At 41.6% G+C, this 118,053-nt stretch overlaps 2 protein-coding genes across 3 annotated transcripts; one reads left to right on the forward strand and one right to left on the reverse strand.

Moving 5' to 3' along the window:
- The first annotated feature begins 28,211 nt into the window (after positions 1–28,211).
- On the forward strand, positions 28,212–51,960 carry LOC110509106 (AFG3 like matrix AAA peptidase subunit 2). The gene is made up of 17 exons (XM_021590071.3): positions 28,212–28,490; positions 31,850–31,949; positions 32,109–32,189; positions 33,930–34,063; positions 34,870–35,022; positions 35,208–35,282; positions 35,397–35,521; positions 35,826–36,102; positions 36,372–36,509; positions 38,009–38,162; positions 39,420–39,527; positions 39,871–39,996; positions 42,459–42,569; positions 43,646–43,761; positions 46,045–46,245; positions 47,026–47,220; positions 47,329–51,960. The coding sequence occupies exons 1-17, from the start codon at positions 28,389–28,391 to the stop codon at positions 47,563–47,565; spliced, it is 2,433 nt and encodes an 810-aa protein (XP_021445746.2). The 5' UTR covers positions 28,212–28,388; the 3' UTR covers positions 47,566–51,960.
- Positions 51,961–53,561: 1,601 nt separating this feature from the next.
- Positions 53,562–116,943, reverse strand: LOC110508243 (E3 ubiquitin-protein ligase rnf213-alpha). Of its 2 annotated transcripts, XM_090225261.1 has the most exons (67): positions 116,423–116,943; positions 115,818–115,926; positions 108,039–108,184; positions 106,050–107,573; positions 104,152–104,342; positions 103,592–103,756; positions 103,163–103,380; positions 100,776–101,068; positions 98,551–98,813; positions 98,258–98,458; positions 97,879–98,071; positions 97,607–97,662; positions 97,288–97,444; positions 96,561–96,695; positions 96,314–96,412; positions 95,740–95,862; positions 95,405–95,588; positions 95,016–95,189; positions 94,728–94,880; positions 91,763–92,385; positions 91,302–91,461; positions 90,978–91,195; positions 90,482–90,619; positions 90,017–90,178; positions 88,548–89,838; positions 88,089–88,273; positions 87,842–87,997; positions 80,642–84,241; positions 80,418–80,548; positions 80,040–80,135; positions 79,801–79,922; positions 79,322–79,444; positions 79,050–79,099; positions 78,771–78,915; positions 74,908–75,043; positions 74,594–74,779; positions 74,307–74,437; positions 73,963–74,108; positions 73,597–73,806; positions 70,933–71,120; positions 69,060–69,180; positions 68,543–68,643; positions 68,233–68,412; positions 67,951–68,117; positions 67,667–67,769; positions 66,189–66,303; positions 65,840–66,047; positions 65,441–65,640; positions 65,097–65,219; positions 64,804–64,914; positions 63,983–64,225; positions 63,793–63,886; positions 63,503–63,537; positions 63,303–63,406; positions 62,707–62,863; positions 59,956–60,130; positions 59,544–59,638; positions 59,169–59,417; positions 58,831–58,960; positions 58,595–58,675; positions 58,267–58,447; positions 57,560–57,761; positions 57,336–57,413; positions 57,021–57,218; positions 56,550–56,642; positions 56,138–56,316; positions 53,562–54,420 (listed from the first exon to the last, which is right to left on the reverse strand). In XM_090225261.1, the coding sequence occupies exons 2-67, from the start codon at positions 115,909–115,911 to the stop codon at positions 54,270–54,272; spliced, it is 16,440 nt and encodes a 5,479-aa protein (XP_090081387.1). In that variant the 5' UTR covers positions 115,912–115,926; positions 116,423–116,943; the 3' UTR covers positions 53,562–54,269. The 2 variants fall into 2 exon arrangements, with proteins under 2 accessions (XP_090081387.1, XP_090081388.1); XM_090225262.1 differs by lacking the exons at positions 115,818–115,926; positions 116,423–116,943 and adding an exon at positions 115,303–115,462.
- Between the last annotated feature and the right edge of the window lie 1,110 nt (positions 116,944–118,053).

Genomic DNA, 118,053 nt, shown 5'->3' on the forward strand with positions numbered 1-118,053 from the left:
CTGACGCGCCTGGTTCAACAAATTCTCAAGAGTTCAGTGCATCAAATCGGAAGGGCCAACTTTTCTCTGTATATCAATGATGTCGCACTTGCTGCGGGTGATACCCTAATCCACCTTGACGCAGACGACACCATTCTGCATACATCTGCCCCTTTTTTGGACACTTAACAAGCCTCCAAAACGAGCTTCAATGCCATACAACACTCCTTCCGTGGCCTCCAACTGCTCTAAAACGCTAGTAAAACTAAATGCATGCTTTTCAACTGATCGCGCCGCCCGCCCGACTAGCATCACTACTCTGGACGGTTCCGATTTAGAATGTGGACAACTACAAATACCTGGGTGTCTAACTAGACTAAACGGTCCTTCCAGACTCACATTAAGCATCTACAATCCAAAATCGGCTTCCCATTTTGCAACAAGCCTACTTCACTCACACTGCCAAACATTCCTTCGTAAAACTGACTATCCTACCGATCCTCAACTTCGGCGATGTCATTTACAAAGTAGCCTCCAACACTGTACTCCGCAAACTGAATGCAGTTTCACAGTGCCATCCGTTTTGTCACCAAAGGCCCATATACCACCCACCACTGCGACCTGTATGCCCTAGTCGGCTGGCCCACGTTACATATATTCGCTAGATCCACTGGCTCCAGGTCATCTATAAGTCTTTGCTAAGTAAAGCTCATCCTTCTCAGCTCACTGGTCACCATAACACCAACCAGTAGCACACGCTCCAGTAGGTCTCTCTCACTGGTCATCCCCAAAGCCAACACCACATTTCGTTCCAGTTCTTGGTTGCCAATGACTGGAACGAATTGCAAAAATCGCTTTAGCTGGACTTCTCACCATCTTTAAGCATCAGCTATCTGAGCAGTTTACCGATCGGGGCAGCTGTACACAGCCCACCAGACTTCCTATTGTATTATTGACTGTTTATTTATTCCATGTGTAACTTGTGTCGCACTGCTTTGCTTTCTTGGCCAGGTCGCAGTTGTCAATGAACTTGTTCTCAACTGCCTACCTGGTTAAATAAAAAGTGATTTAGACCCTTTACTCAGTACTTTCTTGAAGCACCTTTGGTAGCCATTACAGCCTTGAGTCTTCTTGGGAATGACGCTACAAGCTTGGCACACCTATATTTGGGGAGTTTCTCCGATTATTCTCTGTCGACCCTTTCAAGCTCTGTCAAGTTCGATGGGGAGTGTTGCTGCACAAGAACCTGGGCCGCTCAAGGATATTCAGGGACGTCCCGAAGCCACTCCTGCCTTGTCCACACCATGATGCTGTCACCACGCTTCACTGTAGGGATGGTGCCAGGTTTCCTACAGACGTGAAGCTTGCCATTCAGGCCAAAGAGTTCCATCTTGGTTTAAGCAAACCAGAGAATCTTGTTTCTCATGGTCTGAGTACTTCAGGTGCCGGTTGGCAAACTCCAAGCAGGCTGTCATGTGCCTTACTGAGGAGTGGCTTCCATCTGGCCACTACCATAAAGGCTTGATTGATTGAGTGCTGCAGACATGTGAGAACCTTTCAGAAGGACAACCATCTCTACAGAGGAGCTCTGTCAAGAGTGACTAGCAGGTTCTTGATGATCTCACTGACCAAGACTCTTCTCCCCCCCCCCCCAATTGCTCAGTTTGGCCAGGCAGCCAGCTCTAAGAAGAGTGGTGGTGGTTCCAAACTTCATCCATTTAAGTATGGAGGCCACTGTTCTTGGACCTTAAATAGCATGTGGAAAAAGGGTAGGGGTCTCAATACTTCCAAATGCACTACGTTGACTCGTGGTTGAGTCCCAATGGAAGGTTTGTGAGTTTGAATCCGAGGGGCAATTAATGGGGCAACAATTTCCCTTGTTGACTTTCTGGGCCTTAAATAGCAAACTTGGTGTAGGGGGACAGCGGCTAGTTCCCATCAAATAGCACGAATGAAGTGACACCGTGCATAGAATGTCCTTTTAATATGGTTGTGATAACACGTCATGGAGTAACAAACCTCTGCAAAAGCCTACTTCTACCTGGGGGCATGCCTTGTAGACCATTCAGGTGTTCCTAATCCTGGTCCCGTGAAGAAAACCACATGTTAAGAGTTTAGAAAGAGTAGTAGTATTGGTTATGGTGGTGAACTCCCAAAAGGACGCTGTATATTGTGAGTGTCACAGAGCCCCATAGGAATTAAAGCCCTGCCGACCCCCAGTCTCACTAAAGATAAATGGGAGGCTGATTGTGGGGAAGCATCCCCTTATATAGGGATACTTAATACTCCCATTGGCTGCAGGTGTGTGCATAATTTCAAGCTATTCGCTGCTTAGGCAGCGGGGTAAACCACTAGGAGCAGAGCTCCCCTATGGGGCTCCACTCCACTCATACAACTAGAGTTACTACTCTGGTAACTATCATTTAATTTTCTCTGCTTTTGCCAGGCAAAAACAGAGTAGCCCAACTACCCACACTACCAGTCAAAAGTTGTAGAAACCCTACTCATTCAAGGGTTCTACTTTATTTGTACTATTGTCTACATTGTAGAATAATACTTAAGATATCAAAACCATAAAAATAAAAAATCTAAATACATTTTATATTTGAGATTCTAAAAATAGCCACCCTTGATGACAGCTTTGCATTCTCTTAACCAGCTTCATGAGGTAGCCAACTGGAATGCATTTCAAGACTTATAGAATTGCAGAAAATGAGCTTCACATCTAAAGCTTGGTCAGCAACTGCACCATTGGCCACAATCCTGCCCCACCACCATTTTGATTCAGACCACGAAATCCCTAGTCTGAAAGCTGAAATGTTTTCTTGAACCTGTAGCCATTTTACCCCACATGGGTCAGCCCCCTAGCAATTCGACTGTTATCTAATGAGGTTGCAGGGCGGACCCAACAGCTCAGTGGACACAGCAGAGAGTGCAATTACGTGGTGCATACATGTCATAGTACTCCATTTGCAGGGAAAGGCTAAAACCACTACATGTTGGGCTAATTTACTAAGCGAAAGGATGGACAATTCCAGTCCCCAATTGATGTCACACTTTTACCCAAGCCCTACATCTAAAAAATAAAATAAATAAATAAAGAGTAGAAAGTGCCTAACAAAAATATGTTTCCTTTAGAAGTAATAAAATAGTTAAAAACCAGGATTAAAGGGCAGCTGAAACAACTTCTCTAGGCCTGGTGTCCTGATGGGTTCACGAGTGTTTTAACATGCGTCGGAGCATGTGTTGATATTGATAGGATTGTAAGAATGGATGTGCTATTCTCAGATCATATTTTTCCATTCAACTCTTACCTTTACATTACAATTGTCAACTCCTAAATAGATACCGCTCTATGGCTGAATATTTAGACTTCTTATTCTAGTACTATTGCACTAAAATCAAGATTTTAGTAGCATACATGTTTACACATGAAATATATTGAGCCAAAAGAGACAGTAGACAGCCAGCCTACAATTAGCTAAATATGACTAGATTTCATAGACATGTAACAGATTGCAATAGGCTTGAATTATATGGGTCTAGGGCTGTGTAATTTATCATTTTAATGCAATCTCGGTCTTCATTAGATTAATGTTTTTAAATCGTTTGCTTGTTTTTAGCAATTGCAAAGACAGTGGTTACGTTCCCCAACAAGACAAAAATGTTGCTATAACAGAATGGGGAACTAACGAAGTCGCCGACAACCAGAATGAAATGAAAGGTGGGGTTTTGAAAGACACTCATGGGTGTGTCCACTAAAAGTTGACTAGCAACAACTGGGACCTAAACGACATCCACCATGAGCAGTTGCTAAATTTCCCAGAGCAGGCAAACAAAATTAAAACCCACACTAAATTTAAAAGACAGGAAGCAAGCCAAAAAGTAGAATAAGATGAAAACTGGGAAGATCAGACAAAAAAATAAAGTCTTTCTAGAAAACCAATATAGGACACACCAACTAAAGGTGTTGACCCCCCACATCTTTCAAGACAACTGGAGCACTGGGCCAGCCACTCTTAAATAGCACCTGGGCCAGCACAGGTGAAACACCTTTCGACTAACGAGATGGCAACCAGCACAGATGTAACACATACTGAGGTGACAATTGGTGCACCCTACGTGCTAACGTGCTAAAGTCCAAACTCAAAACAGCAATGGAAAAACCAACACTTGTAGCACATTGAAAACTTTGTAGTCAACTTCGTTCTGAAGTTACTGGCGATCACAGAGACAGATAAACAGCTTGATTCTGTGTTTAGCTGAAGTCTTGTGTGTATGAAGTGACACAGAATGGCAAAAAAAAAGAATCTAACGACGCACTTAGCCGTTTATACGAGTGGTATGAGGCAGTTGGTTTAGGGAAGCTGTTACATTCCTATCCATTGGCTATTTGAGGGTTGGGTTTTTGATAACAATCAGGCCCACTATCACAGGATGGTAACGCCTAGGTAGAGTTGTCATGCATAGAGAAACAGCGGAGCTGAATGCATTCTGTTCAATCGTATTGCATAACCCACAGACAGTGAGACAGACTTTCCCTCATTATGCTGAGCCTCTGACTGGTTTACATAAGACAACATATCTGCAATGTTATGTTGAAAAAACACTTGGCCCCTAAGCCCTTTAAATCAAGCACTTTCTGATGTGTTTGATAATGAGTCTGCCACTGTTTTAGGAATGGCTACACGAGACTAACAGTGCACTATTAGTGTTCATGCACATTTTTGTACTTGAGAAGTACTGCACCAAACACCGTAGCTAGATTATTTTGAGTGTGAAAGGTTCAGTTCATTCCTCTGAAAAGGTATTTACATAACATAAATTAAAGATTGGTACTGATAAGTACAGAACATATGAAATAAATATGTTTTGTGGAATTAGCACAGATTGTCTATATGTTTATTCCATTACATATACAGTGTAGAATGGAGATAATTATCTATAACGTTTTTCTTAGCACATGCCCTCAAGTTTAGTCTCTATAGTGGAGGAACGCTTCTCACCTCTCAAACAGGGCCAATCACTAGGGCCAGGTTCACAAGTATTGGCTTTTCAGACACGGTACCTAACACTAAAAGCAAAATCATTTTGAAAAGATAAAAACGAACGATCGCATCGACAGACTGCAAACTGGCTACATTAAGCTTAAGTAGGCTACCGCAAGGGGAATCTGAACTCTGTTCGCTAGAAGAGTCCGGCGTTTCAGCCTATGTAAATTGATACAATCTCAAATCTAGTACAAAGGCATTTTAGAAGCATTGCCTCTATAGCTAATACCGGACACATTGATTCACGCAGTCTTCTAAACTACCGACTCCATTTAATGCCAAGATGTTTATATTTATTTTTTATTATACTTTTGTAATGCTTTCTGTGACGTAGATCATAAGTACAGTTACAGTCTATCAGGTTGGGTGATCCTCGTAATGTTACTTGGAAAATACAACGAACGGAACGCAGAATTAAATGTATATCACTCGCACAAATGCGACCAGTTATTTTTCGTATTTGCATTTAATTTATTTCAGTAGTAAATGCGAGTGAACTGCTGGGCACTGAATGCCCGTCTTATGTTTGCTAACGTTAGCTTGAAACAATTAGTGTTTACTTTTCCACAACACATGGAGTCGAAAAGGGATTTGTCCATGTGTTTGCCGACTGTCAGCTGTACGTAAACTCAGCATCACAACAAACAGGAGGAGGGGCAGACACGGGGTAGCTACGTCGAATAATGTATTAATCTCCATGTCCGTTGACACAAACTCCGTACATATCTGCAGCTTGAGAATCGGGATGTTAGATTTACTCAGTGAATCAATTTTTTTTTTTTTATGTTTAAAACGTGAATCTCCGTTTTATTTTACTTTTGAGGATGTCATTCGGTAGAACTTTTAACTTTCCTATTATTTTCTACTAAATGTATTTAGACACTGGTATTATGCTGGAATTGACCTTTCCGTACACATGAGAATTTAAAGGGACATTTCCAAAATGTTCGACTTCATATGTGACTCGTTTCAGGAAACTAGGCATATTGTCGCGTGTCACTACTTCACAGGAGAGCCATTTGAACGTCAACTTTTTCTTCAAATTAAAATGCGTTTTTTGGCAGAAATGCCTTCTGGAAAATGTGAACTTTCATGTGGCTTAATAACAAATGTGTTTACCATCTGTAGACACAAATAAAATTGTTAAATTATGAGCATAGTTGGTTTAGCCACAGAAAAAGTCAGCAACCTTCCCGCTAGCCATGATTGGCTGGGATAATGAGTGGGCTGGACATGCCGAGAGATGAGTTCGTATTGGTCTGCCACGCTTCTGTCTATTTGAGCTGGTCAGTATGTGTAGGAAATCCTGTCTAACGCTGCTTTTAAAAAATATATTGTGTACAGTGCCTTGCAAAAGTATTCATTCCCCTTGGTGTTTTACTTATTATGTTGCATTACAACTAGGGTTGCCAACTGTCCCGTATTAGCCGGGATGTCCCTTATACTGGGATAAATTGGTTTGTCCCGTACGGCACCTCGCTTGTCCAGTATATTCACCAATCACAGTATAGTGTAAACACGCCAATTCCTGTAAGTAATTTATTTTGTTGTTCGGTCGGTTTGGCATTTCAAGGAAATATGGGTAAACCTGCAAAAAAGAAGACTGTGTAGCTACAACAAACAAATGGGAAGCAAAAATGCGTGGGTTCAGCCCATCAGTGGTGACGTGACGAATATGGTGTATTTTGTCAGGATGTATCGGCGTTTATAGATATAGGCCTACCATAGAAAAATAGTCTATACCCTGTGACACTGAGATGTGCTGTCTGTCGTGGATCATGTATTCCAAGTCATCCTATAATTAACGTGGCCACCAACATACGCCTAAAAATCGCTAATGCCATTATACTAAGCCAGAATTGGCCGAAGGACTGAAATTAATAGTATTAGTGTGAGTGGGGTTCCAAAAAAAATCTAGTAAAAATCGAATTAATTTATAGCATAGATTCTATAGGGTCTTTCTCCATCTAATAGCGTAAATTATCACATAAATTATTTTAAATATTTTTCCAAATTAAATTAAAACCTTGTGACCTTACTCCTGAAAAAAGTTATATCAGGCCAGATATACTGAGTAGCATTATCTGGAACACCCCCTGGAACACCCTCGAGTCCCGCTCGATGCAGAGTCTCACTAAAGCATCCTTACCTATATAATGAATAAAAAAATATTTGATGGGTCCTATTTCACACATGTACAAGTGAAGTCCATCGGCACGTTCTGATGCTCAAAATAACTGCATCATCATGTCAAAGTGTGTCTGGACATTTAGATCACAATGTAAGAAGCCTAGTTCCTAATACTTCACCACTTGAAGACGTAAGTTTAAATCCCCTATGGGGGTCATAATTTTTCCTTTGACATGTGGACTTTCATATTTAAGAACATCTATGGAACTACCCACAATGCACTATTGTCAACGTCATATGGAGAACCGGCCCTACCTAGCATGCAGCTGGCTAACGTTAGCTAATAGCCATGCTAGCGTATAATTACATTCAACACAAAGTGTTAGCATTGGTGAGCTACTATCTACATCCTCAAAGAAGAAAACATATAAATTAATTGCGAAATGCATCCTCTTCTTCTGTGCATTTGGTAGTGGTAGTCAAGCGAGCGAGTGTAGTAGTTTTCCGTAGTCCGTCGCTAGTGCAGTAATGCCCACAAGGACAGGGTTAAGACTCATTTGTGGCCCAAAAACGATACACTAGCTTTGAAGTGGGACCCGTTTGTTCGGTTGAAGCAAGCGGATTGGAGCAAGAGAACCACACGCACATCTACAGTCATTTCACCCCGGAGGCGTTTGATGTTAGGATTCGGAATGAGACTCCGACTGAAACCAGGTGCTGTGCTGAGCATGAATGTGTAGCTTGCAACCTCTGTTTCTTACCGATCTACCGGTACATCGCAAGTGTCAGCAGTGATGGAGATAAACCAGCTAAATTTAATGTGGATTCCCCTCACTATATCGCTATTGGATTAGCTGACTGTCCGTCGGCCAATGAAACTGCCTATCCCTCTAGAAGGCCTCTCCTCTATTATGTGTGTATACTGTGGGTTCCTGCCTGTGCAAAAAATTTGCGATGTTCACCCTGGTTAGTTGGCTAGGCTAACTAGCAGGCTAAAATAACTAACATTAGCTGTCTGTCTTACTGGCTGAGATATACTGCATTGGGTCAATGACGTATAAGGTTTTCAAAAGTGAAAACATTTGAAAAGGGGAAAGTAATTTAATTTGAAACATTTATGTCCCCTTGAGTGTTACCGATGCACTTTCAAGGTTTGTTGCAAAACAATTGTTAAATGAATTATGCGATCGTTAAATTGACTTCCTAAAATAAAGTTCTTAAAACATTTTTTAAATCAAATGTTTTCTGACCAATATTACCAATATTTCAAGCAGAGGAGAGTAAAATATGAATATATACATTGTCTCAAATATTCAACATTAAAGGTAAGTTACAATATTGTTTTATCACTTTTAAACTTTTCACTGGACGACACCTCATTTTCAATGACCCGACTACAATTCATTTTCCTCTCATAGACTGAGCTTCTCTCTGCATTTTTGAGACAATAAAATAATTAAATTGTTTAACATTAAAATCACTGGTTATACCGAATGATCATTGCTGGTCGCACTGCGTTGCTAAGGTGTCATTTTTTGGGGCAGATCTCTCTGTTTTCCCTCTTTATCAAACACACACACATTAAGATAAAACATGGTTTCTTACTCAACAACAATAATGCCTTTTAAATGCTTAGTAAAATACATACAAATTGGACTGTAATGATTATCACGCTGAAACATTTCATCGTGAAAATAGCAGTGAATTTGTAAAAACAGGATTAAAATGATGCATTAGGATGATATGTTTCAAACCGTGTTAAGAAACATTGTAATAAATAAAGAGCAAAGTTATTGAAATACAGAAATTCAACATTAAAATCTAAAATGAATAAACTGTTATTCTACATCACATTAATTTTAAGAAAAAGTTAAATGTTTCTGCGCAATTCTAAAAACAAAATCTCCACATTGCGTGGTTAAAAGTTTTTCTAATTCTAATATTAAAACAACAGATGTGATTTAAGTTTGTGCAGAACATTGCAAACTTGCATTCTTAAAACTGTTTGATGTTTTTACACTAGTGTGATACGAAAGCAGCCTAGTATGTGTCAGATAGCCGAGATGCTGCTGAGCTGATAGTAGAAGGTACTGTCTTGCACAGAGGGCCAGACAAAAACATTCCTCACTCCATGCTGCTGCATACAAGTGATCTGCACTTACTCCCCAATCACCTTCAACACCTGGCCTACAAAGGGGCGGTCTTGAGCAGCTGACAATGACAAAACTGTCTACAGTCGTGGCCAAAAGTTTTGAGAATGACACAAATATGAATTTTCACAAAGTCTGCTGCCTCAGTTTGTATGATGGCAATTTGCATATACTCCAGAATGTTATGAAGAGTGATCAGATGAATTGCAATTAATTGCAAAGTCCCTCTTTGCCATGCAAATGAACTGAATCCCCCAAAAAAAATTCCACTGCATTTCAGCCCTGCCACAAAAGGACCAGCTGACATCATGTCAGGGATTCTCTCATTAAAACAGGTGTGAGTGTTGACGAGGACAAGGCTGGAGATCACTCTGTCATGCTGATTGAGTTCAAACAGACTGGAAGCTTCAAAAGGTGCTTGGAATCATTTTTCTTCCTCTGTCAACCATGGTTACTGCAAGGAAACACGTGCCGTCATCATTGCTTTGCACAAAAAGGGCTTCACTGGCAAGGATATTGCTGCCAGTAAGATTGCACCTAAATCAACCATTTATCGGATCATCAAGAACTTTAAGGAGAGGGGTTAAATTGTTGTGAAGAAGGCTTCAGGGCGCCCAAGAAAGTCCAGCAAGCGTCAGGACCGTCTCCTAAAGTTGATTCAGCTGCAGGATCGGGGCACCACCAGTACAGAGCTTGCGCAGGAATGGCAGCAGGCAGGTAGAGTGCATCTGCACGCACAGTGAGGTGAATACTTTTGGAGGATGGCCTGGTGTCAAGAAGGGCAGCAAAGAAGCCACTTCTCTCCAGGAAAAACATCAGGGACAGACTGATATTCTACAAAAGGTACAGGGATTGGACTGCTGAGGACTGGGGTAAAGTTATTTTCTTTCTGATTGTTTGGGACATCCGGAAAAAAGCTTGTCCGGAGAAGACAAGGTGAGCGCTACCATCAGTCCTGTGTCATGCCAACAGTAAAGCATCCTGGCTTCTCAGCCAAGGGAGTGGGCTCACTCACAATTTTGCCTAAGAATACAGCCATGAATACAGTGCCTTGCGAAAGTATTCAGCCCCCTTGAACTTTGCGACCTTTTGCCACATTTCAGGCTTCAAACATAAAGATATAAAACTGTATTTTTTTGTGAAGAATCAACAACAAGTGGGACACAATCATGAAGTGAAACGACATTTATTGGATAATTCAAACCTTTTTAACAAATCAAAAACTGAAAAATTGGGCGTGCAAAATTATTCAGCCCCCTTGAGTTAATACTTTGTAGCGCCACCTTTTGCTGCGATTACAGCTGTAAGTCGCTTGGGGTATGTCTCTATCAGTTTTGCACATCGAGAGACTGACATTTTTTCCCATTCCTTCTTGCAAAACAGTTCGAGCTCAGTGAGGTTGGATGGAGAGCATTTGTGAACAGCAGTTTTCAGTTCTTTCCACAGATTCTTGATTGGATTCAGGTCTGGACTTTGACTTGGCCATTCTAACACCTGGATATGTTTATTTTTGAACCATTCCATTGTAGATTTTGCTTTATGTTTTGGATCATTGTCTTGTTGGAAGACAAATCTCCGTCCCAGTCTCAGGTCTTTCTTCCAGAATGGTCCTGTATTTGACTCCATCCATCTTCCCATCAATTTTAACCATCTTCCCTGTCCCTGCTGAAGAAAAGCAGGCCCAAACCATGATGCTGCCACCACCATGTTTGACAGTGTGTTGCTTTTACGCCAAACATAACGTTTTGCATTGTTGCCAAAAAGTAAAATTTTGGTTTCATCTGACCAGAGCACCTTCTTCCACATGTTTGGTGTGTCTCCCATGTGGCTTGTGGCAAACTTTAAACTACACTTTTTATGGATATCTTTAAGAAATGGCTTTCTTCTTGCCACTCTTCCATAAAGGCCAGATTTGTGCAATATACGACTGATTGTTGTCCTATGGACAGAGTCTCCCACCTCAGCTGTAGATCTCTGCAGTTCATCCAGAGTGATCATGGGCCTCTTGGCTGCATCGCTGATCAGTCTTCTCCTTGTATGAGCTGAAAGTTTAGAGGGACGGCCAGGTCTTGGTAGATTTGCAGTGGTCTGATACTCCTTCCATTTCAATATTATCGCTTGCACAGTGCTCCTTGGGATGTTTAAAGCTTGGGAAATATTTTTGTATCCAAATCCGGCTTTAAACTTCTTCACAACAGTATCTCGGACCTGCCTGGTGTGTTCCTTGTTCTTCATGATGCTCTCTGCGCTTTTAACGGACCTCTGAGACTATCACAGTGCAGGTGCATTTATACGGAGACTTGATTACACACAGATGGTTTGTATTTATCATCATTAGTCATTTGGGTCAACATTGGATCATTCAGAGATCCTCACTGAACTTCTGGAGAGAGTTTGCTGCACTGAAAGTAAAGGGGCTGAATAATTTTGCACGCCCAATTTTTCAGTTTTTGATTTGTTAAAAAAGTTTGAAATATCCAATAAATGTCGTTCCACTTCATGATTGTGTCCCACTTGTTGTTGATTCTTCACAAAAAAATACAGTTTTATATCTTTATGTTTGAAGCCTGAAATGTGGCAAAAGGTCGCAAAGTTCAAGGGGGCCGGATACTTTCGCAAGGCACTGTAAAGAATGGTACCAACACATCCTCCGAGAGCAACTTCTCCCAACCATCCAGGAACAGTTTGGTGACGAACAATGCCTTTTCCAGAATGATGGCGCACCTTGCCATAAGGCAAAATGTTAGAGGCTGCGTCTTTCGAATCCGGTATCAGGAAGAATAAAAGTCAGAATCTGTCTTTAATTATCTTTAATTAAATTCAAGCATTAAATGGCAAATGCAATTTTCGTATATACGGGTTCACTGTATCACCACGCAAGCAGAGAACTGACAGGATGTACGTAAACAGCTGTTCTTATACTGTGATAGACATAGTTCCAACCCGTCTGTTGGCCTATTACAGTAGAGGCTGAGCGTGGTTTAGACTTGCTCAGGCCTATCGCAGGCGCTCAGACTAGTCCTATGATGACCACCCCTCCTTATACCTGATTAACTTGGCACATCTTGGAGATCACCCTCTGTCGATGTATAGATTCTCACTGTTCTGGTATCACACCCTAGTTGTAACAGTTGCTCAGTTCCTGCAATTGTGTTGTTCAGTATTTTTCCATCTCAGTTAAACCTTGTGATGACCACCCCTCCCTATACCTGATTAACCACAACTTTGTAACATGCAGCAAGTCACACCTTGTGCTCAATATTGTCACACACACAGACAGGCAAGGCAAATGTAGCAAACAGTACACCGCTTTGAAACATGCAAGTCACACCATGTTACTCAGTTCTTGTCACACACACACACAGATAAAGACAAAGCAGCTGTTGTTCAAACAATTTAATCTTAAGTAATATGGTAGAGGGTTTAAAATGCATTAATCCTAAATCCTTACAAAAAGTGATAACTAAGTGGCTCAGGGAACAAAACATCAATGTTTTGGGTCCATGGCCAGGAAACTCCCCAGACCTTAATCCCATTGAGAACTTTTTTTTAAATTGTATTGATTTATTTCACCTTTATTTGACCAGGTAGGCTAGTTGAGAACAAGTTCTCATTTACAACTGCGACCTGGCCAAGATAAAGCATAGCAGTGTGAACAGACAACACAGAGTTACACATGGAGTAAACAATAAACAAGTCAATAACACAGTAGGAAAAAAATAAAAAAGAGTCTATATACATTGTGTGCAAAAGGCATGAGGAGGTAGGCGAATAATTTACAATTTAGCAGATTAACACTGGAGTGATAAATGATCAGATGGTCATGTGCAGGTAGAGATACTGGTGTGCAAAAGAGCAGAAAAGTAAAACAAATAAAAACAGTATGGGGATGAGGTAGGTAAATTGGGTGGGCTATTTACCGATGGACTATGTACAGCTGCAGCGATCGGTTAGCTGCTCAGATAGCAAATGTTTAAAGATAAAAGTCTTCAACTTCAGCGATTTTTGCAATTCGTTCCAGTCACAGGCAGCATAGAACTGGAATGAAAGGTGGCCAAATGAGGTGTTGGCTTTAGGGATGATAAGTGAGATACACCTGCTGGAGCGCGTGCTACGGTGGGTGTGCTACTGGATTTTCTGGTGACTCCGAATTATCATTTTGGTTACACCATATGCATTACTTTTCTCACAAACATGTTTGAGGCAACTGCTTATGCACCCATGTGACATCACTTATGTATTTTGAGTTTCGAAATAAAATATATGCTATTCAGAATTAAAAATATGTATTTGTTTTTAGCGGTCGCATCAAATTATCAGATATTTAGGGTAAACCTGACAAGTAGTGGAAATGTAAACTTATCAAACATTTCCGAGATACTTGCTAAACTTTATTCTTAACTAAAGGGTATCTCACAGGCATCTAAATGATGTCTGAGTACCTTCATGTGATTTGATCCAAAATGGTAACTTTGGCGGTTGCGCCAAATGCTCCAGTCGCTTTCCAGACAAAAGTATTTAAAACCTTTCTGCCTAAACTCGTTGAGAGAATGCCAAGAGTGTGCAAAGATGGCATCAAGGCAAAGGGAGGCTACTTTCAAAAATATATTTTGATTTGTTTAACACTTGTTTGGTTACCACATGAGTCCGTGTTTTATTTAATAGTTTTGACGTCACTATTAGAAAATAATACAAATAAAGAAGAACCCTGGAATGAGTAGATGTGTCCAAATGTTTGACTGGGTGTGTGTGTGTGTGTGTGGTGTGTGTGTGTGTATGTGTGTGTGTGTGTGTGTGTGTGTGTTATATAACTAGTTATTTTCTAGAAACATAGCTACAGTCAACTTAGCTAGGCTAAGGTGAACTCAATTCAAGACTGATGGTGGGAATTTATAATCGCTAGCTTACCCCCAGCAGTTTCAAGATAGCGAACTAGTTAATGGCATTTTCTCAACCTCATCAATCAGATGGATTTCTAGCAAATACATTTGTTTACCCTTACATCCAAAGCTGCCTGATACAGCTGACCAGTTGATAGTAAAGTGAGATTAATCATTCATCCTACTTTACTATCTGCAATGGCTAGCCAGTAGTTAGTCTGAAAGTACTCGCTGCCGCTGACTGCACAAGCTTTTGGTGGGGATTGTTGAGCTACTTGTGCGAGAAGGCAGAGTGGTTAATACGTTCTTAGTGACCAGAGGTGACTGAATTCAGGATTTTTGATAATCGTTCAAAACATGAAAATGAAAATAGGTAATAATAAACATGAATCGTCATAGTAGTTCACAATAGGCTGTTAAAATGATGTTTCAATCATTCCTCTTGCGTTAGCTGTGTCAGGGGGAAAAAGCGCACGCAGGCATTTTTCCTGTGAGGCTGACCACACCGCTTGCGTTGCATTTTTTTTTTTAGAAATCTGTTATTCAATTATTGCAACCCCTGCATGCGCGCGCCAATGAGCGTCTGTGTTGCCAAGGGCTAAAATAGTTATATTTCTGACGCGCTGCAAGTCCTGCCGCTCCCATCTCCTCTTTGGTTTATAGAAGCAGGTACCCACTTGCCATCTCCTCATTGGGTTATACCCACGTGGGTGACTGAAAGACAGATGGAGGTCAGTGGTGGTAATGCACCTAATTTATTAAAGCTGCCACTCGCAATATAAAGTCAAGAGAAGAAAAAAGCCTGGAAGGAAGAGAGATGACTTGAAACGATTCGGTTGGCTGTTTTATGTGTAGATTAATTGGCGGAGTAGAAGACCTTGTGCATTTCAGGTAAAATAACAACTGACTGTTTATATCTCAGGACAAATTAGCTAGCAACAGCAAGCTAGCTAAATAGGACAAATTAGCTAGCAAGTGCAAGCTAACTAGCTAATTTGCCAATAATGTTTAATGCTTTTCGACCTGTCCCCAAATTAATATAATTGGTTCAGTTTGTTTTGATATTTTAACCTGCGTGTCGTGATCGCGTTTGGTGTGGGAGGACAAAATAAATGTATGCACAATGGTGCACGCGCTGTCGTTGCAATTTCCTTTATTACCAAATGAGGAGCGATACAAACCACACACCAGTCAGAGTTATACTTAAACTTCATCTTTAATAATATGAGCTTTACAACAGCTCTTTGACTCTCAGATCAATTCAGTGTCTATAATGAATTCTGAGAGTCCCTACAGAAGAACAGAAGATCTTTTAAAGCCAAGATACACCCCTCTCAACTTACATGACGAAACACAGATCTTAAGAACTCTTCACAAAGGGCTTTTTACTTGAGAAAGGAGTATCCCTTAGCCAGATTGCATTCGCTATAAATTATCGCTCAGTTTGGTCTCTAAAACGAGGTTCTAATCTTGTTCCTGGTACTTCATAGTACCAAAACATCACCTTATCCAAGGCATAACTCAATTGTCAACTCTATATACTCCTATATCAAGTAAACCCCCTCTTCTCCCCACTCCTGGACAAGCTCACAGAGGGGAGTGACTTGCGCACATTGTGGAGCCAATTTATTGGTTCCCCCTTAATCACGCCATCCCTTCGCATGGTTTAACAGATGCATTCACATATGAAGACAATGTTCCATGCTATCCTCTTCCCTTTCTGATGTTCTGCATAGAACCAGAGACATGTAAAGGACAAGCATGACCTCTCCCCTCTCTGGGCCCCAAATGACTGAGCCCCAGCTAAGAAAAAAGTGATCCAGTTCATCTGCCAACACTATAGTCCAAAAGGATACATTCTAATGGCAAGTATCTGACATAAGCATATTATATAAATAAAACATCTTATCTATGTTACCCAACTAATTCTGATTCATCCGCAACATTTCCCTCTCAAGGGACTCTGTCCCTTCTGGAGAATCAGAACAGTAACATTACACCTTACTAACAGTAATTTCAGAGTATATGAATTATGAAAAAAATACATAATCAATATTTAAAAGAAAATAAAGAATCAAATCCCTTTAATGTGAAGTACCTTAGCTTATATGTAAGCTTTCTCCCTTCTGAAACTAAGTTTACAACCGTTATTCTACAAGACAGAAATCACACAGAATAATACATTGTTGAGGAAAAAAAAACAAAAAAACAGAACATAGAAATGCTCCCTAATTTACAGGAGAACCAGTGTCTAAACACAGGCCTCATCTCAACATATAGGACAGTCATCCCTCTAAGTCCTCATGCTCAGAATTGGAGTCCTCACCATTAGAGATGTAGTCAGGAATAGAGAATAGGTCAGGGAAATCATTCATATTCCAAATCATTCATATTCCAAATCATAATTAAAAACCCAACTAATTACCCAACCAAAATTTAGAATGACAATGCTCAGTGATTCAAATTGGTCTTATCACTCAAAGTAAAAAAATAAATAATTTTACCTTCTCCTGGACAAGCTCACTGAGGGGAGTGACTTGCGCACAGACATTGTGGAGCCAATTTATTGGTTCACTGTATCACAATTCCTGTGGGTCAGAAGTTTACATACACTAAGTTGACTGTGCCTTTAAACAGCTTGGAAAATTCCAGAAAATGATGTCATGGCTTTAGAAGCTCACTTGGAGGTGTACCTGTGGATGTATTTCAAGGCCTACCTTCAAACTCAGTGCCTCTTTGTTTAACATCATGGGAAAATCAAAAGTTATCAGTCAAGACCTGAGAAAAAAATTGCAGACCTCCACAAGTTTGGTTCACGCTAGGGAGCAATTTCCAAACGCCTGAAGTTACCACATTAATCTGTACAAACAATAGAACGCAAGTATAAACACCATGGGACCATGCAGCCATCATACCGCTCAGGAAGGAGACGCGTTCTGTCTCCTAAAGAGGAACGTACTTTGGTGCGAAAAGTGCGAATCAATCCCAAAACAATAGCAAAGGACCTTGTGAAGATGCTGGAGTATCTATATCCACAGTCAAACGAGTCCTATATTGACATAACCTGATAGGTCACTCGACAAGGAGGAAGCCACTGCTCCAAATCGCTGGGTCTTCCTAATGGACAATGATCCCAAGCATAGTTCCAAAGTTGTGGCAAAAAGGCTTAAGGACAACAAAGTCAAGGTATTGGAATGACCATTACAAAGCCCTGACCTCAATCCTATAGCAAATGTTTGGGCAGAACTGAAAAAGCATGTGCGAGCAAGGAGGCCTACAAACCTGACCCAGTTACATCAGCTCTGTTAGGAGGAATGGGCCAAAATTCACCCAATTTATTGTGGGAAGTTTGTGGTAGGCTACCTGAAACATTTGACCAAATATAAACAATTTAAAGTCAATGCTACCAAATACTAATTGAGTTTATGTACACTTATGACCCACTGGGAATGTGATGAAAGAAATTAAAGCTGAAATAAATCATTCAGTCTACTATTATTCTGATATTTCACATTCTTAAAATAAACTGGTGATCCTAACTGACCTAAGACAGGGAATTTTTACCAGAATTAACCAGTTAGAGCTCTAGGGGCGCTATTTCATTTTTGGATAAAAAACGTTCCCGTTTTAAGCGCGATATTTTGTCACGAAAAGATGCTCGACTATGCATATTCTTGACAGTTTTGGAAAGAAAACACTCTGAAGTTTCAGAATCTGCAAAGATTTTGTCTGTAAATGCCCCAGAACTCATTCTACAGGCGAAACCAAGATGATGCATCACCCAGGAATTAGCAGAATTTCTGAAGCTCTGTTTTCCATTCTCTCCTTATATGGCTGTGATTGCGCAACGAATGAGCCTACACTTTCTGTCGTTCGCCCAAGGTCTTAGCAGCATTGTGACGTATTTGTAGGCATATCATTGGAAGATTGACCATAAGAGACTACATTTTCCAAGTGTCCGCCTGGTGTCCTGCGTCGAATTCGGTGCGCAATTGCCAGCTGCTTCCACTTTACCATTTGATTCAGGGGAGAAAGCATGTGTCCAAGAACGATGTATCAATGAAGAGATATGTGAAAAACACCTTGATGATTGATTCTAAACAACGTTTGCCATGTTTTCAGTCGATATTATGGAGTTAATTTGGAAAAAAGTTTGCGTTTTGAGGACTGAATTTATGGATTTTTTTTGGTAGCCAAATGTGATGTATAAAACGGAGCTATTTCTAATACACAAGGAATCTTTTTGGAAAAACTGAGCATCTGCTATCTAACTGAGAGTATCCTCATTGAAAACATCAGAAGTTCTTCAAAGGTAAATGATTTTATTTGAAGGCTTTTATGGTTTTGTTAATGTTGCGTGCTGGATGCTAACGCTAATGCTAACGCTAAATGCTAACGCGAAATGCTAACTCTAGCTAGCTACTTTTACACAAATTATTGTTTTCCTATGGTTGAGAAGCATATTTTGAAAATCTGAGATGACAGTGTTGTTTACAAAAGGCTAAGCTTGAGAGATGGCATATTTATTTCATTTCATTTGCGATTTTCATAAATAGTTAACGTTGTGTTATGCTAATGAGCTTGCTGATAGATTTACACAATCCTGGATACAGGGGTTTTTTCATAGCTAAACGTGACGCAGAAAACGGAGCGATTTGTCCTAAACAAATAATCTTTCAGGAAAAACTGAACATTTGCTATCTGAGAGTCTCCTCATTGAAAACATCTGAAGTTCTTCAAAGGTAAATGATTTTTTTGAATGCTTTTCTGTTTTTTTGTGTAAATGTTGCCAGCTGAATGCTAATGCTAAATGCTACGTTAGCCATCAATACTGTTACACAAATGCTTGTTTTGCAATGGTTGAGAAGCATATTTTGAAAATCTGAGATGACAGTGTTGTTAACAAAAGGCTAAGCTTGAGAGCTAGCATATTTATTTCATTTCATTTGCGATTTTCATGAATAGTTAACGTTGCGTTATGGTAATGAGCTTGAGTCTGTATTCACGAACCCGGATCCGGGATGGGGAGATCAGAAAGGTTAAATGTCAGGAATTGTGAAAAACGGAGTTTAAATGTATTTGGCTGAGGTGTATGTAAACTTCCAACTGTACATTAATGATTCATTTCGGTTGCCTATCCTGATGTGAAGTTTGTTCTATAGAAAGTATTTGACTCGGATGTGTGCCACAGAAAGTATTTGATCTAGCCACAAAATTAAGGAAATTAGAAGGGGGAGTGTCACGAGTCCGACCGAGGGTGGCTCCCCTTCCCGTTCGGGTGGTGCTCCTCGGTGGTCGTCGTCGCCGGCCTATTAGCTGCCACTGATTTTCTTTCCTCCCCCTCCTTGTATGTTTATTGTTAGCACCTGTTAGTTAGTAATTAGTTGGGCTTTATTAGACAGCCCACTCCAAAGCACGACCCGTGCGGCCTGTTTCTTTGTGTGGGATTAATTATTGTAACCTTCATGTATGAAGTAGACGAACGTGTTTGTTCCTGGTCGTGTATTCTGCTGTACTGTTTTCGTCCCCCGTGTTTGGGGCATTTGTTTTTGAGCACCCAGTGTTTCGTAAGTGCATTAAATAGCACAGTATTGAACTCTCTGTTTCCTGCGTCCGACTCCACACCCACGACACCCGGAGCATTACAGAATCCCGCACCTGAAAATGGAGTCAGCAGGAGCAGCGGCCAACCCTCTCCCATCGATGGAGGAACGGGTTCTCCACCATACCACCGTCCTCCATCGGATCGGATCGGCTATGGATCAAATGATGGAGATAATGGACCGATGGGAGAGGAGTGGTCTCCTCTCTCCACCTTCGGCACCCCCGGCTCCGGACTCCCCATCTCCCGACTCCAGCACTCTCCGTCTGACGCTCCCGAGGGCATATGATGGAGCGGTGGCGGGGTGCCAGGGTTTTTTACTCCAACTGGAGCTATACCTGGCCACTGTCAGACCCACTCCCTCGGGAGCGGAGAGGGTGAGTGTCCTCATCTCCTGCCGCACGGGTCGTGCTCTGGAGTGGGCGAACGCAGTCTGGAATGGCCCAGACTCAGCAAAGGAGCACTACCCAGAGTTTTCCCGCCGCTTCCGTGCCGTGTTTGATCACCCTCCAGAGGGCCGAGCGGCGGGAGAACGACTATTTCATCTCAGGCAGGAGAAGAGGAGCGCCCAGGATTACTGCTGGAGCATGACCTATTCGTCAAGGCTGAGAAATGCGTGTTCTCTAAATGAGCCGTCTCCTTCCTGGGTTATCGCATTTCCACCTCGGAGGTGGTGATGGAGTGTGACCGCATTAGGGCCGTGCGTAATTGGCCGACTCCGACCACGGTAAAAGAGGTGCAGCGGTTTTTGGGTTTTGCCAACTACTACCGGAGGTTTATCCGGGGTTTCGGCCAGGTAGCGGGTCCCATTACCCCACTGCTGAAGGGGGGCCCGGTGCGGTTACAGTGGTCAACAGAGGCGCACAGAGCCTTTCAACAGGTTGAAGGCTATGTTCACGGATGCACCCGTGTTGGCGCATCCGGACCCCTCTCTAGCATTCATAGTGGAGGTGGACGCCTGCGAGGCTGGGGTGGGTGCCGTGCTATCACAGCGCTCGGGTACGCCACCAAAACTCCGCCCCTGCGCTTTCTTCTCAAGGAAGCTCAGCCCAGCAGAGCGTAACTATGACGTGGGGGACCGGGAGTTGCTAGCGGTGGTCAGGGCTCTGAAGATGTGGAGACACTGGCTTGAGGGGGCTAACCACCCCTTTCTCATCTGGACCGACCACCAGAATCTGGAGTATATTCGGGCAGCTAGGAGACTGAACCCACGTCAGGCAAGTTGGGCCATGTTCCGGTTTACATTGTCTTATAGACCGGGCTCCCAGAACGTGAAGGCTGACGCACTGTCCCGCCTTTACAACACGGAGGATAGGTCCCCGAACCTACTCCCATCCTTCCCGCCTCAAGGCTGATAGCACCAGTGGTATGGGAGGTGGACTCAGACATCGAGCGGGCGTTACGGGCGGAACCCGCGCCTCCTCAGTGTCCGGCGGGGCGAAAGTACGTGCCGCTTGGTGTTCGGGACCAACTGATTCGGTGGGCTCACGCCCTACCCTCCTCGGGTCACCCTGGGGTGGCGAGGACAGTGGGGAGCCTTCGGGCGAGGTATTGATGGCCCACCTTGGCTAGGGACGTTAAGGTTTATGTCTCCTACTGTTCGGTGTGCGCCCAGAGTAAGACTCCTAGGCACCTTCCTAGGCACCCCGTTCCACACCGTTCCACAACGTCCATGGTCGCATCTATCCGTAGATTTCCTGACGGATCTTCCCCCGTCTCAGGGGAACACCACGGTTCTGGTGATTGTGGATTGGTTCTCTAATTCCTGCCGTCTCCTCCCGTTGCCCGTTATCCCTACAGCCCTACAGACTGCGGAGGCATTATTCACCCAAGTCTTTCGGCACTACAGGGTGCCGGAGGACATCGTTTCTGATCGGGGCCCCCAATTCACTTCCCGAGTATGGATGGCGTTCATGGAGCGTTTGGCAGTCTCGGTCAGCCTGACCTCCGGTTATCACCCCGAGAGTAATGGGCAGGTGGAGAGAGTGAACCAGGAGGTGGGTAGGTTTCTGCGGTCGTATTGCCAGGATCGGCCAGGGGAGTGGGCGAGATACATTCCCTGGGCTGAAATGGCCCAGAACTCACTACGCCACTCCTCTACTAACGTGTGCCCTTTTCAGTGTGTGTTGGGGTACCAGCCGGTCCTGGCACCATGGCATCCGAGCCAGACCAAGGCTCCTGCGGTGGAGGAATGGGTACAGTGCTCCAAGGAGACCTGGAGGGCCGTCCAGGAATCTCTCCAACAAGCGAGTGGACGGCAGAAGAGGAGTGCTGACCGCCACCGCAGTGAGGCCCCCGTGTTTGTACCAGGGGACAGGGTCTGGCTCTCGACCCGAAACCTGCCCCTCCGCTTGCCCTGCCGGAAGCTGGGTCTGCAGTGTGTAGGGCCCTTTAAAGTCCTGAGGAGAATAAACGAGGTGTGTTATCGATTACAACTCCCTTCCTATTATCGTACCTCGTGAACTGGGAGGAGTACGGTCCGGAGAAGAGGTGCTAGGTACCAGTGGGGGACATCTTGGATCCATCAATGTTGAGAGATTTCCTTCGCCTCCATCCGGATCGCCCTGCACCTCGTCCTCCGGGTCGACCTCGAGGCCGGTGTCGGCGCGCTGCTGGAGCCGCGCGTCAGGGGGTGTACTGTCACGAGTCAGACCGAGGGTGGCTCCCCTTCCCGTTCGGGTGGCGCTCGGCGGTCGTCGTCGCCACTGATTTTCTTTCCCCTCCTCCTTGTATGTTTATTGTTAGCACCTGTTAGTTAGTAATTAGTTGGGCTTTATTAGACAGCCGGCCCGCCTGTTTCTTTGTGCGGGATTAATTATTGTAACCTTGGTGTAGTAGACGAACGTGTTTGTTCCTGGTCGTGTATTCTGATATACTGTTTTCGTCCCCCGTGTTTGGGGCATTTGTTTTTGAGCACACAGTGTTTCGTGAGTGCATTAAATAGCACAGTATTGAACTCTCTGTTTCCTGCAGCTGTGTTAAGGGAATTTTTATCTATAATGACTAATTATGTATACATTTCAATCAGGACGAATTAAAGGACTATTATGTTACTGTACATGTATGAATTGTCTCTGTTGCTCTCAGTATTGAATATAATGTAGTCAGGAGTTTAGTACAATGACGGTCTGTTCCTTTGTACAAATGAATGAACTATCTCCATTGGCTCTAGGCGAGGAGGGAAGGCTTGAGAACTATAGGGCCTTTCTACCAGTGTCAAGAAGAGACGGAACATTTAGAAAACGCTGACGTCATTTTCAGTTTATAACCTGTGGTAAAATGTGTATGAACTCAGTACTCTCTTGAAATAAAGGCTGTTACCTGTCTTTTAAGACCGGGGCTCTGTCCATTCTTATAAAATATAGGGTCTTACAAACCCTTAATGCATTGACAAGAGTGTTTAATTTTGATTGGGAATTAAAACAGAGGAATTTAGAATTCCTTCAACAGTCTGATTCCAAACCCACGACACCCGGATCTTTACAGGGAGGACTTCGGCAAGGCTATTTTCTTGCCCCTGAAATACCCCCCCCCCCCCCCCCCCCCCCTTCTATTTTGGGACTGCAAGGCCTGGCACACTTCAGAATAATTTTGGTAGCTCATGTATGTTGCCACAGAAAGCACAATTAGAGTATCAAGAAACATAAACATTTATTTTAGAAATATTTTGTAATGTTTAAGAAAATAAAGATAATACACAAATATCACACAATAACACAATCCCATCACAGAAGGTTAAGTTTGTTAACAAACATTAAATAAGAAATACAAATGTTGATCTTTGTATAATAAGATATGATTTGATAGTTTTGTCAAGTCGGTTAGGACATCTACTTTGTGCATGACACAAGTAATTTTTCCAACAATTGTTTACAGACAGATTATCACAATTCCAGTGGGTCAGAAGTTTACATACACTAAGTTGACTGTGCCTTTAAACCGCTTAGAAAATTCCAGAAAATTATGTCATGGCTTTAGAAGCTTCTGATAGGCTAATTTACATAATTTGAGTCAATTGGAGGTGTACCTGTGGATGTATTTCAAGGCCTACCTTCAAATGCAGTGCCTCTTTGCTTGACATCATGGAAAAATCTAAAGAAATCAGCCAAGACCTCAGCAAAAAATGTGTAGACCTACACAAGTCTGGTTCATCCTTGGGAGCAATTTCCAAACGCCTGAAGGTACCACGTTTATCTGTACAAACAATAGTAAGCAAGTATAAACACCATGGGACCACGCAGCCATCATACCACTCAGGAAGGAGACATGTTCTGTCTCCTAGAGATGAACGTACTTTGGTGCGAAAAGTGCAAATCAATCCCAGAACAACAGCAAAGGACCTTGTGTAGATGTTGGAGGAAACAGGTACAAAAGTATCTATATCCACAGTAAAACAAGTCCAATATCGACATAACCAAAATGCCGCACAGCAAGGTAGAAACCACTGCTCCAAAACCGCCATAAAAAAGCCAGACTATGGTTTGCAACTGCACATGGGGACAAAGATCATACTTTTTGGAGAAATGTCCTTTGTTCTGATGAAACAAATATAGAACTGTTTGGCCATAATGACCATCGTTATGTTTGGAGGAAAAAGGTGAAGCTTTCAAGCCGAAGAACACCATCCCAACCGTGAAGCACGGGGGTGGCAGCATCATGTTGTGGGGGTGCTTTGCTACAGGAGTGACTGGTGCACTTCACAAAATATATGGCATCATGAGAGAGGAAAACGATGTGGATATATTGAAGCAACATCTCAAGACTTCAGTCAGGAAGTTAAGGCTTGGTCGCAAATGGGTCTTCCAAATGGACAATGACCTCAAGTGTACTTCCAAAGTTATGGCTTAAGGACAACAAAGTCAAGGTAATGGAGTGACCATCACAAAGCGCTGACCTCCACCCTATAGAAGCTTTGTGGGCAGAACTGAAAAAGTGTGTGGAGCAAGGAGGCCTACAAACCTGACTCAGTTACACCAGCTCTGTCAGGAGGAATGGGCCAAGATTCACCCAATTTATTGTGTTAAGCTTGTGGAAGACAACCCAAAATGTTTGATCCAAGTTAAACAATTTAAAGGCAATGCTACCAAATACTAATTGAGCGTATGTTAACTTCTGACCCACTGGGAATGTGATGAAAGAAATAAAAGAGGAAAAAAAGAATTCTCTCTACTATTATTCTGACATTTCACATTCTTAGAATAAAGTGGTGATCTAATGTGGTGAACTGACCTAAAACAGGAAGTTTTTACTTGGATTAAATGTCAGGAATTGTGAGAAAAAAACAGAGTTTAAATATATGGGGCGGCAGGGTAGTCTAGTGGTTAGAGCGTTGGACTAGTAATCGGAAGGTTGCAAGTTCAAACCCCTGAGCTGACAAGGTACAAATCTGTTGTTCTGCCCCTGAACAGGCAGTTAATCCACTGTTCCTAGGCTGTCATTGAAAATAAGAATTTGTTCTTAACTGACTTACCTAGTTAAATAAAGGTACAAATAATCATATTTGGCTAAGGTGTACATCGTGAACTTCCGACTTCAACTGTATACTACTTTTTTTTCTCAAAAGATAGGGGTCAAACTTATTGGCACCTCTGTTTAAATACCTTTCAATACCTCACCTTGTGAGGATAACAGCACTGAGCCTTTTTCTGAAATGTTTTATGAGATTGGAGAACACATTGGAAATTCTCCATGTGAAGAAGGTGGATCTTTTTACTTTTATAGCAATAGTGGTAAATGGAACCGATCAAGTTGAAAAGAAGTCACGAAAGATTGACATCATTGTTTCTGCTGTTGAACGGTTCTTTGGATTAAAATATTTAATGTACTTTCCCCATCCTCTCATGCCCTAGAGCCTGAGTAGGGAATTACGGAGTTTTTGACATTTGTTACGTGTAAAAAAAAAAAGAGTTTTATAAGTGTGTGTGGATTAATTACTTTTTCTCCCATATCTGTAATGGAATGTATTAAAAAAAGGTTTTTACCCCAGTCCAGTTGGTGATGGGAATACAACATTAGTTTTGGGAGCTACACCATAAAACCTGAGAGAAGAAGACTGGAATTGAATCCGTTCGTCGACAGGACTGCCTGCGGAATGGTACCTATTCGGGAAGATGGCCGGAGGCGGGTGTTTTGTTTGAATCAGATGGCGCGTTGAGTGGAGACAAGTGAGAAGGAATGGATTACAGTGGCAAATAAAAAAGGAAACTAGAGAAGGAAAGTGGTCGTGGAGTCTAGTAAATCCAAGCCTAGTTCTGACTGTTCTTTAGTCTGAGTTTTGGATCGAAAGAGAAACCCGGGAGATCCGTTTCGAAGTCTCAAGGAAAATCATAGATGCGTTAGATGAGGTGGCGTCAGTGAAAATAACAAGAAATTGGTTTATTTGGTTTATTTTTGTATGTCCATAGAGCAGAAGGAGCGTGCTTTGCACCTGAAAAATATGTTGAATTTGAATGTGTCACGTGTGGATCTGCGATGCAGGGCACATATCAAGTGAGTTATTTCTGGAGTGGCGCTAGAAGTGAGTGCAAAGGATGTAACTGAAGAAATAGATGCAGTAGTTGTTGCACGACAACTGACCCGTATGGTGGATGGAATGAGGAAGCCCAGTGGTTGGTGCAGGCCGACTGACCCGTATGGTGGATGGAATGAGGAAGCCCAGTGGTTGGTGCAGGCCGACTGACCCGTATGGTGGATGGAATGAGGAAGCCCAGTCGTTGGTGCAGGCCGACTGACCCGTATGGTGGATGGAGTGAGGAAGCCCAGTGGTTGGTGCAGGCCGACTGACCCGTATGGTGGATGGAGTGAGGAAGCCCCGTGGTTGGTGCAGGCCGACTGACCCCTATGGTGGATGGAATGAGGAAGCCCAGTGGTTGGTGCAGGCTGACTGACCCATATGGTGGATGGAATGAGGAAGCCCAGTGGTTGGTGCAGGCCGACTGACCCGTATGGTGGATGGAGTGAGGAAGCCCAGTGGTTGGTGCAGGCCGACTGACCCGTATGGTGGATGGAGTGAGGAAGCCCCGTGGTTGGTGCAGGCCGACTGACCCGTATGGTGGATGGAATGAGGAAGCCCAGTGGTTGGTGCAGGCCGACTGACCCCTATGGTGGATGGAATGAGGAAGCCCAGTGGTTGGTGCAGGCTGATTGACCCATATGGTGGATGGAATGAGGAAGCCCAGTGGTTGGTGCAGGCTGACTGACCCCTATGGTGGATGGAATGAGGAAGCCAGTCCATCCAGTATTTTGTTTTTTGAAGAACATGCGTATATTTGGGTTATGTGAGATATCCTGTAAGAGCCTTCGTGCCCAAACCCCCTGCAGTGTGATAAATGTAAACTGTTTGGACATGTCAAGTGTATGTAGATGGGAGGAGCATGCACCAGAATTCATGAAGTGCCCTGTTAGATTGAAGGAGACTGAGGTGGCAAGAATTAGTCCAGCGTGTCTCCTATCCGGAGGTGGTCAGAAGAGTGGAAGAAGGGAGTAATGTTGAAGAAACCATGGTAGTTGAATCAGAGACTGTCGTGGAAATATTGAATCACTTCCACTTTCAGATAACACACATGGTCACTCCCCTCTATGTAGATGATTAACACCCCTTGGCCTCTTGCCACCATTATCTTTCTATCTCAATTCATGCTTGTTAACAGATTATATTGGTGGCGTAACCATAGCAACGATACAAAAAAAAACAAGACACACGTAATGCAGGTGTCTGTCTAATGATACTCATAGGATTACATAATGGCTTCCCTTAGTCTGTAATGGCACAGACATACATATATAATACAATCATATGCCTTAAAGCTAGTCACAGGACCAGGCATTGACTTCCCTCAGGCCTACAACAGCACAGGCATACATTTTCTGCTTACGTTCTGTTTTTACAATGTCTAGTGATTAACTCCATGTTGACCCAGCTCTGTTCAACTGAGTGCAGCCTTTATTCTGCTTGCACATGTCTATTAATGAACCTTATGTTGATTCTGCTTACTACTTCTGGGAGAACAGTCTAGATACTGGGAAATCACCCATAGTCGTGAATTTTCTCCTGCAAGACCTCAGTAGATGTTGCTCGCCAACCGGATCCTGACACAATGCATGTTAAAAAAAAAGTGGACTTTATATTGTTTATTGCATTGGTTTTAAACTGTACAGCGCAAACAAATAAGGAATCTGAGAAAACAGGCATTGTGAGTGCGGCTGAATGTTTTTTAAATGTTTTTTACAGCAGAGGCCCCTGAGCCTGTGTAGGGATGTGATTTGTTTTATCGCTGAAGGAGTGGGGTGGGGATTTTTTTTTGAAAATAAATGTTATTTTTGTATTGTATATGATGGTGATATTATAACCCTCCTTTCCCGCAATGGATTTTATTTTTCTTCCGTTCACTACCAGTACAGTAGGTGGCGGCTATAAACCAAATAGGTGTAGTCTGCGGTAAAAAGAACAAGAGAAGCGCTGCGTCATCACGTCATGTTGAAGGGAAAAAATAATGGCGGCTCTTGTAATGGGATGGGATAGTGCATGTATGAGATAAATCTTTATGAAAAAAATTAATCCGTTAGAATAACCAAGGTGTCAACGTAACAAGTCAGAATGGCTCACCGATACCTCCGCTTGTCAAGAGGTGGCAGGAATCTATTCAAAATGTTGCTGCCTCCAAACGTCAGAACAACTCACGTTAACGGTGCACGACTGGTGAGTTGCAATCTAGCTAACGACGTTACAACATCAAAACAAACAGCGCTAGTCGATTCTCATTGCATGACAAGGCATTAAGAGTTTGTTTTGGCAATAGGTAGTCTTTACATGTGGTTTGTTTGTAAAAAATCTAGATACTGTCATAATCCAACATTATTTCGCCCAACAAAACAACCTGTCATTCTAGCTAGCGTAACAGGCCTGCGAATGACATTGCCGTGGTTGGATAACACAGGGCGAGATTACATGATGAATTAAATTGTTATTTAACGTTAGCTAGTCAACTATCGCGTGTTAAACTAACGTTACAACATGTCTAGCTATTTTAGGTAACGTTATGTATACACGTGTAGTGACTATTTGCATTCGCCAATGTTAAAATACGGACTACGCGTGGTGATTTGTGTCCCCACACCAGATGCGATCAGGACACGCAGGTGGAAAGATCACAAAGAACTCTGAACGAATTCATTTAATTTGGGGACAGGTCGAATCGCATATGAAACATTAATGGACATTTAACTAGCTAGCTTGCTGTTGGTAGCTAATTTGTCCTGGGATATATATATATACATTGGCTTGTTATTTTACTTGAAATGTGTTGTCCTTTTTCTTGCTGGATCTTTTGTAGAATATCAACCCATTTTGAGTCACACAAAATCGTGTGTTCTCTTCTCCTACAGTTAATCCACAGATAAAAGGGGAAAACCCAGTTAGTTAAAAAGTGATCTCTCCTAGTAATAAGGTCTTCTTTCTATTTTATGTGGTGTTTGCAACCTGCTGGACTGGTGTCTGGACCTCGTTCATCTTTAATTAAATCACCTAAGCGGGTTTATGCTCCTAAAAAACAATGAGGAGGAAGGACTTGCAGCGCATTGAGCGTCTAAAATAGAACCAAGTTGATAGAACCAAGGTCTATTTTAGCGCCTGGCTATGCAGACGCTCGCAAGCAATTTGGATGAAATTATTGAATAAAATGTATGTGTACGTTTATTTTGCAACGCTTGCACACGCAATGCAGCCAGTGTGGTCAGAATGTTGTTCAACTGACAGTTCAGGGAATTTAAGATTTTAGAGCGATCGTTAAACTAGCTAATGATGCTTCAGTTTTTTTAAATATCTACCTATTTTATGTTGTAGTGTTACTCTGAGAAATGACAGTAGGCGCACCAACAAAAAAATGTAATGGTGCAATATTTCTGAAGTGTATTCCATGACGTTTTCACATGCACTTGGTTTCTATACGTACTACTCAAGTAAAGACAAGTGTTTCTCAAATCTTTAATATTTTATTTCATAGTATCCAATTGGTAGTTACAGTTCTGTCTAGCTAGAGGTCTACCGATTATGATTTTTCAATACCAATACCGATTATTGGAGGACCAAAAAAGCCTTTTTTTTTTTACATTTATTTTTCCTCATTTGTAATAATGACAATTACAACAATACTGAATGAACACTTATTTTAACTTAATGTAAAACATCAATAAAATCAATTTAGCTTCAAATAAATAATGAAACGTGTTAAATTTGGTTTAAATAATGCAAAAACAAAGTGTTGGAGAAGAAAGTAATATGTGCCATGTAAGAAAGCTAATGTTTCAGTTCCTTGCTCAGAACATGAGAACATATGAAAGTTGGTGGTTCCTTTTAACATGAGACTTCAATATTGCAAGGTAAGAGGTTTTAGCTTGTAGTTAATATAGTATTTATAGGACTATTTCTCTCTATACCATTTGTATTTCATATACCTTTGACTATTGGATGTTCTTATAGGCACTAGTATTGCCAGTGTAACAGTATAGCTTCCGTCCCCCTCCTTGCCCCCTACCTGGGCTCGAACCAGGAACACATCGACAACAGCCACACTCGAAGCATCGTTACCCATCGCTCCACAAAAGCCGCGGCAAGGGGAATAACTACTCCAAATCTAAAAGCGAATGACGTTTGAAACCGTATTAGCGCACAACCATTTTACTAGCTATCCATTTCATATTGGTTACACCAGCTGATAGGCTTGAAGTCATAAACAGCGCTGTGCTTGCGAAGAGCTGCTGGCAAAACACCCGAAAGTGCTGTTTGAATGAATGATTACGGGCCTGCTGCTGCTCAGTCAGACTGCTCTATCAAATCAGACTTAATTAGAACATAATAACACATAGAAATACGGGCCTTTGGTCATTAATATGATCGAATCCGGAAACTATAATTTCTAAAACAAAACGTTTATTATTTCAGTGAAATACGGAACCGTTCGGTATTTTATCTAACGGGTGGCATCCCTAAGTCTAAATATTCGTGTTACATTGCACAACCTTCAATGTTATGTCATAAATTCAATGTTATGTCATACTTAAATTCTGGCAAATTAGTTCGCAATGAGCCAGGCAGCTCAAACTGTTGCATATACCCTGACTCTGCGTGCAATGAACGCAAGAGAAATGACACAATTTCACCTGGTTAATATTGCCTGCTAAACTGGATCAGTAGTTATAACTAGTGATTATGATTGATTGTTTTTTATAAGATAAGTTTAATGCTAGCTAGCAATTTACCTTGGCTTCTACTACATTCGCGTGACAGGCAGGCTACTCGTGGAGTGCAATGGTTAGAGCGTTGGACCAGTTAACTGTGCGGTTGCAAGATTGGAACCTCTGAGCTGACAAGGTGAAAATATGTCGTTCTGTCCCTGAACAAGGCAGTTAACCCACAGTTCCTAGGCAGTCATTGAAAATAAGAATGTGTTCTTAACTGACTTGCCTAATTAAATAAAAGGTATAAAAAAATAATAATAATCAGAAATCAGCACTCAAAAATACCGATTTCCGATAGTTATAGTCCTGTCCCATCGCTACAACTCCCATACGGACTCGGGAGAGGTTTGCACTCGCAGCCGGCTGCGACAGAGCCTGGAATCGAACCAGGTTCTCTAGTGGCACAGCTAGCAACTGCGATTCAGTGCTTAAGACCACTGCGCCACTCGGGAGGCCCGTGTTTCTCAATTCTAACTATTCTAACACTACTACTTAAATACGCCAATGGCTTAAAAACTAGACCTAGTTGAGCAGTTGAAGGTGTGCTGCTGTTTGACTCGATCAAAACGTTTTAAAAGGACGACGGTGTCCACGGATGGAGTTGAGGAAAAAGTGTATTTATTTAGTGCAACATTACTTTTCCCAAGCATTCTGGTTCTGTATGGCTCAGTTGATAGGGCATGGCGCTTGCAACACCAGTGTTGTGGGTTCGAAGCCCTGGATCGTCCATACACAAAATGAATGCATACATATAAGTAGCTTTGGATAAAAGCGTCTGCTAAATGGCATGTGTTATGTTGATTGTCATCTTTCATTTTCAAGGTCTCCAGCCAAGCAGACAGCCAGATAGTACTTGAAAGGAGGACTCTGTTTGAACATGTGTTAGGTGCCTATCAAAGACTCTGCTCCAAACCACCAAAAGGTATGTACCTCAACATTCACTGTATTCATCTAGCAGATTCCCATTCTTTCTGATTATATATAAAATGAAGCATAATATATTTATGGGTCATTAAAATGAGAACTTTTTCATGCTCATTTATGATTTTGTGCGCTCTAACGTTTGGTGTTCTTACTTCAGGATTTGAAAAATATTTCCCCAATGGTCCGAAGACTGCGCCGAAGAGCAGTGAATCCAACCCAACCAGTGGAGAAGCCAAAGGTAATTTAAACCACTGACAAAATATACTTTCTCGTCCTATGTCGTTAGCTGGCTAAGACCTACTGAACACTACAGTGCATTCGGAAAGTATTCAGACCCCTTCCCCTTTTCCACATTTTGTTACGTTACAGCCTTATATTAAAATCTATTAAATAAAAAACAATCCTCATAAACATCCACTAAATGAGGAGTGCCCCATAATGACGTCACAATACCCCATAATGACGTCACAATACCCCATAATGACGTCACAATACCCCATAATGACATCACAATATCCCATAATGACAAAGCGAAAACAGGTTTGTAGACCTTTTTGCACATGTATTAATGTATTCAGACCCTTTGCTATGAGACTCAATTGAGCTCTGGTGCATCCTGTTTGCATTGATCATCCTTGAGATGTTTCTACAACTTCATTGGAGTCCACCTGTCAATTGATTGGACATGATTTGGAAAGGCACACACCTGTCTGTATAAAGTTCCACAGTTGACAGTGAATGTCAGAGCAAATCTGGGGATGGTTTATCTAAACATTTCTGCAGCATTGAAGGTCCCCAAGAACAGTGGCCTCCATCATTCTTAAATGAAAGTTTGGAACCACCAACACTCTTCTTAGAGCTGGCTGCCTGGCCAAACTGAGCAATTGGGGGAGAAGGGCCTTGATCAGGAAGTTGACCAAGAACCTGATGGTCACTCTGACAGAGCTCCAGAGTTCCTCTGTGGAGATGGGAGAACCTTCCAGAAGGACAACCATCTCTGCAGCACTCCACCAATCAGGCCTTTATGGTAGAGTGGCCAGACGGAAGCCACTCCTCAGTAAAAGGCACATGACAGTCCGCTTGGAGTTTGCCAAATGGCACCTAAAGACTCTCAGACCATGAGAAACAAGATTCTCTGGTCTGATGAAATCAAGATTGAAGTCTTTGGCCTGAATGCCAAGCGTCACGTCTGGAGGAAACATGGCACCATCGCTACGGTGCAGCATCACGCTGTGGGAATGTTTTTCAGCGGCAGGGACTGGGAGACTAGTCAAGGTTGAGGGAAAGTACAGAGAGGTCCTTAATAAAAACCTGCTCCGGAGTGTTCAGGACCACAGACTGTGGGCGAAGGTTCACTTTCCAACAGAACAACGACCCTAAGCATACAGCCAAGACAACGCAGGAGTGGCTTCGGGACAAGTCTGTCCTTGAGTGGCCCATCGAGAGCCCGATCAAAACATCTCTGGAGAGACCTGAAAATAGCTGTGCAGCGACACTCCCCCTCCAACCTGACAGAGCTTGAGAGGATCTGCAGAGAAGAATGGGAGAAACTCAAGGCTGTAATCGCTGCCAAAGGTGCTTCAACAAAGTACTGAGTATAAAGGGTCTGAATACTTACATCAAAGTGATATTTTTTATTGAATTGTTATACATTTTCTAAACACCTGTTTTTGCTTTGTCATTATGGGGTATTGTGTGTAGATTGTGGGGAAAAAAACAATTGAATCAATTTTAGAACAAGGCTGTAACGTAACAAGATGGTGAAAAAGTCAAGGGGGTCTGAATTCTTTCCCAAATGCACTGTATGTGTTGATTAACAAAATGTTAACTTTTCCAGTATTTAGATGAGGTATGTCATCATGTAAACGATACCTATGGAAGCCTCTGTTTACTTCTGCACTACACCAATTCCATTTTCTAAACAGAGCGTTGACTTCGGTTTTAGGCTGAAAACTGATGTGTCTATCTGCCTTCTCAGAGGCCAAGCCAACTACCAATGCACAGAAGGCCACTGGTAGATCTAGTGGAGGAGGAGGAGGTGGGGCCTCAGGCGGAGGAGGAAAAAGGGGAGGCAGGAAGGATGAGTCCCATTGGTATAGCCGGCTACAAAAGGTGAGAATCGACACCTGAAACCTGGTCGGAAGTTGACTTAATGATCTGGGTATTTGGAGCTAACCAAGGCCTTACCACTCATACCATTATTTTTTGCACTACTGTTATCATCATGTCAATGCTAAACTGTTGTAAACAAAACCCAACAAGACAATTGTTAGAGGAATATAACTCCGATATGTTCATTAACCAATTCAATTAAAACACTCTGTCCGTTTCTAAGAATTTGTAAGATACTTATTTGCATAAAATGGACAGAGACCAGTCTGAAAATTAATCAGTAGTGTTTATTTTCCGAGAGCTCTCCTCATAATACCATATACATTAGTTTATATACCTCACATTTCGTCATAAATGTCTCTCCTCCTCTCAGATACAATGGCAATACAGTTCACAAGCCTTCCCACATTGTCTGCCACCTGTTAAACAATCTACGACAAGCCCAAGGTCTCTCCCCTCCCTGGGTAGAGACAGAATGTCCTGTAAGGAACACAGCATTCCAGCCGGTCTGACGATAGCTCCATTCGTTTCTAACAAGGAACAGAAAGTCCTTGTTCTAATTCTTGACTAAAACTACACACATGATATTCTGTATTATGATTATAATAAGATTCATACATCCATACAGTAACATAGTAGTGTTCTGTTTAGTTATAGTTCTAGGTTAAATGTATTCATAATTTAGTCATTATTCATTAAAAATCCCATAACAATATAGTGCACAGTACAAACGGAGCAAATGAGACAAAACGATACAATGAAATCGGTCGTTATTTCAAATTCTTCCGCAACGTGTTTATCCTTAGGGTGACGTGCCATGGGACGATAAGGAGTTCCGTATGTACTTCCTGAGTGGGGCTGCATTTTGGACCATGGTTACATATTTCTTTTTTTTACGGGAAGGCGGGAGAGAGGTCACTTGGAAAGACTTTGTCAATAACTACCTCTCGAAAGACGTCGTAAGTATTCTATTAGTATCATTGATAGGGAAAATGGTGTGTAATTTTTAACGATATAAAATCGTGTGTTAAGGCTCGAGGTTAGATGTTCGTTTGCTTCTTGGTGTGAATCTGATGATTTGTCCACTGCTGTTGACCATCTCACATTCGGGGACTTGAATTTGGATCTTTCTTTTTCTCTCTAGGTTGACAGATTGGAAGTAATAAACAAGCGCTATGTGAAAGTGGTATTTACACCTGGAAAGACTCCAGTTGATGGAGTAAGTTAAATATTTGTACCCATATATTTTTTTTATTTTTATTTTATGCATGTGTTCTCTTCCTCACTTGTTAGAACAAAGGTAGTAATGAGTGGTTTATATTTTGGTACCCAGCAATACGTGTGGTTCAACATCGGCAGCGTGGACACGTTTGAGCGGAACCTAGAGACAGCTCAGTATGAGATGGGTATCGAGGGGGAGAACCGTCTGCCAGTGGTGTACTCCGCTGAAAGCGACGGGTAAGTTGGACAACAAATGGACTGAAATGGGAAGAGATCACCTTAATAAGAAATGCTCCTTTTTCCTTTACCGTTAGGAAAATTCAAAAGGCATTCGCACATCTGAGCAATCTAATTTGCAGGTGCATGGCAACAATTGAACAAGATGAAGGAAAAAGGAAACCGCACACTGCTCTTGATATTATCACTGATATTTAATAAGCTTTACGTATCGGCCTCACGGCCTTCGTCAGAGCTTTTAAAGCTTCCGTTAGGAACACGGCCCAGCTCTAATCCCAGTAGCACACCTCTCTTCTCCCCTCAGGTCGTTCCTGCTCAGCATGCTGCCCACCGTGCTCATCATCGGCTTCCTGCTCTTCATGCTGCGACGGGGGCCAGCAGGTGCTGGCCGACCGGGCGGCCGGGGCATGGGAGGACTATTCAGTGTCAGCGAGACAACGGCCAAGGTGTTGCGCGATGAGATCGACGTGAAGTTCAAGGACGTGGCAGGCTGCGAGGAGGCCAAGCTGGAGATCATGGAGTTTGTCAACTTCCTCAAGAACCCCAAGCAGTACCAGGACCTGGGTGCCAAGATCCCCAAGGTGAGCCAGCAGGAGAGAACTCTTTTTAGCCTATCATAAGGCAAGGTGGAGCTACCACCATATTGCCTATACATATAAAAAAAAAAATCTGATATCATCAGGGGATAGGGGCAGGGGGTTATTTCTAGGAGTAAGTAAGCAATGAGCATGTTCCAGAGGGTCGATATGTTATAGCAGTCTTCTGGGATGCACAGCATGACTGCAAAACGGCATGACTGCAAAACCGACATCCTGGAACACCACCCAGGTCATACTCTTCTATGTCACAGGGGGCTATCCTGACGGGACCCCCTGGCACAGGGAAGACCCTGCTGGCCAAGGCCACCGCCGGAGAGGCCGACGTCCCCTTTATCACCGTAAATGGCTCAGAGTTCCTGGAGATGTTTGTGGGCGTGGGCCCCGCCAGGGTAAGTGACAACACTGTGGATCTTGGTGTCAGTATACTTTGGGTTAATGGACATTTCTGATTGATTGCATAATGTATTGTTCATTTAACCATGTCAAATATTTTTTATTTTCATCAAAGCTTAACTGTGTTCCAACGCTCTTTCATTTGAATGTCCACCTGACAAAGGGAAAGAACAGCCATCCAATTCTTTCACATCTACCTGCCCTGTCGAGCCCTGCCCGGTAGTGCCTCACCCCGCCCGGTAGTACCCCGTCCTGTCAGCCTTGCCAAGGGGAGCCATGTCCTAATGTTCATACTCACAATTCTTGACAGACTTGCTCTCGATTGGAAGATTTCTGAAGCAGGACTCCAGTTTCAAAGCAATATAAGTGATGGGCTTGGGCGGTATCCAGATTGTCATACCTGCATACCGACCTTTATACCGTCCCAGTATATTTATTGGGTTGATACCAGGCACTGAACACGAGGGGCAATCTTTTCTTTTTTTTTATCCGAAGGTTAGCAATGCAAACAAGTACATGTAAAATACCATAGCGAATGCTAGTTAATTGCTAACAAACGCATGTGAACATTTCATATAGTCTCTTGCAAACTATTTGCAGGAGCTCATCCCAGCTCATAAAGTTAAACAAGTAACAACATTTTTTAAAACGTTTTTCTGCATGAACAAAACAAATATTAAGACAGTATGGCTCTTGATCCAGGAGGGGTTTCTCTGCTGTTACCAATAGAGGAGCTTGATTGCAGGAAGCTAACCGCTTAGCTAGATAACTAGGTACTAAGTTGGCAAACCAAATGCACAACTGCAGAGCATATAGCACATTTTTTGAAAGTTTAACTTATTAGTTCTAAGATATATCTAGCTGGCAAACATTTAGTTGTGAATTCCATTCTGTAACTAGATAACCTAGTGCGTGCTGCACAATGGTGAGGGACTTCCAAGCCTCTGGTCTCTCGTCGTGGTGTACTTGCAAACAAGCAACATGTGACTGGGGACAACCGGTCAGCTTCACAATGTGGCAGGTGAAATGAAGAACGCGGCAGGGGCGGCAGGGTAGCCTAGTGGTTAGAGTGTTGGACTAGTAACCGGAAGGTTTCAAGTTCAAACCCCCGAGCTGACAAGGTACAAATCTGTCGTTCTGCCCCTGAACAGGCAGTTCACCCACTGTTCCTAGGCCGTCATTGAAAATAAGAATTTGTTCTTAACTGACTTGCCTAGTTAAATGTAAAGGTTAAAAAAATATGTTTTATTATTATTTATTATTATCTCCTAAAGTATTGCACAAGTTGACTGCTTAATAAAAAAGTAGCTAAAAATATTGAGATTTATTAAACTTTACAGAAATAGTTTCAACAGTATTGAAAAACCATCCCGTGGCTAATACCAAATACCCCGGTATACGGTATATACGGTGTACCACCCAAGCCTATACACGGTGTAACGCCAAAGCCTAATGTACTCTGGGTTTTATTCTCTCCCTGCTTTGTGCTTTCCAGGTTCGAGATCTGTTTGTCATGGCCCGTAAGAATGCCCCTTGTATCCTCTTCATTGACGAGATTGACGCAGTAGGGCGCAAGCGAGGCAGAGGGAACTTTGGTGGCCAGAGCGAGCAGGAAAACACCCTCAATCAGCTGCTGGTCGAGATGGATGGTGTGTATCGCTCAGGGTCAATTTTTTTTTATAGTTCATCAAATCCAGCCAATATTTTGCAATGACTGGGGCAATGAATGTCCCAGCAAAATACGTAGTCTACTCATTTTGCGAGGTTTGTCTCTACACAGGCCACCGCAGTAGGGATGGGGACGGTTATTTGAATATCCGAACATACTTTAGTATTCAATTACTTGGGAGAGTTATTTATTTTCTCTGAAAGAGAAAATAGGAAGTGAAATGGGGAGATTTTATTCAATGTAAGAATGGAATTAAAATTACGGAATTAAGTTGGCTACAATGATCAACCAACATGTAGGCTGTTGTTTCATATGAATGGAGTTGTAGACATTGGACAGGGAGCGCAGTAACATGGCCTCAATTAGCCATGCTACCTGGGCTGGTTACCTGGGCTGGCTACCTGAGCTGGCTACCTGAGCTGGCTAACTTGGCTGGCTGGCTACTGATCGAAATTATAATTTAGACAAGTGTTTCTTAATCCTGGTCCGGTAGACCCAAAGGGGTCCACATTGTTTTTAGTTTTTGCCCTAGCACTTACACACCCGATTCCACTAATCAAAGGTTTGATAGTTGATTCAGTGTTTCCCCTGGTATTGGGCGTGGCCAATTGCACGTTCTCCAACCAATGTTTTTATCAGCCAACCTCTTGGCCACAGAGACATTTTGCGGTTTAATTGCTGATTTCCTGCAATTCTACACATATTTTCATGGGGCTGGGAGAATGTAATGGCATTTTTAAAGCTACTTTCCTGCAATTCTCTTCGTTCGTATGCGTGACTCAAACATTATAACGAAATAACTGTGGGGCCCCCTTGCCATATTTTTGGATTCACTCTCAAAGTATTTTTGTTAGTTCTCTAAGATCTCGTAAAAAATAAATATATAGGTTTATCTTTCCTACATACTTTTATGTACATCTACATTTATGTACATCTACATTGGTGTCTGTTTGGAAGCACACCACTGGTGGGAAAATGCACATTTTTCTTAATGATTTTTAGAATATTCTGTCACCCGTTGGATGGGAACCTAGCTACTGACGAGCTAGGCCCGCTATTGCTAAATGAATATAGGGGAAACACTGATAATGGAATCAGGTGTGTGTGTGTGTGTGTGTCGCTAGGGTTAAAAACTAAAACGTGCACCCCTTTTGGGGGTCGACCCAGGATTAAGAAACACTTTGATATAAACAGAATCCATATGACACTGTCACCTACCATTTTTCTCTCTTTCCAGGGTTCAACACGGCAACCAATGTAGTAGTGCTAGCAGGTACTAATAGACCTGACATCCTGGACCCTGCACTGATGAGGCCCGGACGCTTTGACAGGCAGATTTACATTGGTACGAGCCCGTAGTTTTATTTTATCATATGCCCCCCCCCCCGGGCTGCTTGGGTTTCGTCCTGTTCTGGTTTAATGTAGTTGTTGGATATGGTAAAAAAAAAATGAATCCACTGTAATAAAGGAAAATTTAAAGTTGTACTATGGTTATCTGTTAATGAACCACCATGTAATAGTGAAGCTATTACCACAACATGTCACATATCATAACCTATCCAGGAGCCTGAAATTTGTTTAGTTTTAAGTAGTAATTGGTCAACCAATAGTTGATGCTATAAGGAATGACTGACCAAGATAGGAAACTGTGGAAAAGCTTTTAAACATTGGTAACATTGTTTTCGCAGGTCACCCTGACATTAAAGGCAGATCGTCCATATTTAAAGTGCACTTGAGGCCTTTGAAAATGGACGCAGAGATGGACAAAGAAGCTCTCGCCAGGAAAATGGCTGCCCTCACCCCAGGCTTCTCAGGTAGGTTTTTGAGGCACACTGGGGATGCCATCCTAGACAATGGTGTCAGAACTGCAATCATTGGGTTTATAGGCCTAGTTACAATGATCAAACTGTTACCATATTGTTGACACACCCATATTCATTATGTCATATACTGCATACCAGGGTTTAAGTTAGCTGGTAAAAAAACAGCTTTTGCCCACTAAAAAAATTATTTAAAGCTACAATATGCCACTTTTTGAGCGACCTGATTAAATCCACATAGACATTTGAATTGTAGATCTGTCATTCTCATTGAAATCAAGTCTAAGAAGTGCTAGATCTGTTCTATGTGCACTTTTACTGTGCTTAAGTTTAGTTTTTTATAACTTTCGGATTTGTGCACTAGCTGAAAATACAATATTTTTGGTTATGGAAAATATTTTTCACAGGGGTACAATACTGCTCTACACTATAGTTGCTTTTATTATTGTTTTAAAACTTAAACTGAAGTTAGGTGAACTATTAGAATTTTAGCAACCAGGAAATGGCGAAGCGATTTCTGCACGGTACATATTTTAAAAGCCGATAAATAAAATTGTAGCAGGCGAAATTTTGCATATCGTGCATCCCAATTGCTCGCTTGAGCACTTTCCTCTCACTCCTTGCGCGCTGACTTAGGTGCATGCTGCTGAGAGAGCAAGATTGGAGTCTTGGGCTTCTGTTGATGTAAGAGGATGTGATGCCTTTTTCATTGAAGTTAAATGAAAATTAGAGTATGCCTACAGTGAAAAGCCTACAAGGGGAATTTCCTTAAAGATAAGTTTTTAATACTGATGGGAAGAATGTTGGCACGGCCAAATGCAGGCTACCGTGCAACTCGCTATTCAGGTAGGATGCAATTTAACTTATTTTTTTCGGATTTATAATTTTTTATTACTATTACTGTATATCATTGTTATTATTGTAGACCTATTTATTAATTAAAACCAGTCTTTAAATATGCACAATGTGTTTTGTTTCATTCTGTTGAGACGTTTTCCTTGGCTGAATTAAGTTTAGTCAGTTTTTTTTCTTTCTTTTTGTGCTCCGTATGTAGTTTAAGATGGGCTGTAATAGTAGGCCTGTTGTAAAATGAATATTAGCATATTACTGTCATTTGTTGGGTACGGTAGGCACTAGCCTTCCTTGGTAATTGCTGCAGTACAGCCTGTTCACTAATTTTGCGAAGGTTTATTAAACCAGTTCGTAAATGTTTTGTTTTCTACCTGAGCCATTTTCCTTTGGACAAATTTAAGTTCCAACTGTAATGTTTGCCGCAATATAATATCCTACTCGTATTTTTCCTTATACACAATGGCTTGACTCACCCTAATAAAGTTTAGAAACTTTTGTGAAGGTGTGGCTATTAGCCTAGTGGTTAGAGCGTTGGGCTCCGGAAGGTTGCAAGTTCAAATCCCCGAGCTGACAAGGTACAAATCTGTAGTTCTCCCCCTGAACAGGCAGTTAACCCACTGTTCCTAGGCCGTCATTGAAAATAAGAATTTGTTCTTAACTGACTTGCCTAGTTAAATAAAGGTTAAAAAAATATATACGAAAATACTGCAGTCCTATGATATGAAGGCATTGCACACCAATTGACCCCCGACAGTTGGAACTTGAGGCGAGGAAGAATGTTTTAGTTACACCAAATCTTAAAATATAATGCTTATCTTCATAATTAAAAAAAATAATAATAATCAGATTTTGAACATTTGCGAAGTAGCCTCCTGTACACCTATATGTGGCGCTATAACAGGCGCGGTAGTCTGACAAGGATAATGAAATGTATGTCGGTGTCGTAGCATGCCGCAGACATATCTCTCTCTCTCTCTCTGGCCTAAGCTTCTCTTCCTTTTTATATGTATTTGTTAAATATGAATATCCTACAGTCTGTATATGCAATGCCCTGCTGCATTTAGCGTTCAAATACAGCTGACCCGTGAGGTGGACAATTGTTATTTTAGGAAAGTATTTTTTTTTTTTTTTTTTTAAATAACACAATAGGCTATACATTTTGTAATGCTGCACATTGAAACACAAGGAATAGTGTTTTTTTTTTGATAATGGCTGTTTTTAAGGACAGGTAATTAATTATCTGTTTATTGTTTTGCGCTGGCTGCGTGGGTGGACGCCCTAGATCGTGCATTACAGATCCAATGGTTATGGATGACCAGTAAAGTGCTCAAATGTCAGTTAAATTAAAATAAAAAATCCTGTTCACTTGTCTGGTGAAACCCCTGCTGCTTACATACATACTGTACTGTATAATGTTGCATTTTCCCTGGACATTTTCATATTGATATTTGTATACAAAAATAAAATACGAATTTGTGAGGTCTTTCTTACAATGCTCATATAGATATATTTTTTTGCCTTTCAATTTTTAATATGCTCGTTGAAAACTGCTCTGGATGAGGCTTAACTATAAAAAAATATCAATTTAAATTCTGTTTTGTTAGGTGCTGATATTGCCAATGTGTGCAATGAAGCCGCGCTGATTGCTGCTCGCCACCTCGCGGACTCTATCAACCAGAAGCACTTTGAGCAGGCCATCGAACGTGTGATCGGAGGTGAGCACAAGCGCACACATATACAAATGGAACACATCCTGATTTTGCTAAATACCGTATTAAGCCACTGAATCTCAGTGCTAGAGGTGTCACTACAGACCCTGGTTCGATTCCAGGCTGTATCACAACCGGCCGTGATCGGGAGTCCCGTAGGGAGGCGCACAATTGGCCCAGCTTCGTCCGGGGTTAGGCCGTCATTGTAAATAAGAATATGTTCTTAATTGACTTACATTTTTTTCTTTAAACTAGGCATTATCATTTTTTACTTTTACCTTTTTTTTGTGGCATCCAATTGGTAGTAACAGTCATGTCTCATCGCTGCATCTCCCATACGGACTCGGGAGAGGTGAAGGTCGAGAGCCGTGCGTGTTTCCGAAGCACGACCCTGCCAAGCCGCACTGCTTCTTGACACAATGCCCACTTAACCCGGAAGCCAGCCGCACCTATGTGTCAGAGGAAACACCGTACAACTAGACTGTGTCAGCGTGCGCCAGGCCCACCACAGGAGTCGCTAGAGCGCGATGGGACAAGAACATCCCTGCCGGCCAAACCCTCCCCTAACTACGCAGGGCCAATTGTGCGCCGCCCCATGGGTCTCCCGGTTGCGGCCGGCTGCAACATAGCCTGGACTCGAACCAGGATCTCTTGTGGCACAGCCTTAGACCACTGCGTCACTCGGGAGGCCTGACTTGCCTAGTTAATTAAAATAAAAATGTGTAACATGTATTGGCTACTTACAAGCTGTGTTGTCATGACCAGCAAACCATAGAGATGCAAGATGCTCTAATTTGACTTCTATGTCAATTGTAATGTGATTTATTAAATTTCACCTGACATGTATTCAACTGAAAGTATAATGTATTCTAATCTATATGATCTAATTGAACTAGTGTGGCTTGATACATCAACGGGACTTTTTCCACAGCAACAAAGATCAAACATCATTGATTACTCACTCCTTCTGTTATACCTCCTTCATTCAACCTTTCCAAATGAATTTGGTACCTTCTTTGTCATGCAGATTGTTTCGATGGTCACATGGGTATGTCAACTACTTTCTGTTGTTGAATGTACAGGTCTGGAGAAGAAGACTCAGGTCCTGCAACCTGAGGAGAAAAAGACTGTAGCTTACCACGAGGCAGGGCACGCTGTGGCAGGCTGGTACCTGGAGCACGCTGACCCTCTGCTCAAGGTAGATTCTAGTCCCTACCAATATTCTACCTGACTCTCTATACTGGTAGATTCTAGTCACTACCAATATTCTACCTGACTCTCTATACAGGTAGATTCTAGTCACTACCAACATTCTACCTGCCCATCTATAATGGTAGATTCTAGTCACTACCAATAATCTACCTGCCCATCTATACTGGTATATCCTAGTCACTACCAATATTCTACCTGCCTCTCTATGCTGGTAGATCCTAGCCACTACCAATATTCTACCTGCCCATCTATACTGGTAGATCCTAGTAACTACCAATATTCTACCTGCCCATCTATACTGGTAGATCCTAGTCACTACCAATTTTCTACCTGCCTCTCTATACTGGTAGATCCTAGTCACTACCAATTTTCTACCTGCCTCTCTATACTGGTAGATCCTAGTCACTACCAATTTTCTACCTGCCTCTCTATACTGGTAGATCCTAGTCACTACCAATTTTCTACCTGCCTCTCTATACTGGTAGATCCTAGTAACTACCAATATTCTACCTGCCCATCTATACTGGTAGATCCTAGTCACTACCAATTTTCTACCTGCCTCTCTATACTGGTAGATCCTAGTCACTACCAATATTCTACCTGCCCATCTATACTGGTAGATCCTAGTAACTACCAATTTTCTACCTGCCCATCTATACTGGTATATCCTAGTCACTACCAATTTTCTACCTGCCTCTCTATACTGGTAGATCCTAGTCACTACCAACATTCTACCTGCCCATCTATACTGGTAGATCCTAGTAACTACCAATTTTCTACCTGCCTCTCTATACTGGTAGATCCTAGTCACTACCAATATTCTACCTGCCCATCTATAATGGTAGATTCTAGTCACTACCAATATTCTACCTGCCCATCTATACTGGTAGATCCTAGTCACTACCAATTTTCTACCTGCCTCTCTATACTGGTAGATCCTAGTCACTACCAACATTCTACCTGCCCATCTATACTGGTAGATCCTAGTCACTACCAATTTTCTACCTGCCCATCTATACTGGTAGATCCTAGTCACTACCAATTTTCTACCTGCCTCTCTATACTGGTAGATCCTAGTCACTACCAACATTCTACCTGCCCATCTATACTGGTAGATCCTAGTCACTACCAATTTTCTACCTGCCCATCTATACTGGTAGATCCTAGTCACTACCAATTTTCTACCTGCCTCTCTATACTGGTAGATCCTAGTCACTACCAACATTCTACCTGCCCATCTATACTGGTAGATCCTAGTCACTACCAATTTTCTACCTGCCCATCTATACTGGTAGATCCTAGTCACTACCAATTTTCTACCTGCCTCTCTATACTGGTAGATCCTAGTCACTACCAACATTCTACCTGCCCATCTATACTGGTAGATCCTAGTCACTACCAACATTCTACCTGCCCATCTTTTTTTTTAATTTTTTACCTTTATTTAACTAGGCAAGTCAGTTAAGAACAATTTCTTATTTTCAATGACGGCCTAGGAACAGTCTGTTCAGGGGCAGAACGACAGATTTGTACCTTGTCAGCTCGGGGGTTTGAACTTGCAACCTTCCGGTTACCAGTCGTTAATGCTAATCCTTCTATTCATGCGATGTTACTATACTAAACAAATCATTATCATGTACCTAGCTAGCAGAGATTCAATGAGGATGAGTGACAAGAACTTGAATAAATAATGATTTAATAAATATAAAATAGGCCGCACTGTGCTGGTTAATTAATTAATGGAGTTGAATTATTCATTTTACGTTCTTTCTTGGGCTACTGGCATGGGGGATATTGCATTTGTAAAATGGTACATTGTTGCACAGGTTGTAGGTAGATCTACATACAACCGCCAACTGTTGCAAACCAAATGGTGGTATGGACAAATCATGTGTAGATAGATGAATTCCCTGCCTGGGCTGCGAGACAGTGGAATTATGACATTTAATACATGGTCATGGTATTTTGCAGGAGTTGTTGTCCAACCAATCGACATCCAGGATCCAAACACTAATAATTTACGCTACACCGGCTGGCTTTGCTGAGTTGGATGGTTTTTACCATGCATCCTTAGAAAATGTGTTATGTTAATATTGACGGCTTTGTAAAGCGGTCAGTCTGACTAGCTCTAGAGAATATATGCATACTTTGCAAGATATTAAAGGGATAGTTCACTTTTAAAAAATAAGCCTGTATCAGCCAGATTTAATACTGGGTGACCAATAACTGCCAGGCTCAATTTACCACTGACATTTTGTCCTCTCTCCAGGTATCTATCATCCCCAGAGGCAAAGGGTTGGGCTATGCCCAGTACCTACCAAAGGAGCAGTACCTATACACCAAGGAGCAGCTGCTGGACAGGATGTGCATGACGCTGGGTGGCCGCGTGTCTGAGGAGATCTTCTTCGGTCGCATCACCACGGGGGCCCAGGACGACCTCCGGAAGGTCACCCAGAGTGCATACGCCCAGGTCTGTCCGTCCCCCTTCGTCCCCACCACCACATTTATTAGCATTTTATTGGTCTTTTTCTTTGTGTTTCACAGGGCTAGTACACAATGGGTTTATGATTGGGTAAGACGGTTGTACTAACCTCATGAAGGTGTGTGTGTCACATTCCAGTTATTTTTGTTGTTGAAGTAGAGTGGATTATCATTTGACATTTTGCATTTTATTGAGACAGTAATGAGAGAGAGATACATTCAAGTGGGAAAGTCTTTGAGAGGGGAGGACATGAGGATGGACCTCAAGTTTCCGGTGGGGAGAAGCGTACACTGAGTGTACAAAATATTAGGAACACCTGGTCTTTCCATGATATAGACTGACCAGGTGAAAAGCTGGGATCTCTTATTGACGTCACTTGTTAAATCCACTTCAATCAGTGTAGATGAAGAGGAGGAGACAGGTTAAAGAAGGATTATATGTGTATGAGTGCCATTCAGAGGGTGACTGGGCAAGACAACATATTTAAGTGCCTTTGAAACAGGGTATGGTAGTAGATGCCAGGCGCGCCGGGTTGAGAGTGTGAAGAACTGCAACGTTACTGGGTTTTTCACGCTCAACAATTTGCTTGTGTGTGTCAAGAATGGTCCACCAACCCTGGTCTTTTAGGTTGTGAACATGAACCCAGACCATGGTTCCTGCACACATTATATATATATATATTTGTTTACTTAATTGAATATACTGAAAATCTCAGTCTGTTGTATTAGGACATTCCAATAAAGTGTTACTACACCATTGTTTTTACAGATCGTGCAGTTTGGCATGAATGACAAGGTGGGACAGGTGTCCTTCGACTTGCCCCGGCAGGGCGAGATGACCCTTGAGAAGCCCTACAGCGAGGCCACGGCGCGCCTCATCGACACGGAGGTACGCAATCTCATCCGAGAGGCGTACGAGCGTACCCACACCCTACTGGCTGAGAAGAAAGGCGATGTGGAGAAGGTACGTGTGGTGGTAGGACATAAAAACACTCGTAGGCTTACACTGTCTCACAAGTAAAACTTAAGCCAAAGGTAATAATACATTTACCTTCAACGGTTGCCTGGTCAGGTGGCGCAGCGTCTGCTGGATAAGGAGGTGCTGGACAAGAAGGACATGGTGGAGCTCCTGGGGCTGCGGCCGTTCGCTGAGAAGTCCACTTACGAGGAGTTTGTGGAGGGCACGGGGGGCATGGATGAGGACACATCCCTGCCTGAGGGCCTCAAGGACTGGAACAAGGAGCGAGACAAGGAGGAAAGCACAGAGGAACAGGTGGCCCGACAGATCTCCGGAGGGATGCCCTTCTAACGGGGACTGCTTAGCCTCACCGATGGTCGTTTTTAGTATGAGGCTGTACTGAGATTAGAACAGGTTGGTGGAAGGATGTCAGTAAAACCCCACCTAAACGTTACCTGACTGAACCATGCCCAGGATCCCTCTGATTGGTCAGTTGCATCCTTTGCAATGGTCTGGGGGTGTATTCAGCGAGATGAAACATTCTGAATGTTGCAGATAAAAATGTCATACAGGAGTTAAAAGTTCTGTCATGGTTAGCGTAAACAAAATATATCACATTTAGTTGAGGGGGGGGGTTATTATTTTGGATAAAGAAGACACTAGGCCACACATCTAAAACTAAAAACTATGTAGAAAATATAATAGACCATTTTATTTTATATAACTTACCTGTTTCTGGCCCTCAAAATTGATTTTGACAAACAAATCGGTCATAATAAAAATAAATCTGAGCCAAAAAGTTTTGCCGCCAAATCTTGTGTGTGTGATTTAACCTGTCATTAATAAAGCTATGTAATCCCTATTCAACATGGAGGAATAAGCATATCTGTTCACCACCAGAATATTTGAGCAGTTGGAAATCCCACTCATCGCTCACAGAGCGGGGTCACCACTCTGGCGATCATTATCTTTACTCCCGTTCCACCCCCCAAAAAATTGCCGCTCCAAATTCGCTGCATTTGTTTTAGTTTAAAACGATATTTTAAGTTATACCCCATCTACTTTTGTGACTATGTACCATTTTTTTTTGAAGTAGGCTTCAAGAAGCTTCAACATGTCAAAGGCTACTGAACAAGGACCGACCTGATGACATGCGACCACCGTGTAAAAAAAATGTGTTTCTCTCATCTCTTGATGGTCAGCTAGGCTACTTCAGTTGTAACTGTGGCTCTGTAGTGCTCACATTTTACAGTTGATGGACAACTTTAACACTTAAATGGATATCTAAACGTCTCTGTTGCGGCTACGTGAGCTCATTCGTTGTCTTGCCATCAATTACACAGGCTGTGAACTATTTCTTAGTCGACTCATATCAACATCTCCGAGGATTAGTAGTGGAGGGAGGCTAAATAAATATACAAGAATAGGCCTAATTTAAAATAACAGTGGTGAAGGACATTTTTTAAATGTTGCCCAGAGCTCATGGCTGAGCGGTACCGGAGCAAAATTGGGGAGAGAGAGAGAAGGCCCCGGCCATTTAAAAAATTTTTTTTAAAGAAATTATATATATATATATATATTTTAGATCCACTGCTCGCTCCAGCCAAATTACGCACGTTCTCCTCCTTCCTCCACTCTGCTCACATCCTCTGTTTGACAAAGTACATTTCTGTCTAGATGTTCTGTACCTCCACCCAGCCTGAACACGCCCCAGAGAGACTGACTACGGTGCTCTTTTCCAGGGATTGGATGGGAGCACTGCCCTTGATCTTCATGCCTTAAGGCCCCCTTGAGTATAAGGCATGATGAGTGGGTCTTCAGTGGGAGGGGGGGGAGACTTAAGTTTTTGTATACTTCACAACCCAGCCAGTGTTTTAACTATGGATTATTTCAATGACCGAAAAAAACAAAAAACAAATGTAGAATCCGTCTGGCTTTGTAAAGAACGTTCAGACGTGTAGCTTGGGGTTGTTTCCAGGTTTGGACAAGAGGATTGTACATGAGATGTCAAAGCCAAGGTTGCTGTATAGATTTTGAGTAGATGACAAAATGACTGAAATATTCCAGTAGTAACATGAAATGTAGAAGAACAACTTATGTTCAGGAAATAAAGAAATGACGCTTGCAACCCCCCCCCATTAATCTTTACTTCTGTGAAGTGGAGTCAAACTGATTGAAATATGTGACGATCACACGTCTATTCATGTCTATCCAATTTGTATTCTTACCGAAAAAAAACTGACCAGGAGCGATGGGTGAGTGATTTTAAAATACATGCAACTGAAACCAAGGTTAGAACAGGAAAATGAAAAAGTAAACGCACTGAATAAAGACGACACTGCAGAAAGATACCACATATACACACACACTGCATACTGTACACACTGTACACACTGGGTGGAGGGGGGAAATAAACAGTTATGCATCACTGAGACCTGCCAACCTGCACGCATTTTGCGTACCATGCACACAATCTGAGGTAGAAGTACGCTGGTTTGAAAAATAACCCTAACATATGCTTCTAGTTGGTTGGCACAATTTGGTTTTTGACTGGAGCTGAGCCGCCCCCCCCCCGTAGTCATAGCACAGACAGAAGGGGATACCCAGACACGTCACAGGCTATACAGCTGAAGCATCTGTTTTAGAACGTTTTCTCACCACCAGAGATGGTAGTGAGCTGAAGTCCAGTTGCGTTAGTGGGAGAAGAAGGAACTAGGTCAAACTGGGCCGACATTCGGCAAATTCTCATCGATAAAACATCTGATCTCAAAAAAAGTTATATTCCCAAAAACTAGAATCTGTTACGAACACGATGCATTAAGTTTCGTAGACTTCATGCTTTGCCAAAGTTATTATATATATTTTTTTAATGTTAGCAAATGAAATACAGAAATATCTCATTTACGTCAGTATTCACACCCCTGAGTCAATAAATGCTAGAATCCTACAGCTAAGAGTCCTTCTGGATAAGTTGGCACTTCCCACAATACTTACCCATTTTTATTATAAAAAAAAATATTCAAGCTCTATCAAGTTGGTTGTGCTTATCTCTATTCCATTAATTTTTATCATAAACTCCCTAGTCCTTGCCGATGACAGATGACAAGCATACCCGTAACATGATGCAGCCACCATTATGCTTGAAAATATGAAGAGTTGTACTTAGTGATGTGTTGGATTTGCCCCAAACATTGCGCTTTGTATTCAAGACACAAAATGAATTTCTTTGCCACATTTTTTTTGTTGTCCAGTTTTACTTCAGTGTCTTATTGCAAACAGGATGCATGTTTTGTGATATTTGTATTCGGTACAGGCTTCCTTTTCTCTCTGTCAATTAGTTTCACACCTGTTAAACTATGTCACCATTGGCCTCATGGTGAAATTGCTTGGATTGGTTTCCTTCCTCTCCTGCAACGGTGTTAGGAAGGACGTCTGTGTCTTTGTAGTGACTGGGTGTAATTATACACCATCCAATGTGGGTTGTGTGTGTAGGCCAGTGACTTAATACATTTTAAATTCAGGCTGTAACAAAATGTGGAAACATTCAAGGAGTGTCAATACTTTTTTTAAGGCACTGTAAGTCCTCTATGTAACCTGATGGATGAGGTCAGGGATGGACATGTGAAACAAATTCATATAAGCCTAGTTCAGTTGTTTCGTATTTCAAATAGCCTGTAGTAAACTAAACTACTACCTTGCATTCAGTAATTTAATTATTACGCATTTTCTCCCCAAACAAAATTTTAAGCCAGTTTATATTTTCACAAGACTATCCACATGAAGACCACCTAATTAATTAGAATATTCAGACTCCTAAATGTTTACCTATTAATTAATTACAATATTCAGACTCTTAAATGTTTACCTAGAAAAATGTAAGCGTCGTTGAGACCACCTCCATTTAATTTAGGATCAAACCGTGTTTGGTACATTGTTTGATATAATTTAAGACTCTTAAGTTTCAGGAAGTGGCCATTAGTAGTCAACTTCTTGAGGGGGAAGTTGATTGCCCCCCTCCCGGACCCCCTCTCCACCCAACCTTAGGCCTACAGCAGCACCACATTGTCAGAAAATCCTAGGGAGAGCATGATTGTACATTTCAAACATATTTCTAGTTAGCTACTGAAGAGCAGCTAATTACCAAGTACTCAAAAAAAGTATGTTGCATACCATTCCTACTGAGGCAGTCTTCTGCAAAACAATCACGGGGGTGTCGCATGTGCGCTGTTGTGGGGTCTACAAGGCCGCCGGGGGTGCTAGCGCTGCGCTGGAGTGGTACTCCTACAAATGAAGGTTGGCAGGTCTGCATCACATCATACGTACCTCAGTGCTGCTTGTAATCATCAAATGCAAAAAAAAATATTCAGAGCTATAAAAATAATACGCATATTGGTGAACACTTCTCCAGCAATGTTCATGAACGCCAAAAGCTATCCATATTTATGCCACCACAGTGCAAGGCTACAGTCGTGTCTGTCGTTGTTCTGTTTTTGTTGTTGGTGTGTGCCGTTGGACATACGGAATATTATCAATGATCAGCCAAGACAGCCTTGTTATTTGTCGCTCAAACTCTCACTGTAGGGTTATCTAAATGTGTACATTTTGTATTTTGCTCTATTGTTAAAAAAAAAAAGTTTGATGCAGTGTGAACATGGCAATTTATATACTGATCAAAAATACAAACGCAACATGTAAAGTGTTGGTCCCATGATTCATGAGCTGAAATAAAAGATCCCAGAAATGTTCTATACGCACATCTTATTTCTCTCAAATGTTGAGCACATGTGTTTACGTCCCTGTTAGTGAGCATTTCTCCTTTTGTCAAGATCATCCATCCACCTGACAGGTGTAGCATATCAAGAAGCTGATTAAACAGAATGATCATTACACAGGTGCAACCTTGTTTTGGAGACAAAAGGCCACTCTAAAATGTGCAGTTTTGTTACACAACACAATGCCACAGATGACTCAAGTTTTGAGGGAGTGTGCAATTGGCATGTGGACTGCAGGAATGTCAACCAGAGCTGTTGCCAGATCATTTTTATATTAATTTATCTTCCATAAGCCACCAACATTGTTTTAGAGAATTTGGCAGTATGTCCAATCGGCTGCATAACCGCAGACCACGTGTAACCATGCCAACCCAGGACCTCCACATCCGGCTTCTTCACCTGAGGGATCATCTGAGACCAGCCACCCCCGACAGCTGATGAAACTGTAGGTTTGACCAACCTTAGAATTTCTACACAAACTGTCTGAGGGACGCTCATCAGCGTGCACGTCTTCACCTGACTGCAGTTGGACATTGTAACAGACTTCAAATGGTGGTCACATCTGATACTGACAGGTTTTCTGATCCACGCCCCTACTTTTTTAATAGGTATCTGTATTCCCAGTCATGTGAAATCCATAGATTATATTTTTGTTCAGTATATTTAAATCACAACATGCAACAATTTCAAAGATTTTACCGAGTTACAGTTCATATAAGGAAATCAATCCATTTAAATACATTCATTAGTGCCTAATCTATGGATTTCACATGACTGGGAATACAGATACCAATAAAAAAGGTAGGGGCTTGGATCAGAAAACCAGTCAGTATATTGTGTGACCACCATTTGCCTCATGCAGGTTAACACCTCCTTCGCAATAGAGTTGATCGTGGCGTGTGGAATGTTGTCCCACTCCTCTTCAATAGCTGTGCAAAGTAGCTGGATATTGGCGGGAACTGGAACACGCTGTCGTACACGTCAATCCAGAGCATCCCGAACATGCTCAATGGGTGACATGTCTGAGTGTGCAGGCCATGGAAGAACCGTGCCATTTTATCAAGTTCAAATTAAATGGAAACCCTGTGCATTATGATGATTATGATCATATAAAAATGGATATACAATTGAACAATTACCCTTAACGTGTCCGGTTTAGATCATAAAAGCACATCATGGACACAACTTCATCCAAAACACAATCAAGATTGCTTTCAGTATATTTAAAACGCAACAATTTCAAAGAGTTTACAGAGTTACAGTTCATGTAAGGAAATCAGTTAATTTAAATGGATTAATTAGGCCCTAAAGTGAAAGCAATCTTGATTGTATCCATGATATGCTTTTATGATCTAAACTGGACTGACCACATTAAAAGGGTAAATGTTCATTCATTTAAGATGAACTTAATTTTGACCCAAACATCAATTTTAAAGAACTTACCCTTTTAAAAACAAAGTGAAAACCCTATAAAAAATTTGTGCAAATTATTTATTTAATTTAATTGTACATTTTAACTAAGTTTTGGAATAGCTTTCTCTCTGTGGTAGAAAACAGTGAAGGACAGCCATGATATAATTGAATCTCAAAGTGAGATGATGGCTCCAGCCCCTTTATTTCAGGAGGTCATGATTGGACAAATGATTTAAGACAAAGCAAAGAATCTACTCATATTCAATCAGAACAAAAAACTAATGGAGATGAGGGCTATACTGAATTCTCAACCAGATAAAATTCTAATGTCGTGCATTTCACTAACAAGGCTGCAAATTAGACAAAATGGACCCATAGCGCCCACTGATCTAAAGTCAATGGTGTCAGGATATATTATCTTGGAAGAAACGCCAAACAACAAGTCTGAAGATTGCGAACCTATTTTTTTTTTAAAAACGAGGTAAAAACGAGAGCATAACATAAAAATATAAACAATTTTACAATGCATCAAAAAAAAATAGAAAAGTTTGAATAGAATCTCAAAGTCAACTATATTTCCCCCAAAAATGAACATAAAAAAATATTCACTAAACTATTACTTTTAACAGTCAAGGAAAATCACATTCAAAGCAGTTTTTTTGCATGGAGGAAGGCATGATTCTTCATATTTACCATTTACATATGCATCTGGAGTGTCGGTGGTGCACATACTGTACTGTGCGATCACTTGTGCTATCACTTAATGGCTAATAACAAATCGTGTTTATGACAGGCTACTCCTGTTATCTATTCTAACATTTCCCTGATTGTTTATAGTAGCCATTTACATTCAAATGGACAGTTGATCAACTACGCCATCCATTCCTGTTGGTAAGTCACAGTGAATTTCCAGGTCTCTACAATCTGTGAGAGGAGTATCTTGTCTGGGAAGGAGGCCTCCACGTCAGGCAGGACTTCTACTCCTTTGCGGTCCATGTATCCAGCCAACGTCTCTTTGACACTAACAAGGTAGAATGAGAGAGAGAGGAAAAGTCTTGTGATTTCAGACCTCAGACTATTAAAAAAAAAATATATTTAACCAGGTAAGCTAGTTGAGAACAAGTTCTCATTTACAACTGCGACCTGGCAAAGATAAAGCAAAGCAGTTCAACACAAACAACAGAGTTACACATGGAATAAACAAACATACAGTCAATAACACAACAGAAAAAAAAGAAAGTCTATATAGAGTGTGTGCAAATGGTGGGTGTTGTTATCGTGACAAATGAGCTGAGATAAGGCGGAGCTTTACCTAGCATAGCCTTATAGATGACCTGGAGCCAGTGGGTCTGGCGCCAAATATGTAGTGAGGGCCAGCCGACGAGAGCATACAGGTCGCAGTGGTGGGTGATATAAGGGGCTTTGATAACAAAACGAATGGCACTAGTTTGCTAAGTAGAGTATTGGAACAGTTTTTACCCCCAAGCCATAAGACTCCTGAACAGGTAACCAAATAGTTACCCGGACTATTTGCATTGTGTGCCCCCCCAATGCCTCTTTTACGCTGCTGCTGCTCTCTGTTAATCATATATGCCCTGTCACTTTAACTTTACATTCATGCACATACTACCTCAATTGGGCCAACCAACCAGTGCTCCCGCACATTGGCTAACCGGGCTATCTGCATTGTGTCCCACCACCCGCCAACCCCTCTTTTTAACGCTTCTGCTACTCTCTGTTCATCATATATGCAGAGGCACTTTAACCATTCCCATATATAAGAAAGCTCAGGAATTCAAAAACATTTTTGGACACATATTTAACTCCTTATTTTTGTCGGCACAAAACTACTTCCATTTGTTTGTATGGGTTACCTTGAGACGAGTCCTGTGACACTTATGGGGGTCGTAGAGCTAAATGGAAAACAACCCTGACCTGTTCACCGGACGTGCTACCTGTCAAAGCCCTGCTGATTTCAACTCTCTAGAGACAGCAGGAACGGTAGAGATACTCTGAATGATCGGCTATGAAAAGCCAACGGACATTTACTCCTGAGGTGCTGACTTGCTGCACCCTCGACCCTATGAACATTTGAACATCTTGGCCATGTTCTGTTATAATCTCCACCCGGCACAGCCAGAAGAGGACTGGCCACCACTCAGAGCCTGGTTCCTCTCTAGGTTTCTTCCTAGGTTCTGGCCTTTCTAGGGAGTTTTTCCTAGCCACCGTGCTTCTGCACCTACATTGCTTGCTGTTTGGGGTTTTAGGCTGGGTTTCTGTGCAGCACTTTGATATATCAGCTAATGTAAGAAGGGCTATATAAATACATTTGATTTATCGCGCGCCGGGTCAGACGCCGCCATTTACCCGTGACTGTATTCATGATACAGCACTGCCACTTGTTCCTTATTACTTAAATTACAAAAAAAGACATTCCATTGCATGAGCCACATCCGTTAGCATCATTTGATAGAACATTCCAAAATACCAAAATTATTGCATCACAATACCAGGCAGCCATTGCAAGTGTACCCATGAGTTTACCAATCCATTGCCAGGGTTAAAGCTTCCAAACCCGTTCTGTTCATTCTTATTGCTATGATTGCTACATACTCCCCCCAAAAAATGTTAGCCACAAAACAAGCCAAACTGGAAAAGTGAACTATCCCTTTATCGTTGCATGGTTTGGAACCTATGATTTGACCCAGAGTTCCTCCATGGTTGCCATTTGACCTCACCTCCAGTCTGGTCTGTAGGTGTCTGAGACATGTGGTTTCCCCAGATTCAGCAGGAGGAACTCGTGCATCTCCAGTAGCCAGGTGTCAACGTGACCCTTGGAGATGAATCCCTGGAGCAGCTTCTTCTGTTCCTCCTCCAGGGGCTGCTGGTACTCTGTAGACACCCCAGAGAAAGGGTCCTTGAAGAGGAGAGAGGGGGGGAAACTCTCAGCTGTGCAAATACCACCTTAAAATTTTACAATGTAATACGTTTGGGTTTAAAACATTGAACCCTCTCTCAGAAAAGCTCACACAATTGACACAGTCACGTTGTTTTAGGGATGATTGTGTCATGTTTTGTGGATGATTGTGTCATGTTTTGTGGATGATTGTGTCATGTTCTGTATCTCGTTGGTTGGTCTGAACGTCTTACCCTCTTCAGACTCTTCAGCATGTTCTCTGATTTGAGGGAAGACAGGAGCTGCCACAGAGCCACACCGTGCTTCAGACTGCACCTGCCCAGAGCCTACAGAAACGGCACCGCATAGAACACACGTTACGAACATTGAAAACAATTCACCACTTGGTAGAATTAGCGATGCACAAAATAAAAAAAACAGCAATATCTGGTTGATTTCTAAACAACTAAGAGCGTTGAAGTGCGAGGCTAAACCTCTCTGCTGTTTTGGTTCACGTTGTAGCAGAGTGAATCGCACAGCCGTGCGCATGCACAGATACTCTCTGTGTGACAGTGTGAGAGAGAGACGTAATTGCATCACGTTCATCTCAATGTCTGCAGTGCTGTTCGTGACAACATCCTGTTGCCTAGTCCTCAGTTTAAGTTGATATTGACCGACCAAGTCATGTGTTTCATGTAATATTATAAATGGTGTGGCTGTGTCACCTTTAAGATGTGAGGATCCATCTGCTCGCCCATCTTCAGCATGTCCTCCAGGTAGCAGTCCAGGGGCATCTGGGAAACTCCCCCAGTCATGGACAGGAAGCCCAGAGCCAGCTCCACAGCCTTCAGGGCTTCACACACCTCACTGTACGACTGCAGATCCCTGGACAGGGCTGTGAGGGTCAGGGACGGCAGATGCTCCTAAAAGAAACAACAACATTTCAATATTTTTTTTTGTTTTGTAAAGTGACGTGAATAATCACATGCCATATTAAGAGTAATAAACAAAAACAAGTTTGATGATGAAGAACGACTTGCCTGAGACACGTTTCCTTTCACCATTTTGAAAATGATGTCATAATCTCTCTCGTGTCTGGTGACCAGAGTGGGGATTCCCTGAAAGTCAACACATTGGTTCAGTCAGTGAGTGCCATATTATCGTCAACTATAGTCCAATATTCCACTCAGATCTGTGAACACTGAAGGGGTAGGAACTATGGAACGTGACCAGGGACTGAAATGGAACCAGGCCCTGAACTTACAGTCAGTGTGATGAGAGGCTTGCCCTGCAGGAAACGGGTCAGAACCTGCTGCTGGATCTTGGGCAGGTCGTACTCAGACAGGGTCTCCTTGCCACGCTCCAGGCTGTACTGGCAGTTAGACAGCACCAGGGGCAGCAGGTCCTTCTCCAGTTCATAGCGGATCACATGCAGCTCTGTCAGCTCTGACAGGCTCACCTTGTAGCTGTTGATGCAGAAAGTCAACGGGCTTTAACCTATTTGTTTTATGCTTTATTCATTGCTTCCCATGTTTTGATCATTTGTCCACAATCCCCAATTCTTCACTAATTGAGCGCTTTTCAGTAGAGCAAAAAACTGTGGTGATGATGCAAATGGTCATTTGAACAAATGAACAAAATCCTAACATATCGTTTTGAGTAAACAATCTAATTGAAATCAAATGTATTTTATAAAGCCCTTTTTACATCAGCAGATGCAGTGCTTATACAGAAACACAGCCTAAAACCCCAAACAGCAAGCAATGCAGGTGTAGAAGCACGGTGGCTAGGGAAAAACTCCCTAGAAAGGCGAGAACCTAGGAAGTAACCTAGAGAGGAACCAGGCTATGAGGGGGGGGCCAGTCCTCTTCTGGCTGTGGCTGGTGGAGATTATAACAGTAGCTGGCCATTTAAAAATGTCTCTTTAAGTAAGCTTTCGGTGGAACTCTCTCTCATTCTTCATTAGTGTACCTGGTGTCTTCCCCAGTGTGGCGGTCCACAGAGTGCAGCAGCTCATTGTGAAGGGCCACCAGGTAGCTTAGCAGAGCCGTGGAACACAAGCCTGGACCCTGGCGCCGCGGCAGGAGGTACTGGAGGTCACTGTCCAGGTCCAAATCATCCTTCCAGAAGTCTTCTGGGATCTTTATCTCATCTACACACACACACACAATGAAAACGTTCATGATTCACAGACAGGGGCTGTCAAAAACACACACTAAACAATAGATTATTGTTTTTGACTATTCATTCTGGTCGTAAGGGCAACCTGCCATGTTTTATAGAGGACAGGGTAACTCACTGGTGGCTACAGATACTCTGAGCAGGTTCCACGTGTTCAGAAATATCTGGACGTGCTTCTCATACCACACTCTCATTGGTCCTGTTAGAAGATAAACATTTATTGAGAACAAAAAAAAAAAAAATTCACAAAATTCTGTTTTTAAGGAAATCTATATGAAATTGGGCAAATCGTCAATAACTCGGCAGGTAACTATGTTGCATAGTACCAAGGATGGATGGTTACGATGCAGTTACCTGACTGTCGTTGGATGAACTCTCTGATGGAGACATCCATCAGGTCTGATGAGTTCTGGAACTTTTTCACCAGACTCTTCTGTAGGGCCAGGATATGTGGAAGGAACTTGACCTGCCGGAACTCCGCCTCCTGTTCAATCACCAAATGAAATAACGCAGCCGATCATGTGATTTAAAAATGTCCCAGAATCACAAAGAAACCATTAAAGTATGCTGTTGACATTTTACCACATAAAATATAGCAAGAAAGAGCACATTTCATAATAATACATAGTTACAGTATACATACTTACAGAGCGTTTACGAAAAACCCCAAAAGACAGTTCATGGCGGTTTACCTTCTGTAGGAACCTCCAGAGTAATGGCAGCTTGTCCTTTCCGTCATTCTGTTCTACGATGTGGGTGAGACTGAGTAGAGACACCCTCTCTCTGCAGCTCCAAACCCCTGAACAGTGGACCTGGGAGCCCTGAGACAGGGAGGACAACGGACACTCGTCCCCAAATGTCACCCTCATGACGAAGTTAGAGGAGACACGGGAGTCGTCTCTGATGGTGGCGTTCACCTCCCTCAGCTGCTGGTCAAGTTTCTGTGATGACACACACAAATGGTTGTCATGGTTCTTGTCAAAGCTGGAATAGAATATCTTTAAATCACGCTGTACAGTACTAGCCAACTGCCAAATATTAGCCAAATATTATCCAAAAGGACTCGCCTTCAACTGAGGAGTGATGATGTCAGTAGCAACAGTTGTCTCCCAGGTATCTCTTGCCTCTTTAGTTGAGAGTTGGGGATCATTGCCAGCCGGCACTAGAAACAAAGACTAGTCAATGATGGGGCTACTGGTGCGCTATACAGTCTCCAAGCATTTTTAGCTTTCATCATTGTAACCAGCAGAGTTCAGCAGGTACTTGCACTTAAGCCATAAAAAAAGAACAAAATATATACTAAAATATAAAAATAATAATTTTTTAAAACTTTACAATGGCACTTTGTATTCTTTCCAGCGTGGAATTAAATAATGTATCTTTTACATCTCGGCCTTCTTGTTTTTTCCCCTCCTTTTTATAGCTTGAGTGAGTACCTGCCAAACTCAAACAATTCCTTTTTGAAATGAACGTCCTTACATTGATTGGTCGGTGGTGGTTCCAGAATGGATCTGACTATCAGGTGGACGGTGGTGACCGTGTCATCATTTCCCTTCCCCAGGGCTTTGGTCAGCTGATCCATGTCTTTCAGCAGGTGACAAATCAGAAATTGGCAGGCGTCCTGGACTGGAGGCTGGATGATCTGCTGGATGGACTAGAAAGAAAAAAAACAGGGAGATTATTGCAGGAAAGAATACAAGAGGGTGAAAGTGCAAGGTATAGAGAAGGATAGGGCTCCTGTTTCAGTGTCTCTTGATATGAAATGTTTAAAAAATAAGGCCGTTGAACTTGACGCTGTCAAGTAAATAAGGCCGTTTGAACATTCTTTTTATTTTCATTAAAAACTAAATAAGGAGCATACGTTTCAGCCTTTTAGTTAAAAAGTTCTCCCCGACGACATCATCAAAAGTTAAATCACTGTTTTTGAAAATGTTTTTTTTTCTCTCCAAACACTATGAGATTTGCGGTGACGTGGGGAGCAAGAAAACACCCTGCCTCTGGATAGACACTTGTTGCAGGTTTTTTCGAAAATCACTGTTTTTTAAAAACTTTTAATCCTACCCTGTGATGTCACAGAGAAGTATTCTTTTAGGACCTCCTTATCTTTTGAACCGCGGATCATAGAAATTGTACTATTTTCACATATTGTAAAACGTTGGTTAGGTGCTGGAGATAACGAATGAGGTTTAAAACGTGGCATAAATGTCCTTTACTACTAATGAAATATATTTATCTTGCATCTCAACCTCGTTGGGTTATTCCTTTTCGTGGTTTTAAAGTGCGACGACCTTTTGAGCTCTATAGATATTTTTTCTCCTACGCACCAGCCACCTTTCATTCTAGCCTGAGCGCAAACCTTCATACTGACTTTCGGAGAATATTAATTGTGAAATACTGCCTTCTATAAACTTCTTTGGATTTCATTTGCAATAGAACATTTGAAATGAGTAAAAAAATATAAACTAACAAGCTGACTGATGCTACATCTATACAGGTCTTATTGTGAGCTATATAATTGAGTAAACAATGGTACACAATTTCAATTTACTTATGGTAGGTTGTCCCATTCAAAAACACATATTTTGACCAATGGGTAAAATAATATCCAACTGCTAAACACAGCCTACAGTGTTGTCACCATATTAGCTAACGTCATAGTCAACATAGCTACTAGAACTAAAGCGTTAGTAAACCCGCTACAATCTTGCTGTACAGTGTACAGTCAGCAAGCAGTTTAGCAGTTACACCGGCGGGCCCTGGTGGCAATACATATATAAAACCAAAAGCTTACCTTGACTTGGAAAAGTTTGAGCCGCGTGTTTGAGTAGGCTAAACTAGCTAGCTAAGTAATTAATTTGTTCAAAACTGTTCAACTATTGTCTTTATCGCTCTTTGAGTCAACTACTCATCACATTTTATGCACTGCAGTGCTAGCTAGCTGTAGCTTATGCTTTCAGTACTCGATTAATTTTCTGATCCTTTGATTGGGTGGACAGTTCATGCTGCAAGAGCTCTGATAGGTTGGAGGATGTCCTCCGGAAGTTGCCATAATTACCGTCTAAATCTATGGAAGGGGGTGAGAACCGTACCTGTTCTCTGGCTGCACCATGGTGCTACCCTACAGAGTGCTATTGAGACTACTGTAGACCTTCATTGTAAAACAGTGTTTTAATAAATGACTTGGAGACGTAAAAATGTTTAGTATGGTTTTATCTAAAGGATAACTTTTTACTGTTTCACTATTTTTTATGGAATTCACTGAAGATGGTCCTCCCTTCCATGCTCTGGTATAGATAATCCTCTAAGAAAGCCAGTGGTCCAAGCCTCATGTCTCAATCACAATCTGTTAAGACGTTAACAGAGTTTTTACCCTCGTTGGATGGTCAGAACTAGGGGGACTAAATCAAATGGGTCCAGAGAGAAAAAAAGTGGTCAGAAATGTTGAACATTGTGGGGCGGCAGGGTAGCCTAGTGGTTAGAGAGTTGGACTAGCAACCGGAAGGTTGCAAGTTCAAACCACCGAGCTGACAAGGCAATCTGTCGTTCTGCCCCTGAACATGGGCAGTTCCTAGGCCGTCATTGAAAATAAGAATTTGTTCTTTAACTGACTTGCCTAGTTAAATAAAGGTAAAAAAAAAAAATTGCATCAGCTAAGCTGGATTCTGTGCAAGAATTAAGGCTACCTGACAGGCAAACTTTCCTGTTTCGTGTTTTCGTTCTTTCTTCTCGAACCCACAGGGCATAAAAAAAATTGAGAGGTAAGATCGATATCGATTTTGAGACTAAATTATTTCATGTAGCGTCAATGTCAACCAAGCTTTTTATTTTACATTTAATTCAGCTCGTCATGCAAATTTTGCTTTTAGCAAACCGCAGAAACAACTTTGAAGGCTAATACCCCAAATATATAAAATCCTCAAAAGTTGTTACTAGAAACCTGCACCGCTATGTCAATAGAGCTCGATGCTTATAAATTAGATGTATAATGTCATGAAATCCGACTTTAATGTTGATATGTCCAAGAAAGAACCCACTGAACAATTAATAACATGAATTATCATATTTCTATTGGTAAAATGTATTTTATATTACAAGGAAATGGAATTTCATCACCAAAGCAATCACTCTTGGCAGTGTGGGTGGACTCCCTACTTAATTAAGGTACTGTTCTTTCACACACTGGACCCATAAAGCTAGAAAGAGTTGCTTTTGGCAGACAAGATGGCCTACCTGTGGCTGCTCTGAGGCCCCTCTCAGCATGGCCAGGTGGGTGAGCAGTCTGACCAGGATGAAGGGGGTGAGGGACATGTTTTTGGTGTCCAGGGTGTCTGGGTTGTCCCTCCTCTCAGGGTCTCCCAGGATGTGGCCAGTCCTTGTGAGATCTCCCCTAAGAGGACACGTTCAGTTTTTGGTCGTGACATGAGATCTGGAGCCATGTATCAAACGTATCAGAAAACACTCTAAGAAAAAAAGGGTTCCAAAAGGGTTCTTGTCTTCATAGGAACCCTTTTTGGTTCCAGGTTGGACCCTTTGGGGTGGAAAGAGTTCTACCTGGAACCAAAAGAGTTCTACCTGGAACCAAAAGGGTTCTACCTGGAACCAAAAGGGTTCTACCTGGAACCAAAAGGGTTCTACCTGGAACCAAAAAGGGTTATTCGAAGAGTTATCCTATGGGGACAGATGAAGAAACCATTTTTCTAAGAGTGTGGGAATGCTGATCTAGGATCAGGTCCCTCCTGTCTTTTGTTTAGTATAATTTTAAAGGCCAAACTGATCTTAGATCAGCACTCCTACTCTGATGCTTTGGCAGTAGAGAGCTGACTTACTGCTGTAGCTCCATCTTCTGGAAACCAGTCAAGGGAACATGGTTCTCCCCTCCAATCTCCACCTCACACTCTAGACATTTTGCCTTATGGGTGGGTTGACCACACTGCAATAGAGTGGGTAAAATCAGTTGGCTGTTTGCTTAGCTAACGAACATAAAATATTAAAACTAACGCAATTTTACATGAAGAACTTTGCTTACCTTATCCACAACACAGGGGTGACCATTCGGACAAGCTGTTGAGATTCGAGTCAAAACTGAGCTTATACAGAAATTGTATTGTTTTTGACCCAAAATTATATTAGCTGAATCTGAAAATAGCAATCAATTTCCAACGGTAGATATCCACAACACAGTTACTGTCTAAACACTTCCTGTAGCACGATGTTAACAAATACCATTTCACAGAGGTGTACCTCCGATGATTAACTCAAAGTTCAAGTTACAGTACAAGCGTTTATCAGGTTAGGATTCAAAATGTCTGTACTTACAGTACCAGGAGAGTCCATAATCCACTTTATTCTGTGTTATAAGCCTTTGAGCGACAGCCAGCATGTCCTCAGGCATTGTGGGTAGAAAGGCACTCTGTTGGGGTAGACATAAGCAGATAAAAGACAACTCCCACAGTCAACAAGGAGAAAGTCAATGTAAGATATTGACAGGTGCTGATGATAATCATACCAGCATATTGTTGGGAGACAGGCCAAGCTGCTGTAGAGGTGTGAGCAGCCCTTCTGTCCCAGTGAGCAGCACAGCAGACATGTGGACAGCCAGCTCTATAAGGGTGTGCTCCACACTGGACCGGTCTGCCAGGACACTCAGTCCTCCCATCCTGTTGTGAACCAATTCTTTGGCAAAGTCCCTCACTTCCCTGCGATGTAGGTACCTTGATCCCTCGATGAAGTCCTCAAGTGCTTTGCATTGCTGGAGGAGTAAAACAAAGTCAGACATTTTGGATAAGTGTAATTGGGATTTTCTGAAGTCTACAAATATAAATAGAATTCAAAGTATAACTATTGTAACTTCAAAATCGGAATAGTTTGCCAACTCTATCGTTAGTTGTGGGCTAACAGTTTTCCCTCGGATGTTGAGTTGAAGGAGGTGGTCCAATGTGTATAGCTTAGGGGTGGGGTGGAGGCCTGTGTTCCTACCTTAGGGGTGGGGTGGAGGCCTGTGTTCCTACCTTAGGGGTGGGGTGGAGGCCTGTGTTCCTACCTTAGGGGTGGGGTGGAGGCCTGTGTTCCTACCTTAGGGGTGGGGTGGAGGCCTGTGTTCCTACCTTAGGGGTGGGGTGGAGGCCTGTGTTCCTACCTTAGGGGTGGGGTGGAGGCCTGTGTTCCTACCTTAAGGGTGGGGTAGAGGCCTGTGTTCTTACCTTAAGGGTGGGGTGGAGGCCTGTGTTCCTACCTTAGGGGCGGGTAGAGGCCTGTGTTCCTACCTTAGGGGTGGGGTGGAGGCCTGTGTTCCTACCTTGAGGGTGGGGTAGAGGCCTGTGTTCCTACCTTAGGGGTGGGGTGGAGGCCTGTGTTGGCTGCTCGGTACAGACTGGTGACTTCTCTGAAAAGAGCCAGCAGGATATACAAGGTCCGCCTCCTTGCAGGTGCAGTACATCTCTACAACAAAACAACACACAAAGCTGAGGACAAATTCACCAAACATCCATAAAATCTTAGGTTAGAAATAATTTTAATAAAACGAACACACACACACACACACACACACACACAGTAATAAAACTAATACACACACACACATTACATACAGTGGTATTAAGTTTAGTGGAGTTTACTAATACCTGACAGGTATCCTCAATCTCCTGCACACTGTCCTCTAGTACTGCTTTGGCAACAGCCTCGCGGATAACCTGGTAGTCGTCTCCATAGACGAGATACTGGTCCATCTGGCCAACATCTTCATTCTGCATGCAAGACGATGGAAGAGACCCTGATATCTATAACATCGTCCTTCACAGTACTAGCTAAGAAATACACATTGTTGTATCTAACCCACTCAGGTCCCTCTTTAGAAACATGTTTGTAAACACTAGAGGACAGAAAACAGGATCAATGGGGGATTTTCAACAGTAAAAAAAAAAAAAAATGGGGTTGTATGTACATTTCATGAAACCCTGTGATGTACCTGTTGCTGCACCTCTTCAGGAAAAAGCCACCTGTACGTCTCTGTATCCCTCAGCATTCTCTGGACATACTCTACACCCTGCTGGCTGCTGATGTTGCGGATCAGGTACACTCTGTACCAGTCGTTCTTACTCTCCTTACACAGGCTCCTAACAGCACACAGGAACTCCTCGACCGCATCCTGACGATTTTCACATTCCCCTGCACACAATATGAGGAACCGAGGACAGATCTTGGATCAGTCAGTCAAAGTGATTGCAAGTATTCCTTATAAAACATTCCATATAAAATAAATAAATAAATAAATAAATAAATATATAATTAATTCACACCAACAAGCACAATTTGTAAAGCAACAAGGATCAGAATTCGTGACGCCACATTGACTGAGTGTTTTTACCAGACTGTGTGCTATGGAGCAAGTGTGCAGCCGTGTCCAGGCATAGACGGACCCTCGCGATCTGTTGCAGGTACTCTATTGTGACAGTCTCAGCCGACGCAGTGACAGAGTCCAGGAAGTGACTCAAGAACTCAGTCTCTTTCTGCAGGTAGGCCTGCTGGTCTGCAGGCTTCTGGCATTCATGTGGCTTTCTGTCAAACATGGAGTCCTGCAGAAAAACAGTTTTAAACATTCTATTTATTTAACCTTTATTTATCCAGAAAGTTCCGTTGAGGTTAGAAGACCTCTTTTACAAATAGAATAGTGATAGCACTCCATTGATTTAGGGTGAAATCCTGTCAGATCCTACCTCAAGGCAGTTGATGTAGAGCGCATAAAGTTCATTTTTATCCTCAGCCTCTAGAATGTTGCTCTCTTCTATCAATGTCAAATACTGCTGCAGATATTCTTTGACTTCATCAAAGCTAAAAACACACAACAAAAAAAATGTTAATTTTCAGTCAAATGTTTGATAACATCTGAATCAAACTGAATTGCGTTGCTGGTTACAGCAGCATTGCAGTGATACACTACATGATGAAAAGTATGTGGACACCTGCTCGTCAAACATCTCATTCCAAAATCATGGGCATTAATATGGAGTTGGTCCCTCCTTTGCTGCTATAACAGCCTCCACTCTTCTGGGAAGGATTTCCACAAAATGTTTGTAACATTGCTGCGGGGACTTGCTTCCATTCAGCCACAAGAGCATCAGTGAGATTGGGTACTGATGTTGGGCAATTAGGCTTGGCTCGCAGTCAGCATTCAAATTCATCCCAAAGGTGTTCGATGGGGTTGAGGTCAGGGCTCTGTGCAGGCCAGTCAAGTTCTTCCACACCGATAGACAAATAATTTCTGTATGGACCTCGTTTTGTGCACAGGGGCATTGTCATGCTGAAACAGGAAAGGGCCTTCCCCAAACTGTTGCCACAAAGTTGGAAGCACAGAATCGTCTATAATGTCATTGTATGCTATAGCGTTACGATTTCCCTTCACTGGAACTAAGGAGCCAAGCCCGAACCATGAAAAACAGCCCCAGACCATTATTCCGCTTCCACCAAACTTTACAGTTGGCACTAAACATTGGGGCAGGTAGCATTCTATTGGCATCCGCCAAACCCAGATTCGTCGGTTAGACTGCCAGATGATGAAGCATGATTCATCACTCCGGGGAACACGTTTCCACTGCTCCAAAGTCCAAGCTTTACACCACTCCAGCCAACGCTTGGCATTGCGCATGGTGATCTTGGGCTTGTGTGCGGAATGCTCGGCCATGGAAACCCATTTCATGAAGCTCCCGACAAACAGTCCTTGCGCTGACATTGCTTCCAGAGGCAGTTTGGAACTCGGTAGTGGAGTGTTGCAAACAAGGACAGACAATTTTTACGTGGTACCGCGCTTCAGCACTCAATGGTCCCGTTCTGTGAGCTTTTGTGGCCTACCACTTCGCAGCTGAGCCATTGTTGCTCCTAGACGTTTCCACTACACAATGATAGCACTTACAGTTGACCGGGGCAGCTCCAGCAAGGCAAACATTTTACGAACTCACTTGTTGGAAAGGTGGTATCCTATTACGGTGCCACGTTGAAAGTGACCAAGCTCTTCAGTAAGGCCATTCTACTGCCAATGTTTGTCTATGGAGATCGCATTGCTGTGTGCTCGATTTTATCCACCTGTCAGCAACGGGTGTGGCTGAAATAGCCGAATCCACTCATTTGAAGGGGTGTCCACATACTTTTGCATATATATATAGTGTTTAAACAACACTTTCTTTTCTGGTTCACTCACGTGTACTTGAGCAGAAGCTTGAGTATCACTGATCGCACCACAGGATTCTTGTCCATAGACTCATCAAATGGTGAGAAATCTTTGGTGTGTATCTGACTTTGTGCTGGAACAAATATAATACAAATCAGAACAAAGATTTAAAAACATTTTACTGAGCCACAATCTTCCCTCCGGTCTGTTTAAATGCTTAAAATGTCCAAAAGAATACAGGAACAAACGGAATCTAAACTCTAGATTTTTGACTAGTGCGTTTGTGTGTTATTGCATGTGTGTGTTGAGGGTACCTCTGATGAGTGGGATGGGTTCTGTCTCGACCATGAGGAAGGACAACAGGTGCAGGATGACACCTTTTGATGGGGGGATGTTGTCCTTGAAGCACACAGTAGTGACCAGGTCTATGAAAAACGCATTGCAACTCTGCCTGAACTGGGCGTTTAGGGTGATGCAAGCTCTGCAAAACCATAAGACAGATTTAGACAGATAAGACGGTTACAGGGAAAGACATGTCCTTTATCATTGGCTATCCAGTTTTTTTTGTTTTTTTTTAAAGGGTAAAACACACCCACCTTATGTCCTCTGACACTTTGACCTGGAAGTCATCTGGGAGTTCGTGTTTGCACATGGGGCAGTACATTTGGCCTGTGTTGAGACATCCTCTGACACAGGTCAGACAGAAGATGTGGTGACAGGGCAGATCCACCGGGTCTTGTGGTTCCCCCATGCACACACGGCACTGGAAACCAAACCTAAGGAAAAAAAATAGCTGGCGTCATTAAACATCAAATTCTGTATACAGCTTATCAGCCACAGCGAATAATGTAGATATATAATATGAATAGCTTTTTACACTAAATAAATTATATCAAATAGACTTACTTGCAAATCAGATAACTTGCTTTTTGCTTGCAAGTCTTCAGTATTGTAATGATGGCCGCAAATGGTTCCTCCGACTTTACGTCTGAGTTTTTTGCCAGAATCTGCCACACGAGATAATTAGCAGTCACATATTAGTTAAAATTACATCCAACCGATTGAGTTGATTTCAGTTATTTTTTATTTTTATGTAAATTACACAGTTGTCGCCCATTACTCCCATGGGTTTTTAGCTAGTGGTGTCAAAGGTTAGCTGAAGTTCCAGGGTTAGGAACAGTTTAAACAGTCACTTGTAAAATACTGAATTTATCCTTTAAGCACAACGTTCAATGTAATGAGAAAATTGCAATACGTTAACATAGTTCAAGAGGTCAGGTTCACATATACATAGTTAAAAAGTGATGGGTGCTAAACCTGAAATAAGGGATGGAAAATAAATATATAACTATAAACAAAGCCCAAAATGTAAAATCGGTGGCATGTTGACTTAAATAACAAAATATATATTATGTGAACTCACTTTGCCTAAGGTATGAGTGTGATCAAGGACCAGAGACTTGAGCGCCCTCTCCTCAGACTCAAAGCCTAGCAGCATGTGTTCCACAAACAGAAAGACGATGCAGATACGGTTCCAATGATTACTAAAGACACAAAACAAACAAGGACAAATCTTTACTTATTCTGGAAGAATTAGCCATATCTGGGAGAAAGTTAATTCAGACAAACAATTACTTACACATATATACATATATTTGTTTGACTATTTTCTATATTGTATCAAAACACAAACACAGACATCAAAACTATGAAACAACACATATCATGGAATCATGTAGTAACCAAAAAAAGCGAAAATATATTTTATATTTGAGATTCTTCAAAGTAGCCACCCTTTGCCTTGATGACAGCTTTGCACACTCTTGGCATTCTCTCAACCAGCTTCATGAGGTAGTCACCTGGAATGCATTTCATTTAACAGGTGTGCCTTGTTAAAAGTTCATTTGTGTAATTTCTTTCTTTCTTAATGCGTTTGAGCCAATCAGTTGTGTGTTGTGACAAGGGAGGGGTGGTATACAGAAGTTAGCCCTATTTGGTAAAAGACCAAGTCCATATTATGGCAAGAACAGCTCAAATAAGCAAAGAGAAGCTAGAGTCCAGCATTACTTTAAGACATTAAGGTTTCTTCAAGTGCAGTCGCAAAAACTATCAAGCGCTATGATGAAACTGGCTCTCATGAGGACCGCCACAGGAAAGGAAGACCCAGAGTTACCTCGTTAGAGAGGATACGTTCATTATAGTTAACCACACTTCAGATTGCAGCCCAAATAAATTCTTCACAGAGTTCAAGAGACATATCTCAACATCAACTGTTCAGAGGATACAGCGTGAATCAGGCCTTTATGGTTGAATTGCTGCAAAGAAACCACTACTAGAAGACACCAACAAGATGAAGAGACTTGCTTGGACCAAGAAACACGAGCAATGTTCATTAGACAGGTGGAAATCTGTCCTTGTCTTTGTTTGACGCAGAGTAGGTGAACAGATGATCTCCGGGTGTATGGTTCCCACCGTGAAGCATGGAGGAGGAGGTGTGAAGGTGTGGGGGTGCATTGCTGGTAACACTGTCAGTGATTTATTTAGAATTAAAGGCACACTTAACCAGCATGGCTACCACAGCATTCTGCAGCAATATGCCATCCCATCTGGTTTGTGCTTAGTGGGACTATCATTTGTTTTTCAACATGACAATGAACCAACACACCTCCAGGCTGTGTAAGGGTTATTTGACCAAGAAGGAGAGTGATGGAGCACTTTATCAAATGACCTGGCCTCCACAATCACCCGACCTCAACCCAATTGAGATGGTTTGGGATGAGTTGGACCGCAGAGTGAAGGAAAAGCAGCCAACAAGTGCTCAGCACATACGGGAACTCCTTCAAGATTGTTGGAAAAGCATTCCAGGTGAAGCCGGTTGAGAGAATGCCAAGAGTGTACGAAGCTGTCATCAAGGCAAAGGGTGGCTACTTTGAATAATCTAAAATATATTTTGATTTGTTTAACACTCATTTGGTTACTACATGATTCCATATGTGTTATTTCATAGTTTTTAATACTACAACGTAGAAAATAGTAAAAAGAAAAGAAAAACCCTTCAATGAGTAGGTGTCCAAATTTTTGACTGATACTGTATATTTTTTGTTATTGCTTTTTGAATACCATGGATATGCTTTCTTTACCACTTCATTCCAACATGTGTGGATGGACTGGCACCTTGAATTCAGAACTTTATACAGTGAAGGTCTTCACCTCTTTCGCAATGCATATTGACTTTCTTATAAACAAAATAAAGTCAAATGGCCTTCTGTAGTCTTTCAAAGAGACATTTCCCTCACCAGATGTAGTCAAACAGTTCCCGGCTCCTCTCTCCATACTGCTTCAGGCTTCTCTGGGAGCAGACCAGCTCCATAGACCCCTTCAGTCTTTTCACCTGCTTCAGCCAGTTCTGGCACTGGGCATCAGAGTCCAATGCAGGGGGTTCCAGGAGCTCAACACAGGCAACTGCTGCATAGACATCCAGAACCTGTGGGGGGCAGGGTAGCCTAGTGGTTAGAGCGGTGGCTGAAGCAAGTTCAAATCCCCAAGCTGACAAGGGTCGTTCTGCCCCTGAACAAGGCAGTTAACCCACTGTTCCTAAGCCGTCATTGAAAATAAGAATTTGTTCTTAACTGACTTGCCTAGTTAAATAAAGGTACAAAAAATATTTAAAAAATTAAAAACCTGGCAGAGGAGTGAGAAAGAAACATGGTATAGTTACTGACATGTTTACTGTGACATTTCTATCAGCATGTTGGCAGTACAGTATATACTGTACTAGTAGAAAGAGGAGGAAGGGAAGCGCTACTAAGGTACACAATAGTACATTTTGGTAGACAGAAGGGGCTCTTTGGTAAAAGGCGTGAATTGGTCATCAAAAAGAAAGGAGGACCAAGGCACTAGTCATATAATACATTAAAATGGCTTTATTTGTATGGCATGTTCAATAGAAACAAGGTTTTAAAAATCTGATGCGTTTCGGCTGCAAGGCCTTCGTCAGGGAGTACTCCCTTTTTTGACAGTACATACTGTAGATAACCTACTACTATCATACATTCATATATACTGTATGTTCAACTACTATCATACATTCATATATACTGTATGTTCAACTACTATCATACATTCATATATACTCTATACAAACATTTGGAACATAAAAAATCTGATTTCTCATAACTAAATGTGGCAGTGTGTGGAAAATATATGCACTTAGCATCTCTGGGCTGTCCTTCACTAGTGTGATTCTTACCATCTCTGGGCTGTCCTTCACTAGTGTGATTCTTACCATCTCTGGGCTGTCCTTCACTATTTTGATTCTTACCATCTCTGGGCTGTCCTTCACTAGTTTGATTCTTACCATCTCTGGGCTGTCCTTCACTATTTTGATTCTTACCATCTCTGGGCTGTCCTTCACTAGTTTGATTCTTACCATCTCTGGGCTGTCCTTCACTAGTTTGATTCTTACCATCTCTGGGCTGTCCTTCACTAGTTTGATTCTTACCATCTCTGGGCTGTCCTTCACTATTTTGATTCTTACCATCTCTGGGCTGTCCTTCACTAGTTTGATTCTTACCATCTCTGGGCTGTCCTTCACTATTTTGATTCTTCCATCTCTGGGCTGTCCTTCACTAGTTTGATTCTTACCATCTCTGGGCTGTCCTTCACTAGTTTGATTCTTACCATCTCTGGGCTGTCCTTCACTAGTTTGATTCTTACACTGGGCTGTCCTTCACTCGTGTGATTCTTACCATCTCTGGGCTGTCCTTCACTAGTGTGATTCTTACCATCTCTGGGCTGTCCTTCACTAGTGTGATTCTTACCATCTCTGGGCTGTCCTTCACTAGTTTGATTCTTACTCTGGGCTGTCCTTCACTAGTGTGATTCTTACCATCTCTGGGCTGTCCTTCGCTAGTTTGATTCTTACCATCTCTGGGCTGTCCTTCGCTAGTTTGATTCTTACCATCTCTGGGCTGTCCTTCACTAGTGTGATTTTTACCATCTCTGGGCTGTCCTTCACTAGTTTGATTCTTACTCTGTGCTGTCCTTCACTAGTGTGATTCTTACCATCTCTGGGCTGTCCTTCACTAGTGTGATTCTTACCATCTCTGGGCTGTCCTTCACTAGTGTGATTCTTACCATCTCTGGGCTGTCCTTCACTAGTGTGATTCTTACCATCTCTGGGCTGTCCTTCACTAGTGTGATTCTTACCATCTCTGGGCTGTCCTTCGCTAGTGTGATTCTTACCATCTCTGGGCTGTCCTTCGCTAGTTTGATTCTTACCATCTCTGGGCTGTCCTTCGCTAGTTTGATTCTTACCATCTCTGGGCTGTCCTTCACTAGTGTGATTCTTACCATCTCTGGGCTGTCCTTCACTAGTGTGATTCTTACCATCTCTGGGCTGTCCTTCACTAGTGTGATTCTTACCATCTCTGGGCTGTCCTTCACTAGTGTGATTCTTACCATCTCTGGGCTGTCCTTCACTAGTGTGATTCTTACCATCTCTGGGCTGTCCTTCACTAGTGTGATTCTTACCATCTCTGGGCTGTCCTTCACTAGTGTGATTCTTACCATCTCTGGGCTGTCCTTCACTAGTGTGATTCTTACCATCTCTGGGCTGTCCTTCACTAGTGTGATTCTTACCATCTCTGGGCTGTCCTTCACTAGTGTGATTCTTACCATCTCTGGGCTGTCCTTCACTAGTGTGATTCTTACCATCTCTGGGCTGTCCTTCACTAGTGTGATTCTTACCATCTCTGGGCTGTCCTTCACTAGTGTGATTCTTACCATCTCTGGGCTGTCCTTCACTAGTGTGATTCTTACCATCTCTGGGCTGTCCTTCACTAGTGTGATTCTTACCATCTCTGGGCTGTCCTTCACTAGTTTGATTCTTACCATCTCTGGGCTGTCCTTCACTAGTTTGATTCTTACACTGGGCTGTCCTTCACTAGTGTGATTCTTACCATCTCTGGGCTGTCCTTCATTAGTGGGATTCTCTGCAGGTGAGGAACCACCTGTGGTTGCAACGACATCATCCTGGTGAGGTTGTGCAGACGGGTACGGTACATGTTGTAGGCAGTGTGGACCAGGGGCAGGGAGGGAATCTCTTCACTTGGAGCTTTTCGTCGCCTCTGGAGCTCATTCACACAGCAGCTCAGGGCTTCACACAGATGCTGGGAAAATAGATATATTCATTAGGATCACCTAATTGATGGGTAGCCATATTATTATCATATTTGACAGTAAATAGAAAGGACCTTTCTATAAATGGAACCTATTGTTTTACTATTTGTATGTATTGAAAACATGATGATGTTGCAAAGGCATACCTTTAACTCCGCCTCCGAAGCCACTTTCATCGTCATGGCAATGAAGTCCTGCAGGTACCTTTGGAAAAATTCCCTCTGCAGTTTCTCACCCAATGTAGCCAGATACTGACCAAGGGGGATTTTCTCAAAGAACACCTCGACACGTCCTCCCAAGAAAAAAAAACATTTGTAAAAGATTGAGTTTATACAACCAAATACTGTAAGTAGTGCACATGAGAGATAAGAAATTCACCTTTAAGAATAATGTATTACATTTGCATAAGCTATACAATTGTTATCTAAATGTACTGTTCAATTATTATTATTTTTTTTTAAAGTCTGAATTAAGGCATTCAATTATTTACCTCTGGTCTGCTGAGTTTGAATCAATAGTTCGTCCAGGATATCTCTGATCCTCCAGCTAAAGGGCATTGTGCAGCACATGGTCCTCTCAGCTGTGACATGGCTCTGCACCAGGATGGTCTTAGACTCAGAACTGTGGGAAATGGGGAGTTTGTGAGCAGTGACATCTACCTGTTCCACTGAGACACAACACAGGCTACATAAAACCTTACACTGTCATACAAGGACTCCAGGCAGTCCAATCGGTTTCTTAATCCGGTCTGTGTATCATCACATATAAATCACTCACTTGAGATCAAAGTTAGGAATATCAAGCATCTCGTTACTGCCGAATATCTTCAGCCACAGGTTTCGGACTTCCTCCCCACTGTTGCTGTCCAGCAGGAGGTCAAGATTACGGTCCCTGTCGATGACTGAGACCAACTGGGCCAAGAGGGGTGTGACCACTGCTTGGATTCTCTTCCATAGAGTTTGTCTGTGGAACAAATACAGTATGAACTGACTATACTTCTGAACAATGACAAGACAAAATAACCATTTGAAAATGAATTAAATTATAGATTTTCCATATGCAGAGTAGCGCAGTATCATTGATTAACATACGTGAAGGTTCCCCCCTCCTGAAGAGCATCGATGTTGGACGCCTCCGTTAACACCCAGAACTTGGGGGAAGGGATATTTCGCTCACGGTTCTCCAGTAGAGTGTGAAGGCGGCTTCTCAGGGTTGTCAGGAACGTAGCTTTAGGGCACAATACAGAGATCAAGCATATACATTCATGTAAAAGCCAGTTACCTTTAGTTACAGTATTTGTTTGCTGTTACGACCTGAGATAATTGTTTCTCTCAGACATTCTATATTTGGATTTTGGGCCCATTTATAATGAAAAGTACTATAGTAAATTATGGTATAAATACTATATTATTCACTGTAGTGTTTTTACAGATTTGACTGTAATATACCGCAGTATTTACAGCTAACTAAAGTATCAATTACTGTAGTAAATGAAAAACTGTAGTAAATACTATAGTAATGAATGTAGCATTTTTGTGGATTGTAGTATACTGTAGTATTTGCTGTAGTGCTTTTGCAAATATTACGGTAGTATTTACAATAGTGTTTTTGTTTTACTATCTTTGACACAGAGGTGCAGGCTTTCGCCTTGAGGAAACCTACTGGAGAAGTACTAAAAGATTACATTTTCCATAACCTGTAGGTAAGTAGGACTGGGGTCTGAACGGATAGTTCAGAGTTTCTGCTCTTTTGTATAACCTGTAAGGAACACAAAATATGGTCTATACTTGGCATGCAGGTTTCCAACTTATGGGTGGCACAAATTGGGATATGGGGAGGGGAATGGGCAGGGTAATATGCAAATTAAATACAGTAGTATTTACTATAGATGAAAAAAAAGGGTTGTGTTTTTGCAGACATTACTGTACTATTTACTACAGTGTTTTTTGTGTGGAAAATACTGTAGTATTTACTATAGTTTTCTACAACAATCGATAGTTAGTACTACACATGATCGAGGGATACTACAGTGTGCAGCATAGTTATTATACAGCATTGTTGAATACTTGTTTCTGATTGGCTAGAAGGGCATTCTAGAATGGGCATTAAAAATCAGATAACGGGACAGTTGTGTAGGTGTCCGGATGTATATTTTACATGCAGACCGTACTTGCTACAAAGTTACAGAAAGCTAAACTAACCACCACACAAACATACATTGTAAACACAGGTCCAACAAGGAAAAACTCAGCTAGTTAGCTACTTTTTTTGGAGCATCTGATGACCAAACATGATGAGTGATGAACATTAATTTATCTCGTCCCTACTGTTGCAGTCATGACGCAAGTGGCACTATGCTATCAAATCCTCCCATGTTTCTAGTTTAGTGGGGCTATGCTGTCGAATCCTCCCATGTTTCTAGTTTAGTGGTGATATGCTATCAAATCCTCCCATGTTTCTAGTTTAGTGGTGCTATGCTGTCAAAATCCTCCCACGTTTCTAGTTTAGTGGTACTATGCTATCAAATCCTCTCACGTTTCTAGTTTAGTGGTGCTATGCTGTCGAATCCTCCCATGTTTCTAGTTTAGTGGTGCTATGCTGTCAAAATCCTCCCACGTTTCTAGTTTAGTGGTACTATGCTATCAAATCCTCCCATGTTTCTAGTATAGTGGTGCTATGCTGTCAAATCCTCCCATGTTTCTAGTTTAGTGGTGCTATGCTGTCAAATCCTCCCATGTTTCTAGTTTAGTGGTGCTATGCTATCAAATCCTCCCATATGTGTCTAGTTTAGTGGTGCTATGCTGTCAAATCCTCCCATGTTTCTAGTTTAGTGGTGCTATGCTATCAAATCCTCCCATGTTTCTAGTTTAGTGGTGCTATGCTGTCAAATCCTCCCATATGTGTCTAGTTTAGTGGTGCTATGCTGTCAAATCCTCCCATGTTTCTAGTTTAGTGGTGCTATGCTGTCAAATCCTCTCATGTTTCTAGTTTAGTGGTGCTATGCTGTCAAATCCTCTCACGTTTCTAGTTTAGTGGTGCTATGCTGTCAAATCCTCTCACGTTTCTAGTTTAGTGGTGCTATGCTGTCAAATCCTCTCATGTTTCTAGTTTAGTGGTGCTATGCTGTCAAATGCTCTTACGTTTCTAGTTTAGTGGTGTTATGCTGTCAAATCCTCTCATGTTTCTAGTTTAGTGGTGTTATGCTGTCAAATGCTCTCAGGTTTCTAGTTTAGTGGTGTTATGCTGTCAAACCCTCCCATGTTTCTAGTTTAGTGGTGCTATGCTATCAAATCCTCCCATATGTGTCTAGTTTAGTGGTGCTATGCTGTCAAATCCTCCCATGTTTCTAGTTTAGTGGTGCTATGCTATCAAATCCTCCCATGTTTCTAGTTTAGTGGTGCTATGCTGTCAAATCCTCCCATATGTGTCTAGTTTAGTGGTGCTATGCTGTCAAATCCTCCCATGTTTCTAGTTTAGTGGTGCTATGCTGTCAAATCCTCTCATGTTTCTAGTTTAGTGGTGCTATGCTGTCAAATCCTCTCACGTTTCTAGTTTAGTGGTGCTATGCTGTCAAATCCTCTCACGTTTCTAGTTTAGTGGTGCTATGCTGTCAAATCCTCTCATGTTTCTAGTTTAGTGGTGCTATGCTGTCAAATGCTCTTACGTTTCTAGTTTAGTGGTGTTATGCTGTCAAATCCTCTCATGTTTCTAGTTTAGTGGTGTTATGCTGTCAAATGCTCTCAGGTTTCTAGTTTAGTGGTGCTATGCTGTCAAACCCTCCCATGTTTCTAGTTTAGTGGTGCTATGCTGTCAAATCCTCTCATGTTTCTAGTTTAGTTTAGTTTAGTGGTGCTTTGCTGTCAAATCCTCTCATGTTTCTAGTTTAGTGGTGCTATGCTGTCAAATCCTCTAGTTTGACCAGCTGTTTTCAGCAATTTATATTTTTTTGATTTACAGGCTGAACAAATGATTTAGCTAGGTTCTAGCCTAGTGTTTGATATGTAATGCAATCTCCTTGTAAAGAACAGTGTCAAGTGTCCAGACAAGAAGGCAAACATTCCAGGCAAAATCAGGCATCATCAGATCGTTATGGATGTATCCAAATGAATGTCAACAGAAAACAGCTTAAAGCAGCTACTTCGCTGTTATTCTGGCTGAAGAGTTCGTAACTGTGTTAGCCGTAGCTATTTGGCTAGTTAGCAAAAAAAATTATTAGAACGTTGCCAGTGAAAATATAGAAGAAACACACATAGAACCATCAATATCAAACTAATCGAACAAGCGACTGGGTCGCGTCGCTAAGCAACCAAAAGATGAGAAAGTATGAATTTGTTTTTATAAACATTTAAATATCAACTTTTTTTGTTCTACCGTTAAATGTGTGCTTTAATATTATTTTTTCTTTGGCAACTGTGGTATTAGCGGGATAAACGCTTCCCTTCTGTGCATTACATTGGAAAAACGAACTCCGCAAGAGAATTCGGCTCTGCCTTGTGCCGCTGCCTCGTCCATTATTTCCAAGGTAATGTACAGAACGTTGGCGTTTATCCCTTACACATAATACAACATTCTATAGTAAGCACTACACGATCGAGGGATACTAGTGTGTAGTATACTGTTCTAGTTCATTACAGAATTCTATAGCAAGTACTGTAACATTTTATAGTGAACTGTAGTATTTTTTTTTTCAAGTGAGAAGGTTCTAGGTCTTGTCTTTAACCACTGCAACTACAGTAACACACTGGAAATATTGTGGTTCCGTGACCTTTCATGTCCTCGTTATCACTGAAACTACAGTAACACACTGGAAATATTGTGGTTCCGTGACCTTTCATGTCCTCGTTATCACTGAAACTACAGTAACACACTAGAAATATTGTGGGTCAGTAACCTTTCAGGTCCTCGCTATCACTGAAACTACAGTAACACACTGGAAATATTCTGGGTCAGTAACCTTTCAGGTCCTCGCTATCGTCCAGAAGTGTCAGCAGGATCTCGACCCTCCTGGTGCTGAGAGCTCCACTGTCCTCCTGATCTCTGAGCATGCTCACTGCACTCTGCACACAGCTTCGCATCAGATCTCTGGCATCAAACTCAGCCTAAAACAACAACATGCTCACATGAATAACACACAACTGACCTTGTTAGGTTTACAGAAACCAGAAGCACATGCATATTATAATTAAGAACTGCAATACAAACTTGTATACAATATGTAGTATACAATACTTACAGAGTGCTCTACCCCATGTGCCTCGATGTATGTGTCATCTGTTTGCATTGCTGGAACAAGAAAGAAAACTATGAAAAAACTAATTATCTAGGATTATTTACAGTCAATTCCCAACTATGGCATTTGTGCTACTGTGCATAATAACAGTTGGTAAAGCATGGCACTTGCAATGAAAGGGTCATGGGTTCACTTCCCACTGGGGCTGCCCATAAAAAAAAAATGTATTTAAATAATTTTGGATATTTATCATTTATAATACAAGTAAAATGTACCCTCGGACGGCTCTTCAATTTTCTCAAAAAGTTGGCTGATGGGTAGCTTTCTCAAGGACTGGACGTCTGATACAAACTCCTTGGATTTTCTAAGGTCGTCAATGTGAACTGATTTCCAGGGTCCTTTGATGAAGAAAAAGAGGATGGAAATTGCATACCGGTAAATATTAAAGAGAAACCGGCATACTGCTCTTGCTAGTATCGCTGTTATTTATTCAACTTTACGCATCGGCCTCCAAGGCCTTTGTCAAAGCTTGATAAAGAACAGTGACGCTAGCTCTATCTTTTCTTTCACGTTATTCAATTGTTACCGTGCACCTACAAAAAAAGAAAAGATCGCTCACATGTGCAAGTGCCTTTTTTTGTATTTTGAATTCCCGTAAATATTGAAAGCATTTCAGAACAGATCATGTCTTTGGTGGGATGCTAGGTCATACTATTAAATAAAGCCTGTTGTATAGCTTTGAACACGAACTCACCTCCATGAAATCCAACATAGGAGGTTCCACCTTTAATTCGGGGCAGTTTGGTAACAAAGTAAACAAACACCCTTCCATTATCACCTTCCTTTGGTTTGTTTATTTCATTTATGGATGAATATCTGAGGAGATTCAAAGATCAAACATTTAAATGGAGAAAAAAATACAAGTGTAACCTAATACTTCAGTTTAGTTCTCTCCAATAGTTGTGACGACAAATCTAAATGAGAATCACTCACTTGGCAGATGCCAGAATGTTCATGCTCTGGGAGTCCTCATCATAGTCTGTTTGGATGATGAGGACTTTGTCGTCAGATGTGGAGTCAAGAAATTGCCTAGAGAGAACACAGTTATGTTCCTAATCCTGTACCATTCTTATGAATGATCTACAAGGTTACACACACACAAGTGATACAATTAGGGTTGCAAAATTCTGGTAACTTTCCCAGAACTCCCAGGTTTTCCAGAAATCCCGATTGAAAAACGCCTGGAATCAGAACGGAAAAAGCAGGAAATCCAGGAATCTTCCAACCAGGAATTCTGGAAAACATTTTGGGAAAGTAATTGGAATTGTGCAACCCTATATACTGAGCTTCTCTTCAAACTTTTAAGCAGACCTGATTTCTTTGAGGAAGGAATGCTCTGTGTCAAACTGTTGCAGCGAGAGAAGCTTGACGTTGCAAAGCTCTGTGATGTTCTGCAGCTGATGGATATCTGCTGCTGTGAATAGCCGGGAAAATGTTGTGACCTTCAAAAAGAGCAAAAAACGATTTATGAGCAATATAAGATGCATTCTATTCAAAAGGTATATTCTTAAAAAAATAAGATTCAAGTGAATTACCTCTGTAAAGTGGTAATGCAACCATTCCTCCTCTTGTGTGTGAGAGGCAATGAAGTCTGCCAGGGAATGATGATTCTGCTCCTCAAAATAGATTTGCGTCAGGGACTCGGTCTCATCAGCAGATAATTTAGTCCCGTCAAGTCGAATGACAGAATCTGGAGTTGCACAGTTCAGCATGATAAGCTTGGCTTCATCCAGGACTCTCCTCTGAGTGTCAGATTCGTCAGACTCAGTTTTCATCTTCTCAGTCACTTGCAGGACCACAGAGGAGCATGTGTCTGAGTGATAGCCAATGAAGACATCATGTGGCTTGTAGCGGTCTGTCTTGGCCTGCTGACTTTTCAAGGAGACAAAGTGTTTGACCCATTCCTTTAGTTGTTCGACAATCACCGTCTGGTCCTTCTTGAGAACAGTGTTGATGTCCAGGTAGTGCTTTTCCAGACGGTTTATCAGGGGAATTGGGAACTGCTTGTAGACCACCTCTTTCTCTTCAATGACAATTAGCCGGAAGTCTTTGTGAACTCTGCACTTCACACGATGGGTTCCCAATCCAAGATCGACATACTTCTGACCCCCAAGTGAAACATAGTACTGGTTGAGAGCGTCGTAGAGACTTTCGTACAGATTCTGAAGGTTTAGAAGCACAACAGTCTGGCCAGTTTCCATGCAGATCTTCACTCGGTTGATATTTCTGCAGATCTGAGTGTACTCTTGATCCTTTGGGAAGCTGGAACCAAAGATGATCTCTGGATGGTTGTGGTCTGAGAAGAATGTCTGCTGGAGAATCTGGAGGGCTGCATAGTTTTTGGTGAGGACAAGGAGATATCGGCACTCCTCATCTTGGTAAATGGAAACAATGTTTTGTTTCACCAGATCAATAGTGCTGATGCCATCCAAATCAGTTTGAATGAATTGGCCGGTCAGCTCTTTGGTGAATATACGCACTGCGTCCACATCATCCCTTCCACTGAAGTTCCGTAGGACTGCTTCAATGATTTTACCTGTACTGGGGCTCTGCTTAGAGGCCCTGGTGATGGCGAACATCATTTTCACCAGACTATAGTAATCTCGTAGACCGAAAAACCCTTTGCCTTTCTTGCAAGTCGTCATATATGCTTGGGAGAAAGGTGTGAAGAGGTGCTTAACCTTCTCCAGAATCATCTTGTCAGATGAGCATATGCCTTTCGCACTCTCAAGTAGCTCATTTTGGTCTGGGTCACCACGGGACACAAAGAGGCCTCTGTTCATCTTGGCAGGGTCCAAGGCCCAATTGGAGATGCCAATGAATCCAACTCTCTTATGGGGCAGTGGCTCATCATCAATGCAGCCTTCCTCCAGTAAAGGGTGCAGTGTTTTCAGAGGCATTTTTGGGGAGTCCTCTGCCAATCCAATCTCATCTAGCACAACAACAGAGATGTACTCCTCCAAATTCTTGCTCTCTTGGAAGCGGGCACATTGTCTGAATGTGTTGATGATTCCCTCTGGCGTGGAATGAGGGCTGCACTGGAAGGACACCAGGTGAACCTGTTTCAGCCTTTTGTACAGTTCAGAATGTGCAGCTTGGCCCTGCATGGCATCTGCAACCAGAGTTTTAGACAGAGATTTGGAGCTCCCAGGCTTGCCAACCAAAAACAGGGGGATTCGTAACTCGATACAGATCACCATCATGAAGACATTCTCTTTCAAAGCCTTGTTTCTTGCTATTGTCTCTCCCATTGGGACACCGCTTAGGAGAAGATCCTGCATGACTGAGATTTCCTGCTTCATCTGCTTTGGGGTGACTTGGGGAAGGAATTTGCAGATTGTGGTCTGGTATTCACCTTTTTTTTCTAGACTGGCTTGATAACATACACCAACAGCCATCAACAGTGACCAAACAACTGGATCACTGGCAGGTGAGTGTAGTTGGTCACTCCTGCTCCTTTCCTCCTGGGGTTGTTTCTGGAGGAATGCTTTTAACTCATTCTGAAACAGTGAGTGGTTGTTGTAGAACCACACAAACACTTGCATGCAGCGCTCCACATCCCTGAGACTGACAAAGCTGCATTCGTCTTTCCTCTCTCTCATAAATCCCTGCGATGACGACAGCACATCAGTGATCATCCTGATGGATTCTCTGTTGATTGAATTTGTTTCCACAACTCTCTGTACAATCTGCTGGATGTACATTTTCTCTGTGTGATCACTGAGTTGCCCAAAGTCCCACACCAGAGGGATCATGCTTGGGGGCAACACTTGGACCCTATACACCAGCTGACGAAGAGGGATTGATCCAAGTCTTTCTTCAGTCTCTTCAGCTCGGACCCTGTACCCTAAACCAGCTGCCTCCAGCCTCTTGATCATGTCATCTGTGTGTTTCCTGTAAGGATTGCACGCAGCAATGATTTGCAGGCCAGTTTGGGAGCTGAGTTGTTGTCCTTGCACAGTGTTGTCACATAGGATCTCCTTAATGCTGCTTATTGCTTCAGTGGTATTAGCTTCATCGAAGAAAAGAACAGAATCAAAATCGTGTTTCTCTTTATTGGCAACCGCAATCTTCTCTGCCTCCCGCACCTTGTTGTAGATCATGTCAGATGTAGTTCCACCGTGAACTTTGACAAGTTTCATGTTCTCCGTGGGCGCCCCACTCCTTCTCAACTCGCACAGGAACTTGATGAGCCGTGTCTTCCCACAGCCAGTCTCCCCCATTATGATGACTGGAATGCCACACCGGAACCTCATGTGAATGGCCATCATCTTAAGTATGTTGTCGGTGGTGAGCTCATACGTTTCATCAGGGTCTGTTGGCCACGTGGTCCCCAGCACACTACATAGACGCTCAATCTTATCTGCTCGAGAAAGTTGGTCAAAGTCGATGTTAAAGGGAACTCTTTGATGTCTGAGGCCATTGTACAGGTTTTTGGTCATAATGTTTCTCTTGATTACCGCATTTGTTGACGGATTGATGGCGTCAACCCCATTTTGCTCGTTCAGCCGTAGGTGAAATCCAATGAAGGTCATGGACACATGGTCATCATTGAAGAAGATGTATGGATGCGGTTCCGATTCCCATCTCTTCCTGATGAGGAACGGGGCTAGATCTCTTTCGTTGAGTCCAGTGTCCATCGGCTGCCTCCCATGGCTCTGGTCAGCGATGCAGAGAGACGGAGTGGCAAAGTCCTTGGCCATCAAGATCATGAAGTCAACCACAAAGTTTCTGAATCCCCTAAGAGTGTCTCCAACAAACTCAAAGTTGCAGAAATCCGATGTCTCACAGTCTAGCAACTGAAGATTGAGAAATCCAGCAAAGTTCTTCAACTCTGCCCAGGATGGATCAATTATACCACAGTAGATGAAGAGCATTTGAAGACACTCTGCATGAGTTCCTTCAACTCTTTGGTAGTTGAAGCTGTCGAGATTTTCACCCCTATGGAACCGTGTTAGATACTGGTATGGTCTTTGAAAGGTCTCACTCCTGAAACACTGGTCATCCATGAGTGGGTCCTCAGTGTCCAGTACTGGATCGTCTCCAATTCTCGCTTCCAACCCCATAACCTCTTTTGGTGGACGGCAGAAGACCGTAGGAAAGACCTCAAAGAGAGGAAAGTGTCCCTTTGGATCCTAAACAGACAAATACATGTCATATTAAGTATTTTGACAAACACTACCTCCATGACTAAAATGGGTGTCTAACAGAAAAAGTATTTAAAGATATATTTATTAAATATTGTTGTATTTTGTTCATTAGTCCACTGTTGATATGATCCCAAAAAAGTGTGCATGTCAACAATAACAGTATTAAGATAAAAGCATTTTCTGGACAAAGCGTGATGATGAAAAATGCATCATATGAAGCTAAACGCAATGCTAACCGTAAATCACTGTAGCCTAGTAAACAAAGTCAAATCTTGGGTTGCTGACTCCACCCCACAGACTACTTTCAAGGTAAAGAAAAGGTCATGTTTTTCATGTGAACAGGTCTATCCCCTTTAATAATATATATATAAAAAAAATATAAAAAATATATATAAAAAATATATATATCTATAAAAATAAAATATATATATAAAAAATATATATATCTATAAAAATAAAATATATATATATAAAAATATATATATCTATAAAAATATATATATCTATAAAAATAAAATATATAAAAACATACATATATATATATATATATATATATATATATATATATATATATATATATATATATATATATATATATATATATATATATATATATATATATATATATATATATATATATATATACAAATATTAAAAAAAAATATATATCCTAAAATGTAGTAAAGAAACCTTTTCTTGCTCATAGTTGGTTAAAATTACATGATGCACGCTAGATGATGTCATCAGTGTTTTCAGATAATGACATCGGAAAACACTGATCTTCCTCCATCTTTTTATGACCACAATAAAAAGTCAATTGAACACGCTAGCAGCTAGCCACCGGTCTGCGTTTGGTAGGGTAACGGTATAATAACGGTATAATAACGGTATAATAACGGTATATTTAACGGTATAATAACGATATAATAACGGTATAATAACGGCATAATAACGGTATAATTAACAGTATAATAACGGTATAATAACGGTATAATTAACGGTATATTTAACGGTATATTTAACGGTATAATAACGGTATAATAACGGTACATTTAACGGTATATTTAACGGTATATTTAACGGTATATTTAACGGTATATTTAACGGTATATTTAACGGTATATTTAACGTTATATTTAACGGTATAATAACGGTATATTTAACGGTATAATAACGGTATATTTAACGGTATAATAACGGTATATTTAACGGTATAATAACGGTATAATAACGGTATATTTAACGGTATAATAACGGTATAATAACGGTATATTTAACGGTATAATAACGGTATAATAACGGTATATTTAACGGTATAATAACGGTATAATTAACGGTATAATAACGGTATATTTAACGGTATATTTAACGGTATATTTAACGGTATAATAACGGTATAATAACGGTATAATAACGGTATAATAACGGTATAATAACGGTATAATAACGGTATAATAACGGTATATTTAACGGTATATTTAACGGTATATTTAACGGTATATTTAACGGTATATTTAACGGTATATTTAACGGTATAATAACGGTATATTTAACGGTATAATAACGGTATAATAACGGTATAATGGTATATTTAACGGTATAATAACGGTATATTTAACGGTATATTTAACGGTATAATAACGGTATAATAACGGTATAATAACGGTATAATAACGGTATAATTAACGGTATATTTAACGGTATATTTAACGGTATATTTAACGGTATAATAACGGTATATTTAACGGTATAATAACGGTATATTTAACGGTATAATAACGGTATATTTAACGGTATAATAACGGTATATTTAACGGTATAATAACGGTATAATAACGGTATATTTAACGGTATAATAACGGTATAATAACAGTATAATAACGGTATATTTAACGGTATATTTAACGGTATAATAACGGTATAATAACGGTATATTTACGGTATATTTAACGGTATATTTAACGGTATATTTAACGGTATAATAACGGTATAATAACGGTATAATAACGGTATAATAACGGTATAATAACGGTATATTTAACGGTATATTTAACGGTATATTTAACGGTATAATAACGGTATAATAACGGTATAATAACGGTATATTTAACGGTATAATAACGGTATAATTAACAGTATAATAACGGTATAATAACGGTATAATAACGGTATATTTAACGGTATATTTAACGTTATATTTAACGGTATATTTAACGGTATAATAACAGTATATTTAACGGTATATTTAACGGTATATTTAACGTTATATTTAACGGTATATTTAACGTTATATTTAACGGTATATTTAACGGTATAATAACGGTATAATAACGGTATATTTAACGGTATAATAACGGTATATTTAACGGTATAATAACGGTATATTTAACGGTATATTTAACGGTATATTTAACGGTATAATAACGGTATAATTAACAGTATAATAACGGTATAATAACGGTATAATAACGTTATATTTAACGGTATATTTAACGGTATATTTAACGGTATATTTAACGGTATAATAACGGTATATTTAACGGTATATTTAACGGTATATTTAACGGTATAATAACGGTATATTTAACGGTATATTTAACGGTATATTTAACGGTATAATAACGGTATAATAACGGTATAATAACAGTATAATAACAGTATAATAACAGTATAATAACGGTATAATTAACAGTATAATAACGGTATAATAACGGTATAATAACGGTATATTTAACGTTATATTTAACGGTATATTTAACGGTATAATAACGGTATATTTAACGGTATAATAACGGTATATTTAACGGTATAATAACGGTATATTTAACGGTATAATAACGGTATATTTAACGGTATAATAACGGTATATTTAACGGTATAATAACGGTATATTTAACGGTATAATAACGGTATATTTAACGGTATAATAACGGTATAATAACGGTATAATAACGGTATAATAACGGTATATTTAACGGTATAATAACGGTATATTTAACGGTATAATAACGGTATATTTAACGGTATAATAACGGTATATTTAACGGTATAATAACGGTATATTTAGCGGTATAATAACGGTATATTTAACGGTATAATAACGGTATAATAACGGTATATTTAACGGTATAATAACGGTATATTTAGCGGTATAATAACGGTATATTTAACGGTATAATAACGGTATATTTAACGGTATCTTTAACGGTATAATAACGGTATATTTAACGGTATAATAACGGTATATTTAGCGGTATAATAACGGTATATTTAACGGTATAATAACGGTATATTTAACGGTATCTTTAACGGTATAATAACGGTATCTTTAACGGTATAATAACGGTATATTTAACGGTATAATAACGGTATATTTAACGGTATAATAACAGTATATTTAACGGTATAATAACGGTATATTTAACGGTATAATAACGGTATAATAACGGTATATTTAACGGTATATTTAACGGTATTATAACGGTATATTTAACGGTATATTTAACGGTATAATTAACGGTATAATTCAAACCGTTTCACGTGACATGACCCCCAAAAAAATTATAATAAATGATTGGCACTTACAGATCTTGAAGCATGTCTGAGCGGTTCATTGGTGGATTGTAGTGTCTCAATCACATACAAGTGCTTGTTGCTGCATTTCCACATCAGTCCGTCGGAATCCGTCAGGTAACGCAGGAAGAACAGTTTGAATAGAAATTCATGCAGGCCTTTCTGTACCTGGAGCACATCAAAAGCACGCATGTAAAATCTCCTGTCACAGAAAAACATCAACTATTTTCAATATCTTATTAATACTAGGAATATTTACCGAGGATGTGACATCAAAATGAAAGACTTTGTGTTCCTTGCTCTCTGGCGTTTCAAACAAGGACTGAAGAATGATATGCTCATCGACCTTGGGCTCAATTAAGCGAATGCATTTACGGAATGTGGTTCCCATTGTCACAGTCCCCTCCAGTTTTTCATACAACCTCTGTATGTACAGAGATTTTCCTACAAATAAATAACACATTTGATTCAGCTCTACAAAGTCCTAGGTCAAATGTACGGGCATTGAATCATTTCTAATTAAATAACTCATATATGTGTTGAGAGTGTAAACTATTAGTATCTCTGAAACTCAAGACTTGCAACTGAAATTAAAAACGCACGTTTAAAAAAAACAACACATTCATAATATTAAATATACCAGGGTTACATTTGAAAACCCATGATTGGCTCTGTGGGACTATACGAAGTGAAACACATTCCGTATGGTGCGACTTACCAACTCCAGCCCTCTGGGAAGACACAATCCCAACAAAGTGTCGACCTTTGAACACAGATGCCGCACTGGTCTGGTGTGAGGGGACAGTGTAATGCCTGGACAGGTATCTCTGAATCCTCTCAAGAGACTCCTGTGGCACCATGTTCCGTTTGAACTGATTGAAGGCAGAGGGGATGTAGGTGTGCTCTCTTTCTGCGCTGCAGATGATCACCAGCCTGTAGTTGCTCCTGGAACATGAACTCAGTTTCTGAAATAACTTCTCCACTGCGTAGCTCACCTCATAGCTCAGCTGGTCTGCGAAGAGCAGGGTATAGATCTTTTCGCCCAAGTAGCCCGGTGTGAGACATCGACGGAAGAAAAGCTCCACCTGCTCATAGGACGTGGCAGGGGTACACAGGAGGACTTCGTCATAGGTAGGCAGCTGCTCATAGTCACTGGTCATATACAAGCAGATGCTTGAAGTCAAGATTTCATCTTGTGGGCAGATTATGAGATTAGGTTGACAATTGAAGAGGCCTTTTGGGAGCTTTCTCCGGACTGTATTCTCACTTGGTTCTAAAAGCATGGGTTCTTCATCATCTTCTTCCTGGTTCTCTTTGTTGGCCAACATCTCTAGCAATCTACCAAAGCTTCTGGTGTCTAAGGAGTCCTGGAGAATGCTCCTCATATCTTTCATGTAAGCATCCCAGACCAGATCCAGTTTTCGTAAACCAACAGCCTGATCCAGAAGGCTCTGCAGAACATCAATGGCACATTTGTCCTCATCAGCAAAAGAAGAATCAAAGTCTCCCAAGTCATTATGAAGGTCAATGAATGTCTGAAATCTGGGGTCTTCATCTTGCTCAGTTTCTGTCATGTTGTTCTGAAAAGTCATCCATGTCTCCCACACATCTGACACGGAGCAGTCAGGTTTGATGAAAGAGAGCATCATCAACACCTTTTCATCCAACTTAGTGTTCAAATTCTTCTCTGTCAAAACATTACAAAGGTAGACTATCTGCTCTGCGGTGTAATAGTTGAGGTAATAGTGCTGAGATCTCTGTTTGTCCATGAATCTGTTCCAGTCATCCAAACACACCTCTATTTTCCTGCACAGGTCTGTAAGATGGTCCATTGCATTGCCCTCCACCATTATGTTTTGTAGAATGTTGCCAAGGTTGAATTCCATTACGATACCAGTATCACTTTGAGTATTACAGTGAATCTTGGCCTCCCAACACCTAAAAAGTGGGTTCCCAGCAGCATAAAGATCTACAAAGGCTACAGCTAGCCTCTGGACACTGTCAAAAACCTGAGAAGATAAAGCCAAGTTATTGTTTAAAACTTCAGTTTCTGTACATAAAATCATATATTACAAATAAAATATATAATCTCAGGTAAGTTCATTTAAAGATCCTGTGATAGCATGATATTTTCAGTCATTATTATTTCAGGTGTGTGATGATCCTCAAGGTCCCCAATCACATTACCTCAGTAAAGTGATCCACCTCAATCTGGCTTGGTTCCCCCTTTCCAGACATCAGCATTAGCTTGTTCTGCAGATCTCTCAGGTCTTCTAAGGAGTAGTTGCGCATCTGATCTTCCTCCTGGTGCTCTGGGATCTGCAGCTTCAGAGCAGTGTCTAAACACAGCTATTGAAGAAAACAACCATGGGCAAGATCCAATTTAAGAAGCATCAATCTACTTATGCGGGTATTCAGGAAAGAGCTTACAGATACTTGTTAAACAATAGCAGAAAGAAATTGAAAACCTTGTACGAGTACAAACATAGACAGCAGTGCTGAGCGATTAGTGCCTTCTGAGGTCGGTAATCGCTCAACACTACTAGACAGTAACTCCTTAATAACGAAGATACATCTTCCAACAAACTAACATAAACAAATATTTCAATTGTTAATAAAACACAGTAACCTTCCTAATTTTATTGAACATACCTTCTTCTGGTTTTGTGCACTGATAATGTAGATGCCTCTTGTGTTGATGGATGTGGCCAATGATAGAGAAGAGAGTTCCACAGAACCATGGCTGTCCTTCACCGTTTTCAGCCACTCCAAATGACGTGCAGTGTCCCGCTGCAATCAGGGAGGAAACAATTGTGAATATGGTTTTCAAGCATTATGTCTGTAGCTCAGTCTGTAGAGCATGGCGCTTGCAATAACGGGATTTGTGGGTTTGATTCCCGTGGTCCACCCGTAAGTAAAAAAATGAATGGACGCACGACTGAGTCGCTTTGGATAAAAGCTATCTGCTATATTACATTACATATTATATCATGTCCAGTAAATGGTGCTCTGCAAAAAAAAACACAATTCTGAAAGTGTAGTGCTGAAGAGCCATTTTTACAATGTTGAAATACAGGCCTCAGTCCTTCAGGTTTGACAAGCTTTTCCCCAGAGTGTTAAATATGTCATAATTATCATAACATCTAACCAGCTTATTTGGTATGTTGCTGTCATTTCCAAGCGCCTTCCACAGTTTTGCCAAAGCCTCCTTGAAGGCATGAAAGTCGGCATCTGGTGGAAGGCCATAGAGCATGGAGGAGTAACCAAGAACAGCATCGTGGAAACAGGCTACACGGTCCACATCCAAGTCGTTCTCTCCGGCGGAGATGGAGGCCAGGTCAACAAACACTTTCAGCTCGTTGATATCTGCAACAGCAAAGAAAAACTGTTTAAGTTCGTTATGGGAAACCCTAACTAGTTGGCTACTACTGGTGCTGCTCTTTTTCTGCCTTGCCTTCTGGTATGACCTCACCTTCAAGAGCTTCTTTGACCCATTTGACAAAGTTTATCCTCAGTCCGAGCTCTCGAAGACACCGTCTGCGAGGTTCTGTGATGTCCTCAAGATCCTTCTTGATCTCCAGCAAATTGTCATCAATGCGATTCAGACTCTCTTCCTTAAAGTCCTCCGTGTTCTGGAAACATCATAATAATTTATATGATTAGACTATAGCAATGCTACACTCTTAGAAAACAGGCTTCCAAAATGGTTCTTCGCTGTCCCCATAGGAGAACCATTTTTGGGTTCCAGGTAGAACCCTCTGTGGAAAGGGTTCTACATTAAACCCAAAAGGGTTCTGTAAAGGGTTATCATATGGGAAAAGCCGAATAACCCTTTAAGGTTCTAGATAGCACCTTTTTTTTTCTAAGAGTGTAGAAATGCTTAATATATTGAACCAAGATCACTTTTGTGAAGTGATAATTTTTCCAACTCACCATATCTAGCAGTGTCTGTAGTACTTTGAAGTCCCCTTGAGGACAGATAGTCTCTCTGACATCCATAATGATCTTGGCCGATTTCAATGCTAGATGAAGGTCATGGTATTGTTGGATTTGCTGGACTCTGCTCTTGATCCATCTTCCATCATCAGCTGAGTTGATCCTGCACATTATCTTCAGATCTTTTTCCATGTCTTTGTACTTGTCTTTGTAGGCTTCAAAGATACTATCCACCTCCTCCAATGATATCGTACCAGATCTCAAACTGTCATAGATGCTCCTGTATTTATCGTTGCAACTCTGGAATATTTCGCTGTGGATCAGATCGAGAGTGTACACTTCTGTCTCCCTCTCAGGCTTTGGTTCTGTCTCATCTGTGTCAAGTTGGTTTTGTGAAAGCTCTTTGGCTTGGTTCTCCCAACACATAGTGAAAATGTAGCTGTCCCTGATAGCACGTAGGCTAGATGCCATCTGCCTGGTGTCATCACACAGGTTGAAGTATGTGACCACCCCAGTTACATTAGAGGAGTCATGGTCAAGTCTGTGAACTTCCATGAAATCATCCAGCGTCATCTGATCTATGTTCTCTTGGTTTTTGCGCTGCAGCTCTCTCACATCGACTGTGGATTAATATGGCATTTATTGAGAACCTTAACCATGAGTGTTATGTCAAGTCATAGGGCTACAATTTCCTCAAGCAAAGAAATGCACGCAATGAACAAAATAACTATAACAATCCGAAATTCATGGTGAGTTGTGCATTCTATAACTGAATCACGCAGTTTTCTTAAACTGTGGTGAAATATAATCGTCTCCTTCTCAGGGAAATAATTTGCAGATATCGGTCACTGGCGTAGCACACAGCCCCGCAGCCCCCACAAGGCAGGGGGGGCCACGAGCTTTGGGGGGCCCCGGAGGTCCCCCAGATAGCATATGAACACGTCATAAGTCATGACATTAAAAAAAAAAATATATATATATATATATATTTTTTTTTTTTTATTTTTTTTACAAGAAATAAGATTTTAAAATTGCATAATTTTCTCAGCCTCATGGCAAAATGTGTAGATTGTCAGGAAATTAGCTCAGGGATTCTTGAAAATAGGGTCAATCCTTATTTTTGTTGTTGAAAAAAAAATACTTTTTTGCATTATTTGAGCTTTACATCTTGGGGAAATTATATAAGGGAAAACATTTATTTGGGGGAATTTTCTAAATACTTTCACTATTATTTATTACATTTCCATGTCAGCTCTATGCCTGGAAATGCCCTGATCCGAAGCAAAGGATCCCAATTTCAAACTCTCTAAAAACAGTGTTTGAAATTAAATAATAACAGCTGCAGGGGGGCCCAGAGTGAAAAAGTTTGGGAACCCCTGGTGGTGTAGAGAATCATTATACCATCTAAACCGCTTTGAGATATCTTCTCCATAACCCAAAAATATTATATTTTCATCTGTTTGAAGCTGGTGTACAAAACCAGAAGTAAAACACGCAAAAACTAAAGTTAAGAACGGGAAGCATAGAAATAGCGTACATAGAACAGATCTACCGCTTCCTAAAAAGTCACTGCATGGTCAATCCGACATCTGTGTTGGTTGGCCGTGCAGCATTTACGGTTATGTCCTCTGTACGAAGTCAGGGCATTCATACTTCTTGCGCTTTGCTGAGCAGCGCAGAGCGGTTGTGAAGGAATCCCTCCGTATCGTTACAACATTTTAGAGGCGCACAGCGATGCGGTACGGAACACAATTTGACCTCTGCGTGCCCCCGGAGGATTTAAAAAAAAATGTTTTTACTGTGAATGAATGTTTTTACTGTCAACTCCACGAAACATTAACTCAGTCAGATTTTGGTCCTACTTCAACTCGGTGCTGAAAGATCTGATAGAATGGTTTTTCCATATTTTACAAATGATTTGTATTGAACTTTTCTTTTTAGAGGCAATAATATGTCGATTTAGAGCATCTGTTGTCAACTCCCCTTAAAGATAGATTTCTTTGTCAATATTCTGAAAAAGAAACCATTGTAATCACTGTTCTGCAACATATGCTGAAACAATTGAAGTATTTGCTGTGCTAGACGTAAGGGGAAATGTTTCCTTTATGTTCTAAATTTAAAAAACATGACAAAATGCTAACAAAACGAGCCCTGGAGCATTATGTAGTGCTATAAAACAAAACAAAAATAAGTTTGGAGATTTGTATTGAATTTTTTTTTTACATCTAATGTTAGAATTAAACACTTGCTGGACAATAATTGTAAAAATGTAATGCCTGACAATAGTTGACATAAATCCAGTTTAGCTGCATTTTATGAAATAAATATACAGTTTATAAATAGGTTGTTCCTTTACATGGTTTATTAGTTGATACTTTGGCCTATCAAATATATATTTAAAATGTTGTTCATATTAATTAAGACAAATATTTGTGGAAAGAAAGTTTTTCAAGAATCCCTGAACTCTAAAACAGCAACATTGTCCCTCAGCCTCATGGCAAAATTTGAAAAATAGAGATACATTTTTCTCTGGTGGACATTCCTGCAGTCAGCATGCCAATTGCACACTCCCTCAAAACTTGGAGACATCTGTGGCATTGTGTTGTGTGACAAAACGGCACATTTTAGAATGGACTTTTATTGTCCCTAGCACAAGGTGCACCTGTGTAATGATCATGATGTTTAATCAGCTTCTTGATATGCCACACCTGTCAGGTGGAAATGGCAAAAGGAGAAATGTTCACTAATAGGGATGTAAACAAATTTGTGCACAACATTTGAGAGAAATAATCAATTTGTGCTTATGGAACATTTCTGGGAACTTTTATTTCAGCTCATGACAAATGGGACCAATACTTTACACGTTGCGTGTTCAGACCTTGCGATATGCCACTGTTTCAAATACTTAAACAAATATCATAAGCTCTTAAGAAATATATAGAGTTGAAAACATTGAACTCACTTTTGAGATGTTCCTGGAGTTTGTCGCAAAATCTAAGAAGGCCTTCAACCATCTTCTTGTCATTGACGATAGCCTCCACTTCTTCCGCTCTCCATCTCAGTAATCGTTTCATGGCGTCCCCGTCCTGACAACGACCGTCATCACACAGGTCATCTGTTTTTGGAAAAATACTGACGTCAACACACATCCTACAGTTTGAGATGTTCTTTTTCCATCTGGAGTGAAACAATATTAACTATATATATATATATTTTTTTTTTATTGTTGACTATTTCCCAGAACAATCACCTATCTTCAGCAACTGAGTGAATTCTGTTTTTCTTTCAAGGATTTGATTGAGAGTCTGGATCTGGATTTTCCCGTAGATGAATTTCTTTGCGACAGAACAGAACGCAGAGCTTGCCACTCCCATCCGCTCTTTAGCTTCATCTGTCAACCGGTTAATCAACGCTCCATTTGCACCTGAAAGTAGACAAAAGTGTCAATTGTGGGTAGAAAGAAAATGGGGGGGGGGGGGGAATATGATCTTACTCAAACACAAGGCTCTGAATGCAAAGGCTCAGGATGTAATAAAGGCAGGTCTGTGAGTAAGGCAGGTCTGTGAGTAAGGCAGGTCTGAGTTCTTTTATTTTTTGTATGTGTTGCAATGCAATGCAATGCATGTATACTATATGCACCTTGTACTTGGAAGATGGTTATGGCCATAGGCCAGCTGAGAAGGTGCTTCATCACCAACTCCTCGCCCTCGACGTACTGTCCATCGCTATTTTTGGGCCAGGACTTCAGCACTATCACAGACATCAGCTTCTCAAACTTGCTGAAGTCATGTTTCTTCAACAGCTCACAAAGATTAGATTTGTCCTGATAATGAAAAGTGGTAAGACACAATACAACATCGAAACCATTACAACTTTTTAAAATAGGATGAAGCATTTACTGTCATACATACGCACTTCAAATACATTTTATCATTCGAGGTACATACAGTATCATACAAAAAATGTAATCTTGCCTGGCAAATGGCGGTGACTGCCTCCAAGGCACATTTCTCCAGAGAGTTACACAAATAGGGACTGGTCTTGCCCACTTCCTCGATCTTGTCACAGTAGATTTGAATCTGATGCATGGGCTTCTCCTGAAGGACACACACGATCAACAGTTTTTACTTTCACAGTAGTACAAATGGCTATTTTTTTTTGTTAGATGGGCAATCCGAAAATCAAAAACTGCAAAGCGGTCACCCCGCCACGTGTTTTGATAAACAGCTGAGGATATGGGGCTAGAGAAATGTAACCACTTTAAATTTCATAGACAGAGCTATGAATGCAAGGACCATCAATGAGATCAAAATGATAAGTTTTAACTATATTGTGAATCTATACAATTATTTACAATTACCTTGTTTACAAACAAGCTTTTTGTTTCTGATGGGGAATGACAGTTCAACTAAGCATATGATTAGACATTGATTCTTTTAAAAGTAAAAAAAATATATATGTACCAATTCCAGATTGTCCCGTTAAATGTATTATGTTTTACAGTGAATTTAAATATATTTTACAATTGATTTAAAGCATAATAAATACCTTTTTTAGTTTTCCTTCAAAATCATTCAAGAAAGTACTTCTCCATAGTTCAGTGAATTCTTCATTCCCAAACGTGACTGAGATCAACCTTTTCCAGACCTAGAGAAAATAATCTCTCTGAATGTGAAACAATCACTGTACACATCAAAATGCTATGCTAATGTACAATTATTTTGACTGATTCTTCTGATAAGGATTTAAAACTGCACAGTTATCATTGCTTTGACTTTAAGTCTGACATTCCTACCTTCATTTCAGGCTCAATCTTTGAGGTAAAATAGGACCCATGGTTAACCGATTTGCTTGGGAATGCTTTTCGTCGCCAGTCCCTCATTGTTCGAAGTGTCTCCTCCAGAACTTTGTTTTCCTTACTTTTCACGGACTGGGAACCAAACCATTGATCATACTGAGATTATTATTATTAATAATATTATACTATAATGATCATATTATAATTATGAAGAATAACACTCATATTTTTATCTGATTCCTCATTTAAAATGCGTTTGCATTCAAATCACCAATACAAAAATATTAGAAAATGAACATGTTGAGAAGTACCGAAATATCTCCCATTATGGCATTTGACTTAGTCTGTCAGAACTATTACGTTGTATGGAATTGAACAGCAAAAGACATTCACAACCGCCATTTGTAAATATTGCATCACCCATCTCATATGTATATACTGTATTCTATACTATGTCACTGTATTTTATTCCAATCCTGCTCTGATATAGATATATATATATATAATCCAATCCATAATAATCTTAATCCATTCCTTACTTAGATTTACGTGTATTTTCGGGTATACGTTGTGAAACTGTTAGATATTACTGCACCGTCGGGAGCTATAAGCACAAGCATTTAGCTACACCCGCAATAACATCTGCTAAACACGTGTATGTGACCAATACAATTTGATTTGATATTCAGAAAGCAAAACACTTTCCATTCACATAGGGCGTTACCTGTGGATGGGAGCTTCCGGCAGTTTCTGCAATCAGACTGACCAGATGCAGGCAGTCCAGTGGAAGCTCACAGCGGTCTGAATCAGCAGTCTCTTTACAGATTGTCCCCAGAACACTCACAGCTGTTTTCAAGCAACATTCTCCATATCTGTTATCACTGATAACAACAAATAACTTGTGAGGGTCAAGGAACACTACAGGATGTTCTGTAACTGCATGAAGCTCAAATTATCTATAATACAATATTTTAAAGGAACGTCACTTTTAATTGTTGGATATTTTCTCTAGATATAACATAGTAAAAATATAATTTCTTTACCTGAAGTGTTGTCCAGTAATTTCAATAAGATATGACAAAATCGCTTTCACTGGTTGCTAGATAAATGACATATCGTTGTTTAGTACAGTATATCGCCACTAAATCCTGGACATTGTACTACCTTGATATGATTACATGCTGCAATTCTCAATCAAAGCAGACTATGAACTCACAAAGTTATGGACTGCATCCAGAATTCAATCTCAGTCCATAACATCATAATTTTTTGCCTCATTGTTGCAAGAAATAACTTTTCAACCAAGGTCACATACCCTATAGGTGTAGTAATACGTTACAGACTTGAGACTGAACTGGAGTTGCTGAAGTGTGTCCAAGACACCCACATGGATGGCTGATATAAAGCTCATCAAGTCTTCCAACTGTAGCAGACACATCCAGGAGCGCACAAGTAGATGATCCACCTCCACCAGGTGTTTGTGTTCTGTCATGACCTTCATCAGGCCCCTGGATTCACAGCCAAGAGTCTCATTAAGATATTAAACATGACCAATCAAATATTCTACAGTGAGAAGGAAATGGTTTTCTGATACAAGTTTGAAATGCAGCTTATCAAAAAACTGTTGTAGTTTTAAGTTCCATTTAAACTCCAGCTTTGGAACCAATCTCAGTTGACATTTCACAGATTCATACCTTGTGTCTCTGTAGGGGTCTTTTATTTTGATCCCTTTAAGCCCTGCCCAGGTGGCAAACGGTGGATCCATGGTGGGTGGAACAGACTCAAAGGGCTTGCTGTCCCCTTTAAGCAGATGCAGGAGAGGGATGACCAAGATCCAGCTCACAACACTCCTCTCTCTTGCAACGTTGCATAGCGACTCAACTTCCTCTGCAACACTAGATGTATACAAATAACCAGATATTAGCTTGACATTCATAATAACCTCCGGATTTCAAGGTTAACTGAATAAAAGACAATGAACATATACCTAATATGCTCAGGTAGGCCTTGGGTGAAGTCTGTCCAGTAAGCAAGGAAATCATCTCTTGGCTTTTTTGGCAGGCAGAGCAGCTGACAAAGATGAGAGAGTTGACTTCCGTTGTCCTCTTTTAATCTGTACTTGTTGTACACAATCAGGATAATAATTCCTGCTTTCAGTGGGTCTGAGAGGAAAACCTCATGCTTTTCTCTGCCCTTTTGGGACTGAGGATCTAGGTTCTCCTCCATGAAGTCTTTCATGAGTTTTCTCACCTGAGGGAATAAGTGGAAATAGAAATCCCTCAACATATTACTTCGCAGTTGAAACATAATTACTTTCTATGGCCTCACATTTAAAAAGACAGACTTACATTTTACAACGGGGAAACTATTTTGTGTTTGTGTGTGCGTACGCATGTTTCATTTTGTTGACTGTACATACGAATATGACAACTATAGATTTAAAGTCCTGGGCGGTTTCATTAATTCAATTACATGTATATCTACAATGCCTATAGAAAGTCTACTAGCCCCCCCCCCCCGATTCAAATTCACTTAATTATTTCAGTTAACGATCTACACAAAACACTTTGTAATTTCAAACTGGAAGAAAAATTCTTACATCTTTTAAAGAATTAATGAAAATAAAACACTAATACTAAACCTTGATTAGATAAGTATTCTTCCCCCCCAAGTCAACACGTTAGAAACACCTTATTAGCTAAGTCTCACACCTGTATTGCTCTGTCAAGGTGTTGGGAATCGTGGCTAGCCAGCAATTTTCAAGTCAATTGCCATACATTTTCAAGCAGATTTACACTTTATTTATTTTTATTTTACCTTTATTTAACTAGGCAAGTCAGTTAATTAAGAACAAATTCTTATTTTCAATGACAGCCTAGGTACAGGGGGTTAACTGCTTGTTCAGGGGCAGAAAGACAGATTTGTACCTTGTCAGCTAGGGGATTTGAACTTGCAACCTTCCGGTTACTAGTCCAACGCTCTATGCTCTACCCTGAACAAAAATGTAAAGTGTTGGTCCCATTTTTCATGAGCTGAAATAAATTATCCCGGAAATATTCCATATGCTCAAAAATCTTATTTATCAACCCCCCCAAAAAATGGCACAAATTTGTTTACATCTCTGTTAGTGAGCATTTCTCCTTTGCCAAGATTATCCATCCACCTGACAGGTGTGGCATATCAAGAAGCTGATTAAACATCATGACCATTACACAGATGCACCTTGTGCTGGGGACAATAAAAGGCCACTATAAAATGTGCAGTTGTGTCACAACACAATGTCACAGAACAACGCCACCGATGTCTTAAGTTTTGGGAGCATGCAATTGGCATGCTGACTCCAGGAATGTCCACCAGAGTGGAGTTCATGTTGATGTTGCACAAACAAATAATTTCTGCACAAACTGCCAGAAAGGGTCTCAGGGAAGCTCATCTGCATACTCTTCATCCTCACCAGGGTCTTGACATAACTGCAGTTTGGTGTCATAACCGACTTCAGTGGGCAAATGCTGCCCTTCAATGGCCACGCTGGAGAAGTGTGCTCTTCACGGATGAATCCCGATTTCAACGGTTTGCTGTTGTGAACAGAGTGACCCATGGTGGCGGTGGGGTTATGTTAAGGGCAGGCATAAGCAACGGGCAACGAACACAATTGCATTTTATCGATGGCCATTTCGATGCAGAGATACCGCCATCGCCTCATGTTTCAGCATGATAATGCACGGCCCCATGTCGCAAGGATCTACCCAATTTCTGGAAGCTGAAAATGTCCCCGTCCTTCCATGGCCTGCGTACTCACCAGACATGTCACTCTTTTGAGCATTTTTCCGATGCTCTGGATCGACATGTACAACAGCGTGCTCCAGTTCCCGCCAATATCCAGCAACTTTGCACAGCCATTGATGGGGAGTGGGACAACATTCCACAGGCCACAATCAACAGCCTGATCAACTCTATGCAAAGCAGATGTCACGCTGCACAAGGCAAATAGGGCTCACACCAGATACTGTGTAGTTAAATTAATATGTAAAATGTTATTTTCACTTTGACATTATCAAGTATTTTGTGTAGATCAATAAAATAATACAATTCAATCCATTTCAATCCCACTTTGTAACGCAACAAAATGTGGAAAAAGTTCAGGGAGTATAGACTTTCTATAAGCACTATACATGCAATGCAGCATTCTATCGATGGCCAATTTAAATATACCTGTTCTTCTCCAAACGATAATTGCCATGGTGTATTTCCACCGTCATAGACACAGGGATAGCTGTATGTGGAGAAGAATTGCTGGAGCTGGGAAAAGAAACTCCTCACATTCACTTCAGTCCAGGTTCTCAGAAGATCAAATATGCCTTCCAACATCACCTTTCCAGCCAGCTGTCTTCCCTTTACTAAGTTGCTATTGATGTTATCCCACCACTGAAACAAGTTTGTAACACGTGACAAAACGTCTTGTTTTGGTTCTGGATATATGACATCGTCATACTGGTGCCATTCCCCTTAAGAGAAAGAATATCACAGTTTTGTTAAAATAAACTCCAACTTATTTTATTTGGACACTAGATAAAAAGTTTAATTTGGCTCTATATTCCAGCATTTTGGATATGAGGCCAAATGTTTTATATGAGGCGACAGTACAGAATGTCACCTTTATTTATTTACCAGTACCAGTCAAAAGATTGGACACACCTACTAATTCAAGGGTTTTTCTTTATTTTTTACTATTTTCTACATTGTAGAATAATAGTGAAGACATCAAAACTATGAAATAACACATATCGAATCATGTAGTAACCAAAAAAGTGTTAAACAAATCCAAATATATTTTAGATTCTTCAAAATAGCCACACTTTGCCTTGATGACAGCTTTGGATTCTCTCAACCAGCTTCATGAGGAATACTTTTCCAACAGTCTTGAAGGAGGTTCCCACATATGCTGAGCACTTGTTGGCTGCTTTTCCTTCACTCTGCTGTTGAACTCACCCCAAACCATCTCAATTGGGTTGAGTTTGGGTGATTGTGGAGGCCAGGTCATCTGATGCAGCACTCCATCACTCTGCTTCTTGGTCAAATAGCCCTTACACAGCTTGGAGGTGTGTTGGGTCATTGTCCTGTTGAAAAACAAATAATAGTCCCACTAGGCACAAACCAGATGGGATGGTGTATCGCTGCAGAATGCTGTGGTAGCCATGCTGGTTAAAAGTGTGCCTTGAATTCTAAATAAATCACACAGTGTCACCAGCAAAGCACTCCACTCCACACTTCCTACCCATGCTTCACAGTGGGAACCACACGTTGTAAACAAAAATCTCACATTTGGACTCATCAGACCAAAGGACAGATTTCCACCGATCTAATGTCCATTGCTCGTGTTTCTTGGCCCAAGAAAGTATCTTCCTATTGGTGTCCTCTAGTAGTGGTTTCATTGTAGCAAATCGACCATAAAGGCCTGATTCAAGCAGCCTCCTCTGAACAGTTGATGTTGAGGTGTGTCTGTTACTTGAACTCTGTGAAGCATTTATTTGGGCTGCAATCTGAGGTGCAGTTCCTGTGGCAGGCCTCATGAGAGCGACTGCACATGAATTCTCCGGATTGACTGACATTCATGTCATTAAAAAAATGATGGACGGTATTTTCTCTTTGATCCCGAGTGGCGCAGCGTTCTAAGGCACTGCATCTCAGTGCTAGAGGCGTCACTAACGACCCTGGTTCAATTCAAGGCTGTATCACAACCGGCCGTGATTGGGAGTCCCATAGGGCGGCGTACAATTGGCCCAGCGTCGTCCGGGATAGGCCGTCATTGTAAATAAGAATTTGTTCTTAACTGACTTGCCTAGTTAAATAAAGGTTAAATTAAAAAACTATTGAGCTGTTCTTGCCATAATATGGACTTGGTATTTTACCAAATAGGACTATCTTCTGTGTACCAACCCTACCTTTTCTCAACAACAGATTTGCTCAAACACATTGAGGAAAGAAATTCCACAAATGAACTTTTAACAAGGCACAACTGTTAATTGAAATGCATTCCAGGTGACTATCTCATGAAGCTGGTTGAGAGAATGCCAAGAGTGTGCAAAGCTGTCATCAAGGCAAAGGGTGGCTACTTTGAACACTTTTTTGGTTACTACATGATCCGATATATGTTATTTCATAGTTTTGATGTCATCACTATTATTCTACAATGTAGAAAATAACAGATTTGGCAATTTTCTAACAAATTTCATGCAATTCTACTCATTTTGCCACTAAATCAGTTCGACCATGATAGATGGCCGCTAAACTAACTTAGCAAGACATTTGTTTTTGCTGACATTGGCTAATTGACTGACTATCAGTGACTGCCATAAGAGAAAAACTGCTGATACACAACCACATTTCAAAATTGCACCTTGTGTATTCTACTATTTTCACTTGCAACAGTAAATTGAGACCCCGACTGAATTCCCCCCCAAATAAGTTTAGGATATGTATCCAAGGGACTTCAAAAGGGGCCGCAGGCCGGCAGTTGCCCACCCCTGGTCTAACCTTATCTCAACAAAAATGTGTTGGAATTACAAGTGCAGTATTTGGAATTAGACACTCAACTGTACCTTCATGTGTCAAAAGATCTTGATTGATGGACAGGCACCTGTTGACAATATACCTGGAGTTTGTCTGGTAGATGTGCTCATATGTACTGTGATCATAGTGCTTCCCATTCCACTTACTATAAACAAAATATTTATAGGGTATGGAGCGAATTTCAATCTTACTCCTGTCGGGAATCACCATTCGTCCTGCAACAAGGACTCTATCTTTCCCCAAAGCACTGTGTAAACAACAGAAAATGTGACTAAATATCATGTTGATATAAGTTGAATGAAGATAATGTAAAACTAGTCTAAACATCCATCTTGAAATTGTTATCAGTTAAAAAGGTTATAATTTTTATCAATGACAGTGAGGTATTTCAGTAATGTATTCAGGGTATACTAATATCCTTCTACACACAATTACATTATTTGAATTAAAGACCATACCGGGTGACAAACATTTCTGGGCCATCTATGTCCCAAGATCCAAAAAGACTTCCAGATCTTAAGAATATCCGGTCAGTTGAGTTCAGTTTGAAGTCTTTGGAAATGACAGCATGGAAATAGATGGTGAGGTCATCACTCCCAGGGACCTGTTGTGTTCTTGGTGGCCTTTTTGGAAGAAAAGTAACAAGATCATTTTTAAAATTTAATTTCCAAAATCTAATTGATCATTATAACATTCAACACTAAATTATTTCAATTTACATGATCAACTTTTTCTGCTGTTAAATGTTATGATATTCTGGCACCCAAAACATACTGGGTCCAAGATAGTTACACTAGTCTTAGATGGTTGTTCCCTCCCAACACTGGGTCCAGGAAAGTTGCACTTGTCCTTCCCAATGTTGCTTAACCCATGGCCAAAGAAGACATAAAATGACCAAATTCTTCAAATGCAAACATGTTACAATTGGCATTGGGACTACTGGTTGGTGAAGATTAAAATGTAACAGGAAACATACACTTAAAAATAAGACGGAACTGATTCACTCTACTGAACTTACAACTGAGGTGGCAGTGGCTGATGTTGGAAGCAGTCTTCATTACGTTGGTTCGGAGGCAGATCTTTCCCTGCAACTGTGGTGTCAATAGTAGATGACTTGGATGCATCTCCACCACCTGTATTACTCAGCTTCTCTGGTTCCTTGTTTGGCTTGGAAGTCTCTTGCCTTGATTCTTGAGGCTTGTCACCAGCCTAATTATTAAGTTCAAGAATGTTACAGTACAACAAAAACACAGTTCATTCCACATGCTGAATAATAACAGAATATAAATATACAGTGCCTTGCGAAAGTATTCGGCACCCTTGAACTTTGCGACCTTTTGCCACATTTCAGGCTTCAAACAAAGATATAAAACTGTATTTTTTTGTGAAGAATCAACAACAAGTGGGACACAATCATGAAGTGGAACGACATTTATTGGATATTTCAAACTTTTTTAACAAATCAAAAACTGAAAAATTGGGCGTGCAAAATCATTCAGCCCCCTTAAGTTAATACTTTGTAGCGCCACCTTTTGCTGCGATTACAGCTGTAAGTCGCTTGGGGTATGTCTCTATCAGTTTTGCACATCGAGAGACTGAATTTTTTTCCCACTCCTCCTTGCAAAACAGCTCGAGCTCAGTGAGGTTGGATGGAGAGCATTTGTGAACAGCAGTTTTCAGTTCTTTCCACAGATTCTCGATTGGATTCAGGTCTGGACTTTGACTTGGCCATTCTAACACCTGGATATGTTTATTTTTGAACCATTCCATTGTAGATTTTGCTTTATGTTTTGGATCATTGTCTTGTTGGAAGACAAATCTCCGTCCCAGTCTCAGGTCTTTTGCAGACTCCATCAGGTTTTCTTCCAGAATGGTCCTGTATTTGGCTCCATCCATCTTCCCATCAATTTTAACCATCTTCCCTGTCCCTGCTGAAGAAAAGCAGGCCCAAACCATGATGCTGCCACCACCATGTTTGACAGTGGGGATGGTGTGTTCAGTGTGATGAGCTGTGTTGCTTTTACGCCAAACGTAACGTTTTGCATTGTTGCCAAAAAGTTCGATTTTGGTTTCATCTGACCAGAGCACCTTCTTCCACATGTTTGGTGCGTCTCCCAGGTGGCTTGTGGCAAACTTTAAACGACACTTTTTATGGATATCTTTAAGAAATGGCTTTCTTCTTGCCACTCTTCCATAAAGGCCAGATTTGTGCAATATACGACTGATTGTTGTCCTATGGACAGAGTCTCCCACCTCAGCTGTAGATCTCTGCAGTTCATCCAGAGTGATCATGGGCCTCTTGGCTGCATCTCTGATCAGTCTTCTCCTTGTATGAGCTGAAAGTTTAGAGGGACGGCCAGGTCTTGGTAGATTTGCAGTGGTCTGATACTCCTTCCATTTCAATATTATCGCTTGCACAGTGCTCATTGGGATGTTTAAAGCTTGGGAAATATTTTTGTATCCAAATCCGGCTTTAAACTTCTTCACAACAGTATCTCGGACCTGCCTGGTGTGTTCCTTGTTCTTCATGATTAACGGACCTCTGAGACTATCCCAGTGCAGGTGCATTTATACGGAGACTTGATTACACACAGGTGGATTGTATTTATCATCATTAGTCATTTAGGTCAACATTGGATCATTCAGAGATCCTCACTGAACTTTTGGAGAGAGTTTGCTGCACTGAAAGTAAAGGGGCTCAATAATTTTGCACGCCCAATTTTTCAGTTTTTGATTTGTTAAAAAAGTTTGAAATATCCAATAAATGTCGTTCCACTTCATGATTGTGTCCCACTTGTTGTTGATTCTTCACAAAAAAATACAGTTTTATATCTCCATGTTTGAAGCCTGAAATGAGACAAAAGGTCGCAAAGTTCAAGGGGGCCGAATACTTTCGCAAGGCAATATATGTATTACCTCTGCCTTGTGGGATCCAAAAACAAAGTTCTGTGAGTTTGCTTCATTTTTCCTGCTCTGGTCTCTGTAGTTACTGGCGCCAACCCCTTGCCCCTTGGACAGATCTCCCGTCTCCTGAGAGGTCCCCACCAGAACGTCTTTATATGACAACTGCCCTACTGATTGACTTGGACCTGAGGCAGGTTCTGTTCTGTTCTGATCTTTTCTCTTAGATGTCTTCTCAGGCACCTCCTGTGTTACTGAGGGAGCTGGACTAGTAGATTGTGTTTGACTAGTGTTTGGCTCATCTGTTGGGTCAGAACCCCTCTGATCACCAAGGGATACTTGGGATTGGTCAACACACTTCTTTGAGTTTGCTTGATTTGTTATATTCTCGTCGGTCTGGTTACTAGAGGTCTTCAGTTCATTCAGAACTCTAGCCTCTGTGTTGCCTTTACCATCAAGGCTTTTTGATGGCTCCGTTGACCCGTGTGACGTCCCCTTCAGGTCTTCCTCATCCAAGAGTTTACTGGCTGGTTGAGTTGGGTCTGAGGCACGTCCTCCTGTGTTCTGATCAGCTGTCTCGGGTGTGGATGAGGCCTGTGTGTCTGATGTAGGACTAGGTTGGTTTGGCTCATTCACTGGTGCGTCTACGTTTGCCTTCGATGGACCCTTGGCCTGGTCTTCTGGCAGTGTTTGGTGTGGGGATGGGTTTGGAGAGGCTATAGGCATGGTTGGAGGGCCAGCAGGTGTGGCGGTGTTGACAGGAGGAGGGCCAGCAGGTGTGGCGGTGTTGACAGGAGGGCCAGCAGGTGTGGCGGTGTTGACAGGAGGGCCAGCAGGTGTGGCGGTGTTGACAGGAGGGCCAGCAGGTGTGGCGGTGTTGACAGGAGGGCCAGCAGGTGTGGCAGTGTTGACAGGAGGGCCAGCAGGTGTGGCGGTGTTGACAGGAGGGCCAGCAGGTGTGGCGGTGTTGACAGGAGGGCGGCCAGCAGGTGTGGCGGTGTTGACAGGAGGAGGGCCAGCAGGTGTGGCGGTGTTGACAGGAGGGCCAGCAGGTGTGGCGGTGTTGACAGGAGGGCCAGTAGGTGTGGCGGTGTTGACAGGAGGGCCAGTAGGTGTGGCGGTGTTGACAGGAGGGCCAGTAGGTGTGGCGGTGTTGACAGGAGGGCCAGTAGGTGTGGCGGTGTTGACAGGAGGAGGGCCAGCAGGTGTGGCGGTGTTGACAGGAGGAGGGCCAGCAGGTGTGGCGGTCTTGACAGGAGGGCCAGTAGGTGTGGCGGTGTTGACAGGAGGGCCAGTAGGTGTGGCGGTGTTGACAGGAGGGCCAGCAGGTGTGGCGGTGTTGACAGGAGGGCCAGCAGGTGTGGCGGTGTTGACAGGAGGGCCAGCAGGTGTGGCGGTGTTGACAGGAGGGCCAGCAGGTGTGGCGGTGTTGACAGGAGGGCTATCCACCGCTGAAGTAGAGCTCTCACTGCCAGACAACTCATCTTTCTCTTGACGTGTGTCAGTGCTCAGCTCAATAGCGCTGGAAGAACCTCCACTCTATGAACAATGTATACAAAAATGAAGCCTTTTAACACATAAATCATTTAGGATCAGCATTTCTGATTCATAAGCCCTGCCCATTAAGGCGTTCCCATTCCATGCTAATTTCACTGGGTTCCCTTGACTTAAAAACCCACGTCTGGTCACATCCTAACGGCACAAATTGAAAGTGTGACTGGTTCTGTTAAAACGAATATAGAATTGTAAATCTCTTAATCGTCTCATAATAATGATACTCTGACTTTAACGACAGATGTTGAGTCATTTCAAAAAGAGGTTACAAAAAAACGAAATATTAGAAGCCTTTTTAATAAGATGACATTATCAAAAGGCGTATGAATGCTCATAACAGGAAATGACACAACATGCCCGTCTGCTTCAAGTAAAGTGTTTTGAACTACCGCTGTGTGTAAAACAATCCTGACTCTGCATATGCTCTATATTCTAGTGGAGAGTTGGGACCTTTTTCTTGACATTGCCCCCTGGTTCTTCACTGGAGTGTTTCGTAGACGCGTCGGTCTTGTTCCCCGACCACGTCAGTGGCGCAGCCTCCTTCTGGCGCTCTGCTTCACAGACCACAGATGTTTGATGCTCTGAAGTGGTCCCACCTGACATGGAGGGTAAAGTCATTTAGATCCACATGAACTACGTGTGATAGAGACATGCAAACCACTCTGACCTTTTACTGATTTGCTTCCTTGTCCTGGACAATGCTGTATACATAGGGCCTTTCTGTGTAAGGTCACTTTCTATGTTTCTTAGGACAAATTAATAACGGATTTCTTTGTGATTGCGTATATTTAATGGATTTAGTAAAATAACTGGTAAGCGCACGGTGTGATAAATACCACTTTTTTGACAGCGGTTCCACACATTCGGTGACACACGTTATTTCTATGTTATTCTGTTGTTATTCCGCTATATGATTGTATTACATTATATTAAATATTACTATAACTATATGGGTGTGTTGACTGTGATCAGCGCAGGGGAATGTAAGTCTGTATAGTCAGTTTAAATGAACAAAATAAGAACTTTTGATTTAATTTGCATGGCGCAGCCTAGGCTGCACAGACAAGCAACATAGTTGAACTCAAAATATTCCCAATTTTTATTTTATATTAAGTCTTATGTATCTTAGGACCTGCCTAAACTAAATAATGGGTTTCTTTGTGATATAGTGTGTGTATATATATATATATATATATATATATATATATATATATATATATATATATATGGATTTATTAAAATAGACGCCATCCACATCGCACACTCGTCAAAGGTGGTGCCGGCATGCACATGGGAGGTATGCACATGGGAGATATGCACATGGGAGGCATGCACATGGGAGGCATGCACATGGGAGGCATGCACATGGGAGGTATGCACATGGGAGATATGCACATGGGAGGTATGCACATGGGAGGTATGCACATGGGAGGCATGCACATGGGAGGTATGCACATGGGAGATATGCACATGGGAGGCATGCACATGGGAGGCATGCACATGGGAGGCATGCACATGGGAGGCATGCACATGGGAGATATGCACATGGGAGGCATGCACATGGGAGATATGCACATGGGAGGCATGCACATGGGAGGTATGCACATGGGAGGCATGCACATGGGAGGTATGCACATGGGAGATATGCACATGGGAGATATGCACATGGGAGGCATGCACATGGGAGGCATGCACATGGGAGGCATGCACATGGGAGGCATGCACATGGGAGGCATGCACATGGGAGATATGCACATGGGAGGCATGCACATGGGAGGCATGCACATGGGAGATATGCACATGGGAGGCATGCACATGGGAGATATGCACATGGGAGATATGCACATGGGAGGTATGCACATGGGAGATATGCACATGGGAGGTATGCACATGGGAGATATGCACATGGGAGGTATGCACATGGGAGATATGCACATGGGAGGTATGCACATGGGAGATATGCACATGGGAGGCATGCACATGGGAGGCATGCACATGGGAGGCATGCACATGGGAGGCATGCACATGGGAGGCATGCACATGGGAGGTATGCACATGGGAGATATGCACATGGGAGGTATGCACATGGGAGGTATGCACATGGGAGGCATGCACATGGGAGGTATGCACATGGGAGATATGCACATGGGAGGCATGCACATGGGAGGCATGCACATGGGAGGCATGCACATGGGAGGTATGCACATGGGAGATATGCACATGGGAGGCATGCACATGGGAGGTATGCACATGGGAGATATGCACATGGGAGGCATGCACATGGGAGGTATGCACATGGGAGGCATGCACATGGGAGGTATGCACATGGGAGGCATGCACATGGGAGGTATGCACATGGGAGATATGCACATGGGAGGCATGCACATGGGAGGCATGCACATGGGAGGCATGCACATGGGAGGCATGCACATGGGAGATATGCACATGGGAGGCATGCACATGGGAGGCATGCACATGGGAGATATGCACATGGGAGGCATGCACATGGGAGATATGCACATGGGAGGCATGCACATGGGAGATATGCACATGGGAGGTATGCACATGGGAGATATGCACATGGGAGGTATGCACATGGGAGATATGCACATGGGAGGTATGCACATGGGAGATATGCACATGGGAGGTATGCACATGGGAGATATGCACATGGGAGGTATGCACATGGGAGATATGCACATGGGAGGCATGCACATGGGAGGCATGCACATGGGAGGTATAAAAGCCTTATGTCGGTGTACCGTATACGCTGGGAGTCGGAAAGCGAGTGCAGATGGTGAGTTTAATAAACGGAACATCGAACAATATAACAAAACAAGAGTAGAGTATAAACATGAAACTGAACTAATACTGCCTGCGGAAAGAACCAAAAGGAGTGACAGATATAGGAGAGGTAATCATAGAAGTGATGGAGTCCAGGTGAGTCTCATGTGGCGCAGGTGCGCGTAACGATGGTGGCAGGTGTGCGTAATAATGATTCAACTGGTGACCTCGACCGGCGGAGAGGGGGAGCGGGAGTAGACGTGACGGCTCCAGCCGCAGGGCGCCGACCAGAGGAACAGTCCCGAGGACCAGGCAGGTCGCCTCGAGCCGGCAGAGGCGCGGCAGCCTGTCGAGCAGGCAGAGACGCGGGAGCCTGTCGAGCAGGCAGAGACGCGGGAGCCTGTTGAGCCGGCTGAGGCGCGGGAGCCTGCTGAGGCATTCCCAGTAGCTTCGACAATGGAAGCCTGACGAGCCAACCGAGGCATGAGAAACTGACGAGATGGCTGAGGCATTCCCGGTAGCTTTGACAATGTAAGTCTGACGAGCCAGCTGAGGTACGGGAAGCCTGACGAGCCAGCTGAGGTACGGGAAGCCTGACGAGCCAGCTGAGGTACGGGAAGGCTGACGAGCCAGCTGAGGTATGGGAAGCCTGACGAGCCAGCTGAGGCATCCCCGGTGCTGCGATAGTGGCCCTTGGACCCGACGTCACCAGAAAGAAAACAATTAATCCAAGTTGCTTCCATTTGTTGAGGCAGTATTCTGTAATGTATACGCTGGGAGTTGGAAAGCAAGTGCAGGTGTTGAGTTCAATAATAAACGGAACATCGAACAATATAACAGACATGAGTAGCGTATAAACATGAAACACAAACTGAACTAATACTGGGTGTAATAATAAGTAAACTGGTGATAACGAACGCCAGAGGGGGAGAGGAAGTAGACTTGACAGTCAGCAAGAATGTGGTAAAAACGGGCCTGTTATTTTTTTTTAACATTTTGTGAAGTAGGAAGATGTATAGAGGCAATTCTATATTGGATGCTTCCCAATCTATTTAATTACTGTCTGAATTCATCTAGCCTTGGTCTGCAAATGCGAACAAAGATGTGCATTAGCCTATTATAAAGAGATATCAATATGAACAGCTTAGAGGAGTGTTGTTAGTAAAAGCATTCGAATTTCATTGAAATCTTACTGTATTTCGCTATTTCATGCAGTAGGCCATGCATGATGCAAATATCACGGCGCTGGAGTTAAGAGATCAATGTAGGGTTAATGAGGAAGCCTAGTGATCGTCAACAGTCCACGTCAACACATAAAACATGGTCCTGGTTATGTATTATGTGATTACAGGTTTTAAATGCTCTATAACAATTGAAATTTGAATTCCAACCCCAACCCATTTGTATGAATTGTATTTTTACATCTCCTTAAAAGGAGGCTGGGGCCCGACCATGGAGTTTAAATGCCTGACCAACTGATTTGCTCTGGCGCAGGACCTGCTCAAACTTGTGGGGGCCGGGACCCTTTTTTTGTGATAGGAAATTAACCCCCTCTCATAATAGGAACAAAACTCAAGTGAGATAAATATTGACCACAAGGAGTTTTACTATGACTTCTGCAGTGCTTAGCCAGATGAACCATGTCTCAGGGATTTGGGAAAGAACGTTTTGAAGCCCTGCCTCTTGGCATTGGGGAGAAAATGAGGTCGTTTTCAAGCTAATTTCCTGCAATTCGTTAGGTTTTGTCATTTGGCAGAGAAATTGTACACGCCGTCAAATCAAAGGCACTCGATATAAATTATTTTTTGACTAAAATGAAAACGTGTCAGTTTGTCACTTTCATGAGGTTGGAGTAATAACATGTTCGACTACTTAACACCTTAAGATTTTGAGAAAATGTACAACTATGGAATAATGTTTCTCATCTCTCATTTACTTCTCAAACCTCAAATCAAGGCCTGGTCTGTTTCACAAGCGTCCCCTGGTCTAGTGTCCCCTGGTCTGTTTCACAAGCGTCCCCTGGTCTAGTGTCCCCTGGTTTGTTTCACAAGCGTCCCCTGGTCTAGTGTCCCCTGGTCTGTTTCACAAGCGTCCCCTGGTCTAGTGTCCCCTGGTCTGTTTCACAAGCGTCCCCTGGTCTAGTGTCCCCTGGTCTGTTTCACAAGCGTCCCCTGGTCTAGTGTCCCCTGGTCTGTTTCACAAGTGTCCCCTGGTCTAGTGTCCCCTGGTCTGTTTCACAAGCGTCCCCTGGTCTAGTGTCCCCTGGTCTGTTTCACAAGCGTCCCCTGGTCTAGTGTCCCCTGGTCTGTTTCACAAGCGTCCCCTGGTCAAGCATCACCTGGTCAAGCGTCCCCTGGTCAAGCGTCCCCTGGTCTAGTGTCCCCTGGTCTGCTTGCTCTGTTTCAAAAGCGTCCCCGGAAGTCTTGCAACGTTGTGCCTTTGGGTTGTGCCTGTGAGCCTCCCAGGCCCATGTTTTGCCCAGGGTTAAGAACATACATTGTAGACAAATATTACATTGTATTTTAATACACCCTCTATATTTATTCCACGAATACCTTGGCCAAAATGTGTTTAATCATTAGTTGTTAGTAATATTTACTTCTGAAATTAAAATGTAAAAAATATTTTGTCAATTATTTCATATATATATTATTAATCTGGCCTTGGATCCCTTAAAGTACGGACCACACTTTGAGAACCCTTGCTGTACGGAGTATGCGGTTTTAAATTCAGCATTTTAAATAGAATAACATTCTACAAAATATAAATCGCAACACGTAAAGTGTTGGACCCATGTTTCATGAGCTGAAATAAAAGATCCCAGAAATGTTTCATATGCACAAAAAATGTATTTCTCTCAAATGTTGTGCACAAATTTGTGTACATCTGTTAGTGAACATTTCTCCCTTACCAAGATAATCCGACCTGACAGGTGTGGCACCTGACAGGTGTGGCATATCAAGAAGCTGATTAAACAGCATGATCAATACACATGTGCACCTTGTGCTGGGGACAATAAAAGGCCAATCTAAAATGTGCAGTTCTCTCACACAACACAATGCCACATGCTTACTAAAGGAATTTGGCAGTACGTCCAACCGGCCTCAAAACTGCAGACCACGTATTGGGTGGGCGAGCGGTTTGCTGATGTTAACGTTGCGAACACAGTGCCCCATGGTGGCAGTGGGGTTTATGGTAGGCATAAGCTATGGACAACGAACACAATTGCATTTTATCGATGGCAATTTGAATGCAGAGATACCGTGATGAGATCCTGAGGCCCATTGTCGTGTCATTCATCCACCGCCTCATGTTTCAGCATGGTAGGGCACGGCCCCATGTCGCAAGAATCTGTACACAATTCCTGGAAGCTGAAAATGTCCCAGTTTTTCCATGGCCTTCAAACTCACCAGACATGTCACACATTGAGCATGTTTGGAATGCTCTGGATCGACGTGTACCACAGTTCCAGTTCCCCGCCAAAATCCAGCAACTTCACATAGCCATTGAAGCCGAGTGGGACATTATTCCACAGGCCACAAGCAACAGCCTGATCAACTCTATGCGAAGGAGATATGTTGCACTGCATTAGGCAAATGGTGGTCACACCAGATACTGACTGGTTTTCTGATCCACGCCCATACCTTTTTTTAAAAGTATGTGACCAACAGATGCATATCTGTATTCCCAGTTATGTGAAATCCATGGATTAGGGCCTAATGAATTTATTTCAATTGACTTATATGAACTGTAACTCAGTAAAATCTTTGAAATTGTTGCATGTTGCGTTTATATTTTTGTTCAGTATAATAAAACAACAATAATTAACCTAGCCTACCAGCCTGGTCTCATAGACTAGACGTAATATAGTAAATGTAAATCTGACGACTCAAATTGGTATGTTACGTTACGTTTGCTATGGTTACATAAGACAGACGTTTACTTAAGGCAAAATCTAGTAGGGTCTAGCAAACCAAAGGTTGCACGTTTGAATCTCATCATGGACAACTTTAGCATTTTAGCTAATAAGTAACTTTGGAACTACTTTTTAACTACTTTGCAACTACTTAGCATGTTTGGTAACTCTTCCCCTAAACATAACCTGAACCCCTAACCCGAACCCCTTGCTTAGCTAACGTTAGCCACCTACCTAATGTTAGCCACTTAGCTAATTTTTGCATTAGCCACCTAGCTAATGTTAGCTACAACAAATTGGGAATTCATAACATATCATACGTTTAGCAAATTCATAAGGTATTGCAAGAATTGCAATTTGTAACATATCATATGAAATGGATGATGGACAGCCGTAAATTAATACACACCATATGAAACATAACGTATCATTTCATTTCATCCCATTTTACGTTTACTATGTTACATCTACCCCTGAGTCCAGGTTGAGCCTACTAAAATGGTGCGGTTGCATAACATCTAGTTAATCTAGCCTGTCATAAGGCATAGTCTAATACTGGGCATACACTACACAACTTCTAAATTCTTAACAACTTGGACATGTTTACATTTCCCGATTTACTTGTCCCAAATCTTTCATTCCATCCATCCTCAACCCCAGCACGTGGGTGCTAACGTGATACCCTAGTTGATCCTGCCCCGAGTTTCTCAGTTGTCATAGGAAAAAAAATGCAGACGGAATCAGCGAGCATATAAACAGCGAAATGGTTCCAATCGTTTTTACACCATTCACTTTTCCCATGTTGGATTTTAATAACACTTAAAAGGGCTCTGTTTCATGTCGGCTAACATTGGCATGCCGTTTTGATAAACATGTAAATCTCTTTCGGAAAAACGGTGACGTTTATCAATATATCCCAAGACAGTTCACAGAATTGTAAATGTAAAGAAATGTAGCCAATTTCTTCATTATTACATTTAGCAAACATTAGATAGTTAATCCAGACATTCTTACCTTTACCGCAGTTCGGCAGTCTCGTCCAGATCATCATGGCATTTGTAGTTCTTTATGATAGCCACATTAGCAGCTAATTAGCATTTCATTTGTTGGGGCTAAATACAGGCAAATATATTGATAAAAGCCATCTTGTCCGTGAGAGATTTACACACTATCAAATAGTCACACCAGGGTATGCCTTCATGAAAAACAGCCCTTATGTTTGGTGTTTCTAAAATCCCTCTTGGGAAAAATGAATGGTGGAAAATGATTGGAGCCATTTCCCTGTTTGACCGCTAGGTTTTATGGGTATTATGACTCATACTGTGGTGCTCTATTTGGCTGCCAGAGCCAGTCTACCCCTGAAAATAACATATAGTCAGTCCTTGGACCTTAAAGAGCAACGGACATTTTGGGCTAAGTGTAAGCATCCAAATATGATAGCTTTATTCCCCGCCATTCATATATTACATACTTGATAGTAATTTATAGTAATTTAATAGTAATTTAAAACAAATGTATATATATATTACCTGTGGTGCAAATTTGAGGAGCTAACCTCAATCCGCATTCACTGCAAAATTTTGACGATTTTTCCACTTGGTGACCACAGCCAGGACACTTCATCTTGATGTAGCCGATCTGTTTGCAATCAAAAACACGCCATCATTACAAACCATTCATATGATTCAGCAGCCTGATCAGCATGCTTTCACTTTCAATTAGCCAACGCCTCATCGAAAGATATGGTTGGGCTCATGGCTTTCCAAAGTAGGCTACCGCTCTAGTTAGCCTATGAAAAACTACTTACAATGAATATTGAGGTAACTGTGATTTGGAATTCATTTATATGACCTGCAAAACTGTATAAAACAGTTTCTCACTTTTCTATCGAGACAACGAGGATTTGACCAAACTAGACTACTTGTGAACAAGGATTTGTTTTTGATCATCAGTTTTACCCCCAAGATAATCAACGAGTCATGTTAACACCTGCTGCGCCACAACTTTAACATAATTTCGACAAAACACAAAACAATTTAAATATTTTGCCCAATAATATTGAAACATACAGAAAGATACATTCACCTTTTACATGTTAATTTGTTCGATTGTCACCCAATAAGCATCGTCTTACCGTTTTGTCGACTCTTCTTCACGCTGTCAAAACTCTGTCTGTGTCAATACTGAAAGTCTATCGAAGATATGGACATGTTGTACTGTACATTCTGATAACTTTCGTTTTCCTGAGAAAGGGTGGCAACTTTCCTTCCCTTGTATGAATATAGATTATCCACACGGTGCATTATTTTTTGACAAAGTGGAATAATAGGCTGGTAGGCCTACTTATAAACATGTTTTGTCATTTCACTTTTCACGTTTGCCTAATCAGCTTTTTTTTCCCCTAAATTAATAACAGTTGGGGATTTTAATTAATGGTATTAAATACATTTTACATTACGTTGCACAGTACAAATTATTTTTAATAATACGCCTTTAATGTCTTACATTCACTGCTAAAATGGACCCAAATTTGATCGCCAAGTTTTCCTGCTAAAAACATTCCGCGACTCCGCGAATAGCTGTCAAGAGGTTTTGTCAGTGATTTGGTGGTGCCAGGAACGGAACAGGTTGGGAACCACTGACTCTGCCTATTTTAAGGCACCAACCAGTTTTATTTGACAGATTTACTGACAGCCATCATTTGATGCATGGGTGTGGTTGGCAGGCGGTTGCATAGGAGTGATTTCAGTGCCAAAATAAATTGAATTTGAATTCCATAACCTTGAATTTGTCATGCACAAATTGACTATGTATTTCATTGAGTTCAATATTAATTTGAATATTCAAATGTTATATTTAGTTTCAATATGGTAGATATTGGAGTCATTGTCTACAAACCTTCAGTTCAAGATGACCAAAAGTATATTCAACTTCTCAGATGCATTTACATTAATGGCAGTTTGGGGTGACCGACTGGGAAGTTTCACTTTAACGAACCTTCAAGTCGGAAACTGAGGCGGTTGACAGTTTCACCACGACCTTTGAACCATAAGGTCAGTTTTTTTAATATTTTTTACAATTACAAACTTATTGTGGATAATGTAGCTAGTTTCACCATATTGTCAATGTTAAGCAAGCTAACCTTTATCGGCAAGTTAGCCACCTCAAGTAGTACTGGTTGAAGTACTGCTCAGACTTCTAAAGCACTTTAACACAATCATGTTGGACTTATGGGGAAGTTATTCCACTTCTGACTTGCACGTGGAATGCCCAATTAGTGTTCAAATTATGTATTAAGATGTATTATGTTGACAATAAAGTCAACTGACAGCTCTAACAATGGGAAATACATGTCCAAAAACAATCCCAATACCACAGACAGTGGTTACGGTTCTTTAATATGTATTAAAAAGGGTGTTACAGGAGAAAAGCAACAGGACAAGGACAGTCCCACACCACATACACACTAGAGGCCATAGTGGTTTGGCATGGAACATTCGTTGCCGGCCTCACAGGGTTCCGATGCTGTTGACAAGGCCTCTGCAGTCTCGCCGTCGCAGACCACATCTGGAGAAAGCATCATCAGTAAGGTCATCATATTGGAAACCGTCGGTACACACTAAAACTTTGTTCGGCTCTTCATCCCAAATAGGGTTGTTTCCGGTCAGCTCATCACACTCATCCGGTCTCCTCTCCCCAGACGTGGCGGTAGTGGTGTGGCCGAGCATAGCCTTTTGGCACCTGGCCTCTCCCGTTGCTTGAATC

Source organism: Oncorhynchus mykiss, chromosome 28 (genome assembly GCF_057628025.1).
Source record: "Oncorhynchus mykiss isolate SJ-2025 chromosome 28, ASM5762802v1, whole genome shotgun sequence".
Lineage (NCBI taxonomy): Eukaryota > Metazoa > Chordata > Actinopteri > Salmoniformes > Salmonidae > Oncorhynchus > Oncorhynchus mykiss.

Bases quoted from the DNA above. Each gene is read 5' to 3' on its own strand.
- LOC110508243 (XM_090225261.1), bottom strand. From the start codon at position 115,911: ATGAAGTGTCCTGGCTGTGGTCACCAAGTGGAAAAATCGTCAAAATTT. The intron at 95,190-95,404 runs GTGCATATAGTA...GTCTACTTTCAG, and splicing joins AACCATCTTCCAAGTACAAG to GTGCAAATGGAGCGTTGATT. The intron at 79,100-79,321 runs GTACATTTTACT...TTCTTGTTCCAG, and splicing joins AATTGAAGAGCCGTCCGAGG to CAATGCAAACAGATGACACA.
- LOC110509106 (XM_021590071.3), top strand. From the start codon at position 28,389: ATGGCTCACCGATACCTCCGCTTGTCAAGAGGTGGCAGGAATCTATTC. The intron at 31,950-32,108 runs GTATGTACCTCA...TTCTTACTTCAG, and splicing joins CTGCTCCAAACCACCAAAAG to GATTTGAAAAATATTTCCCC. The intron at 34,064-34,869 runs GTGAGAATCGAC...GTTTATCCTTAG, and splicing joins GGTATAGCCGGCTACAAAAG to GGTGACGTGCCATGGGACGA.